At 41.0% G+C, this 144,179-nt stretch overlaps 2 long non-coding RNA genes across 2 annotated transcripts; one reads left to right on the plus strand and one right to left on the minus strand.

Moving 5' to 3' along the window:
* Positions 1-17,262: 17,262 nt before the first annotated feature.
* Positions 17,263-112,213, minus strand: LOC138920005 (uncharacterized). Its single transcript, XR_011430594.1, has 3 exons — positions 112,059-112,213; positions 35,091-35,214; positions 17,263-17,476 (listed from the first exon to the last, which is right to left on the minus strand). It is a non-coding gene; the product is annotated as an uncharacterized lncRNA (long non-coding RNA).
* LOC138920003 (uncharacterized) lies at positions 33,156-38,495 on the plus strand. The gene is made up of 3 exons (XR_011430591.1): positions 33,156-33,291; positions 37,441-37,565; positions 38,328-38,495. It is a non-coding gene; the product is annotated as an uncharacterized lncRNA (long non-coding RNA).
* Positions 112,214-144,179: the final 31,966 nt, after the last annotated feature.

The raw sequence follows: 144,179 nt of genomic DNA on the forward strand, positions 1-144,179 counted from the left end.
CTCAGTTTGACGGCTTCTGTTATGCTACCGGTGAGAAATGGTACGGCAATGATAGAAGGAATGGAGTAGAAGGGACAGGTTCAAGTAGTATTTGAAGATAAAATAATCCTGACTAGGGGATTGATTGACTTTATGGAATGAGATGGGATTGATTTGCTGGGAAAGAGAAAGATTGATGAGTAGCTCCTTGGTTTCTGGCTCACATAACCAGAGAAACAGAGATAGCATTCACTGAGAGTCGGATTATAGAAGGAAAAGCAGGTCTAGAATAGGCTGAGAGGGAGGCAGAGAAGTTGAAGGATCTTTCATTCAAAATGAAATTCAGGCAACTATTAGCATATGTAAATCCAAAGCTTGAAAGAGGATTCAGCGATAATTTTGAGGTGGTGGCGAACCATGAGAATGGATTCCATTAGAAAAAGAAAGCTAAGACCAGAATTTTGAGGAGCACCAGTGGTTAAGGGATGGGGAGCAGATGGTAAGCCCAATAAAAAGAAGTCTGAGAAAAGAATCAGGTGTCAAATGACAGAGAAACCATGAAATTGAAGAGTTACAAAGACAGAATGGTCAGTAATGTTAGGTGTCACAGAGGAATGAAGGGGACCATACAGAAGAGGGAACCTTTATTATGTCAGGTTCAGTAGCATTGGAGAGGCAAAACCAAGTCAGACTTAGCATGGAGAGGAGAGGTGAGAAGTGTTCACAAGATGAGGAAAAAGTAATTGAAGTTCTTTGGCAAGTAGCTTGGCTGGGAAGAAAAAGAGAACTACACGGTCAGAGTGGCCAGGTCAACAGAGGGATTTATCTGTCCAGGGAACAGTAAATATAGGCATGTTCTTTTGCTGAGAGTCAGGTAGATGCCTACTATTTCTCTATTTTGACAGCCAAATATGAGGTGAGATTACTTCCTGGGAAGGAGAAAAGTTAGGCTGAGTGAAGGATTTGAAGAGAGGAGCGAAATTTTGGCATTACCATAGGAAATTGAGAGACAATCTAACAATCCGAAGTAGTCTTGAAGGTTCTGCTGAGGTTGAGGGAAAATTAAAACTTTACCCTTTTTTCTCTTTTCTATTTCTCCTTCCTATATCAGCCTTTTCAATTCTAACTTCCCACTTACCTGTTTACCAATTAAATGAATGAAAAAATGATGGTATTGTCACCACCAAAATGACAAAAGAAGACATTGTACATCTCTATATCACTAGATGTATATATGGCAGCAACGCAGGATACGGATGATTCACCTACAATGTGTAAAACTGTGCCAATTACTTGACAACACTGTACCTGTGCTTTCCCATCTGAAAAACAGAAATAATATTACTTTATCTCATAAGACTATATGAATTCATAGAGATAATACATGGACAGCCCCAGAACACTGCTTGGTCTATAGTAGACTACCCATAAATTTAACTTCCTTCCAGAAAGAGGGAAAAATAATGATCAATGTGTTAAAATGGGGGGAAGGAAAGGAAATCATATTAGATGATAAAATAACAGGAAATAGGGCAAAGGAATGGGAAAGGGGCTTGCTAAGTAGATTCTCATTGCAAAGAAAAACACATGAGAAACCAAGACACAGATGGAGATGGATGTTTCTAAAGAAAGATGCTCATAGTACAAAAGAGTGGAGGGCAAGGGAATTACTCAAGTACCATTAATCACAATCCTTAATGTCAGTCCCTCTGGGGTTCAGGAGGAAAGAAACAGGCAGAAAAAGCATGTGTAGTCCTATATATCGTTCAAAAAAGCAGCTGCTACTCAAATCTGGAAAGTCAAGGCTCTTTAAAAAAAAATAGTGGAGCCAAACAAGATCCCAGAAATAGCATATTTGTAGAAAACCACTCACTGCTTCTGGGAAAATAGATTTAGGGTTGACTTGAGGATAACATTGCACAACACGGACTTGAAGAAGGAAAAAGAATTTGATTGGGTTTATCTGAAGGTCCCTGTCATTGATTCAGTCAGCAAATAATTACTGAACACCTAGTGTGTGCCAGACACTTTGCCCTCTGTAGGAAGACGGTTTCTCCTTTAAACATATTAAGGTTCCTCAAAATACATGTTGGCTTTATAGATCTGGAAAACCACACAATTTTTAGAGCAAAGAAATTCAGTCTAGTGAGAAGAAATATTGAACTGGAAATCCTGGGAAGGTATTGAAAATCATTTCATCTCTGCCAGTTGGTTGTATCACCTTAATTAAGTCTCTACGCCTCTAGACCTCTGGAACACAGTCTCCTCCCTGTGTCATAAATGCAGATGACTGTCTATGAACATCTGTGACATCGATTGCAGATATATAAACAGGCTTCTCTTTGGCCAATGTTATTAATAATCTATAAGGTATTTTCTAAATAACATTCATTTTGAGGAGAGTAAAATAACCTTTAAAGTAAAGAAGAAATTTGGACATTGATTAGACATCATACTTTCTTGGGAACTCTAATTATGATCACTCATCTCTTCCCCACATCATCTAACATGGCAGTAGAGACATAAGAAATGCCCGTTACTTATCTGATGAATAAAAGATCATGACTATCATTTAAAGAGAAAGGAGATTTCTATGAGACCAAAATTTGACCAACCTTACACACTATTCAGCATCATCTTCCCCAATAAGATATCGTATCAGGTTGCTCAGGATGAAAATCACATTCTCAATCTTGTTTGAGAATTTAGGTTGTGATCACGTTTTTAAAAGAATGTGGAACCAGGTGAGTGTAGTTTGCTTATGGCTCTGATTTATTATTCTAGATAGTGAATGAAAAGAAGATGCCGAGGAAGTCTGGATGGTTTTGGACACGTTAGGGGATGGAAAGTGCATTGACCCATGAAATTTGACTTACTGGAACATAACATACATTAGGCATTTAAACAGGAGAGGGATGGTGAGACCATGGAGGTGACCCACACAGACTGCTTGAGGATATTAGGAGCAGAAGGAATGAACGAGAATGGTAAAGAGGAGAGAAGGAAGAAAGATCAACGGAAAGACTTATCAGTATAAAACCAAAATAGAGGGAGAAACTAGAAATTCACTCTTCAATTCGTTGGACAGAATATTTTGGCTAAATAAAACCCTCTCTGGCATCTCTTAAGGGATTAGAGCTCTCTAACTAACATAGGTGTGTCTTTGTTGACAGTTCACAAAAAAAGAGATACGTGGAATGTTAGCGGAAGACGACAGCACTGGGTTGTAGACAACCAGTAAGACTTGAGCTAGAGATAAAATGTGGATCATTATAAGACATACCTTGTTAAAAGCCTGCTTCTTTCTTATATGTATTTCCTGCTAATCAAACCTATCAACTCTCCCAGTATCTTTGTTTATTAAAGGCCAACTCACCTTCTGATGCTCGGATTTGGCCAATGGCCAATGTGGAGGCCATCAGGCAGAGACTTGAAAGAAGAGAGTGAGGCCAAGGTGTTACTCCCTCCAGTTATCTCCCTGAGAGACTGCACTGGGCTGGCTGCATCCCTCAACCAAAGGTCACTGCTTCTCTCCAAGTGGAGCTCTCTCCACAGCTCTGTGCTTCAAAGGCCCCGGAGTTAGTGACAGCCTGGTTATTAGAAGCCCCAGGATACTGTACCACCTCTCGTCATTATGCTCAGCCTGTCCAGCTTTTTAACTAGTCTCTTTATTAAATCATTTGTTTGGTTACCTATCACAGCTTAACAAATCACCATAAAGGGTAGTAGCTTAAAATAGCAATTTTGTGTTAGCTTTCACAGTTCCTGTTGGCCAAGAACTTGGGAAGGGCTTGGCAAGGCAGTTCTTGCTTAGGGTCCCTCATGTGGTTGCAGTTATCTGTTGGCGGGGGCTTCAGTCACTCAGGCCTATGATGCAGTTCTGTGGTGGCTTACTCACATGGTGAGCAAGTTGGTGTTGGCTGTTAGTTGAGGGCTTCAATTTCTCACCATATAGGTCTCTCTATGGGGTCTTTTGAGGGTGGCATCTGGTTTTTCCCATAGCAAGTGTGTGTGTGTGTGTGCATGCACATGCAAGTGTGTGTGAGAGAGAGACAGAGAGAGACTGAAAGAGCCATGTTGGCTTTTATGGCCTCATCTCTGAATTCACAGAGTATCATTTATGCATTCTGTTGATCAAGGCAGTTAAAAAGATCCACTCAGTTTCAAGGGGAGGGAATATAGACCCCTTCTCTTGATGGAGGCATGCCGACTTCACATTGTAAGGGGAACATGTGGGATAGGATATGCATATACATATCAGTGTGGCCATCTTTGCTAAATATAATCTGCCACCTGCTCCTTGAATTATCTTGATTTGACTCTACCATCTCTTTTCTGCTGGTATTCTGACAGATATAGTCAAGATGATTCTAGGGTCACTCCAGATCTGGGATTATAGGAATCTTCTGAAGAATCAGATAATGACCTAAACCTCAGCAGGATGAAACGGTTACTCGATACAGGTAGGGAGATACTGAGTGGAGAGCAGGAAATAGGCAAATTCTCTGGGTTCAGCAGGTTTCTGAGGGCAATTCTACTTGTGGTCAAGAAATATTGTTCATGAGTGTATATTTTCAGGTCATAATGGCCGTTCAGGCATGTGACTGGTTTGAGGCAAGCCTGTGAGGTCAGCAAAAGGGTGAAGAAGAGCAGAGGTCAAGAGAATAAACTGTTGAATCAAACGGACCTAGATTTTAATTCTGGTTCCTTCTCTTGTTTGTTGTAAGCTCCTGGGAAAGTTGCTAAGCTTATCAAGCTTCAGTTTTCTCACCCTTTAAATAAAGATGTGGTCAAGACATCTACTAGCCTCAGGCACGGTCTAACCAGGAAAACAGAAGCCACTTCACATATTTATGACAGAAATAATTTAATACAGAGCTTTGGTCATCAGGTGATGGAGAAGCTGAGAGTCACCAGAAGATATTGAGGTAATTCATAAATTAGCAACTACTAGAAATCATTCCTACCCATAGGCTGGAGGGATAAAGGAAGAGATGCCTGTACAGAAGTTGGAAACCCTGTGGACCTATCTGTAGAAGCAAGAGAAAAACAGCCATTCTTAATGTTTGTTCACTTAGAATTCACTGTACCTTCTTTAGCCTTGCCCAAGCACTAATATCCAAGAAATCACAGGTTTGAAATGCGACTTACATATTTTTCTGATCCAATTAAAATAAGTTCATAACTTTTTAAAATAAAAGTATTTCTAATGCATATCAAGAGAACTGCACAATTTGTAGTATGAAAATGTTTGTCCTGATTTTGGGAAGCATTGAGGCATTTAACAAGCTTAGTATTTTGCTCTGTAGTGAGCATGGATCCATTAATAGGTAGCTATTATTATTATTATTATTATTATTGGCAACTGAGCAGCCTGAGAGTGGGGAATCAGGCCCTGGTTGTAGACCTGGAGTCGGAGCCAGGTATGCCAAACATTATTGGTTCTAGGCATTTGTTAAGACAGTGTATGAAGGACTTGAGAGGAAAACCCAGAATGGAAAATGGAGCAAATATTTAGGCTGGGCCTCAAAAACAAGAGAGAAGCCCACTTTCTAGAAATGGGTCATATGGTTACATTAATACTACATCTTCCAGGGCACTGAACCCCTGAGAACAAGATTGGTTCTGGCTCTTGAGTGGAACTTAACCTGAAGATGGGGTACAGGGGACTCTATGCAAAGAGAGAGAAGAAACCCAGCCAGAGAATCAAGCAGATGATTACATTCACCACATGGGTGGGAACTAACTATGAACAAAATTGACCCTGACTGTGTTGTAACCAAATAATATCAACTTTGAGAGGTTAATGAAACCAGATGGACCCAGAATTAGAATATGGGCCTCACACCACAGAGCGCGGTTCTCCAATCAGGCCACCTCGCTAAGCTTCAACTGCCTGTGTTAACAGTACGCATGTGAATGTTTTCAGCAAGACTTGTCCTTGGCGGATGTGTTAAGCAAGATGAACAGTCTGAGATCCAACCAATAATCATTACCATATCTATTTCTCTTTCTGCTGATTAGACGTCATACATCCAACAAAGTGGATTTTTAAAAAATAACTAGTAAGTTCTCTGTGTTACTTTCCATTAGAATGCCAGTGCCAACTGTTACATCTCAAAGAAGCACAGACATGCAGAAGGGGTCCCATTCCCTTAAATGCAGCACAAAGTAGCATCCAACTACTCAAAGACTACAGAGAAGATGTCTCATAACAGAATAAAACTGCTCAAAAGTATAAGAACCCGAACGCCATTCTGAGAGAGGAATGCATCAGCAGGTAAAGAGGACTTCAAGACTGTACTCACTAGACAGGAAAGAAAGGTCAGTATCACATGAAATGAAAGTCGCTTTTCCATGGAGGCTCCTGAACCTGATTTATCTTGCTTCAGTAAGACAGGAAATGCACTACAATGTTCAGGATGGGGGAAAATGACAATTTAATGATTATGGAACATCTTTCACTTTCCATGGTAATTGGACAATCTCAACATCAAAGGCAGAGCTGGTAGCCTTTTGGAAAATGGAATGTCATTTTGCTTTCCTTTTCACTTTTTACTACATCAATGAACTTTAGCATCCTCTCTGGCTTTATTTTTCCATTTTCATTTAGCATTGATACAAAACAGACCTGACTTTAAGTGTACTATGCAAAGTAATAATTTATGTTGGAAACTTTAAATGGATGGGACAGAACCGCTTTTGTATCTGTTACATTTTAATGACTTTAAATATATCCAGCTGAACAAAGTCAGATCTTTACTATTACAGGTGAGGGTTTCTTGACATGATACACATCGTGTTCTGCCAACCACTTCACAAAGGGGAACATACAAACTGCCATCTCTAAGACACGCCATTCTCCCATCACGCCCATTCTTCTACCTATACTACTATCAGCACTATTGCATTTTAGAGCTGCTTTTATATCAGCAGTTCTTTATAATTTTCCCTAAGCATCATTTGCCAATTTTAGGCGGGGTGGCGGGGGGGACCCTAATACTGAACTCAGGAGAGGAATTCATTTAAGACAACTATGAGTTTCCATTATCTTTGCTTTTCTACTGTTGAACAACAACAAAAATCTCATTTAAAGAAAAATTCTCAGACAATGGAATTTTAGGGTTGATAAGCGCTTCTGTAGATTAAAAGACTTGGCTTTAACTTGCTGCCAATGATCCTGATAGGAAGAATGCATACAGCACACTGATGTTAATTAAGTAAAGATAATTAGGTGAAATTTAGGGGAGGGGATACTGCTGGTTTTCTGTTTGTTTTACCAAAATTAACCCCAAATAAGCACAGGTTTTACAAATATTTGCATTGTACACAATGAAATTTTGCCTGAGAATAAAACCAAAGTGCAGCCAATATTGTGGAATTCATGAGGGAAGCATGGTAATTGCCTATTTTACAGATGTTCAAGTCCAGGGTTTGGGCCCTCAACTCCTGCCTCCCTTCCTCTCCATTTCCTTTTGTTAAGTCCCTGAAATCAGCAACTATCGAAAAATTAAGATGGAAGATGAATATTTCCTGAGATTCCAGGAAAAAGATGGCAGACTTCCACCCCCTTCCTTTGACTCTAGATATTATGAAACCAAGGTTGACTTTAAGTGAGAGAAAAGAACTGCTTATTTTGCTCCTTTTCCTTTTTAGAGTTAAGAGTTATTTGATGATGAAAACCATTTAAAGTAAAATGATTTGACATTTTCTTTGGGGAGTACGGTGCCTTTGATTTAGAAAGCTCTTTTGACCTGTTTCCTAGGGGCACCAAGAAAGAGGAAATGGGGAGCTGGCTGAGTAACTGGTGCTTTAGGATTTCAGAGAGAGGAGAGTAATGAACACTGTAAGATTTTCTTCTAAACTGTCCAAGATAGCTTGCCAGAGTAGAAGAGTAGACAGAGATTTAAATATGGCGTATCAATCAGCTTTTGCTGTAGCAATGCTACCTAACAACTTAAAAGTCTCAGCAGCTTACAACAAAGATTTAATTCATGCCCACAGATCTTCAGGTAACCTGTGATTCAGAAAGAGTTAGCTGGGCTTCTCTGGGCCAGGCTGGACTCTCAGGTTCAGGTTTGTCCCACAAGCCTTCCTTCCAGGATCCAGGCAGAAGGAGCAATGACCACCTGAGGCAAGATCTTTTCATGTGGAGACCAGAGCTCCAAGAGGGCTGATGGAAGCTTGTCAAGTCTCTTAAAGCCTCAGTTTGGAACTACCCACTATCACTTCTGCTCACATCCCATTGGCCAGGTCATGTGGCCAAACTCAGACTCAGTGGGGGAAGAATACTCTGCCTACTGGAAATCCATGAGTAGGGCTGGAGAGAAGGAAGAATTATGAACAAATAATACAGTCTAGCGTACCTGGGTTTGGGCTCCATTTCTCCTCACCATGGCATTTTATTCCTGATATTCAGAGACAGGTTCCAGAGGGTCATAGGAACCTGCAGGAGTTGTTCCTGGGATCTGGATATTCATGTATTTTTCTTGTTCTCCCAGGCATCCTTCACTCTTCTTCCTCAGAAGAGGTAAGGAACTTCAGCTTTGGACACAACTAGCATTAAGATTGAATGCCTGTGGTAGGCTGAAAACTCTACTCCCAACCCCCAGCCAAGATATTGGGTGCCAATCCTTGGAATCTGTAGATATTACCTTATTTGGGAAAAAGGTCTTTGCAGATGTGATTAAGTGAAGGATTTTGAGATGGGGATACTATCCTGGATTATCCAGGTGGGCCCTAATACAATCGCAAGTGTTCTTATAAGAGAGGCAGACACACACAGAGGAGGTAGCGATGTGAAGACAGAGGCAGAGATTGAAGTGATGTGGCCACAAGCCAAGAAATGCCAGCAACCACCAGAAGCTGGAAGAGGCAGGGAACAGATTCTCCCCTAGGGCCTGGAGGGAGCACGGCACTGCAGACACCTTGATTTTGCCCCAGGGAAGTTGATTTGGGACTTCTGGCCTCCAGAACCATAAGAGGATAAATTTCTGTTTTTTTTTTTTTTTTTTCTACATTATCTCCCCAAACCCCCCCGTACACAGTTGTATATCTTAGCTGCAGGTCCTTCTAGTTGTGGAATGTGGGACGCCGCCTCAACATGGCCTGATGAGCGGTGCCATGTCCGCACCCAGGATCCGAACCCTGGGCCGCCACAGCAGAACGCGCAAACTTAACCACTCGGCCACGGAGCCGGCCCCAATTTCTGTTGTTTTAAGCCACCAAGTTAGTGGTAATTTGTTACAGCAGCCACAGGAAATGACCACAATGTCTTCCTTCAACTTTTGCCTTCTTCAAAGAAATTTTGATGTTGAAAGATGAAGTATTCAGGTAGATTAATTTTCAAAGAAAGGGAGAAAATAAAAACAATGCCCTAAAGTGCTCTCTGTCTGTTTTATTCTGGGCAATTTTTTTACATCCCTACATTACATTAAAAACTGATTGGTCCCTTGGGCCAGAACCAGTAGGCTAGTGGTTAAGTTTGGAGCACTTAGCTTCAGTGTCCTGAGTTTGGTTCCCAGGCACAGATCTATACCACTCGTCTGTCAATGGCCATGCTCTGGCAGTGGCTCACATACGAAAAGAGGAAGATTGGCAGTAGATGTTAGCTCCAGGCGAATCTCCCTCAGCAAAAGTAAAATAAAATAAAATAAAAAGCCTGATTGGTCCCTTGTTAGAATTACCAGCAAGGAAACACAAAAGGTAAACTTAAAAAAAAAATTGACCACCCCACAATGAGAGGCCACTTAAACCTACCAGAATGGCTAAAATTTAAAACACTGATGATATCAAGTATTGACAAGTGTGTGGAACAACTGAAACCCTGATAGACTCTCTATGAACGACCACTCTGGAAAGCAATTTGGCAATTGCTCACGAAGTTAAACACAACCAAGCAATTCCACTCCCTAGGCATTTACTCAAGAGAAATCAACACACCCACAAAAGGACTTGTACATAAGTGTTCACAGAATCTTAATTCATAATATCCAAAAACTGGAAACAACACAAACATTCATGAACATGGGGTTGGATATACTCACATAATAGAATACTACACAGTGGTGCAAAGGAGCAAAATACTGATATGTGCAGCAAAACAGGTGAATAGGCCTCTATTCCTGAAGGATTCTCCAAGTCTCCCATGGTCTCGTCTTTCAAAGAAAATGTTAGGCAGGAGTGTAAGTGTGGATGTTTACATTATGTTGAGTGAAAGAAGCCAGATGTAAAAGTGTATATACTGTATGACTCCATTTGTGTGAAGTTCTAGGACAGGCAAAGTTAATCTGTGGTGATAGAAATCAGATGAGTGGTTGCCTAGGGCAGGGGTGGAGATGACTGCAAAGAGACAACAGGGAACTTTCTGGACTGACGAAAATCTTCTATTTCCTAATTGGTAGGACAGTTGCATACATTAGCCTAACTCATCAAACTCCACACTTACTATCTGGCATTTTATTGTATGTAAATTATGCTTCAATGTAAAGTGATTTTTTTTTAAAACTACCTTTCTGAAAACACTAACATTAATATGTGTCAAGTGAGTTTGAAAGCAGAGCTCTCAGACTCTATCAGTTGGATTTGATTCAAGGATTGTATCCTTCACCCTAATGAAAAGCTTAGTCTGACTGGCAGGGAGAGAATAAACAAACAAATGAGACAAGAGGCAGGCATGTCAGGGTTCCAGAGGATTCTGGGTCTAAGCTGGCTCAAGGATTGGCCCTGTAAAGACAGCTGGATGTGGCAGGTGAAGCAAGGAGGGTAGAGAAGAGTCACTGAGGGCAGGCAGGGACCTGAGGCTTCACTCCAGACCTCACCACCCAGCCTCAGCCAGCGAGGCTATCATTATGCCAGCTTCCCTAGTGTGGAATGCCTTTGAAGACAGCAGAGGGGAACCAAGCTTTCAAGTTCCAAAGAGAAAAACAGTTTTAATACTGAGCCAGTGCTTGCTCGCCAATGTGTAATTGTATTGCCTTCTTTTCCTGAAGGATTTGCAAGGTCTCCTGTGGTTTCCTCTTTCAAAGAAAATGTTAGTCTGAGGCATAGGTTTGGATGTTTACATTTGTTGTTACAGTGTAGTTTGACTACAGATATAATTAACCACCGTCGTCTTCATCCTGAAATACCTGAGAAATTGTTTTATAAGCGATTAGAGGTCTCTGTATTAGACAATTATCCTTTTAAAAAGCTCATTCTATTGCTAAAGTTTCAATTCATTTGATCAAATTTTGGGGTACTTTCGTCAAGTCTAGTTCTCCAAAGGGATCAACTATTCTTTTCATCTAATGCTCTTTTCTGGGAGTTTTAAATTTCTACTCTGTGCTTGCTTTAAGGAGAAAGGAAGTTGTGAAAGTTACTAGCCAATGGTATAACCTGCTCAAGAAATAGAAGGTACATTTCAAAAACTCTTACACATATTCAGGTAGAGGCAGCCTATTGTACATTAACTAGAACCCCGATAGACACCTGGAGTTGATGATCCAATAAATAAAGGGCAGTCATCAAAGTTTTCATAAATTTGACATGAAAATTAACACACTGTGATTCGTAGCTCCAGGATTTCTCCTCTCCACTCATGCTAAGTCACACATGAATTTGATGTTTTAGGAAGTGAGCCGTCCAATCCTTTACTTATCCCACTGTGGAACAATTATCATGACTTGTTGACATAGCAGTGGCAAGACAGCCTTCTTCTGAATTCTAGTCTTTCCAATAGCAACTCAGAGTTTTGTGCAGTCATATATACCCAAGAGAAGCCAGTAATTAAAGATGCCCTAGGAGAAATTTCCAGAAAGAAATATAAGAAAAAATAGAAAAGCAAAACGCTGTTTTGAAGAAACCATGCCAAAAGAAACATCAAAAAAGACAGTTAAAAACTTTATTCAGAAAGTCAGAAGAGAGAGCCTGGTCTGGAAGGCATTCAGGTTACAACCTGAAGATTAGAGACTTGACCATATCTTTTCATATATACCAGGTGAAAGGATATACTTCCCAGTAGCTCTTCTATCATCGATCCCCTGGAGAAACAAGAGCCCAGGCTTGAGGAAAACTGCAGCTAATATTTTACATGTGTTCATTTTATATCTGTCATCTTACTTGCATACAGATTGCCACCACTGAAACCCAAAAATGAATGGCAAAAAAAAAAAAAATCCAGAGATGCTTCTCCCACTCTATTTTAACATTTAAAACTGGCAAAGGCAATCTTTTATGAGAGAAGCTGATCCCAAACTTTAGTCTGTTTCAGACTTACTTGTTAAAACACAGATTGCTGGGTCCAGCCCCAGAATTTCTGATTCAGTAGGTTTGCCTGTCTAAGAAGTTCCCAAGTGATGCTGCAGGTGCAGGGACCACACTTTGAAAACCACTGTGGTAGACATTAATGACCGCTCCTTGCCGAACACTAATTTCTCCATCCCTACCTTTTCTTTCTTTACTTCTTTCTTTCTTTTTTTTTGGTGATGAAGATTGGCCCTGAGCTAACATCTGTGCCAATGTTCCTCTATTTTGTATGTGGGATGCCTCTACAGCATGGCTTGATGAGTGGTGTCTAGGTTCGTGCCCAGGATTCGAATGCGCAAGCCCTGGGCCACTGAAGCAGAGTGCACGAACTTAACCACTGTGCCACAGGGCCGGCCCCATTCCTACCTTTACCCTTACTCTTTTCTCATTAGAGATGGTAATAGGCTCTTCTTCGTAACAATAATCAGACAATAACAACCTTTATTTGAGTTTGAGACAGAGAATGGATTACTGAATATAAGGATGGAGCCTGCCATTGTTGGATCCCTTCAGTTCTACAGGAAACAACCTTGACCTCAGGAGACAGGTTGTAGATCTGTGATGAGGAAACCTGCCAACTTCCACCAATCTCTACACCCTCAAAGGATGTAAAGCATACCCCCCAAAATGAAAAAAAATTCCTGGAATGTCCCTCTGCAGTGGAATTTTGAACATCGCTGAGAAAACTGTGCAAGAAGATGGAGATTATCTGGAGAACTCGCAGATGAAAGTCTGAGTGGTTCTGTGCCAGAAAAAATAACCTATTACAATTATAAACAAGTTAAATTGAACTATCTGGGCTTAATTGAGCCCACTCTGAAAGTTTCTTTTCAACAAAGATGGTGCTTTCAGCAGGTGAGACTGAAATTGTCCAGTCATTTGAAACTAAGTTAAACCCCCACCTCTTCTGTCCTTCAAGCAAGAGGGTGCAAGTCTCTCTCTGAGTGCCACTAAGGCAGAAGGATGTTGCAAAGTGAGGAGGCCAATTCCAAGGGATTCAAAATGTCACCCAACTCATAGACAAGGAAACACCTACTTGTAGCAACCAATGTTCTTTTGCAACTATGAGGGCTGCAGAACCAGCAGAATATAGGTGATTGCAAAACCTGGTGGTGGCATTCTCCTAACACACATGCATGCACAACTCTTGAGTTATGTCTTAGAAGGCAAACTGGGGACAATTGGGAAAAGCATCTCCAAGAAAATCTCAGGAGACCTGAAATAGCTATGCAGATATTCTAACACCCAAAGATCCCCATTGTCCTTCCTCACATCTCCTTCCTCTTCAATGCTTCCAAGTCTCCATCATTTTAATCCAATAACATCTGTGCAAAGGAGGGGGAAGAGTCAGAGAGAGTAAAAGATGGGAAGGAGGAAGGCACTGCTCAACGACCACTGGGATCAGCATTGAGATCATATCTCCCTTGAGGCTTCCATTCATGCCACACTCCCTGAATTCTGAGCACATGTATAAATAGGCAGACAAACATTAGGGGCCATTAATAAGCTAATACAACGTTTTGGAGGAAATGGAGGGGGTTGAGAGAAAGCTACATGTCTTCAAAATCAGAGAAGCAAATAACACTACTGTTCTGCCGATGCTTGCTTTCCCCGCTGGCTGTCAGACGTTGAACCTCAGGCCTGAACTCGCCTGGACAAGGGTGGCTCTTGGTGGCTCATCCTGTGTCCAGAGGATTTGTCTATTAGTCACAAACTTGGCCTCCCTGTGTCTGAGAAAGAGCCATGATTCATCTTGACAACTGTCAGTATATTACCTCAAATAGGAACAGGGAGAGATGAGCAACCTGGTGCCGGAAAAGAAAACAAAAGAGCTGATGCTATTTCCCATAACACTTCAAGGTTTGGGCTAGAAGAGTTTATGTGGCAAGAACTCTGGGCCAGGAGCAGCCCAGCAGAAAATGGCCATGTCAGCACACTCTCAAAGTCCTGCCATTCAGATTTAAGAACAGACAACGTTAGCTCAGAAAACATGGAATGTATTCCCATAGATAAAATTGTTACGTGCCTTCACATTATTCTTTCTTCCCAAAATAGCACTTACTTCATGTTTCCAACAAATTAATTTTTGGTTTCATAATTTAGTCAATTCTTCATTCCCCACTCTAATATTATACTTAGAAAAAATGTATATCAGTGACCCACAAATTCCATATTTAGGCATGTCCCCAAGAGAAATGTGTATCTTCACTGGAAGATATGCATTAGAGCAGCATTATTCCTAATAGCCCCAAAGTAGAAATTGCCCAAAAGCACGTCAATAGTGAAATGGATAAATGAGTTCTGAGTGTTCATACAATGGGCTACTACACGGTAATGAGAATGATATGGATGAATCCCATAAACATGATGTTGAGCAAAAGAAGCCAGACCCCAAAGAGTAATCACGTGCCATTCATTTTATATAAAGACAAAATAAGCAAGGCCAAACTGTCAGAAGCCAGGAGAGAGGTCACACTTCATCAGGGAGGGAGCAGGAGGAAGAGTTCTGGGGAGCTGGAAAAGGGCTGTTTCTTGATCTGGGCGTTGGTTACATGTGTATTCTGTTTATAAAATGCGTCAAGCTGTCCACTTATGACACGTTCACCTTTGTGCCTGTGGATCATACTTCAATAAAAAACTAACACACACACAAAATCAACACCAAAATTACCTACTAGGTTGTCACTGTCAAGATTTGTAAGCTTTAGAATGTGAAGCTTCTAATGAGCCATGCAAATAAGAAATACTCTAAGAATTCACCACATACACCAGCCTGTCCCAATTGTCACATCAATATACAGCAAAATGTCGTGTAGCATAAAGCATTAGTCTCCTCACTATTGTCCTTAAAGCGTCTCACCCTAGAGAAGGTGCATCTGATCACACAAACTTCAGGATGTGACACACTACAGTTTACCATCCATGAAATGAGAGAGGGACTATGTGGTATAGGATGCTTTCTCCCAAGCTTTCCCAGGGAAGAGAAGATGCATTTCTCATCATCTCTCCTTCTTCCATCCTTAGATCCCCTTCCGAAGATAAAGCGTAATCGGAGGAGACATCCTATCAATAGAAAACTCATTTTGCCTAGACCCACAACAAATGGGTCAACTGGAACCCATAAACCATTGCTTAAGCCTCAGCCAAAGTTGGTCAGAAGTCTTTTCCTGAAAAGGAAAGCTTTCTTCTCTTAAAATGGCAACATCCTCTGGATAACAATAAAACTCCTTAACCGAACCTTGGCATCGGAATATGTTTCTGTAAAGATAACTTAATGGAGTTGCTAAAAGGGCTGTAACTCCTCTGATAAGAAGGTCCAGAACCAGCGAATTGCAAACATTATTCCAAGTTCATGTAAGTAAAAACTCCAAAAAATTGACACATCCCCTTTTAAGCATCAAAATTTTCACTTTAAACATATTAAATGGAAATACCTCTAAATTATTTCACCATCAAGGTTCAATTGCAAATACTACCTAGATATGGGCACTAAGGCATTAAAGACTTTTTAAGTTCAAAACATGTCTTTTAGAGCTGGGCAGGGAGGGGTGGTCGAGGAAACACCTTAAAGTTTTTTAGTCTAATGTTTTAGCTCTTGAGACAAAACAAATGAAAATCCTATATACAGTGGCCATGTCAGTGAGTACTATCTTCCAACGTTGCCCAGTTGCTGTCATAGGAAATAGCTGCTAAGGAACTTAAGAGATTATCTTGTTTTCTAGATGAAACAAGAACTAGTTGGTGGCTAAATGACATACCCAGGATCACTCAGGAAAGAGGGGCAGGGTGAGAATTATAGCCAAGTCTCCCAACCTCCAAATTAGTCTCAAATCCACCACAGGACACTGTCTGCCCATGAGAATCTGAACTATTTCCATGGACCAGTGGTCCATGGCAGCCGGTCCCCTCAGACTCCATTCGAGGGAAAATGGAGAATGATGCTGGCAGAAATGAACAGAGGGAGAACCACTACACTTCCAGCCAGCAAACCCATGCACTTCTCAGAAGCGCAGACCTCTTCATGTACTGAAAATGGATATTTTAGGAACTCAGCAAATAACTGGTTTTAAAAATCCAAATAGAGTTTAATATCTTTTTAGATTCCCGTTTCCCAGCCTTGGGATTCTGATCTTGTACGTGTATATGTGTATCTTCAGAAATAGAAAAGATATGCAGAGATCATTAAAATGGCATAACCAGAATATATAACCATGGAGCAGGACCCGTCTCCACCCGCTCCAGCCCTGGATAACTGTGGCTGTGAGCATGTTTCTCATGCTCTCTTGTCTCCTCCTGACACGTGTCCTGCAAGTGACCCAGCTTCCTTACTCATGGGAAAAGGCCCATTAGCAAATGGCACTTGGACGTGGTGGCCTGAAAGAAGATCCCACACTCAAAGATGTGTTGGAGACATTTCATGACAAAATCAAGTGGCTTACCCCTGGCTTTTCTCCCCCAGAGTTTATCAGGACTGATAATAAAGCAGATGCAGTGTGAGACACACGTTGTAGAGTAAGGGAAATAGAGACTCTCTTGTCCGTGTGTCCTGTTTTATTTACTTTAAATTATTTGTGGCCTTGAATTAGGGGAACAGGATTCTATGATTAATTTTCATAGAACAAAAATCCATATTAGAGCTTCTTGCTCCAAAATCACTCCTGCTTATAAATAACGTCACACAATTACAAACTCAACGTGTTCCTTTGATATTCCCATTTCTGCCAAGATAGACAAATCACTGCTACATAGAAACCTCCTTGTCTTAGGTTTGAACCAAATTAATTTGATAATTATATTACAGTAAAGCAGCATAGGCTAACAGCTACAATAGAAAAAGTATAATTAGCATTCATAACTTTTATTTTTAATTAACATCGTTCTCACAACGGTTATTGTTCAGAAGGAGTCTCCTGACCACTTCACAAATTATTTTAAAGTTTCCTAGAGCTTATTTATCAGCTAGTTATTTCTATGTAAAAGACCACACTAAAATATTATGGCTTAAAACAATAACCATTTATTTAGCTTATGATTCTGCAGGTCAGCAATTTAGGTTGGGTTCAGCTGGCTGTTTCTTCTTGTCTCGGCTGTGCTCCATCATCTGTCCCTATGGGTCACCTAGGTAGCTCTTGAGTCTGAGAGTTGACTGGCTGTTGGCTGAGGCAACAGAGGTGATTGGGCCATGGGTCTCTCTCATTCTCCAGTGGGCTAGCTGAGCAAGAGAAAACAGAATCATGCAAGAATTCTTGAGGCCGAGACGTAGAAATGGCATACCATCGATTCCTCTGCTTTCTACTGGTCAAAGCAAATCACGAGGCCAGCCCAAAGTCAAGGGCTGGGGAAATAGACCCTTTTTATACGGAGGAGCTGCGACGTCTCATTGCCCAGAACGTGGATGCAGGGGAGCTATTAACCGAGACCAACAATACAATCAATACTTCACATTTTAGTCTCAGACAATACACTTCTTCAACTAATTATATCCAGTTACTTAAATTGCTTTGGAAATAATATGTTGAGCCGAACACAGCTCACATATTTTCTAATTATTTTTCCCCTGTGTCAGTACATAACCATAATCATGTACAATTTTATATTGTAATAAAAATTACTTTTCCTAGAAGCTTTACAACAGCAGACCTTGAAATTATTGGGGGGTGGGAAAGATTTGCAAATTCAGGCATACCTTCAGAGCTTCTAGTAGAGAGCACTTAGTAGTCATTCCATAAAGGTTTATTGAAATTTTTTATGTGAAGTAAGAGGCAGACTCCTCTAGCTGAACTCATCTATCTCTTAGTATTGTATTTTCCAGTTTCCTAACATGTCTTCTAAATACATGTATTAATAGCTCGTAATTAGAAGCTAATCTGTTCTAGTCATCAATGTATTAAATGCATTATATTAAATGAGTGCGTTATGCATAGACAAATCTTATGCCTTTTCCTTTTTTTTGCTCTTTCAAAATCTCTTTGTTTGGACACTAACTTCCAGCTGCCCACTCTTCCATCATGCCTAAATACTTCCTATGCAGCCTATAACACGATGACTCCAGACCTCGGCTGCACATTAGAATCACCTGGGAGCTTTAAAAATATTGATGCCTGGGCCCCACCCCTGATTTTCTGGTTTGATTGGTCTGGGATGTGGCCTGAGAACTGGCATTCTTAAGGCTCCCCAGGTGATTGCAATGTACAGCCAAATTTGAGAACCATCAGTTTCACAGGTCCTCACACAGCACTTACTCAGGAAAGACTTTTATGACACCACCATCTCCACCCCGTGATATGTGCTCTAGCATCACACTTCTCCTTTCCTTCCTGCAAATTATCAGAGCTGACAGCTGAGACCTTGGATTTATTTATGTCCATATTTGACTGTTTGTTTCCCAGGGAATACTTCTGGTTTTGCTCTGCATGCAACACCTTCAAGTATAATGGTAGCTAGCATGTAGCAGGCATTCACAAATCACTGGTTGCACCATATATAATCACTTGTTGCTTTATAATCACTCTAATACACTATAAGCACCGGTTTGGGAATTTTAGCTTAAATTTAATGACCTAGGACAGGGATTCTCAAACTTTAGCTTGTATCAGAATCACCTAAAGAGCTTGTTAACACAGAGCTTGCTGGGCCTCACATTCACAGTTTCTGATTCAGTAGTTCTGGAGACGGACCTGAGAATATGCATTTCTAACAAGTTCCCCATTGAGGCTGACGCTATTGGTCACAGGACCATGGCCTATAAGCTTTTGCTAAGAGGCAGTAAAACACAGTGACAAAAAGTATGGCCTGTAGCATTAGACTGCCTTGTTTAGGCCCCAATTCTGCTACTGATTAACTACATGACAATGGGAAAGATGCTTAACCTCCTAAGTGCCTCAGTTTCTCCATCTGTACAAAGGAAATAATACCAGAACTCACCTCCTCAATTTGCTGTAAGTATTAAATAAATTAATATTTGTAAAATGCTTGGAAGAGGGCTTGACAGGTAGGAGGCGTTACATAACTTAAATGTATTCATGCATTGTGCTTTTAATGCAGGCATGTTGATAACACTCCTGCAGACTGACTTCAAAATTTGTTCTACATTTGAAAATTAAAAACAAACTACACACACACACACACACACACACTAAGAATCACTATAGTACCCAAATATCAAAGCATGATATATCAGATTAATAATCATCGTAATGAATACCATTAATTGAACATCTAGTCTGTGCTGATGCTTTACAAGTGTACCTTATTTTATCTTGCCAAATATGAAGTAGGTGTTATTGTTCTCAATAAAATATTAATAAACTGAGGCTCAGAAAGATAGTCACATTTAAGTAACAGAGCCAGAAAATTCTAGAATTAAAATATTAAGGATCTCTCTAGAAATGAGCAGCAATAGAGTTAGATGGTATATAATTCAGGACTCTTTGAATCACAAGTAACAGAAAAGCCTTAGTTAAATTAGCTTAAGCAAAGAAGAGAATTACAGACTCATGTGTCTAAAGTTTTCAAGATATCCTACTCCATCTACTGCTGGATCCAGGGGTTCAAATGATATATTTATTCTGGATTCCACACTCTTACTCATTCTCTCTTGCTCTCACTCTCTTCCTCCTCCTCTTCCTCTACTTCCCTCCCTCTTGGTATCTTGTCTCTTTGCCTTAGCTTCACTCTCAACTCAGCCTTTCACGAGGTAACCTCCAAGAGACCAAGGCTAAACCATGTTCATGGATAGCAATTCCAAAGAGTCTTCTTCTCCACAGTTCAAGCAAAAGTTCTGAGATTGACTCTCACTGAGCCAAGCTGAAACACAGGCCTGTTGCAAACTAATCAGTGTAGCTGAGGGTATAGAACATGCTAATGCATCTGGCCTGGGTCACACATCCACCCTTAGGGCTGGGGAAGTATCCCTCTCAGCTAGACCAGGACAGACAGTTAAGGAAGTATGACTCCCCAAAGGAAAATCAAAGAACTGTTAGCAAAAGAAGGAAAATGAATGCTTATTTCTGACTTAATTTTCTTCCCTACTACATGTACTGGGCTGGAAATCAGACCACCTGGTCTCTTTTTCTCTGTACTACCAAGTTATGTTGACTTTGTCAAGCCCATCAATCTCTCTTGACTTTATTTTCCTCATCTATTAAATGAAGGAGTAGGCTTGGAATTCTAGGCTGCTTCTTATCAGCAGACTTCAAAGATTTCTATCTGTACATGTCCTGTCAGCCCAACTTGAAGGTGACTACTCAAATTCAATCACATTTTTAAAGTTCTAATTGAAAGAAACATCCTAAAATAGATCTGGAATCATGCAGCCAAGGAAGCAGAAAGATATAGAAGTGAATTAGTAATAAGAATAATGGCAGCAATAGTGGCATCATGTTCATATTCAGTAGGTAAATGCTAAGCAAAAATGAGGGACATTATGCTAGCAGCATACACAGAGGCTGGAGGAGACCAGGGTAGAGATGGGTCAGCTGAGAGGAAGCTTCTGGGAGAAAGTGATGTTTGAGCTGAGTCTTAGAGAAAGGGCAGGGGTTGTCATGTGAATGGAGATAAAGGGGCATTTCTGGCAAAGGGACTGTCATGAGCCGTGAGGCATGGAGGTGTAGAGCTGGCCAGAATTAGATGCCTGTGGGGTTGATGGGTTGGAGAGAGCCTCTGCAGGAAAGGCAGGCTAAGGGAAGACTGCAGAAGGCCTAGCACACATCTTAGGAAGTTTGGGCTGTATTCTGTAACGGAGGAGAAGGCAGGAGGGAGGGAGGCGAGAAGGCAGGAGGGAAGGAGGCGAGAAAGCAGGTCAGGTCAACCACTGGGCATAGAGTGTCTAATATAATCCTCACCACAGTCCTGTTGAAATATTTATTATCCTCATTTTACAGATGAGAAAACTGAGGCTTGGATAGAGTTGAACAATTTGCCAATCACTGGTGCATTAGAGGTGTGCTGATGGAATTGGAGCTCTTACGTAGATCATTTGATGAGTTCATAAGCCAGTATTTCCTCCACTCTTCCCTTAACATCCTGATATTCCATCCCAGAGGAGTCCTGTAAGGACTGAATCTAGCTCTCCACAGGGAGGAATTCAGATGTGATTGGCTGAAACATCAGTGCTCTTCTTAGTGTCACCCGTAACACTCCCAATGTTTGTAGCAGTAAACTATGGCATTCTTCTCCAATCAGCCCAAAAAGATTTATTTTTAACTCACGACAATGTGATGTTTGTAAAACTTGGTTAGTTACTAAGAGAGGAACCCTTGGCAATTTCACAAAGTGTCTAACTGGTTACTTCTGCAAACAAGCCACTGAGTGAGGTTTCTGGAAAGAGGGCAGGCTGTCTCGGAGAACAAGTATAACTCCAAATATAGAAATATACTTAAATCAAGTAACTTTTGCAATTGGCCCAGTGGACATAGGCCACCGTGTAAGCTTGCCACAAAACAACATTAGGGAAAAAATTTTCCAACTCTTTGTCAAGCTCACAATTGCTCAGATTGCCTAAGAATTAGTAGATTTAAATTCAGACTTAAGAATTAAGGATGCAAATCCCATCATAGCCATGCACATAATACTGATTGACTATCAGTTTTGAAAATTAGCTGAACAAACTCATCTCTTCTTTTCCTTTGATTAAAAATTAAAATTAGGCAGGGCAGCCTGGTGGCATAGTAGTTAAGTTTGCACCCTCTGCTTTGCTGGCCCAGAGTTTGCAGGTTCAGATCCTGGGCATGGACCTATACAGTGCTCATCAAGCCATGCTGTGGTGGCGTCCCACATACAAAATAGAGGAAGGATGGCACAGATGTCAGCTCAGTGACAATATTCCTCATATACACATACAAAAAGTTAAAATTGGAGGGGGGGAATAATTCAATTTTCCTTGCACAATATCATCTTGTCACTTTCATTTGCACCACCAGGCTGTGGAAATACACAAGTCCAGGTCATACCCATTTCAAAAGACACAGTGACCAGATGCCTATCTGAGGCCATTCTTTAAAAAGAGAGCCTTCCACTCAAGTTGTTGATCCCATATTTCTCAAAAGTATTGCAATTATCACCACAGTAAAATTTGATGCCCTAGCTCCAAGGATGTCATTTAGAAATTGCTCTTCAATTTGAGACATTTTATGAAACCACTGCAAAGTTTGCATTATAGTGAAAGTATAAGAACCTATAAAGGATTATGTAATCACTATGTCTTGTATACAAAGTGTTGGTTTTGGATTGCTAACAAATGTTCAAACTCCCTTAGTAAAAAATAAAAGAAAAAGAAAAACAAATTGTGGGGCCAAGAAGATGAGTGGATTAAGTGTCAGCGTTTATGTTCAAGCAGCGTGGATTGGCTCCAGCCTGAGGTTAACTTAGAATTAAAATGGAACTGGCGGTCTTGCCTTGGCAGACAAGAGGTTATAACAAATCTATGACCACATACATACAGACACCACGGTCGCCAGCTAAACCACACACATGTGGCATACTCAGACAGCTTCAGTGAGGCAGCAACCAACAAAACTGAGATCCTTTTTCTTCCCTTTCTAGAGACAGAGAAAATCTTATCCCTTCACACAGCAGTTAATGGAACCTACATCATAGCAAATAGATTAGACTGTCTTCTCTCCAGAATTTAAATTAACATTATTAATAGCTAGGGAAAGTTTATACACAATAGAAAGCAACCCAGCTCCCATAAACCAACCATTTATCTGCCTACCGAAGCGATAGTTTGAAAATAAAATGGACTATCTTCCTGGATATTTACAATGAGGACTTCTCTGCTTTTCTTGAATCTAATGAGTAAGCATGTTTTACACCTTCTACATGTCCGTTTCAAGAAGTCAAACAAACTGGCCACCATTGAAGCAATCAAGATTCAAGACGCCACTAATTAAAGTTTCAAAGAGGCAAAACATATATAGACCTTGGTGGATTGCTGAGCATCTCCTGGAAGGCAAAAGGAGAAGGAGGAGCCCCACTGTGAATGAGATGCCAAGGTGAGGGGTAGAGCCAAGATCCATAATGGTGGGCTGCCAACATGTTCACATGTTGGGTTCGAGGTTATGGTGGGCTTTGAGAATTAGTCCTTGTATCCACCCACAAACATCTGTAACATGGAGAAGAAAGTGGGCTCCAAGTTCCTGATGAAGCTGAACAGGATATCACACCCTCCCAAGAAAAGGTTGAGGGAATTATGATAAGTCTGGAGGATGGTCTCACCTGTGTCATTCCGTCAACATTCCATAGGGTTTAAATGGCTTTCGCTGGATCGTGCTATGTATCAGTTATTTGTTGCTACATAACAAACCACCCTAAACTTAGTGCCCTACAACAACAACCTAAATTGTTACTTATATGGCTATGGGTCATCTAGGCAGTCTTGCTGATCTGGGCCAAGCTAAGCTGATTTTGGCTGGGTTCATTCACGAACTCTGGTGAGTCACCTGGCAGCTGACTGGCTAGAACAGCATCAGTCTATGTCTGATGGTTGAATGGTTGTAAGCTGGGGCAACGGAGGTGCTTAGGCCATGTGTCTCCCATCTTTTAGCAAGTTAGTCTTGACTAGGTCTCATGGTGTTAGAGGTGTTCCAAGACAGCAAAGAAGAGCATGCAAAGCCTCTTGAGGCCCAGGCTTCATTTTTACTGCATTTGATTGGCCAAAGCAAGTCTTAAGGCCAGGGGCAGAGAAATAGTTTCTATCGCTTGATGGGAGTTGCTGCAAAATCTCATTGCAAAGAATGGGTTACAGAAAAGGGAAGACTTGGGGCCATTTTTGCAATCGATCCACCATACCATCTAATCAGTGGCAATACTAGGAATGAACATTCCTATTTCAGATTTCAAGACTCTTTCTGCTACCCTACACTAAGTTACACAAACTCTAACCTATGATCTAATAGGGATCAAGAAACAATGAGCATGATGGCTTTTGAGATATACTCTCTGACTTATGACAAGCTTTCAGCATTTCATTGCTGTATGACTTTTGTACAAATTGCCTAACCAACTTGTGACCTCTGTTTCCTCATTTATAAAATGGAGTTAATAATAAAGTCCAGCCTACAAGGCTATTGTGAGAACTAAATAATACACATGAAGCTTTGAAAAAGAGACTGACACTTAAAGTGCTTAAAATACATCATCATCATCATCATCATCATCAATGTTGATTGAAAAATGAACTTCTGATCCATCCTTTTTTCCCTGTTCACATCCTTCTCTGTGTTACAAGATCCTGGAACACAGATCTTTCTCATCCAACATCCACCTGATGCTTTTCTCTTGCCCTGAATCCCTCCACATCAGCAGATGATAAGAGGCCTTCACCTACCGTGACAATTTTCTAGACAGAGATATTTGTGCGCTTAAATTCCCAAGTTAATCTTCAGTTCTGGGGGCTGCCTGCCAGGAGCTTCCTGCCACTTCCCGTAGCCTGAACTCTAACTGTCTGGGGTTTGCCTTGTTAAAATGTGGTACAGGCTGGGATTCCTCAGGCCTGGGAGCTATGCTGGGGCCAAGACATTTGTGGCCTACCCTGGATCAGGAATCTGTCCTGATTTGCTGCCACTAAGAAACTGTCTATGTCTGTATACAAATATTTAAGGGGGGGGTGGGGTGGGTCTTGCACAAGTACAAATTCATAAAAGTTCATGATTTGGGGAAAGACTATTACACACACTCTGCTATGAGGGCAATGATAATCAAGACATCGTTCCCTATGTAGATTTTTCCAGAAGAGCTTTATCTTCAAATCATAAACACAATCTCTAACAGAGTAGATACAGAAAAAGTTTTATTTGTCTTCTACTCCTCTCTAGGACAATACAACTATTGCTATGAAAAATGGTCTCATAAACACTGTTGTCCATATAAATGTATCTAGTGATATAGATTTACTTTTACCTTTTATCTCTTATTTTTCTCTTTAATTAATGTTCTTCTTCTCTTATTTTTTTAATTCATAGGGAGCTTAGAGACCATTTTAGATCCTTGCTACTCAAAGTGTGGTCTGCTGACCAGTGGTATCAGCTTCTACTAAGAGCTTGTCAGATCTACCCCAGAGCTACAGAACCAGAATTTAACAAGTCTCTGATTCTGATGCACATTAAAGGTTGAAAAGCACTGGGGTAAGCCATTACTTCTCATACATCAGAATGCTATATAACCACCGAGAGCAATTGTTAAAACACATCTACTCCTAGAGATTCTGATTCAGCAGACCTGGGGAGAGGCCTGGATTCTGCATTTCTAACAAGCTCCCAGATGCTGCAGATGCTGCTGGTCCAGGAACCACACTTTGAATAGTGAGGACCAATGCCATCACTTCACAGTTGGGGAAAATGAGTGGGAACGGGTGCTAACTAAATTGCCCAATATCTTAACAATTATGAAGAAATCAGACCAGACTCAGTCTCTGAGTGTCCTTCCCAGAGACTCTCTGATGTGTGATACTCCATTCCGATGGATTCTCAGTCTTTTCTTCTCCTTTTACACGACTTCCATATTCTCTTCATCACCATATGATCCATAGCATTCTTTTCAGTTTCTAACTGACAAGTCCATTTCCTTAACCCATTTCAAACCTAAATTTCACTTTATCCTCTGATTTTTTCCAATCCTGGCAGAGGGCTGAAACACGTTACTCAAATAACGTTTATGGAATTGAACCCTCTTCTCCTGGTTCTTTCTCTTTCACAAATTGCCCCGTTTGGGCCATTTTAGTCCTTCTTACTCCAGGCAGTCAGTCCCTTCCACAGAATCAGCTCTACTGTCTCTCTTTCTTGCATCCATCCTCCAATTTCTTCTGACCTTTTCCTCCTAATACATCTTTTTTTTTTTTTTTTTTTTTGCACCAGCCACAGTAGCAGCTGTTTTTCCTGTACTTTACTTCCAAGCTACTCAGTCCCTCAGTAAACATGAAGTGGTGAGTGGAAGGGAGTTAAAAAAAATAACTTGACTTTGAGGAAAGTAGTTAAGTCCGAGGAAAGTAAACAGAAGCAAGAGCTGAGGTATTGAATCACTTTCCATTTGGACCTCCCCTAATATTGGCCACTGGAGACGGAACTGCCTGGTTCAGAATCAAAGAGAGGAAAAGTCAAATTGAATTGAACCCCACGTTTAAGAATATGTTATATGTCCAATGATAATTACTTAGGAATAGTTTAGTTAGAAGATACAGAAGGTTTAAGTTGAAAAAATTAAAAGACAGGATTTCAAAATACTCTGATGTATATCGGATGGGGCTCCAAAACCAAGATTCTCTAACTGATTAAGCAAGTGCCCCCTTCCTGCCTCGATGCTCTGTGTCTCCACCCCTAAAAAACTGGAGCCCCCAAAGGAAAATAGCTTTATGAGTAGAATTGTCAGATGTAGCAAATAGAAACACAGGACAACCAGTGAAATTTGAAATTCAGATAAACAATGAATAAGATTTACTGTAAGGATTTCCCTATAAGTATTTATAAAGATGTACCATGTGTATTTGGCATGCTTATACTAGAAAATTATTTGTAATTTATTTGAAATTCAAAAGTAACTAGCTGTTCTATATTTTCTGGCTTCTAATTTCAGAAAATTAAAAGCCATGCAAGATTTTGCCAGGGATGAAAACAGGCAAGTCAGAGAACAGGAGAAGGAATTTGAAATAAATATATCTGGCAAAGGACTAATCTCCAGAACATATAAAGAATGCTTCCAAATCAATAAGAAAAAAGATGACCATAATTTTTTTTTTAATGGGAGAAAGATTGAAATGTGCATTTCTCAAAAGAGGATATCTAAGTGGCCAGGTCAAAAGGTGCTCAATTTCACTGTTCTTCAGGGAAATGAAAATTAAAACCCCAGTGAGATTCCACATACACCACGAGAAGGAATAGACTATATCAAATGTTGGCGAGAAATTAGAGTAATTAGAACCCTCATTCTTTGATGGTGAGAGTATAAATCTGTGCAACCACGTTAGAAAACCATCTGGCAGGACTATTAAAACTGAACACATGCATATCCTATGCCCCAGCCATTTTACTCCTAGGTAGATACCCAGCAGATACACATACATTTGTTCATCAAGGAATGTTCACAAATGTTCAGAAAGCACTAATCATAATTTAAAAAACTGGAAACGATACCTACCAAAAAAATTATGGTATATTTAAACAGTAAGATACTATTTAGCAATGAGAATGAACAATCTACAATAACATGCTACAATATGGATCATTCTCACGATAAAAAAAAATTTGACCACAAGAAGCCAGACACAGAAAAGCACATACTCTATGATTCACTTATATAATGTTTCAAAACCAGGAAAAATGAGTCTCTGGTACTAAAATCACCAAATAGTGGCTACCCTTAGGCAGATGGTGACTGGCCAGGGGTATGGGGACTTCAGGCTGGCCATGTTCTGTTTCTTGATTCAGTGCTGGTTTGTAATTGCTTTGTAAAAGTCACAGAGCTGCATATTTATGATCTGTATCCTTCATCAAATACATTATCCTTCAATATGATTTACATTAAAACCTCTGAAAGAAGTTACTAAGGAAAAGACTGTTACCCTCTGACCTCAATCCTGTTTACCAGGAGTCAACATCATTATCATCACAGCCATCATCACCATAATCATATGCCCCATTATGTGGGAACTGGCCACAAGCTAAGCTAGGTTCTAGATATTTTGCTTATACCACCTCATTTGACCTTTTTAATCCTCATAAGAACGCTATGAGGCAGCTGCTATTCTTCCATTTTACAGATGAAGAAACAGAGGCTGAAATAAGATTGGCAGCTTGTGCAGGGAAACAGTTTTTAAAGTGGCAGAGGCAAATTTTGAAACCAGGATCTGATTCTAAAGCAGGTGCCCCTTTCTCCGCAGGAAGCCATGGGAAATCTACAGGTAGAAACTGGAAATTCCAAAGAGGAAGAAGTTTATATTTCTTCTCTACACTGACTTTCTGAATGCAAAGATAGCATAAAACCCCAAATTTCAGTCCCCTTTCATGCTAAGAAATACCCATCTGAATCCTGGATTTAATTCGATTACCTAGAGTTAATTAATAATTCCTATAATCAATTCCAAGTTGATTACCTAGAGTTAATTAATAATTCCTATAATCAATTCCAAGTTGAGCAAATTCACATTTAGTATCTCAGTTATCTCCATAGCCAGGTATCTAAGGAAAACAAAAACAAAAAACAGACTTTAACACTCAAGCAACAAATCCTCCTACAGTCCTAGCAAACACACATCCTCTCCATAAGGTTGCCTTTATATGTCCATCATATAAGTTCTTCTTACCAACACTTTTCAATCTTCTTGGTAAGCAAGAATCAGCTAGAGAGCTTGTTTGATCAGATTTCCAGACCCCACTCCGAAATTCTCATTCTCTGGGTCTGAGGTGAGCCTGAGAATTTGCATTCTAACAAGCTTCCAGGTGGTACTGATGCTGTCGGTCCTGGGACCACACTTGGAGTAGTACTGCTTTATGCAGGACAGACAATGTGGAAGAGATGCCCACAATTGCCTTGTTCGGGGGATGATTCCTGTGTTTTGGTCACTAATATTTACAGCTACTACCTCAGGCTAGGTCTGTGTGATCGTTTGAGAGACCCGTTGGCCTCCCCACCCCTACCCCAAGCTCTGTCTTGATCCTCAGGGCCCTCTGTCTTTATCATCATTAGTGTCACGGTCATCATTCTGTGAGTCACAATGAGATTATTGGCCATGAGGGTTCCCGAGAGTCTGAGCTCTGCCTGTCCTTTGCTCTCCTGTGAACTGCAAGCCCTCTGGGATCCAAATTTCTCCGCAAGATGTGTGTGCTTGTTACAGTTCACTTTGCTTTGTGCCAGAGTAAGCAAGTAAAGAAAGAAAGAAATTCCAGATCTGTAGGATCTAAAGGATCTTAGGATCTGTAGGGTCTTTAGTGTAGGACCTAAAGCCATTTCTTAGAATTCCTCTGTGTTTTACTAATTCGCTTTGCTTTTTTCCTAATCCGGGTATTTTGAGAAGAGAACAAACTCACTACACTATGTTGCAGGTGAAGCCCCCTGTGGGTCCTGAAGCGATTGTCAACACCTCTCTTGTTTTCCACTCTTTAGAAAACCCAGAGCAGTTTTTCTCCACGGATGCTCAGCTCCAACACAGTACGGGTCTTTCCCCGAGTTTTGAGGTGTTCTTGGCAGGACGTGAGCTCTGTCGAGGGATGGGTATGATCAGCTTCCTTATGTCATGTGGTCAATCCTGTTGTAATCTAGAAAGCATTGGGCTACATGAAGCAAAACGCTGTGTTGGCTTTAGTATCCCACAGCCAGTTAACAATTCAAGGTAGCATATAGGGGCTGAGGGAAAGGAACCGCTAGACCCTTGATCTGGCTCCTAGCTGGCTGTGTCACTCTTATGAAGGCCACTTAACTTCCTTTCCCCTTCAATTGTAAAATAGGGACTGTTTTAAGTGATCCCAAAGGTCTTTCCTTCTAGAGGAGTCTGCGAACCCATGAACTTGCAGATAAGAACCAAACTCTCCTTTCCCACTGACTCTTGGCACAGGTGGTGGTTTTACTTTAGAGAAATAAACCCTCACGTTGCGTGGGTCAAAAAGAGATGCTGCAAAAATAATGTGTTGCTAGCATCCTTCAGTCGATTCTGCCACCTAGCGCCCCTGTGGACAGAGGAGGGAATCCTGTCCCTCCTTTTTGTGCCATCCTCTCACCTTCCGGCACTGCATCAGACTATGACCTGCTGTTATTTGCAGGGTTTCCACGGCCAATTTTTTCGGAAGTAGGTAGCCAGGTCCTTCTTCCTAGTCTGTCTTAGTCTAGAAGCACTGCTGAAACCCGTCCGCCATGGGTGACCCTGCTGGTATTTGAAATACCAGGGGCATAGCTTTCAGCATCACAGAAATATGCAGCTGCTACAGTATGACAACCAAAAGGAGGGTGGTGTGGTCCCCTGACCGGTCAATGAACGTGGCTAGCAGTGATGAGAACCCCAAATCTTAACCATTAGACCACCAGGGCTGGCTTGAGCAAATAATTGGACAGGGGGGATAAAATTGAAGATAGAAAAGGTAGGTACAATGCATCATCAGAGGAGAAAACGTTGCGTTTCTTTTTCTCCCTTTGAAATAAACAGAGCAAAAAGCAACAAAATCCAAAATCCAAAAATATCAACCAGAAATCACTTAGTCTGTTTTCAGATTCTATTGCTACAGTAGCAAAAGAAAGTAGCCAGCTTCTTCCCAGGGGCTCATGGCTAGGGAGCATCCATCAAGTCACAGAGACACACCCGCTATTCAAACTCAATTTGGCTAAAATGACTTTTTTATGAGAACTCATGAGAAAATGGTTGACTTCCAGCCCTTATGTTATCAGAGTTGTTTGACATTGAATTACATGGGCCTGGACTATAAATCTTAACTTCAGGCTCACATGCGAGGCATTTGATGTGTCTGGGAACCTGCTGTAGGAAAGAAATTAGCTGTAAAACAAAGTAAAATGCCTGTTCCCATGGGAAGACTCGGCAGGACTGCTAATAGATCATGTGTTCGTTTGGAAGACACTTATTCCTTTGGTCAAACAGCAACTAATATTTTCGTTTTCCACTGCCTTGAACAGGAAATATGGTGCTAAGGGCCGATAGACAGGGCAAGGCATCATATTAATTACACGGTCAGTAAACACTTGCTTGCCCATGTTTCCTAACGGTCTGAACGCTTCCTGGTTGGAGTTCAGTGATGCTGCTGGCCTCTGTTAACTGTTTCACTCTTGTATAAATGTCTGGGAAGATGGGGTTTTCAGGGAGCCCCAGAATGAGAGGAGGATGGGGGCACAGGGGGCCTGGGACGGCGGAGAGCAGCCCCTTCTTGCAACCTGTGCAGTGCCTGTCACAGCCTACTGCCCCGACAAGGACAGGCGTCTGGGAACCTGGAGGGAGCGACTTGATAAGGTGATTTGATGGCATGTGGAAATTCTCTTTCCACTTTGGGGGCGGATATTAAGCAGAGGTTCAGATTCATTCTAAAGAAGAGAAAAAGCAAAGCATTCTGGGAAAGATAGATAAGTGGGAATCACATTGAAATACCTGCCATCTAAATACCTCCACTTGCAAACCTCTTCTCTGGGGTAGCTGCAGAGGATAAACAAAAACCACCTGCCTAGAGCTGCTCTTTTAAGCAGTGTTTCTCCAAGTGTGGCCCTGGACCAGCGGCCTGGGCATCCCCTGGGAACCTGGTAGAGATGCAGACTCTCAGGCCTCACCACACACCTGCTCGATTAGAAGCCCTTGGGGTGGGGCCAGCAATCTGAGGTGTAACAAATTTTTCAGGTGATTCTGATGCCACTACAGTCTGAGAATCTTTGCCATAAAAGGATTCTCGCGTACCTGCTATATAGATGCCACCCAGGCCTGAGACCCAAGCTCCCTCTACTGTGACCTACAAGGCCCTCACGATCTAGCCCAACCTGCAGGTTCCAGCCACAAATGCCATATATGCTATATATAACTCTGCAAGGCCTGTTTATTCCCTCTTTGAGGACTTTGCCTGGAACCTTCTCATGACTGACTCCTTAGCTCATTCAGGTTCCTGTTTAAATGTCGCATTTTTGTAAAGTAGTCCTCCACCACAGACACCCCTTTCAGTATCTACCAACAGACACCCTCCAGTACTGTCCGTGTAGCAACTTTCCAAGATTAGAGTTGATGGCCCATTCTCCCCAACTAGAATGTACAACTCCATTAGAATAGGCACCAGATTCTTCTTTTTTTTTTTTTTTTTTTTTGGTGAGGAAGAGTGGCCCTGAGCTAACATGTGTTGCCAATCTGCCTCTTTTTGCTTGAGGAGAATTGCTGCTGAGCTAACATGCCAATCTTCCTCTATTTTGCTTTTGGGATGCCACCACAGCATGGCTTGGTGAATGGTGTGTAGGACCGTGCCCGGGATCTGAACTGGTGAACCCCAGGCCACCAAAGTGGAGCGCACAAACTTAACCACTACACCCCTAGGCCGGCCCTGGCACCAGATTCTTTATATATGTATAGGTCCAATATACATCCCCTACACTTCTAACAAGTCTAACATTCACACCCTCTCCTCCCACCCCTTCTCAAAACCTCGTCTCGCTTGTCAGTTAAACCTCAATAAAGCTGGGGAAAAAACCCCATTCTTATTCACACTAAGTTATAAATCAATACAAATGGAAAGGAAACAAAACATTTCCATTAGGAAAAATGAGAAACAATTCAAATTTCAGGCATCCTTCAATAAGTACTGTATAGTCTTTCAGATGCTGGGGAGGGTCAAGCGGGGTCCCCAAAATAGCATCCCTTGGACATCTGAAGAAGAGCTCGTCACGTTTTCCAGTAGAGGAGCTCTCGTTTAGATGTAGCTTCCTATGGAAAAAATTTTTCCTTTACAATAAGTGAAGACTGCCTTTTCTCTAAGAAATTCTATGTTGGGAGCTGATAGAAAAGTCATAACCAAAATTCAGTGCCTAAACTAACTTAGTCTATCTCTAACTGTGATATGTCTTTGTATTTTTCCTCTCTCTCCCTATTTTATCTTCATACATCTTTCTCAAAGCTCAACATAGAAGCAGAAACCTGAACAGGAAGATGTGTGCATCTAAACCAGCCTGATGTGACCTCGACGATCCAGACGGTCGTTCACAACGTATCAGGTTATTTTATTGGTCTTTCAACAAAAGATGCCTGCATGGCATTACTTTTGCCTCCATAATGGCTTAAATGCTTCCAAGAGGCATTAGAGTCACTCACTCCCTACAGAGATGGAAGAATAACACAGATGACAGTGCGTTTAGAAAGAGGCAGACAGTGCCCGCGGTTGCTCCATTACTCTGTCATCAGAGATATCAGCACTAGGTTAGGCGCTGAGCAGTAGCCCATGTAGGCTGATATGAGTTCATGGGGCTGGAATTCAAAACACTAACCAGCTGTGGGAACCCAGCGAGAAGGCTGTCACACTGAATGGTATCCAGATTAGAGCTGTGAGAATTTGGGAAAACACTTCTTGCTAAGTAAGTTTACTTCGTCTTCTTTCTTTCCTTCTTTTTTAAGTTTGCAGTGTTTGCTGGAAGCCTAAAACTATAGCCACCCATATAAAGAATGGAAAATGGCAAGTCTGAAAGTATTTTTGAGGCAATCAGGGAAACTGTCACACTGACTGGTTATTTGATGACCTTGTAATTATAATTTTTAGGTGTGATAATAGCATTAGGTTTATGTAGCAAAATATCCATAACTCTTTAGAGACGAGGACTGAGGAATGTAGGGCAGGGATGAAATGACGTATGAAATTTGCTTTAAAATATTTCAGGAGAAAAAAAGGACAGAAAGAGAAAGGAAAAGACTAACCAAATAGCAAACCCTCCATAATTGTTGAATCTTGTTTGGGTTATGGAAGATCAATAGATTATTCTCTCTCCTTGTAAAAGTATGTTTGAAAATAAACGTAATGAAACTTTATTATAAAAAAGGAAAAAGAAATAATGCCAGACCAAAGGCAAAGTTATTTTTTTAAGTAACATAAAAATGTCCTTTCAGCTAAGGATTTTCCCAAGGCCAGCCACTGTCAAATAAATAATCTACAAATTCAAAAAATGAGAAATTCATGCTCTCAGGGGCTCAGTTCTTACGAGCATCCTTCTGTGATTTATGCACTGGTAGGAGCAGGCAAAGAAGCTTAAGTAAATGCGTCAGAAACTGGAAACGCCACATTGCTCGTGCCAAGTATTTGCTACTTGATTGCTAATTACTGTTCATAGCAGTGGCCATAAGGGGAAGAGACCAAGATGGAGAGTTGGGGGTCCTAGGTTCGACTCCTGGATTTTTTTCTCATGAGTCCCCGCGTGACTTTCAGTTAACATCTCTATGCTTTAGTTTCCTCATCTATAAAATCACAGCGTTGCATGATATGAGTGCAAAGCTTTCTTTCAGGCCTGAAAGTGCAAATTCAAGATTACACTAGCAAATGTGCTTGAATGAGAAACAAAAAAAAGGTCAAGTTCTAGATATTAATTGGCAAATCAGGAGTCAGTAAATTTATTAGGCCCCTACTGAATTCTCTACACAGGAAACAAAAGTGCAGCAACGTTGGCTCTTAAGCAGATCGAATTGGTAAATGAGGCAATATGGAGAATAAACAGGTGCCAAAAGCGGTCTTAGCCACAGCGTAATTCTATTAAGAAAAAAAAAATCGCCAACTTGTGTATTTTGCGCATTTATTTTCCTAACAAAACAGAATGGATATAAAAGACATTTATTTATGCATCAAGAAAGTTCTAAAATAATTTTTATTTCCTTCACAATGATTGAAAACTGTATGAAAATAGGTACTTCTAGTGAAATTAAACTGTTTGAAATGAGAGGGTTGAGAGGGCCAAGCTGGATTTCCAAGACCACCCAAATCATATATTTGCTTATATATTATATTCTATATATTGCTATATTCTGCAAAGGTTAGCAAGTGTTGATATTGCAAATACCTGAGATTTCAGGAGGATGCCCTACCTGGAGGCAGCATTTGATGTACAAAGTTAGAGTCCATTTTATTCTGGAATCTTGCTTTCTACAACTTGCTATTTCCCAGATTTCTTCTACTTTTGTTTGCTTTATTTCAAATTTGAGGTTAGCGAACCACACATCATTGAACATGCAAGACGGCTATCACGTCCGCTGGGACAGTTGCTGGTAGATTTCATTATGCGAATAATTGAAAAAAAAACTAGTAGATTATGTGACCTTAAGACTTACATCATAAAAAAGCTTAGGCATCCAAAGTCTCATGTTTCTGTAACCCCGATTCCCTTAGATTTACCTCTGCATTTAGAAACTTGTCCTTCTTTTTTTGTTCAAATCATCCTATTCCTAAGAGCCAGTCATGAAATATTTGGGAACGGTGGTTGAGCAGGGGAAGAAATCCTATTATTCCTCTGAGAAACCTTGAAAAGAGGAAAGAGAATTTTATTCATTTCAGTGTGCTCTATCAACTTCACTGCCATTTAATACCAAACATAAAAACACGAAATGATGGCATCTATAGCTGATGTCTATCAAGAGTTTTGAAATGCTGTTGCCAGAAAAGGATCACTTTTTTTTTTTCTTAGAACAGTTTTTAAAGGATTTTTCTGAATCTTATCTTGCTACATTCTGGTCTTCTGAGACCAGTCTTTTCTCCAGTCAGAAAATATTTCTCCTGAAATATATTACAAAGAATACAATAAAAAATATATATTTTATAATGAACATTAGTGAAGGGGAAAAGACTCAACATACATACATCTATCTTATGGTAATCCTCTGAGAATGGGTACAATTCCATGAAGTTGGCCGTAATTATATATAATTACATCTAATTTCTATATTAGAGATGTTCCATAAAAGTTGTGAGCTGCAGAAAATTATTTGTGCCACCTGACAGGTGGTAAAAGCCTAGCGGTTTTACCATCAAGTCTAAAATGAGCAAATAAGGAAACAGTGCTGAGTTACCTAAATCAAAGGGTCTCAATCTTGAGGCTGCATTAGAATCACCTGGAGGGCTTGTTAAAACACAGATCCCACCTCCAGAATTTCTAATTCCAAGGTTCTGGATTGGAACCTTAGAAATTGTATTCCTAGCAAGTCCCTGGATGATGCTGATGCTGATGCTGATGCTGCTGGTCTGAGGACTGTACTTTGAGAACTACTGACCCAAGCCTATGTAGATGCCTGAATAACAGAAAGCTATCATTACTCCCTTCTGTTCTACGGGGCCTCAAGCCATCTAAACATTTTGGCCCATGGGTAGGTAAGAAGGAAGCTTCCACCTACCTATTTTGGAAACCAAAAACTGAAGGTAGATAATCCCTGGTATAAACAGAATCACCCTGGGTCTGAGCTCAGCTCTAGCAGAGCACAACAGACTCGAAGTTAGGTCAGATGTCGCTTAATTTCCAGTCTAAGGAAGCTCCTTTGGTCACCACGTAATCCTGGCCATGGAGGTGCACAAAGTATCAAGAATTTTGGGGGAGGTGGGAGTATTTTGGTGTTTTGGTTTGCCTCCCTCACCCCAATTGTCATTAGCAGCACAACAAAGCATCTAAAAAATCTGGTTTCAGAGTGTGATCTGAAGTTCCACCGATGTGACCCAAGGAAGCGAGGTTCACCACCTCGCTGTGGCCACTGACCTCTGTGGATGATCAGTTCTGTCTCCATCACCTCTGGGTCCTCAGACATCCTTGCTGGCCCAGTCCTCTGCTTTCATCACTGGACCCTTTAGTTGTCCCTCATACTAAGGTGATGATGACAACAAGCATAAAGAAGTCTTTCAATAGTGATTTCCTGTATCTTGCTTATCCCAGCTCAGAAAAATCTTGCCATTCAAATGAACTGGCGTCACAGATGCGGTGGAAGAAGGGAGGGATGGGGGAGGGGGAATAGGACTGGGGGAGGGGAATCCCTTTCAAAAGCTCTCCCTGTGAGAAGAGGAGACAGGAGCAGGAAGAGGAGGAGCCCAAGGCTGGCTATTTTTAAATTGAAATGCGGAACCCTTTGGTCCTCTCTTCTCGTTCTCGCAAGCCCCGGAACAACTTGCCAAAGGCATAAATCGCCAGGGCAATTCATTCTGTCTGCATTTCCTCTGTACTCAAATTAGCAGGCAAGTACAGCCAAAGCCATGTGGGCAGAAATATGGGCTTTTCCCTCAAAATCTGCAACCTCCTTTCACAAAGCTGTCTTCCCTCAGGATCAAAGTGCTGTCTCCCAAATGATGTCACTCAGGGAGGGATCCAGGAGGGAAGAGGAAAGAAAATTCACAACAGTTTGGGGTGAAAGTTGAGTCTCGGCACATAAGGTGCCAACACGGTTCCTGCCGCAGTTGAGGGAAAAACTCGTGTCCAGATCATTGCTGTAGGTCCCATGAGAAGTGGCCAGTCACAAGGATGCAGACTGCATTTTAGTAGCTCTCCTGGCTCTCACCCCTGGGGGTTGGAGAGGGAGTCACGATAATGGCTGTGCCAAGCTAATTGAAGGAAAGAGAAAATTAGCCCTGGTGTTGATACAGGACGGGACAAAGGCAACTCTCACTTTACCCTCTGGCCTACTTACTCTTGCATTAAAAGAGGTGTTATCTGTACCAGGAAGAGAACTGATGCCTGTGCTAACACTTGTTGTCTCTATTTTATTTTTAGGCTCTTCCATCAGAGAAAGGAGAACAGGGCCAGTTGGACTTCAGGCCTCAGACCACGCTTGGTTTTCTCAGGTTTCCCTGTACACAAAGGTCCCAAATAATTTTCCATCGAAATCTGGCCAGAAGGTACAGCCAAGATCTCAGAGTAGCCACTGAACCTGAGCATGTGAGCTTTGCATCTGTCCCCAGTGGGGTCTGCATCATCACCTCATTTGATTTTCCCATCCAGTCGGTCTTTTTTTCCTGCTGGGACAATGCTTAGGTAGAAAAAATAAAAAAGAAAATCAAGATAGTGTGGCCAAACTAAGAAAAAATGAATAGTTCCAAGAACCAAGACATCGTCTCTGGTGAAAATGTTAGCACAATGATAGGATATTAACAGTGGGAAGCCAGCACAGAGGACTTCCTGGGACATGGCTGCCTGTGTTTTCTTCATTTTTGTGGAGGAAATGCAGCTGTCACCTGCAACACCTGGGAAGTCTGGGAACATCCATGGCAATCAGTCCAATTGCCTTCATAAAGAGAGTTCCGATTGTGCTGGTCAAGGGGAAGTCCACCAGATGACCCTGAATTCTAGGGAGGGTGACACAGCCAAGACACCCAAGCGCACTGATTCCCAAACTCCCCAGACTATCTTGGACCCCCTTCAACACTGTTTGCCATAGATGAGCTAGTTAATATTTTCCTCACGACAATTTTTTTGCTTAAATCAAATCACTGAAAAAGAAACAATAAATCCTGTGGAATAACATGGAATTAGAAATGTGGAAACCAAAGTATAGGAGAAGCTCCAACCAAACACAACAGAAAGTCAGCGGCATTTACCATAAACAGAAAGTCTTCCTGCCCCAGACTCTAGGCCTGAGGCTGCTTCTCTTTCTTTGAAAGGGAGACTAGCGAGAGTTCGAGAGCTGATGGAGACGTGTTAGTAGCAAATGGAGATTGTCTACTGAATCAGAAGAAATGAAAGAGAATGAAAAGGAATCTCACCACGGGATCCAAAGGTGTTTAGCTCTGTGTCAGTACTCCAAATAAATCATTTCAAGAAATACCTAAGGCAGTGTTTTTCAAACTTTTTTTTCAGCCATGACTCACTGAAGAAATGGGCTGTATGTCGCAAACTATACACACACACACACATACACACACACAGGTGTATATAAAGACTTACCCTTATCAAACATGATGCACTCTGATACTTTCTGCTTTATTTAATTTTTTGAAATGCCAGTTGTGACCTGCAGGTGTGTTGTTAGTCACAGTTTTAAAACCATTGCTTTAAACTTTGGGAGACATCTGTGACACTCATGCCCCTAACCCATTCAATGTAGAAATCTCCACACCGTCCAGTTATCCAATCACTGCTTGTTCAGCACACTCGATCAACTCTACTAAAATATTCTTCTTCAGATTCCTTTCTTTCCCACTAAAATGTGTAATCTTTTCTCCTGAGCCAAATTGCTGGTGCTGTTAGCTCAGAGAGAACATCAGACATTTTATCACAAAAGATGCATCATAAATGCACAATGACTAAATTTAAGCCTGACACAACTGGATATTTGGGAATTTAGTGGGTTTTTTCCTACTGATTTGGCCCTCACAAGTAAAAAGGATACTGTAATCAGAGTATATCTGTCACTTATGTTGGTGATGGACATCGAAGAAGAAATAATGATTTTCCCTTCCTGTTAGAGTACCTCAAAGTACTCGTGAGTGAAAGCTTGTCTGTGACAGGAAGTAGCATGACTTTAAAGCAAGGCACACAGCAGACATGTTGGGTTGGAAGGGGCCATTTTTGCACAGCCACTACTCTGACAACGCAACCACGTGGGGAGAAATTACACCATGCCTCACCACACCATTGGCCTTGCCAATGGGACTGAAATTGAAGCAGATTTTCTTCTGGCATAAGATCCTATCAGTTGTAGTTTTATCACTTAGAGAACAATCTCAGGGAGTTTCTTCCAGGGACTCTGGTTTTCTGCTTTGTGGAACAACAAATGCCATGGGATCTTATTTTTAAATTCTTTTGGTCATACACCATTGTTCTTTATTTAAAACTCCAGGCATAAGATTATATTATATAAAGGGTAAGACAATGAAATTTATCACAATCCTGTGCTTTCCCCAAAATAACTTCCATAACAATAGCTTGTATCTTGAAATCTAACTATATGCCGTGGGCTGTACTAAGCACTTTCTTGACATTTAACTCATTTAATCCTAACATTTACCCTATGAGGTAGATATTGTTATTATTTCCAAGTAACAGAAGAGGAAACTAAGGCTCAAAGATATGAAGTGAAATTTCCCAAGGTCATGAAACTCAGTGTTAGAACCATGGCTAGACTTAAAACAAGTGCTCTTAATCCCCTTTCTGGTATTCTAATTCTCCCACAAGTAACTCAACAAAGACCATAATACTAGGATAGAGAAATGATAACACAGCTCTCACATGAGGATTCCACTAGGTGTTAAAATGATTAAATGAGCACAGAAGTGTAATGGTTAAGTGGATGAAACAGCTTTTACAAAAATCTCCATTCTCTGTATGTCACCCCAGGACCCCTCCATCAGCTTCTGCCCCTCACTCGCCTTCTGCCACTAACAGACATAAACATGGTAGCTTTCAAATGATTTAGGAAAGTGGTTCTCAAAGTATGTCCCCAACAAAAGCAGCATGAGCATCGCTTGAAAATATGTTCGAAATACAAATTCTTATATCCCACTTGTTTTAATGTAGGTTTGATTATTATTGGTGTATGGTAAAGCCAATATATCAGGAGATCATTGCCATTAAAAAGATATTTTGTTGTACACACAGATCCCAAGAGGAAGGGGCAGCCCACTCCACGTGAGGCATGAGGCTGGGTCAGGAGACGGAGGGAGAGAGGGGCAAGAGTCTTTATTGAGGATTCGAGGGAAGGAACAGGAGAGGCAGGGTACACAGGTTTAGGACTAGCTAGTTTGAATAATTTCAGCAGGCTCTGGGGCGTGAGAACTCTCCCTAGTTATCTAGTACCTGGTCCTGGGGTGATTAGGGCAGGTGGATATTGGTCTAGGATGTGAGAACCCAATAAACAAGGTGATTGGGCTGTGGGCTCTGGATTGAATGGTTCACCTTTGAAAAGTGTGCCAAAGGGCAAATTGTTTACATCTCTAGCAATTGATTAGCACTGGGAGGGGCCGTTCCTCCAGGATCAGCAAAATCCCAGATGTCAAAGCATCAGAATACAGACAATACAAGACATGGTTGCTATACCACTCTAGACCTACTGACTCAAAATCTCTGAGCATTAGGCCAAGAGTCTTTCTTTTCACAAGTCCTCCAGATGACTCTGGTGCACACTATAGTTTCAGATCCACAGTTTTAGAATTTGTTTTCCTATATTCCACATAGCACAAAGAGTAGTAAGTATGTAGAACAGACTCGAATTTTTCCTTTTCTCAAAACTGAGCAACTTTGAGTATGAATATTAAATGTATATCCATAGACTATTTGAAGAAATTATCTTTAAAGACGTTAAATACACAGGAAAACTTCAAATAACACCAGCTATTTCTTTCTTTATGTCCCCAAAACAGCTGTGTCTAAATTAGAATAAAGACAGTCAAAATTTTCAATAACAAATAGCACATGAAGACATTCTAGTGTGCCCTTTAAAACTTGATGTTTAATCTTCAGAATAATCTGGAAGACAGCTTTGGGCCAAGGACATTAGATAACCTTTGGAGTTTCACTGTAGAAAGCTCCATGTAATTTGTTTTTCTAGAATTTCCTACAAACTTCTGAAGCCCTCCTTCTATTGTTTGGTCAACAGAAACTGTGGGTAGTTTTATGTATATTGGGAAGGTTATAGAACCCAACTTATTACTCTCCAAACTTCTAAGTTCATGTTTTGAAAAAAACAGATTGATGTTGGAGAAGGAAAAAGAAGATTCATGACTCAGCCCCAGCTGTGCTTTAATTAATCATATGATCTTGGGCAAGTGAATAAATCTCTCCGGGCTTTTGTTTTCCTCATCTGTGGTGCCAGGGTGAGGGGTGAGAGGATATTTCAAAGCAAATGTGGTTCTCTCTATATAGAGAGGCAGAGAGAAACTTCTCATGAAAAGTCCCTTGAAGACAAAAACGCTTTTGGCCACAGTCAAATAGGAATAAACTTTTCTATCTACTCGAAGCTCCAAAATCTTAAGTGCAGTTATTACTTGAGACACCCTGGTCTACATGTCTATGCATAATAGGAGTTCTCAATCTTGGCTACTTCTCAGAATCATCTGGGGGAGTTTTAAAAATGCTAATGTCTGCAACTAACTCCCAGAGATTGTTCTTGAGTGTGTCTCAGGCACTGGAATTTTTAAAAACTCCCCAGGTGACTCTAATGTACAAGCAGTGTCGAGAAGCCCTGGCCCATAACAAGTCCCAGAGTATTCTTTCAATCAGGAAAGAGCACAAGGGGTGTTAGTTCTATAGGTTTCTGAATATGTGGTAGAGTGAGTGGGAAGGACACTGTGAGTTTAGCTTCACCCTGAAAAGAGAGGGACAGTGGACAGAAATTAATTTATTCATGAATGATTCTCTGAGACAAGGAATAGGACACAGAATGCGTAATAATAACATTCTCCTCTCTTCTGGTAGGAAACAAAAAGGTTATTTATCTTAAAGAGTTTTGGAGAAAGCATATCTACTTAGATATTAGTCATAGCAAGGGGGGTCATGCAAGTTCCCATCCATGTGGGAGTCTGCAGGCAGCAGATAGTCTAGAAGGTGTGTCAGAGCAGGAGGAACAACCAGGATTGTGAGTATTTGTGAGGCACCAACTGGAACACTTGGTTCTTCCTGAGATGCTGACCAGAGGAAGAGAGGGATGAGATTTATATCGGGCTGAATTCTTGGATTGTGCAGATAAGGGTAAGTATGGTATCCATGGCCCCAATTCTTTACTCCTCCTGTATCCACACCCTTTATCAGGTAACCTTGTAGTGTCCTCCCACTCCATCTCTGAGCCATGTGACTTCGTTTGGCAAATGGGATGCTAGCAGACAGGACGCTAGCAGAGGACTGAAAAGTCACTTATGCATTCCCACTGCCACTGTTGCATCTCTTTGCCTTGTGAACATGCCACCCTAGATCTGCTGACACAGCTAATCCCAAGATGTATGCAAGGCCAGCCGAGGCAGACAGACTGTAAGGTGATAACAAATGATTCTCACTTCCTGGTGTTCATAGCTTTATGTAATTCCCTCCCCTCCCACAGGTCCACTCACTCGAGTCTCCTCCAGTGAGGGGACCTGTGACTTACTTCTAACCAATAGAGTATGGCAAAGATGATAGGAAGTCATTCATATGATTATAATGGTCATTCAAGACTCCATCTCAGTAGAATCACTCTTGCCCCCCTGCTGGCCTTGAAGAAGGAAGCAGAAATGTGTGAAATGTGGAGAGGCCCATGTGGAAGAAAACAAACAAAAAACCATGAGAGATCTTTAGGAACCGAGGGCCTCACTCCTACAGCTCTATGGAACTGAATTCTGCCAACAAACTGAGTGAGTTTGAAGTATACCCTTCCCCAATCAAACCTTCAGATGAAAGCACAGCCTAGCCAGCATTGTGCTTGCAGTCTGCTGAGACACTGAAGCAGAGAACCCAGCTAAGCCATACTCAAAATCCTAACCCACAGAAACTGTGAGACAATAAATGTGTATTGTTTAAGCCACTAAGTTTGTGGCAGAAGAACCTCGCAGCTGACCCACAACTTTGTGAACTAAATAAATGCTTGCTGGGGCTGGCCCCATGGCCAAGTAGTTAAGTTCACCCATTGTGCTTCAGAGGTCCAGGATTTCACCTGTTTAGATCCTAGGTGCAGACATGGCACCACTCATCAAGCCAAGCTGAGGTGATGTCCCACATGGCAGAGCCAGAGGGGCCTACAATTAGAATAAACAACTATGTACTGGGGGGCTTTGGGGAGAAGAAGAAGAAGGAAAAAAAAAAAAGATTGGCAACAAATGTTAGCTCATGTGCCAATCTTTAAAAAAATAATAAAATAAAGTAAATAAATGCTTGTTGTTGTATACCACTGAGTTTTGGGTGGAACCAAGTCACTCCCAGTCACCTCAGCAAGATGAGCCAACTCCCCTATATGTGCACAAGCCCAGCCAAGATCAGCACAGTAACCGAGCTAAGCCAAATGGGACCACAGGCACATAAACAAGTCTAGCCAAAACCTGCCCCCTTCAATGCAGATCATCTGAACCCCACAAACTTATAAGCTGGCTAAATGTTTATTGCCATTTATGGGTGGGTTTTGTGATTATTACACAGCATTATTGTAGCAGTAGATAACTGATACAGTGACGGTGAAATTTAGTTATTATTTCCTTAGCTCCTACAGAGAGGTGAGGCTTCAGGAAATTGGAAATTAATTGTAATATAACATATTAAAAATCAAATCATGGGGGCAGGCCCAATGGTATGGTGGTTAAGTTCGAGCACTTCACTTTGGTGAACCAGTGTTCACGGGTTCGGATCCCAGGTCCAAACCTACACGTCGCTCATCAAGCCATGCTGTTGCAGCATCCCACATACAAGATAGAGGAGGATCGGCACAGATGTTAGCTCAGGGCCAGTCTTCCTCACCAAAAAAATAAATAAATAAAATATATTAGAACATCGATATTACTATCCACTATCTCAACGGCGAATTCCTGAAATCTTTAGTCAGCCATAGCTAAGACAAATATCTCTGTCCTATGACACTTTGCATACTGTTTTCTTTATCATCCTTTGAATTATTTATTCTATTTCTCCCACATCTATCTCACTAGAATGATCAATTCTTCATACCCAGTTTTTAATACTGATTGCAGAGAAATTGCTGTGTGCAATTTTCAAGGTTCATCTTTTATGTACACACACACACACACACATAGACACACACCCATTAACTGAATATCCTGGGTCCTTACTACTGTTCTTTGTATATGCAATGAAAGCTATAATTTAAAGCTTTCATTCTTCCAATATTTTCTATAAATTTCCAGCAACCAGCACCAAGTATCAGGGAATGTCATCTCAGACACTACAATGTTATGGACTCTATTCTGCGGCCTCTGTGAATCTCAGGTTCTTTCTCTAAAATGGGTGCACATGTTCTCTATTCCAGCAGTTGAAGAGATTTATACTCCCTGGTCTCAGTGAGTAAAGGAGAATTTCCACGTTGAGTCTGGCCTAGAAAAGAATTTTAGTGTACGTAGCAATAACAAACCTAGAAGGTTCCCTGTGCTGCAATATTCAAGCTTCACTCTCATGCAGCTGCCCTTGGAGTTAATCTAAACTGACTCAAGTCCTCTATTTAGGTTCAACTAGCCATCTTGTGGAGATTACTCTCACCAAAGAATAGTTTCTTTAGTATATCGTGAAACAAATATTGGGGCAGGGAGAATTCTCTACCCATTTTAATGTTGTTGTTTTTTGGGGTTTTTGGGTTTTTGCACACACATCAAAATGGCTAAAATAAAACCACAGTCAAAATTAAGTTTTGGCAAAGATGTGGAGCAGCTGGAGCTCTCATACACTGCTGGTTGATGTGTACATGGTTGCACCACTTTGGAAAATTGTTTGGCAGTGTTTGCTAAAGATGAACCTGTGCACACCCGAAAACCCAACAATTACACTCCAACAAGATGCATTCATATATTCACCACACACTTGTGCTGAAATGTTCATGGCAGCACTATTTATAAAAACCCAAACGAAGAACAACCAAAATCTCCACGATATTTGAGTCAATAAATAAATTGTAGTTACTTTATACAGTGAAATACTATAGAGCAATTAGAACGAACAAATTTCAAACTACACATATGACATGAGTGTTCCTCACAATGTTAAGTAAGCGAAAGCAGATGCAAAAGACTACATCCTGAAGCTAGCAAAAGTCAACGACAAGGAGAAAATACTAAGGGCAGCCAGGCAGAAGAAATTAACCTACAAAGGAACCCCCATCAGGCTATCAGCAGATTTCTCAGCAGAAACTTTACAGGGTAGAAGAGAGTGGAATGATATATTCAAAAATCTGAAGGACAAAAAACTACAGCAGAGAATTCTCTACCCAGCAAAAATATCCTTCAAATACAATGGAGAAATAAAAATGTTCCCAGATAAACAAAAATTAAGGGAGTTCATTGCCACAAAACCTCCTCTTCAGGAAATGCTCAGGAAAACCTTCATTCCTGAAAAATCAAAAAAAGGAAAGGGGCTACAAAACCAAGAGCAGAGGAGATAAGTAGAAGGACAACAACAGAGAGTAGCAGCTCTCCATCAGAACAGATTAAACCATGGGACGAGAAACAAAGGAAATTGAAGAAAACCGGAAAACAAGACATAAAATGGCAACAGTAGGCCCCCACATCTCAATAATCACTCTAAATGTAAATGGATTGAACTCCCCAATCAAAAGACACAGAGTGGCAGGATGGATCAAAGAACAAGACCCAACAATATGCTGCCTCCAGGAAACACACCTCAGCCCCAAAGACAAACACAGACTCAGAGTGAAAGGATGGAGGACAATAGTCCAAGCTAATAATGAACAAAAGAAAGCAGGTGTCGTTATACTAATATCAGACAAAGTAGACTTCAAAGCAAAACAGATAAAGAAAGACAAAGAGGGACAGTATATAATGATCAAAGGGACTCTCCACCAAGAAGACATAACACTTATAAATATATACGCGCCCAACACAGGAGCACCAAAATTTGTAAAGCAACTCTTAACAGAACTAAAAGAAGACATCAACAACAATACAATAATAGTAGGGGACCTCAACACACCATTAACACCAATGGACAGAACATCCAGACAGAAAATCAACAAGGAAATTATAGAATTAAATGAAAAATTAGACCAGATGGATTTAATAGATATATATAGAACACTTCATCCAAAAACAGCAGGATACACATTCTTCTCAAGTGCGCATGGAACATTCTCAAGGATAGACCATATTTTGGGAAATAAAGCAAGCATCAATAAATACAAGAGAGTTGAAATAATATCAAGCATCTTTTCTGATCATAATGCTATGAAACTAGAAATCAACTACAAGAATAAAGCAGAGAAAGGTGCAAAAATGTGGAAACTAAACAACACGCTCCTCAACAAACAATGGATTATTGAAGAAATTAAAGAATAAATCAAATATTATTTGGAGACAAATGAAAATGAGAACACGACATACCAAATCATTTGGGATGCAGCAAAAGCAGTCCTAAGAGGGAAATTCATTGCAATACAGGCTCACCTCACTAAACAAGAAAAAGTTCACATAAGCAACCTCAAACAACACCTAACAGAATTAGAAAAAGAAGAACAAACAAAGCCCAGAATCAGTAGAAGGAGGGAAATAATAATAAGAGCAGAAATAAACGATATTGAAACAAAAAAGACAGTAGAAAGGATCAACAAAACAAAGAGTTGGTTCTTTGAAAAAATTAACAAAATCAACAAACCCTTAGCCAGACTCACCAAGAAAAGAAGAGAGAAATCTTGAATAAATAAAATTAGGAATGAGAGAGGAGAAATCACAACAGATACCAATGAAATACAAGGGATCATAAGAGAATACTATGAAAAACTATATGCCAACAAATTGAGCAACCTAGAAGAAATGGACAAATTCCTAGACTCCTACAACCTCCCCAAACTGAATCAGGAAGAAATGGAGAATCTGAATAGGCCAATCACAAGTAAAGAAATAGAAACAGTAATCAAAAACCTCCCCCAAAATAAGAGTCCAGGACCAGACAGCTTCTCTGGAGAATTCTACCAAACATTCAAAGAAGATTTCATACCTATCCTTCTCAAACTATTCCAGAAAATTGAGGAAGATGGAGTACTCCCTAACACATTCTATGAAGCCAGCATCACTCTGATCCCCAAACCCGAAAAGGACAACACAAAGAAGGAGAACTACAGGCCGATATCACTGATGAACATAGATGCAAAAATCCTCAACAAAATTCTGGCAAACCAAATACAGCAATACATCAAAAAGATTATACACCATGATCAAGTGGGATTTATACCAGGGACACAGGGATGGTTCAACATCCGCAAGTCAATCAATGTGATACACTACATTAACAAAATGAGAAACAAAAACCACATGATCATCTCAATAGATGCAGAGAAAGCATTCGACAAGATCCAACACCCATTTGCGATAAAAACGCTCAATAAAATGGTTGTAGAAGGAAAGTGCCTCAACATAATAAAGGCCATATATGACAAACACACAGCCAACATCATACTCAATGGACAAAAACTGAAAGCCATCCCTCTGAGGACAGGAACAAGACAAGGGTGCCCACTTTCACCACTCCTATTCAACATAGTACTGGAAGTGTTGGCCAGAGCAATTCGGCTGGAAAAAGAAATAAAAGGAATCCAAATAGGTAATGAAGAAGTAAAACTCTCGCTGTTTGCAGACGACATGATCTTATACATAGAAAACCCCAAAGAATCCATAGAAAAACTATTAGAAACAATCAACAACTACAGCAAAGTAGCAGGGTATAAAATCAACATACATAAATCAGTAGCATTTCTATACACTAACAATGAACTATCAGAAAAAGAACTCAAGAACTCAATCCCATTCACAATCGCAACGAAAAGAATAAAATACCTTGGGATAAATTTAACCAAGGAAGTGAAAGATTTATACAATGAAAACTACAAGACTTTCTTGAAAGAAATTGACAACGACATAAAGAGATGGAAAGACATTCCATGCACATGGATCGGAAGAATAAACATAGTTAAAATGTCCATACTACCTAAAGCAATCTATAGATTCAACGCTATCCCAATCAGAATCCCAAGGACATTCTTTACAGAAATTGAACAAAGAATCCTAAAATTCATATGGGGCAACAAAAGACCCCGAATTGCTAAAGCAATCCTTAGTAGGAAAAACAAAGCCGGAGGCATCACAATCCCCGATTTCAAAACATACTACAAAGCTACAGTGATCAAAACAGCATGGTACTGGTACAAAAACAGGTGCACAGATCGATAGAACAGAATTGAAAGCCCAGAGATAAAACCACACATCTCTGGACAGCTAATCTTTGACAAAGGAGCGGAGGGCCTACATTGGAGAAAAGAAAGTCTCTTTAACAAACGGTGCTGGGAAAACTGGACAGCCACATGCAAAAGATTGAAAATTGACCATTCTTTTTCACCACACACCAAAATAAACTCAAAATGGATCAAAGACCTAAAGATTAGGCCTGAAACAATAAGTCTTCTAGAAGGGAATATAGGCAGTACACTCTTTGACATCAGTTTCAAAAGAATCTTTTCGGACACTGTAACTCCTCAGTTGAGGGAAACAATAGAAAGAATAAACAAATGGGACTTCATCAGACTAAAGAGCTTCTTCAAGGCAAGGGAAAACAGGATTGAAACAAAAAAACAGCCCACCAATTGGAAAAAATATTTACAAGCCACTTATCCAACAAAGGGTTAATCTCCATAATATACAAAGAACTCACACAGCTTAACAACAAAAAAACAAACAACCCGATCAAAAAATGGGCAGAGGACATGAAACAGACATTTCTCCAAAGAAGATATAAGTATGGCCAACAGACACATGAAAAGATGTTCATCATCACTAATCATCAGGGAAATGCAAATCAAAACTACACTAAGATATCACCTTACACCCATTAGATTGGCAAAAATATCCAAATCCAAGAGTGACAAATGTTGGAGAGGTTGTGGAGTAAAAGGAACCCTCATACACTGTTGGTGGGAATGCAAACTAGTGCAGCCACTATGGAAAACAGTATGGAGATTTCTCAAAAAGTTAAAAATAGAAATACCTTATGACCCAGCCATCCCACTACTGGGTATCTATCCTAAGAACCTGAAATCAGCAATCCCAAGAGTCCCTTGCACCCCTATGTTCATCGCAGCATTATTTACAATAGCCAAGACGTGGAACCAACCTAAATGCCCAGAAACTGATGATTGGATAAAGAAGATATGGTATATATACACAATGGAATACTACTCAGCCATAAAAAAGGGCAAAATGGTTCCATTCGCATCAACATGGATGGACCTCGAGGGTATTATGTTAAGCGAAATAAGCCAGACAGAGAAAGACAAACTCTATATGACTCCACTCATAGGTGGAAGTTAACATATAGACAAGGAGAACTGATCGGTGGTTACCAGGGAAAAGGAGGGGTGGGGGGCGGGCACAAAGGGGGAAGTGGTGTACCCACAACATGACTAACAATAATGTACAACTGAAATCTCACAAGGTTGTAATCTATCATAATCTTAATTAAAAAAAAGACTACATCCTATCTGATTCTATTTATATCAAATAAAAAACACAGGCAAAATTAGGCTATGGTGCTAGAAGTCAGGATAGTGCTTATCTTTGGGGCAAAGCGTGGTAGTAACTGGAGAGGAACATTAAGAAGATCAGGTCCTGATAAAGTTTCTTGATCTGAGTGTTGGTTGCATGAGAGTGTTTAGTTTTTGAAAATTCATCAAGCTGTGTACTTATGCTGTGTGTACTTTTCTGTATGTGAGTTACACTTTAATAAAAAGTTCATATTTTTAAAAATTGCTCTCTAATACCAGACGGCACCGAATTCAGTATAATCTACTATAATTTCCCTTGGGTAACTTCAAGTCCATCTAAGACTGATAAGTAAACTACTGCTAAAGACTCTACAAAGCAGTAGAGAAAACACAATTATAGTTCTTTCCTTTCCCCAAATCTACTTCTACACAAAATCAAGAGATTGCTGCCTTTAATGTTGGAGATTTTGACAGCTCCCCCACCATGCTGTCAACCAAACTTATGAAAATAGCAGCTTTGATACCACTTCAAGGGTTGTGGGGAAATTTTCCTTATAATATGATGACTCTTTATCTTGCAAAGAGCCCCTGGGCAGGACAGTTTCCATTCAGTGTAGCACAGCAATCTGTCACCACCTCACTTAGATCAGGAAGCGACATACCAGGCCACAGTGACACAGTAGGAAAAGAAAGCAAACCTGAACCGAATAAGGAACAGCTGATGTATCGATGAAGGCTTTCCATATTTGGCAGCCTTTGAACCTCCCAGCAACTCCACAAGTCTGGGAAATGATCATTTGTCCCATTTCACAACTGAAAGACAGGATCGTGGATTTGGCCAGTCGCATAGCTAAAGAGTAGCGTAACTTGGTTCAAAGCCCGCACAATGACCATCCATCCAATTCTCTTTCTCTTGTCAGACCTTCTCACATAAGCCAAAGTAGGAATAATATCTACTCTGTTGGGGTCACTCTTGAAAACCAGAAATTATTCTTTACAATATTTCTATGACTAAATTCATTTCACCTGTCCAACCCACACATTCCTATTTCCACTTTAGAACTGAAGAGTTGAGTCCAAGGAAGCACATCTTCTGCATTTACCTACACAAGGACTTGCCTTCGCTCGTGGCCGGCATGAATACAGAATCACTCATTGACACAGAGCCCCAAATATTTTGGAATACAAATCTCTAGCATGAGAACTGCACAAAAATCCATAGACAAATTAACATGTCAGATTCTAGGAAAATGTTCTACAGTGGATACATTCGATAGGAAGAAGAGAGACCACCAAGCACAGGGAAATCAAGGCCCATAGGAGGACATATTCAATAAAGTTATTGAAATGTTAAAAAAGCGGTCCCCCCTGAACAAGCAGCATCATCATTACCTGGGAATTTTTTTAAACTGCAAGTTATGGAGACCAGAAACAAAAATCAGAAATTCTGGAGGTGGGGCTCAGCCATCTACGTTTTAACAAGCCCTCCAGGTAATTCTGACGCAGTTAAAGTTTGAAAATAGCTGTTAAAATAAAGAAAGCATTAGGTAAAATATTAGAAGTGTTTAAAGGATAGCACAACGTGTCAACCCAAATTGAAAGAATGAAAGAAAGGTACCATCACCCTCAGAAGTAAAACACACCAAAGAAAACAAAATGTGGGCGATCACGTATAAGAAAGAAGAAATCAATTCCAAAATGTAAAAGGCAAGCTTTTGGTTTTCCCTGAAAACAGATTTTTGCTCACGTTTATATTATCCCTTGTGGTAAATATTTCACAAAGGGAAAATGGGGATGGAATTATTTGGCGAGGCGGTGCCTTGAGCAGTAGCTGCTACAGACGTTAGCAGCTACGCCCCGCTCCTCTGCATTTCATTTCCTTCCACTCTTTTTTCTTTTCCTGCCTTTTTTTTTTTTTCTGCAAAGTAGACATGCCTGGTTTTTATTTTTCTTTATTTTTTTATTGAGGTCACGTTGGTTTATAACACTATAAAATTTCAGGTGTACATCATTATATTTCGACTTCTGAGTAGACTGCATCGTGTTCACCATCAAAAGTCTAGTTGCCGTCGTCACCATATGCTGTCTTTTAATCGTCCTTCTCTTACTTACCCTCTCTTCTTCCTCCCCTTAGTGAAGACTTAGACCTTCCAATAGCACCCCAGGAATTGATGACTCCCCTCTGAAGGTCCTTAGGTTTAAGAAGTTGACGTTCCTAACGTGTCCTTCAGATCCCATGAGTATGAAACTAATACTCACTTATCTCAACTACAGCCACAGCAAGTGACGTGACTATAGCTGTTTAAATCATAGCTGTTAACTCAACGGAGCACTGCAAAACGTAGACTGCTTTTATGTGCAGATTCTCTTTTTACAAGCTGAAATGCCCTCAAAGGCAAGAATTCTGTCTTTGTATTTCTAACATGAGATCTAGTAAGCAGAGACTCTCAATAACTAAATCCTTATTCAATTAAGATAGGTGATTCTTCCCACTATTCTACAAAGGAAGCACAGCAGCTATGCCCCCATACTGCAGATGAAAACAGGGTCAGAGAGGATGCAAGTCTGAGCTCGTTCGCCAAAGGACTACTTAACTCAAGTATCTGTATTCAAGGTTGTGCTCATTACACAGGCACCTACGCACCACCAGTTATAGCAGTGAAAATCAAATCATTTACAGCAACATTGTGGGAAATACAAAGCAATTGGCTTCAAACACCCGGAATGGCTTCCCGAGGCCAGTGAGCAGATTGCTCTGCGATCCAGCTGGTGCGTCTATCTCTCTGACCTCTTGCACCAAGGAATTCCTCTGGTTTCTATTTCTAACTTTTTCAATTATGCAACTCTGTTCCTGGGATGGGAGATTTGTTAACATGCTTGAGAATTTGTTGCCCTTCTCTTGAGTTAAACCATCAATCTTTGGACAAGAGACATTTCTCATCAGCCATGTAATGTCCTGGGCAGAACCCTTGGATAGATATTGAACAGGCCAGTAGACTAGAACTTCATAAGGACAGCATCACCCATCATCTAGGAGGAAAAAGAAGTGAAGCAAATCTTGTTCAGAGAGTGATTGTCCTGGTTTTAAATTCTAAAGGCTTTATGAACATAAACCTCAGTTAACAACACAGAGAGAAGTAGGCAAACCAGTTGGCCCCTCAATAAGGTAAACGCATTTAGAAGATCTGGTGTGAGGCCCAGGAATTAGCAGATTGAACCGACAGTACAGCTGTTTCTAGTGCAAAGACTCCACCATCTACCCTTTGAGAAAAACTGAGGTGAATAATATTCCACCTCTAAGCCCAGACCTAAAAACCAAGCCAAAATCTCTGCTCTGCGTGGCAAACATAAAGAAGACCTTTCGACAGCTCAGATTCCTGAGTGTCACCTTCTTATATGACCATAGGAAAGTGGTTTTCTTTCTTCCTCTCAGTACTATGCCCATCATTTCATTGTTCTTATATCCTTCTTAGCCCTGTCTCCCAATCTGCTCTGCGTACCAAGGAGGAGAGCCCTCAGCCTCTGTCTTCCAGGCTCCTGCACCAGCTAGCTTCCAGCCAGGTTCACCCACTGGGAGGCCCTACAGGAGGTTAGAGGCAGGAATAAGGGAAAGGCCAGGGTATTTCCTCCATCCTTCTCTTCCATAGGCAGCGTCTCAGGCAGCAACTTTCCCTTCTCCATGGCTTTGGTTCCTGCCAGAGACGTCCAATGGGGTTCTAGATTTTGCTAGGGGGCCTCAACTCTCAGTCTCAGGAATGACACCTGCTCCCTTGTACTTCTAGCTCCAGAGTGATAATGGCTTCCTGCTTTTGCTAATCTCTGCATTTCTTTACCAGCCTCTATTTGGCATCTCAGAACTTCAATCAACTGTGTGTCTGATTCCCTGTTTTAATTTCCTCTGCTTTCAAATTAGATCAGTGTCTGTTCTCCTGACTGACCTCTGACTGCAGCCTAGGGTAGCTTTATGCCATCCAGCGTGGGCATCAGCCTTGAGCTGCCCCCACAGCATCCCATAAGGAGGCAATGGAGCTCTCACCTTGACGTTTGACACCCGCTGTTCACCAGTTGACTCTGGCCATCTGGTTGACTAGGCAGGGTCCTCTCCTTTTAACACCCTGTTCTCATCTCTTTCAAAGCTCTGAAATCAGAGACAAAACACAGTACTGAGCTTTGGCCTGTCTTCTTCCACTGACTCATCCTATTCCTCGTATCTCGAGAATGTGATCTCTGCTGGGAATCAGTAAATGAATTAAGAGTATGTAAGGACTGAAGCTGCTGCATTTTAATAGAGGCCTTCAACATTAAGCACAGAATGAGATTACAAGGGAAATTTCAGCAGACGCAAAGGGATAAGTATTTTAGTACCAAAAGATCCTTCCTGAGGCACCTCAAGTCATAATTTGGAAGGGGTTGCCCATTCTAAAAAGCAAAGAAGATGACCAGTCTCACCTGGGGCAGGGAGGGAAGGCATGCTGGGGACAGGAGGACAGAGAGAAACTATACAACCACTAAACAGGAACTGACCTTAATTGAGTGCTTACTGCATACAAGGCACTGTCCTAAATGCTTTACATATTATCTTATTTAATTCTGCCAGCATCATCATGTGAGATGTATTATTAATATTTTCTTATTTTTAACAAATAGGAGAATATAGAATAAGAAGTTTAAGTTATTTGCCCAAGATTATATACTTGTGAACAGAGGGGCCTGGATTCCGGATATGACTCTCTGACCTCCATGCGCCATCACCTCCTGAATGCCAGTCAAATGAAGGTGAAATAAAGGAAGAAGGAATAAAAGCTATCATGTTCGAAATAACAGAACATAAAGCAGCACCTCTCTTTTCTCTTTGTCTGGCGTTTTCCTGATTTTGCATTTATAGCACAACTGTACGTGTTTGTTCCAGGAAAACCCCATCACTCAGTGATGGGCACTCAGTGAGTGGCTTTAAGGGGGGAACAACATAATTAGCAGCATGGGAGGGATCTGTCGTGTTATCACAGCCTGGTGGTGAGTTTTTCAGGCCTGATGACTTTGCAAGCCTGGAGACATGCTTCCTCAGGAAGAGGGAGAGTGACAGAAACATTTCCTCTCCCTGGAGACAGGATTGAGCCAAAGTACAGTCATGAGGGAAGGACTACGCCATCACACAATTTAACTCAGAGCCCTAACAATGACACTCTAATAATCTAAAGTATAGCTGACAAGTTCTTCTATTCTCAGGATGCGGACAATAACGCACAGAGAGATTTTTGCAGCATTTAACCTGCATGAAAATACCAAGGAATAGAGCAAAAAAATTAGTAGTGATAGCAGAAATAAAGAAAACTATCTAGGAAACACGCTCTGATTCTAGCTTATGTTCTTCTTTCAAATAAAGATTCTGGAGTGTTTCTGGGGGGGACACATTTGTCCAAACCCTTCAGCAAATTGACAGCAAACCCAACTCAACTCGTGTAAGAAAAAATAAAAATTGTGTTCACTCGATACCCATGACTGGTTTCAGGAAGTATTACATCTAGGAACTCAAACGATGTCCACAGAACATCCAGGAATCACGGCTTTCTTGGGGGACTCCTCTCAAAATAGACTCCGCCACCATGACCCAAGATAGCAAGATGGCACTCAGAAGCTCTAGAACAGTTTCTCATCTTCTTAGTAATGCCAGCAGACAGACAAGATCTCCCAGACCTCTTTCCCTCTATACCTCCCTCCATACCTCCTGTATCTGCAGGAAAAGTGCTGGGATTTGCTACAACTGGGTGGATGTGGGTCATGTGTTCACACCTGAGGAGCCTGGGTCATGTGAACACCCTGGGATATGGAGGTGGAGTCAGCTCTGTCCAAACCACATGACCTGATTGTGGAGGAAGAAAAGTCTTGAAGGAACATGTGAATGCTGTTACCAGAACACAGAAGAGATACTGGACAGAGAAACAACAGCAATTGTCCACCATATGGGCCAATGTACAGACATAAAGTACTTTAAAAATAGATGGGACAAGAGGAGATGTAGTAGCATATAATTTTTTTAAACAAATGAAGGAAGGAGAAGAAATTTGATGGAAAAGAACCGGGAAGTTTCCATCATTCATTCCTTCCTTCCTTCACTCATTCATTCATGTGATAATCATTTATTTGAGTCTTCAGCAAGACCTGACCCCTTCCTCTGTGCATGGAAATGGTTTACTTTCTCAACTAATTCCAGGGAAGCCTTCCAACCCAAAGTCTACATGCAGTAAAATTTAGCATTTTCAGTTAAAATTGTGAATATCAAGTAGTAAAGAGGTGTGTTCTGGTGTGATATTAAGCGATTTCTGTCCTTCACATTTCTTCCCCCTACTTGCACTTAGGTTTAACAATAGTATTCAGCTGTATTCTTTTCTCAAGAACCAGCCACAAAATTAAGTTGAATTATTTTTCTTCCAAGAACTGAAACTTCTAAATCTGTGGAATTTTTAAAATAGTTTTTTGCAGGAGTTATTAAAATACCTAAATATTCTCATTGTTTTTCAAAGAATTACTCAGAAATGGAGATATATATTTCAAGCATGTTTTTCTTCACTGAATCAAAGAGAGTGGAGTTGACGGCATAAGAAATAAGACAAAGGGGAAAAATGCCTTCTCCATTCTTCATTTGTTCTGCATTTTTCTTTTGCACAGTACCATTTGTGTCTCCAGACCCTAAGCAGCTCAGGGCAGGAGTGCGTCTATTTGTCTTGGCACTGCCAGAGTTATTGTATGAGCCACTTTTGCTTGCTGAGTTCAAGGAACAATAAATAATAATAATGAGAAAGAGCAGTTTGATGACATGACTCAGTGGAAGCTGGGAGGTCATGTGGCAGTTGACCCCCAACTGTAAAACCCACGTTTCACATCAATTACAGAACTAGATGTAGATCAGACAAGAAGGGAGGCCCCACTTTCTTCTTTTTAATAATATGATGACGTTGTGATGCCTCAGAAGAGAAAAGCACAGTGTCCCAGTGTGTGTCTGCCTGTCCAGACAGCGGGGGTGGCAGTGCAACAGTGAGGGCAGCCTTGCCAACTTTGCTGTAAATTTCTGCTGTCAGAAAACTTTGAAGCCAGGATCAATCACAGGGAATTATGTTCAGCTGAAAACATTTTCCCTGTCATATTACCTTAACATCCTTCTGATGCACAAACAGCTCATTCTACCCATAATATGGGATTTGGAATAACTCTTTTCTGATAAAGAAAACTCAATACTGAACTAAATTTATTAATTCTCTCAGGGTACAATCTTATGCAATTCCCAGTGAGAACCTCACTCCTTTAAAACAAAACATCAAGAGTTACAAGGATTTTCTCGCCCTGCCTTCAATAGGTTTGCCTCACCCGTCATGCAATAGGTTTCTCTAATGAGGTTATTTAATGAGCAGCGAGGGCGTTCATTGCCAAACTGCTAGGGGTTTTGGCCTCTTCCAATATGTGATAGAGTGACCAGAATTTCTTTACTATGTGGATGGTGGTGGGAGTTTTAACTTGAAGGAGGTACAAATTCAAAGAGACTGCACCTTTGTTCTGGCTAAAGAGGGATAAATTAGTCACACTGTTGCTAATGAGCTTTAAAAAATGATCATTTTAAAAATTCATTTTGTCCCCAGATGGTAGGACTCCAAGTGTTTTAACTGGCATTTTTTCCTGATAGAAATTAGGCAAGAGAGAGGTTTCTCTCCCAAAGGTCCTCTCTCTACTCCCTATGTTGGTTCTTCAGTTCCACACTAGGAATGCTTCTGATGCCTTCACTCTTCCAGATTATTCTATGCTGGTTTGGGGTTGAAGAGTTATTTATGACTCTTTCCTGAAAGTGTAGGTATACTGCTTAGGTGAAGGGACAGTTTAATTTACTAATTTACTGAAGTGAAAAATTCTTAGAGAGAGTGTATTCAAGAGGAGGAGAGCTATTAGGTGAAATAGGAAAGTTGCTGCAAAGCCGATTGAAATTAAAAAGTCAGGAAGACATCCTTCTATGAATTAGGCAGAGGCCTAACCTCACAGATGTCCCCATACACCTGATGCCTTCAACACAACACATTAATTAATCAACTCTGAGCCAAGCTATGGGCTTCATAATGCCATGAGATAACCACCAAGAATCAAAACTGTGACAGAAACTGCTAAGGTTCAAGAAAACTATTTCCTCTACCTCCTGGACATACAGAAAAACTACATTTCCCAGCCTCTCTTGCAGTGAGAAGGGCCATGTGACCAAGTTCTAGCCAATGGTATGCAAGCAGAGGTTCTATATGCCATCTCCAGCCTGGCCATAAGAACCTCCCAAGCAATTCTCCAAATTCCTTCTCTCTTCTGCCATCCAAATGCAGAGAATCCAGGCAAGAACTAAGAGGCCTTGGGAGAAGGGAATCCACAACATAAGAGCCTAGGTCCTTGACTGACCCTCTGAAAGGTTCACTGGTCAAGAACATCTACATTATATTTTCTGTGAACAAAAAATAATCTTGTATTATGTTTAGCTGCTGAGATTGGGCTATTGGTGATATTTGTTATAATAAGCTCATGTTCCTTACTCTGACCATCCCCTCTCCCCCAAAAAGAAGATTTAGAAAATAGAAAAAGATCGTCTGTGCAAAGGTATTTGCAAGTTCCAGTAAGCTAAATCTGGCCTGTGGACATAACAAACAATATATTTCAAAGTGTTTTAAGTATTGCTTTCAAATTATAAGGAGCTAAACAAATGTCAGTGATTGCTACTATTATGCCTAGCACTCAATTAAGGTGAAAACTACTTCCAAAATTACAGAGATATGGTATAGCCCTATAGAACTGTCTTAATAATTCCTCTGAGGTCATCGGTCTTCTCAAAGCAACCCTGGTTTCAACGACCATCTAGAAATCAGAGTCTAGCATTAGGACTGCACAAAGTAGAATCAGTGGATCCAGAGCTGACAATAGGAACTTACCAGTTCTAGTTTATGCTCCTGAAAAATTCATACTCATCATTAAGAAACAAGATCGAGGATTTAGAGTATCACCATTTGACAATCACCATAGTAACAACTGTTCCAGTCAAGAATCATTGATCGATGCTAAAACTAGTGAGTAAAAGTTTGTTTAGAAATAGTATATCAGACAAAACCACCATTAGGCAAAGACCACGGTAATAACTTTTACAGGCAAAATCTACTAATGGGTGCTAAAATCAATGGTCAAAGTTTGAAGAGAAATAATATGTTTGCATAGTCTCCCACCATCTCCCTCAGGATATTGATCAGTCACAATCGGAAAAATAGTAACTTTACAGTGGTGAAACCCAGCAGACACACCTTAACCAAGCGATCATGGTTAACACAACCATCAATAAGACATATCAACATGACGTTCCTCCTGATAATATGCACTGAGCAGGACACAACAACTGTTCTGTGGCATTGTTGCCACAAATGAGTAACCCAATCTAATAGGGAGAATACAGCAGACAAACTCTAACTGAGAGAAAGTCTGCAAAATAAATAACCAGCACCTATGAGAAGTGTCAAGGTTGTGAAAGATAAGGAAAGACTGAGGGACAATCGTAGATTAGAGGCAACTAAGAAGACACAACAAACAGAAACAATGTGGGATACTGGACTGGATCCTGGAGCAGGAGAAAGGCATTAGAGCAAAGAAACTGGGGAAATTCCAGCAAGAACTATGTTAAGAGTGCTGTACTAATGTTAATTTCCTGATTTTGATAATTGCAGTATGTATTTGTAAGTTGCTAACATAAAAGGAAGCTGGATACAGGGTATACTTGAACTTTGTATAACTTTTGCAACTTTCCTGTAGGTCTAAAATTATTTCAAAAAAAAGGGAAAGGTATTTACGTAGTCTCAAAGTATCTCCCTATAAGATGCTTAACTGCAAAGGGAAAAATAGTAACTTTACAGTGGAGAAACCTGGCAGATACCACCTTAAGCAAGTGACCAAAGTTAATATCACCATTAACGGGACAAATGGAAATTAAATGCTTCCTGATATGATGCACTGAGGAGTATTTATCATTAATTCTGTGATATTCTTTCCAAAAAAACTTCATAACTTGAATTTAATCATGAGGAAACCTCAGAAAAATCCAAGCTGATGGATATTCTACAAAATGACTGGCTTGTACTTTCTAAAAATGTCAAGGTGTGAAAAGCAAGAAAAACTGAGTGACCTTTTCAGATTAAAAGAGACATGAGAGGCAAGTAAATTCATCAAGTGACCCTAGACTGGATCCTGGACCAGACTTCTCTCTGTTTTCCTATAAAGGAAATGAATGGGACAATTGGTGAAATTGCAATAAAGTTTGCAGATTAGACAATAGATCTCCATCATTCTCAATAGTCTGATTTTGATCATTATTCTGTGGTTTAGGTGAGAGAATACCCAGTGAGGTATTTAGGAGTGAAAGAGACATCGTGTCTGCAACCGACCCTCGAACAGTCCAGAGAACACTATCCACACACAATCTCACACACACACATACATCTAAGGAGATATATACACACATATATACATATACATACATTTGGGCAAGGGCTCATGGGAATTTTTTGTAATGTTTTTGCAAATTTTCTATAAATCTCAAATTATTTCAAAATAAAAGCTTTTATAATAAGAAAAAAAAACACTTTTGCAAGGCATATTGCCTCCCCTCAAGAACCTAATGGTTTACTTGAGAGATTTTAAAAAATAAGCATTGAAATATTAGGTATTCAGTGTAGCGGAGGCTAATTTTTATTGCTTATCAAGGATGTACTGATAGATACTGCTACAGTCAGAAATAACATTGAGCTTATCTCCCGGAAGATAATGTTGCCAGAGTCATTTAGATAAATTTATGAAGCATCTTGGCTTTTAGGTTTCTTTTTCTACAGTAAAATAAGTAATCAATGAAAGCTTTTTTGAGTGGGTATGAAATGTAGCAAGTATTTTATATCTAATAAATCTGTCAAAGATTAGATTAGAGTAAGGAAGAGTTTGAAGGTAGAAAAACTACATGCATGTTTCCACTAGCATGAAGTAGTGATGAGGACAATATATTCCTAGAAATAGGAGAGTCAAAGGAGTGAGCACATATGAGGTGGAGTAATGTGTGACCAATAGAGCTACTTACTTTCTATCATCCACATATAAATTAAGAGTGTTCAGTTAACTTTATGTTGTCAGAATTGGTAACTATTTTTCTAATAGTGGGAAAGACAAGCCTAGAACATATACCCATTTTCACCTGAGGCTCTCCTCCTTGAGCTGCTATAACATCCACATGTATTTTAACCATTAAAATAAACGCAGAGATTGGTCCTTGGGAAATAAATTACCTCCTGGAGACCTAAAGACTATAACAGAAGGAGAAGTAAACAAAGGAAAACCATACAACATGTTAACTGACATTGGTTGATAGCTGAGGGTCGGCTCGATAACCAGAACTAGAAAGAATCAGCAGCATTCAATAAGGTCAGCCTGACGGGGAAAACAATCAAGGTCAAGGAGTTGAGGGTCCTTGGCAAGGGCTATGGCAGTGGGAACTGGAAGGAAGGCAAGGCACGGGTGTAATCCACAAACTGTGCAAGTTGGCCTCATATGATTTCTACTCAAAACTATGGAAAAAGAATGAGCTTTATGAAGAAGGAAGTGTCTACAGAGGAACAGAGTTTAGGAACTTTCTTAGGGATGTTCTTGTTGAGGAGAAGGAAACAGCCTCAAAGTTCAGAGCAGATCCTAGAAAGGGTTATGCACAGAAGCAGGAAGAGTCCAGTATTTCAAAGAGAAGCCCACCAAACTTAACTCATCTCTAGAATAGGAAATCTATACCAACGGCTTTGAAGACTGTAAGGAGAAAATACTTAATAACAACATATATTTAGAGTTTATTTAAAATGTTGTGTATATTGCTATACAAAAATCAAGGTGTTGTCATCCGGTTCTACGCCTTATAAATTTGGTTCACTCTATATGCACCTTCTCCTCGCTTACCTTCTCCTTTATTTTATTTTATTTTTTACATTTTAGGAATATTTAAATTTTCAATGATATGAAGGTCAGAAAATATATATCTTTAATATAAAAAAATTATCTTTGAGGACACATAGTTTTGCCTGAAATTTTTGAATGCCTTTTTTTAATATTCAATTCCCAGTGAAATATTTTTGATAAGATCATATCTTTTAAATTCTTGCAGATCTCTTATTAATATGAGATGTGACAAACAGAATTATTAATCACAATTCTTCAAATTTCAAAATATTTAATCATCATTTTAATAAATAAAGTCAAGATTTTCATGGGTCAGGATATTGAAGGTTGGAGTACAAAGTGACTTACCAAAGACTAGATCTGTAACTAAAACCAGAAATCTTCTAACTATTGCTAATCCTTTCTCTGGGATAAATCTATACTGTAGGCATGTTTTGTTGGGCCCATACAGTGTTTCCTTCAAAAATTTAGAAAGTCTCAACACTTAAAAATTTAAGAGATTTCCTACTTCTTTAGAAGAAAGGGAGCTGCATAAAGGCTATACTCTCTTGATGGAGTATGAATTTTCCATTTTAGACAATCCCCACCATTCCTTAATGTCTAGCTCTGGTCTTTCACTCATTTATGTTACTCACCTGGCCCCTGCAGGCACTTAAGTTTGTAACCCCTGTCTAGACTTTGCTAAGGAGAGTGGGGGAAATTACCACGCCTAAGTGTTTTGGAAACAATAAAAATTGGTGGAAAAGTTTTAAACTATTGGGAAACAAAGCAAAATTACATCTTTTCTTTTTTCTCAAGAAAGACATAAAGGACAGTCTTCTTTCATCCCTCTAACCCCTGATGTTGAATGCATTGCCCCAGAGCAGAAATTATTTTAAAGCCTAGTGCTGAATAATTTCCTAGACTTTCTTACCACCACCACTTCCTTCCCCAACCAGGAGGGAAAAAAATGATGTCTCTCAGTAAATGAATGAATAACTAAACTGTGGTACCTCCAGACAATGGAATATTATTCAGTGCTAAAAAGAAATGAACTTTCAATTCTTGAATAGACATGGAGGAAATTTAAACATCTATTACAAAGTGAAACAAGAAATCTGAAAAGACTACGTGGGGGATGAGCATTAGCCACTCCAAATTGTGTCTCTTTGGCATGAGGACTATTTTGGACTGGTTACTTTTAAGAAACTGCAGACATGGGAGAAGCTCTGAAAAGTAGAATTTACTCTCTGTAACAGACATGTACTTGTAAAGGAAATCTCCATCTGTAAAGGTGTCTCCCTCTCTGTACCAGGAAGAAGGGGGATGACCTTATCTCTAGAAACTCTCATCAATGTGGAAGGCAAGGACTGAAATCTGCATAATAACCTTACTCTTGTTTACTGTGCTTTTCTGGTGATCTCCCATAACTGACTTCCCCCAACCCCAACGTCCTCTTTTGTCTTTGGCTGAAGATGGTATTTAAGATAACAATCTTGGCCATTTGGGCAAGTTGCTTCATTTTCCTGAGTTTCTTCCCTCTATACATGTTATAAAACTTTGTTTGAGGGGCTGGCCCTATGGCCAAGTGGCTAAGTTCGCATGCTCCCCTTCAGACCTGGGGTTCACCTGTTCAGATCCTGGGCGTAGACCTACAGACCACTCATAAAGCCTGCTGTGGCGGCATCCCACATAGAAGAACTAGAATGACTTGCAGCTAGGATGTACAACTATATGCTGGGGCTTTGGGGAGGAAAAAAAAGAACAAGATCGGCAACAGATGTTAGTTTAGGGCCAATATTCCTCATCAAAAATAGCATACCTTAAAAAAAATAAAAACAACTTTGTTTGACTTTGTCTTGTTGTTCTGTTTCATGTCAATTTAATTTGTAGCTCAGCCAGAAGGACCCGGAGGATTTGTCTTACTCCCCTACAGTTACATACTGTACAATTCCAATTTGACATTCTGGAAAAGACAAAATTGTGGAGACAGTAAAAAGATCAGCGGTTTCCAGGTTAGGGAGCCAGGAATGAATAAGTGAAGTACAGAGAATTTTTAGGGCAGTGGAACTATTCTGTATGATACTAGAATGGTGGATATACGTCATTATACATTTGTCCAGACTCATAAAATGAACAGTAAGAGTGAATCCTAATAGTCTTTGAGTGATAATGATGTGTCAATGTAGGTTCATCAATTGCAACAAATGCACCACTCTGGTGGGGAAATGTTGATCATGAGGGAGGCTATGCATATGTGGGGACAGGGGTAAATGGGAAATCTGTACTTTCCTCTCAATTTTGCTGTGAATCTAAAACTTCTCTAAAAAAATTGTCTATTAAAAAAATTAGAGACACACCCAAAAAAGAACAATATTCCCTCTAAAATATTTGTCCTTTAATCACCAAACACTCTTGATTTTTTTAAGTAATTCAGTCATCCTGGATCTTTTGTAACTGTAACATAAGCTTTAGCTGTTCTCCTGAATCTGATGATTACTTTTGTCATCCTGAAATGTTTCAACTGTGAAATTAATAGTTTTCTATAAGAGACATCAAAGGCCATTTTTAAGACATTCCTCTCTGGAAGTATACTCCAAATCACAACAGTAAGAAAGGAAGGTCTTGACAGGAAGCACTCAACAAAATCAGAAGAGACTCCAGAAATAAATTTAGCTTTAAACACTTAGGAAACCACAAGAAAAATTATCTCTTGGTTCCTCGTGCTATGAGTACTGAAAAACAACAAATCTAAATGATTTGTGACTTTCAAGTCTTTTGCTCTTGTTAGCCTGCAATAAACATTTCTATTCTACTTGGAATTGAGAGGTTAACATGAGAAAAACATTCTGAGGATCTTGCTACTCAAAGTGTGGTCCATGGACCAGCAGCATCAGCATCAGCATCATTAATGGAGCTTAACAGAAATGCAGATTCTCAGGGCCCACCCCCAAACCTCCTGAATCAGAATGTGCATTTTAACAACCCAGAAAGCCCAGTGACAGCAGCACTTCTTAAACTCTGATTTGCATAAGAATCACCTGAGGGTCTTGTTAAAATGCACTGGGCCCCATATATTCAAGGTTTAGATGAGAAGAGGAAGGAGTTGGAGAAGACGTGGCCAGTGAGGTAGGTGGAAAAGTAGGAGAGTGTGCTGTTGGGAAGCCAAGACAGAATTCTTCCAGATGGAGAGAATGGTCTGATTAATCCAGCATTCTATATTCCCGTGAATGCCAGCCCTGAAGGTTGGTACTAGTTGTTATCCTATGACTAGAGTTAAAAACTTCGAAAAATATCTTTCTTTTCAACTGGCTCAGATCTAGGATCTCTTGCTTAACTCTAGTCAAGGATCCACCTGAAAGACTATTCTCCACAGTACTTAGTTAAAAGTCCAAGACCACTGCAATATAACTATCAGCTCTCAACGGACCCAAGAGATGATACAGTTAAGCTTCCTCATTTTACCAGTGATAAAATAGAAGACTTCAAAAGGACAATGGCTTGGCCAAAGTCACACAGCCAGTAGTTGGCAGAGCTCAGGCAAGAAGAACTCGAGCTTTCTGACTCTTCTCTTCATGGACCTTATATTCTGCAAATCCTTTTCATCCGTAAAGAAACTCTTAGAAGTAAATGTCTGGAACCAGTGGCTTAAGATCAAAACATCTCCTCTGTTTGCAGGCTCCGTTGTTCGTGAGTTGGTGTGTGTCAGGAATTCCCATAGGCAGAGCCAGGCCAGGGTCGGGGTTTCCCTGTTGACTGTTCCAGGTGGAATGTGTTAGCTAACAAGTTAACACATGTCAGGCAGGTAAAGGCCCACATCCGATGGATCAAGGACCCGGAATCTTTCCTTAAGTAATTTGTTTCCTTTATACCAGGTCCAACTCTCAGACTAGAGCCCTGGGCCCCACCCATCAGGCCCTTGCTTTGCAGTGACCCTGCTGTTGGTGAGGTCACATCACTAAGCCATCAAGCCCAGCCCACTGTGTGTTCTGTAACATACATGGATGAGCAGAACGAATCTGACACGAAGTCAGAGTCCCCCACATGGCCTTTATTCCACAGGTGGTTATGGAAGGTGCTGGCAAGGGAGGCTATTCCTTCACTAAGATCCCCTTGGGACGGGAGAAGAGAGGGATAGGAGCTTGGCTGAGCACAGGATGGGCCATGGCGGATATCTGAGTCTTTTTTGGTAGGTTTCATCTCTAGTGGGGTGCCAGGTTTGCTAAGTCCTAAGGAATAAACTACCTGCAAATGAAAAACTCAATAGCTACCCATTCATTGCACCATAAGATAAAAATTCACCCATCTTTCTAGTAACCTGAAGATAAATAAAAGTTTGTAGACACAAAATGACCTTAGAAATAATATGGGTTGTATGTTTTCCAGGCTATATTGGTTTTCTTTAAACTAGCCCCAAACTTACAGGGTTAAAACTGCAACCATTTATTTAGCTCATTATTTTGTAGGTCAACTGACAGCTCTGGTCTGGGCCAGGTTGTCTGGCGTTTCTGAGCTCTTACTTGCTTGTTCCTGGGTTCAGCTAGCAGCTGGTTGATCTGGAATAGCCTCGTTCACATGCCTGGTGGTCAGCTGGGGTGACAGGGACGATTGAACCAAGTGTCTCTTACCCTCCAGCAGTCAAGTCCAGGCTTCTTCACTTGGTGGTCTCAACATTCCAGAGAGCAGCAAGAAAGAGCTAGCCCCGATGCTCAAGCATTTTCCAAGTCTCTGTTTGCATCATACTTGCCACCATCCCATTGGCCAGAGCCCTTCACACAGCTTACTAGAGTCAGAGGCAGTTCTGGAAGACTGTAAGCCCTACCCAGCAGTCTCCCCTACTTCCTGTCTCCTGGATACTTAAGTGGCATGGGTTTTCAGTACTGTTAGCAAAGCAGTTACAGCTTCTAATTGGGTGATGGTGGAGAGGGCATTCTGGGATGGGGACAGGGGTAAGTCAGTCACACTTTACTTATGGCTTTGATTGTTTTTTAAATGAACACGTCAGAAACACCCCACACACCCATCCTCCAAAGAGTAATAGGATTAATAATAGAACACATAACAAAACCAAAATCTTAAGCTTATGAAAAAAGTAATAAAAAGACCTAAATAATTTAAGTAAATTGAGAAACCCACAATGGAGAAAGTAAAGTCATGATGTTAATGTAACTGCAAGGTACAAGTTATTTTGCTTTATCAAATTCTGTGACTTCTCTATCTCTTGTTGACCTGTTTGTCAGGCAGGCTTATGATAGAGAACTTTTTAATACAGCTGAAAGATTTCTTAGTATTTTTCTACAATATGGCTTAACTGTCTTTCTTTAATTGGTCCCCCCCCCCCCGCCCCAGATGACCAATGGAAAATTTTTCTGGGAGTAGAAAATTATTCCAAGGAATAGAAAATTTATTTTCTTGAATTTACTTCTGGATCTAAAGTAAACTGCAACTTGTTGGAAAAATTTGTCTTTTTCCTCTCTACAATTAGTTCATTGTATTAGGTGTACCTCTGAAATGGAGGAAGGGAAACTGTACTCATTTCTACTATAAGATGCAATATATGTATCTCACCAGCTTTGTTTATCCATGCCATGAAGCTTGTCACATTTGTTGGAAATGCTACAGCTAATTTGCCTCCTTCTGATGTACAAGTGCAGCAGTTGCTGACAAATAACAAGCTGCAAGTATGTAGACAGTTTGTCAATTTCAGGGGACCCCTCATTCCTTCAGCAGCAGAATTTGAAATCATGGCAAACTGGAAACATGAGATCCCATTCACCCTGGCCTTGTCTATCATCGCATACCCAAGTCTAGGCTCCTAGAGTCCTGGAACTGAAACTCATAGCAAGGCGAAGAGGTGGAATGGATCCAAGCTGCCTACATTCTCAGCCCAGCTTACCAAGTGTTAAAAATTCCAGAGAAAGGATTCCCCCTCTCTTTCCATCTAATTCTAACCCAGTCAGTGGAGGACTCTCTTCTACAGTCTGCCTCCAAAGGCTCAGTGCAAACCTTCTCCCCTTCTCCACTCCAAACATAGTCATTGCTCTCCACTCATTCCCCAGAATGAAGATGAAGCAAAACCCTATGGAGTAAGTATGAAGGTTTACAGAACTAGGGCCAGGTGTTAACCCAGGGTGTATAGTTTTGCACAGAGTAGGAATCTGACACTCTTGAAAGATCCGAGTTCTTCTACAAATCTTTTTAATACTCATAATGGGACTCCAGATATCCAAACATAAAAAAATGTAATCATATTTGCAGCACATATTTGTGATTCCTGGAAACATGCTTATGTAAACATAATCCTAAGATTCCAAATTAAATATATGTATATCCACATACATACACACATGTATAATGACATATCACAATACTTGTAGTGGGCACTCTTGGTTCCCCATCCTAATTACATTTAACAGGCTGGTGTACCCATCCACCAGCTGCTGTGGGTATTTTAAAATTCTTCCCTCATTTGGATAATTGCCTTTGGCCAACCAGATCTACCTTACCTGGAGGGTTACTCTCCTTGCTCCTGGGGGCTATGGAGTGGCAGCCAATGATTGATTAACAATGTTTAAAAAAAAAAAAGACCAGTTTACTTGCCTCAAGGTAGGACCAACTGTAGCACAGTTCATCTCCAGATCTCCCCATGGAATGGATGAGACTGAAGCTCAGCTGCAGATGAGACAACCCACTTGCTCAGTGCCTTCCCTGTCCCATCCTACTTCCCTCACTCTCTTTCTCCTGAGAGCACTTCTCCAATAAGTCATGTGCACTGAATCCCTGTCTCAGGCTCCACTTCCAGGGAACGAAACATGAAACAACCCCTCATTACTGATCTTGAAAATTTTCAGCAACTAGGACCCTAAAGTGGATGCTGCCCTTGGTCAACTCCACCTCTAACTTTCAAAGTAACTCTCCACTGCATGCTACCACTTTGAAAGCATTCACTATTGACTACATGCTTGATGAGATTTCCCCTCCTCTCTCCACCTCAGCCTCTGTCACTCAGGTGTGTAGCAAACTTGGTTCCTTTTGCTTGAGCTGCCTGACACACTCCTATAGAAACTCAAAGCCCTTTGTCCTCTTTACAAAAAATGCATAGGTTAGATTGCCTATTCTGTGCCAGAAAAAAAAGTCTTTAAAAATGATACTTTGGAGATGATAATCTCTTTTGAACTTGAAACCCACAGACAACTGTCACAGGCTGGCTCTGGAAAACTTCCCTATAACGAGGGGATTTTGTGAAACCAATGAAGCTGCCCCAGCCTTTGATAAACTATCTCTGAAGGGCATAATATGTCAAATATTTTCTCATTATCTTCTTTATATGCTTTCAGAGCACATTCAATATTCTTTTCTTCTCCTCCCTCACACAATTTATTTTCTGCCTTTGTATAGAGGTGTACCCCTCTTAAACACACTGGGCATGGAAAGTTCTAATAAGGGCTAACTGTGTGCCTTTTATATGCATGATCTTTTATCATAAGAGCAATCACTTAAGCATTGTTATTGCCCTATAGATTTGGGGAAACTGAGGCTTGGAGCAGTTATATAACTTGTCCACTGTTAGATACAGGCCTGTTCCTAATATCTGTGGGGCCAGGGCAAGAATACAGATGAGGCCTGCCACCTTCCCTTTACCCCATCAAGGGTATCTTTCTCACAAGGGGCCGAGCATGCAACGTGTAGACAACTCAGGCCACCTGTGCAAGCTTCATCCACATCTACCACACTACCAACAGCAACTCTTCAGACATAAAAGTGAATGCACCAGCAGTGCCATTCACTCTTAGGAGAATACTCTGGGAGATGAGTCCCCTGTGGGCCCTGGAAAGGACTGAGGGCAATATGGCAGGGAATTCTGATCCAGGTTGCCTGGTGCATGGTCTAAAAGGGAGACTGTGAGTTCCAGGTGGGTACATCCCCCAGACCTGTGGATATCTTGCCCCATGGGGAGAAATGCAGTCAAGGAGAACCAGGGTATGGCTTGCTCCAGCACAGGGCCCGGTGTAGGAGCCCCATTGGCCCAACTCTGAGAATGGAAGTTGCTCCATAGCTGAGAAATGATTGAGGCAGCATTTGACTCCAGATCCCTAAGGGCCCTCACTCTTCAACTCCACCCTTCTGCTAAAGCTTAACTTTCTCTGGTTTATGACTTACTTCAGGTCAAAAACTAATCACAGAGCCATCCCACTGTTTTCATGCTTTAGATAGCATATCCATGTTTCTTGGAGGATTACATGAGCAAATAAAGTTGACCTTTTAAAAATTCTAAAGAGTAGATGATCAATATGCAATTCTTAGCAGAATTCTTTCCATACTTAGAATGCTTCTCTTAAAAGTTCAAGGCCTGGGCAAATAATTAACAGGAGTATACATGCCTGCCCACCTGGAAGCAAAGGAGAGAGAAGGCAGGAAGCACAAGTTCAGGGCCTTACCTGAAGATGAGTTAAGAGGGTAGGAATAGCCACTGAGAGCCAGCACCTTGCAGGGTGGTTGGAGCATACGAGGCGCTCAATGAATATTTCATAGAGAAAGAAAATGATGTGGCATGAACTTGTGGGTAGAATTTAAGTATTTGGCTCTTCCCTCTTGGACCAGAATCTATCTCTTCCTGATAAGATAGATTTGATGTACCTATCGATGCAATCAACGCCAACCTGGTTACTCTGTGTCCAACAGAACAAAAGTTTCACACCTCTGTGTTTTAACAGAGGCTTGAATTTGGCATAAAGCCCCAGCATTCACTGAAATCTCAGAGGCAAAGTTTCTACCTTAAAACTTTTTCAGCTGGTTAAGTACCAGCTGCCTTCCGTTGTTACATCGGGAAATATTGTCACCAGCCCTCTTAACCCTGTTTTCCTCAACAAGCCTTCAGCCAGCAACTTAGATACGGGTCCAGAGATCTGAAGACCCACTTCTCTCTCTAAAATGCCGAATTTGTAATATGGGTAAAAATCTGATTATGTGTTCTTAATTTCTGTGAAAAATCAAGTTCAATCGTGTGATGTGTGTTTGTATATGTTTGGAGACAAACAGAAAGACAGATAAATATAGTAGTGAATGGAAATTAAATAAGTATGATTGATTTACCCCCAAAACTAGATAGAAAAATAAAGTTATGTATGGGGGGTATTGGTACACAAATATATATATAACCAGTGAGAGCTATATAAATATATAAATATATAAGATGATAACACAAGTCTATTTATTTCCAAATATTCATATCAGAAAATACCACTGGAGTAAAAAGAAACAAACCAAACAAACAAAAAACCAACATTTCAAAAGTCTATGCTTTGTTCCCATACCTTGGATCCAGACTATTTAAAATATGTTCAGTAGCATTAGGAAGAAAATGGAAAATGCAAATAAAAGAATCTAGGAAAATGACCCCAAAAATGACTAAATTGAGTAATATCAAATTTCCAAAAAGTTAAAATGTAACTAACACACTGGAGCTTGATCTGTAAATTCTAAAATTGCAGTTCTTAACTCTTTTTGCCATGATAGACTCCTTTGTACATTGAATGAATGAAAAGAACTAGAAAAAATAAACAGAGGCATGTACACACCAATAATTACATTTAGAGATTTCATCAACTACCATGAAATTCAACTTCGGGCATTATGTCATTTTATATCATTCTTCCTAATTGATATTAAACAGCTCTAGGTTAGGGACTATGGGGACAACTCCATGGGAATGACCTTGAGGGACTCGTGTAGACTCAGGTATAAGTTCTTAAAAGATTCACCCTGGTTCATCCAACCCTTTGCCTTCTATCTTGTCCCCACTGTGAAGGACTACATAGCACGTATTGTCAATGCCCCATCTATATCCCATTTACGCTTGTCATTTCCGTGAATGGTGGTTCACGTCCAGTTTCCAGCTCCTGGGATTCCTTGCCTGAGGACTCTCTCTGGATGCTGGAGTCCACTCTCCTGATGTGCAGTGCAAGCTAGAAATGCCAGAGAGTTAATGTCCAATAGGCAAGGAGCACCCCTCAGTGACTGTCAGGCGTTAGTAAATAAACACTCCAGTACCTTCGCCTCTTGAGCAGGGTAACTCTGAGATACATGTTCTGTACTATCTCACGGTTCCCCAGGGGGATGAAGCTTTAATTTTCCACAGTTACTTGCTTGATGACACACCATTGACTGATTTTTTTTCTTCCTCTCTTGTCTTACTTCTCCATGTCTTTACTGGTGTTTCCTAAAATCTCCCCACTCCCAAATAAAGACTACTTTCACTTAAATTCTTGTCTCGGGATCAGCCTCTGATGGATGCCAACCAAAGACAGACTGCCTGATCCTGGGGCTTAAATGTGTCCAGCCAGAGATGCTTTAGCCTTTAATTCCTACAAGACTATGCAAGTGGAAGCTTTTGGCTAAATGTTATGTATGTAGAAAGGAACAAGGAGGAAGAAAGGAAGAAAGTATTAGAGAAAAAGGAGGAAGAAAGAGGAGGAGGAGATGGAAGTGGTTGAAGAGGAGAAAGAAGAGGAAGAAGAGGAGAACAAGGGAGAAAAAAGAGGAGGAGAAGAGTTGGAGGAAAAGGAGGAAGAAGAAGAAGAAGAAAGAAGGACAGCAGCAGCAATAACAACCACCATCTTTGCAGGACTGTTTGGGTTACATTTTCCAGGCTATAGCCCTCCAAAGCCAGAACTTGTAGCAGAAACACTGGGGTACCTGGTGTGCGTGTCAAGGCAAGCACAGTGTGACCTACATAAGGCACAACTTAACACTGGCTCCATGATTTGGAACAGTTCTAGGTGTGTGAGCATGGCTTGGCATTGCAGTGGAAATGCTAGACTAAAGGTCAGGAGACTTAGTGTCTGGTTTTGACTCGACCAATAACACTCTGGATATGTCTGTTCAAGTCAGTTAATCTTTCTAGATCTCACTTTCTTTTTTTAAGTATGTTAAGAAAAATAATGCATTCCTTGCTTATCTCAAAGGAAGAGGGTTAGTGAAATGAAAACACAGGGAAGTAACTTGAAAGGTGTAACACCTTATTCAGGGGGCAGCAAATTCAATAGCCTTGAGGCAAATGAGGCAGGCATGTTGGGAGGGACCATACAGGGACCTAGATGGGCCACTTCCCATCCATGTGGATATATCTGCTTATGACAATTAGACAATTGTCATTAGAACTTCCAGTCTTTCCAAGAAGCCCAAAATCCAAATATTTATACAAAATTTTCTGACTACTACTTGTCAACTAGTTCAAATTTTTGGAAAATATAAGGAAGACCCGCACTGTATAGGTCAAACGATGCATCACCACAGGCTTCATTCCGTCCTTGGCAATCAGGTGTGAACTCTGGCCTTTACAAATGAAGGCAGCAAGAGATTTAACCCACCTTAAGGCCAGTCTTAGTCAAAACCTGCTTATTAAAATATCCTTCAGACTAGATCATGTACTAACACAGAGTCACTTGGGATCCCCCTCATTTGGTTTGTTCAGGGACCAGAACATCAAAGCTCTGGGACAAGTTGGGCCCCCTCAAAGGCCCATCTGGTGGTACCCCTTGTACAAAGAGGCCCTTCAAGGAAGTCCAGATAATTTTCTGCTTAGCAGTACTGTCCAACCAAACAAAAGTTTGCAGGGACTATCAATATACCAGTCCCAGATGATCCATTTTGGGGTCATCTGTGTTTATTCCAAGAAAGTGTGAATGGCATCACCTACCCCGAACAGAGCAGACCATTGTGCCCCTGGGCAAAAGCAAACATCCTTTCCATGAATATTTAACTAAAAGCCATTGCTTATCAGTATTTGGCACAACTGGGCTGATCCCATCTTCCTGTGTTCTGGAACATGTCCTACGAAGATGATCAGAATGTTTTCTGTTCTGACTTTCTTTGCCTTCGTAGCCTGAAACTTTCTATTAAGCAATTCTTAATTCAGGTGATTCTCCTCATGTCTTCTTCCATGAAAACTAAATTCAAAATAGCCTTGCCTGTGACAACCTCACAGGTTTATCAGATTTATCTTAGGACAGGATCATTGGTGACAGAGGTGTGGTATTCAGTACTAAGCAAAGCCTAGATGTTAAAGGGAAAAGATCCTTGGGATTTTGGGAAAGATCCTTGGGAGTTGAAATAAAGGTCTGAGGGTGGCGAACACAGGGCATATTTTACAAAAGAATGACAAAAGGAAAGATAGCCGTCAATCGGACCTACAAACCATATACGTTATGCCTACATTTGAGGAACGTTCAAAGTTTTCCCTGCCCAAAACTCATTCATTTTCTCACCTAGCAAAAGATGCCTGGAAGATCTATCTTTAATCATTTGTCTGGATTGATTTATTAAATATACATATATTTCATACATATGAATATATTATATATTATATCAATAATACACAAACATAGGGAGTTAACATGGTTGGTGGTTGAGTGCTTGTGTCCCGGTTTGCATGACTGGTCCTAGACCTGCCTGTGGTTTGACAGTGCACCTCCTCGCTCTCAAAACATCCCAGCTTGGACAATAAACTCCACGATCACTCCAGGTATCAGTTATTCTAGGTCTTGATGTGACTCGACTCTTCTCCAGCTATGAGGCTTCTCTGGAACTCCCTCCCTCTGAGCTCTAATTCTTCATCTGTAAAATGAGAACCATGGTGACAGCTACCTCTCAAGACTGCTATGAAAAAAAGTGTGATAATAAATTGTAAACGTTTGGGGCCGGCCCAGTGGCACAGCAGTTAAGTTCCTACATTCTGCTTCTCTTTGGCCCAGGGTTCACCGGTTCGGATCCTGGGTGCAGACATGGCACCGCTTGGCAAAAAGCCATGCTGTGGTAGGCGTCCCACGTATAAAGTAGAGGAAGATGGGCATGGATGTTAGCTTAGGGCCAGTCTTCCTCAGCAAAAAAAAAAAAAAAAAAAAAAGAGGAGGATTGGCAGTAGTTAGCTCAGGGCTGATCTTCCTCAAAATAAATAAATTTTAAATGTTTAAATTGCTACATAGTAAGCACTCAATACATTTTAGCTATTATTATTTAAAATACATCACCTGGGAAGAAATTTGTCATATGGGATTGAACCACTATCACCACAAATCACTCCATCCATCTTAGGATATTTTAGGTAAAATACACTGACCCCCAGAAATAACTCCATCACAGCTCCCACACTAACATCCAATGATGGATATGACACATGCTATAGCATCCCTCAAAGGCTGGGCCTCCAGGATCTTAGGAGGCGGGCAAACTTGCCTCAGGTCCCGTGGTCCCGTGGAATAGAAGACAGGAAGACACTGCCCTCCCAGATGTGCTGATTTTTGAAAGAATCAAAGCTAGGGGTCTGCTAGGTTTCTCTGCTTCTCTTCCACCTCAACTCTTGCAGCTGTGAAGAATCAGGTGTGCCTGACCCAGGGTCAGCCATGGACTGTGCATCTGCCTCATGACTGTGGAGTTCTGGTCCTGCCCCCACCCGCATTTCATCTTCTGGAGGATTTTCCCAGCTCTGTGTTTTCGAAGTGATGCCCGCCCATTTCTCCTCCAGCGGCAGAGGACAAGCCCCAAATGTAATTTCAGTTACAGCAATAACAAATTCATGAGGGCCCAGGCCCAGCCATCTGTCTGAGGAGTGTGTCAGGCCTTTTATTGGTCATGATGAATACCATTTCACCAACCATCTAAACAAATGAAAGTGAGCCCATGGGTTTTCTGCAAAAGACAGAAGATCGAATGAGGAGTAGAACTGTCTGAATCTCTAGCACACTGGAAGAGGTAAAATTTATCTCTTGGTATTTGCATAATTCAGTGAGATTCCCCATTCAAAAGCTGACAAGGGCAACTGAAACAGTGTTGATTAGAAACTAGATAGCAGATTTTTAAATTTTAAATTACCAGTCAGTCTCTAAAAGATAACAACCTCCACATATTGTGGGGACTTTCGTATTAGCTGATGACTATGTATTTTATGTATATGAATGTGTAAATAGGGTAGCTAACATTTATTTAAGACTTCTCATGTGCCCGGAATTATGCCAACGACTTAGTTGCATTTAATTTTCGTAATCACTTTATGAATTGTTCCCATTTTATAGGTGAATATTTGAGCCTCATAGTGAGGAATTAATTTGTCCAAGATCATACAGCTACAAAGCTCCAGTTATGAGCTACAAACCTGATCCCTCTGCCTCCAGAATCTATGGTCTAACCACTACCCTACCACAGCCCCTTGGGCATATACAAACACGTGCACAGTGACTTTCTATCTCCTGTCCTGTTGAGAACTTGCCTATGGCAAATCATCCTGCCTCCCAAAGAGGTAATGGGAATCCTATCTGGGCACGGGGAGAGAAGCTGACAGAGTGTGGGGTTAAGGGAAAGTTGGAACAAACCAGAGTGAAACAAACAGATAACCCACCAAAGGGTCTACCCACTGAACCAGCCCAAGAATTAAACTGTGGGCCAGAAATAGGGCAGAAATGAAGAAACTAACCCCACAGTCAATTTTAAATCTTTACAATGATAACTGCTAACATTTATTGAGTGCTTAACACGTGCCAGAAATTATTCTAAGCATTTTTGCGTGAAATTATTCATTTAATTCTCAACATTGTCTCTTATGCCCATTTTACAGATAAGGAAACTGAGGCACAGGGATGTTAAGTAACTAGCCCAAGACCACAGAAATGATGGGTAACAGGATTGGTATTTGAATTCAGGAAGTGATAAATCTTCTGTATAGTTATACTCCATGATCTCATTTTGGGGGAGGGTTATAAATTTGGGCTTGAAAGTTTGCACACAATCCAAAAGAAATACCATCTCAGAACCCAGTTTATGAGCATTCTTGATAAATAAGCACTATTTTTCTCTTAAGGATACAAGGAACTGTCTACAACACTGGGTAAGAACAAGGTTTATCACCCACAGTGGCCAAATCATTATTTCCTAGATGATGAAAGCCATATTGACTGCTATCAATATTCATGACAATGAATCATATTCCCAGTCTTCTTCTTTCCAGTTGACATCTGGAGCTCAAGTGAAGTCGCGATGGGTGGTATCTCATCGTTATGTATCGATATAGCTCTTCTGAAAAACTGGGAACATTACCCGAGGCATAATAACCCTCATAAATAATCTATCAGCTTGAGGACATTAAATGTAAAGAAAGGGTGACCTCTGACCTTCCATTCCCTTTAATGGTGCTTCATTAGTCTCACAAATGGAGGCAAATTCATAAGGGGGGGAATCAATTCTGCCGCTTGGAAATAATTAAGACACATACATCAAACAACAGCTTTTTTTATTCTTTCTAATTAAGTGATCCATCCCGGAGGAGTGCTAAATTGGTCAGTGCAAATATAAATTACACTAAGCATGAGTGTTTTAAGATCAATGTAGAGATCTTGATGGTTCCCCTGTGCTCTTCCTGCACTTTCCGGACGTTCAAACTTTCCGGACTATGGCATCAAGAAACCAAAAACCTGGATTCAAGTGGCAAGAAGACACTCAGAATCCTACACAGGTGGCCAAACTGTCTGCTTGTGCTGTTGAAGAAGCAATCACAGTGACAAGCCTGACATCATGGGAAAACTTCTTAGCATTCCATCTGCGGCTCCACCCTCCCCTTGGACTTCAAAATATCAGTAGACATAATACCTAGCTTGGGGATTAGTGGCTCAAATTTTGAAAGACATGTCTTACACCTTTTGCTAAGCTGCCTTACCTTCCTGAGATATCATCCTTGATGTGAAGGTTTTATCACAAAGCCTATAAATAAGTTTTTGCCATTGTCTCAAGCCTCAGCCATCAGTAGAATGGAACTGCTGGCTGCTAGGAAGCCAAGCCTGGCTCGTCCAAAACCTTTGTCTAATTTCTAGATCAACGTAGGAATTACACGCAATTTTGACTGATTAAACTTACCATGTTTCTTCCAGGAAACTGAAGCAGAACTGAAAAGCAAACTAGATGTATGTGACATATTTTTTACGCACCTTTGCTTATGAGATATAAAAACAAATATCATTTTAGTACTTTAGTACTTTAATGTGACTCCGGGAGAGCCTTACAATCAACAAATGCCCTATACCTTCAAAACTCATCAGGGAAATATACGAGAGCATCCTGCATCCATGGACAGAAAGCAGAGAAAAGAACGCTGGATTCAAAGGCAACATATTCTCTTCAGACCCTGGCTCTGTAACTGTTTAATTGTATGCCTATATGTCCACAATGGGAGGGACTTCCACCACTCATTTGCACCTCACTGCCTAGGACAGTGCCTGCCATATAATAGATACTCGATAAGCACGTGAATATAAATCTGTGCCTGAATGAATGAGTCAATAAACGTCCTGTTCTGTGGAAATCACATCTCTGAACAAGCTTTGAAGACTGATGTCCTGGGTTGAGTTCTCCAGAGCAGACCTGAGGAGAGGTTATGTGCATAAGTGATTTGTCAAGAAGGTTCTCCAAAGAGAAACTGCTAAGCACGTGGCAGAAGCAGGCAGGGAAGAGGACACATCAAGCAAGAATGTGATCTCGGGTGACATCCCAGCTTCAGCCTGATCCCTGGGGAGCTCTGAAGCACAGATCCTACCGCACAGTTTGTCCCTCCTCAGGGAAACGAATTGCGATTTCAACCTTCCTCACCCATCAGTTATGAGGTACGGGCTGCACTGAGGGATGCAAAAAATAAAGCACACAGAAGCTGAAGGTGAGCACATAGAGCCACTAGGAGTGATCCCAGGGGTCTGCTCAGGGCCCTGGCGACGTCCTCTACAACTGGTTTGCAGGATTTTGTGCCTCTAGGGACCAACACTGAGGGATAAGACGTCTGATGCTTTGACTTTGCAAACGATGTTCTCTCCCACTTTTAGCATTTGATTTTCAAAACACCACTGTGTGACAGATGTGACATGCAGTATTGTTGTCCATTTATGACAAAAAAGGGGTCTTGGGCCCAGAGGAGAAAAATGACTTGTTTCTAGTGAAACTAAATTAGCAAAAATAAGATTACCCATTATAGTTCAGTCTCTAGGGGAGAGCTGAATTGTTTGCTCAAGGTTATAGGCACTGGGAGAGGGTGGAGACTGTGATGCTTGCTGAAGGCCTTGGAGAATGAGTGTGATATCAGCTTGTGGCAGACAGAGGAGAAAATATTCTAGTTGAGAGAAGGCCAGAGGAAGGAAATGCGCAGGACAACCGTTAGGGATGCAAAGAGAGGGGCCTCAAGGGAATGGAGTGAACAGGAGAGATGAGCCGATACTATGGAGGCCTCGAAAATACCAGTCAGAATAATTGAGATTTAATAAACTACTATCAGAGAAAGATCAAGCAGGACATGCAAATAACTTGCGGAGAATAGAGTCCAAGGATGATGGAAATCTTTAGTGGTCTGGAGGTGGCAAAGGGAATTGTCAGTTTCTGTCTGTGAGTTGATGAAGATCTGTCCTAAGGTGGTAGCAGTGAGGAAGAGAATGTGGATATAAGAGAGAGAGGAGGGGCCGGCCCGGTGGCACAGCAGTTAAGTGCGCACGTTCCACTTCTCGGCGGCCCGGCGTTTGCCAGTTTGGATCCCGGGTGCGGACATGGCACCACTTGGCATGCCATGCTGTGGTAGGTGTCCCACATATAAAGTAGAGGAAGATGAGCACGGATGTTAGCTCAGGGCCAGGCTTCCTCAGCAAAAAAGAGAAGGACTGGCAGTAGTTAGCTCAGGACCAACCTTCCTCAAAAAAAGAAAGAGAGGAAGAGAACACCAGTAGTGACCCAGTAGATGGATGCTGTGAAGCATCAGGGAAATAGAGGGACGATCCGACACTTTGGACTAGGGGGATAGAATTTGTGGATTCATAAGTTGAATAGTGTCAGATTCGCTTTCAACAAACTCATGACATTTTCACCTCCTTTTCTGGCCTGATTTACCTCAGACTCAGAATGACTTGTCTAAAACCTAAAGTGACCGGTGGCAGAACGCCTCAGGACCAAGGCCAGAATGAGAAGCAAGGTTTTCTGACACGTGGCCCTGCAGGTGCCCCCTTCCCTCTCACCACAGACCCCGACATGAACTCATCCCTCGCGGTAGACAAAGAACAGCTGGCAGCAGCTATCGCGACATTCAGCAAATCTCTAAGGCTTATGTCAATTCCCTGGAGAGTACTTGGCAGCTTACAAAGCTCCAGTGAGCAGATGAAATGGGAAAATGTGGGTGAACCTGCTTTACAGATTGTAATGAGAAATGTACTTGTTATTGTTTGTGTTTTGGTAGAAATACCTCACCCGTACAACTTATAAAACACTTTAAAATTACTCACTTTATCTTTAATATATTTGTTTTTGTATCCTCCTTTTGAAGGCTAATATTTTATCTTATGCATCTCCTCATACCATTAAACTGTATGAAAGCACTGCATGAACATCCATTGTGTGGGCACACACAATAATTTAGCCACCTCCTTCTGTAGGACATTTAGGCTAATTCCAGTATATTCTTAGGAAAAATAACCCTGTAAAGAATGTTTCTAGGCATAATTGTTTAACAAGACATGCTTATGAATACATTCTCATCTAATTTTCACAACAATTTACAGGGGGATATTATTTTGATTTTGATTTACTAAAAGTGTCAACTGAGGCTTAGAGAAATTAAACAGCTTGGCCAAGGTCACACGTGGTTGCTCACGCTATCCGTGGAGAAGTCTCTGGTTCTACCCTATTGCAGCTGTGTCACTTCAGTCCAGCCTGCTCCTCAGTTTTGGCAAAATCAGTCTGTCAGTCCCCAGGCCTCAGAGTGCATTTTTCATATAATCTAAGATATCATAGAGGTAAGACACATTATTGTATGACGTTGCACAAAGAAAAAGAAAATGCTGCCAATTAAACTATGACACAACACTCTCTTTTCACTTAGAATCTATATTTTATACTTATTAAAAGATCTATTTTATACCTATTTACTGATAGAAGTGACAACAATATGAACAGTAACCACATCGAAGTTCAGACATGCAAGGACATTGCAATTACTCCTTACAGCCATACGATTGACAACAATTTTGAAATGCATCAAACTGTAAGACCCATCCTAGTTCCCATGACATTAACATGCAAAATTATGTGTGTCTTAGAATCGATGAAATTTGGTTTCAACAAACTGAGACTGGCTCTTTAACATAATCTGAAGGCCTGAGAGATTATTGAAAGGGAAAAACTGTCACAAAATGTGTTACTTATTGGGTTGCCTGTGAATCACCTGCGAACGTTTCCCACAGCACCAGCAGTTCATAGCCATATTTACTCAGCTCTATCACTCAATAAATGAAAAGTAGTCATTGTTCTTATGAGGAAGACAAATCCTTCAGAGAGAAGCTGTTGATACAAGCCTAGACTGTTTCATATTTATAGACAAAGGAGCTTATGATCATCTGTTCACACTATTTCACCTAGTTACATACATAGAAAACAACTGTCATTGAATTTTCTGGTTGAAATGTCCCTGTTGACAGTCTCTAAGCCTACTCTGGCTGAAGAAAGTTTGAGTCACCAAAAACAGGGTGAGCTCTTCCTTCATATTTTGATGTACCAGAATAATACATAACTAGCTTAGTGTTATTCCTTTTAAAGAAATACTCACGTCTTTTTGTCTTCAAATTCAGGTTCATCCTACCTAATCTTTTGTTAGAATACGATAATTGTTCACTTTAAACAAAACTTTCAATCTCTATCCCGTTTGAAATTGAAACCATTGAATTCTAGGATAATTGGCATCCAGCCTCAATTTTCTTTCCTTTATGAGACACTCAGCGTCCTGTCCCAGGCTTATATCCACTACTTTGATCCTTTTCATAGACAAAATTGAGAAGGTTCAATGGCTCTAAGTGTCTCATTTCAAGTCAAGTCTTTATACTAATAAGGCGAAGGACAGATCACACTGCATTCCCAAGTTCAAAAGCACTTCTGTCATTTTGGGATTAAATTAAAAATAGGTCAGACTTAACTGTACTTTAGCAGAGTAAATCTACTACCTACAACTTCAGAAGATAGTTTTTCTTAAAATGAAAAAACAGTAAATTATCATTTCCAAGTACCTTTTTACATAGAGGTCAGGTCTGTGGTGTGGAGTGAGGACTCAAATGAGGTTACTGGATGTGTGGCCCTTTAAGAAGAGTGTTGAGGACATCCAACTTCACAAAACAAGGTGGAAAACATGCATCTTAGCAAGAGAGCATCTCTTTTCCTTACAGGCTTTGAGTATTCCAAAACATATGTTAGTTAAATTTACTGATGATGTGTGTGTCACTGGATCCCAAAAGGGAAAAGATTGAATGCACAAATGGAAGAGAGTTTAAGGAAGAGACTACATACAGTGGGTGGGCAGGGTTTAGGTGACCACCAAGAAATGGCAAGAGAGGGAGCATGTTTGGGACTCCTAAACCAGAAAGGGCAAGAGTTGGAGGCAGTTACTAGAAGGCTGAAGAATTTCTACAGGAACCTTCCATGTCTGGATCAATGGATCCAAGGTTAGAGGGAAGGGAGGGAGCCGGGGGGAAAATACTCATCATCATTCTCTAGTCCTCCCATCTTCTCCTCATGCCTCCCATTGAACAACCAAAGTGGAAGTCAGAGGAGATCCAGAGGAGTCAGGGTAAGGTAAATAATATGGCACTGGATCTAAAAGCGCAGGTGGAAGATACCAAATATGCTGTGGAATGTCAGGTTGTGCCTTAGGCAAACGCGAGGTAAACAGTTTGTCTCTAATCAGCTCCAAAACATTTTAATGGTCATCTTTTCCTAATCCATCTCTTCCTCGGCTGGTCCACTACCACCACCAAAAGTTCATCACCATCCCATGCTGCCTTCCTTGAGTCACAGTCCATGTTTCAGATGGGCTCAGTCTTTATATTCCACTCTCATCTTTCTACATCCTAATCCTTTAAGGAAAACTATTCCTTGCTAGGTGGAGAGTTGGTCAATCTAATAAATAATTGCATGCAATTATCTAATACCATTAATCATTTATAATCATAGATCCTGGAGCTAGCAGAGTTCTCAGAAATTATTTCTCGTGCTCTCAGAATATTTGATATAATAACATGAATATTTTCTATAGGAGGCAACAAAGACCTAACAATTTAAGGTTACAAACAAAGGTTATATACAATCCCAATCAGGACAAAAGACATAAGTTTTAATAAAGACCTTCAGAAATCAGTGTATCACAAAGTGTGGGATTCACTTGAATTAGGGAGCATTTGCACAGCCTCGAGAACATTGAATCACATAGTGAGAAAGTGATTCTTTTTACACTCATCTCAGCAGTTGATTATATCAGGGAGAAAAACTTGGGTTGGAGTTAGGAGATCTTAATCCCTCTTTCAACACTGCTACCCTCCCTTTTTAACAAAGAGATCCAAGCATCAGGCGCAGACTTCAAGTTCAAGCAATGATTGGTAGGCTTAATTTGATAATGTTTTATTTCCCTTGAATTTATATTTTGTCTTACCTTCTATTTCATGAGGAAGGTATGGCCTTGACAACAGCCTTCAATTTATGTTAATGACATTAAAATTTCCTTTGTTAGCACATTTTTAAGTTTAAAAAGGAATCAATTTAAAGAAAAACATATATAAAGAGCAGTGTGTGGCTTTTTCAAATTTATATAAAAATCATCACAGTGTTACGTGAAGCAATGTAGTTTGGGAAACAACTTTATTCCGAAGAATTTTTATCTATAATCCTGTAATTTGCACACATGTGAATTATAGATAATTTATGTAGGTGTGTATGTGTATTTATAATGGCAGGCAGAATTCTCACATGACCGCCAATATTCCTGGTACGCATGCTCTGTATAATTTCTTCCCTTTGAATGCAGGCAAAACCTGAGAATATGACAAGTTATTGCTGTCATGATTATATTATATTATTTAACAAAAGGGATTTTGCAGATATAATTAAGGTTCCTATAAGTTGACTCTGAGTTAATCAAAAGGGAGACTTTCTCAAGTAGGCCTGAGACCATAGGTGAGCCCATAGGAGAGAGAAGAGACAGCCACAGATACTTTTCTGCTGGCCTAGAAGATGCAAACAGCCATGTTGTGAAAGGAGAGGGCCATGCGGCACTGACCTCAGAGCTGAGAGCAGTCTACAGCCAAGACCTAGCAAGAAAACATAGACCTGAGTCCTATAGCCACAAGGAAATAGACTCTACTGACAGTCAGTGAGCTTGGAAGAGTAACCTGAGTTTCATGTAAGACCCCAGTCCCAGGCGACACCTTCATTTCAGCCTGAAAAGACCTGAGCTGAGGGCCCAGCTAACTCACATTCAGATTTCTGACCCACAGAAACTGTGAGAAAATAAATCTGTGTTGTTTTAAACTGCTAAGTTTATTGTAATTTATTACACAGTAATAGGAGAAATACGCATACATACACATATAAACACATATATGCGTTTAGATACATATATATGTGCACACACACATACATATGCATATATACTCAAATCTTTACAGTGTAAAAGCAATTGAGAGGATTAATTGGAGACGAGACTTACAGGAGCCTTTAGAGTATACAGAAATTACAATATTTCCTACACTATATAGGTAGTATTACGTAACTGTATAACTACCTATTGAAACTATTCATCTTTCACATCCCAAGAAGAAATGACTAAACTTCCAAAGAACTACCAGAATTCTTCCAAACCAGTGTTTGCCATGCTTCACTGCACCCACAAAACCCTGGAATATCTTATGAAATCCCAGACTGATCTAGTACGTGTGGTTTGGGACCTGAGATTCTGTGTTTCTATCAAGCTCCCAGGTGATGGCAATACTTTTACTATGAGTAGTAATTTTCCAGATTCTTCCTCTCTTTCCTAATAGGGCTTTATCTAAGCCACAGCAAATGGTTTCCTATCTGGCTTTAGATAATTATCAAGGTGATACTATCTCCTTCCCATTATTCAACATAGCCAAGCCCTTCTATTCATGGTCCATTCAAAAAGTGAAAGGGCATTGAGACTTGTCCATCTCAGAATTTAGATAACTAAGACTGTGTTTAGCAGTCACTTCTCTGACATAGGGCAGGTCACCATGAGACCGGAAGTTTTGTTGAAATGTACACCCAACATTTGCAGCCCAGTCTAACCTCTATTCAAACATCTGAGACTGTGAAATTAGGCTGGAAATCTCCACATTTATTACAAGATTCCTGGTATTTCCTGTTTCCAGTCAGGCTGGCAATATCGCAACACAGCCTCTCTAGTGGTTTTTGGTACTTCCGCTTGCTATCTCAGCTAGAATCAAAAAGAGTAAAGTAGCACAGAGAAGGCAAACATTGTGGGAAATTTCATTTATGTAACCTCCAAAGAGCTTTCATTTGGTTTTTAGTGCAGGTGGAAGACAGCTAATTTCTTCAATTATAAAATCATTCACCTTTTTTATCTCCCCTCCCTTCTCACCTTGTGATATATTTCATCTCATAATATTGAGTTGAACCCTAAATCTTGAGACTAGAAGAGAAGCCCTGGGCTGGTCTGTCTGGTCTGTTTAGGAAAACAATCCCTATTGTGTGCAAAAGTGTTCAGGGATTTGTCTGAAGTTTGGGATAAACTGATAGTATCTCCAAGAGACTGGATTGCCTTATTGATTAGTCAGAAAGCCTTCTTGCTCATGCTGATGGAGGAGAAGCAGAAAAGAACAGGAGGAGGAGAGATCTGGCCAAAGTTGGGAAAGAGGCAAAATGTGGTTAATGAGGCAGTTGAAGATACAGACTACATAGATAGCAGACTTCTCAGGCAGCCAGACAAACCCTAGAATGTAGGATCTGCTTCAAGTAGCAGAGATTTGTCCAGAGCACAAGAGGGAAAACAGTAAAATTTATCTTAAGAGAAGTACAAAGCCACACCCTGTTCTGAAAATTACTAAATATTTCATTGCCAAGGCCTAAATTACCCACATTACTTGTCAGAAGTCAGTGAAGTATTTAGCATCACACTTACAGAGATGGGTCTTATCGAATATGTGGATTTTGTGGCAAAGAAGAGAGAAGAAATGAAAAGGATTGGGGGATGCAGTGGCAGATTCAGAGTAGAGCTCCCTTGCCACTCACCAACCTCGGATGGCAGCAGCCTGAGCATTGGATACCAGGGTCTTCTACCCAATGTGCCTCTCTCAAGCACGTCTTCTAGATCTGAGATGCAAGTTTTGGTAAAGCCTAAAGCCAAAATAAGTCTATTTCTTGATGCTGCTTTTTGAAAAGTCTCTTCTTTTGTTCTGAAGAAACCTTGACACTAGGTACCAAATCCACTATTGATGCCCGGTCTCCAGGCATGGCTTAGGGTAGCAGACCCCAAAGGGTCCTAAAGCTGAGGGATGTGTCACAAGAAAGGTGTGGGATGAATTCTCCCCTTAAGAACCTACACTGCCCTTTGTAACAATCTCACTGTAGTGCACGAGTAGAAATAAATGCATGCAGACAACACACATGCGCACTATACAAAAGACTTACAAAGTTGTTTATATACTTCAAATATATATATATACACACATACATATATATTTATATATGCATTTGTGAATGTATGTTCACTTCTGTGAACCACTTCAGACAGACGTGGCTGAAGGCCAAGGTGGTTCTCAGAGGAAATGGTCGTAGTACTACGAAGGATCAGGCAACAAGACAGGAGACCCAGAGTACGGAGAAGATGGGTAGGTGGCTCTACAGGGCACTTGGGGTGATAGAACTCCCACTCCAAATGGAGGATCTGACACTTGAGTCCAAACTCCTGGCTGTAAATTTCCCATGTGACAATCATACCTATTTGCAAAACTTATTGATAATGTCCACCTCAGAGTTCCCTGAGGAGGATCCCCTCTATCCATCCATTGGCCAACATGCCTGGGATGCAATGTCCCCTGTCCTGCTCCCTGGAAGGGACTTTCCCTCTGCCAGCATCCCATCGGCCAGCACTAACCAGACTCCCCATACCTCCATGCCTGCCCCTGCTTCCACAACACGAGTGAAGAAGGGAGAAGAAAGAAAACCACTGAGAGAAGCCACAAGTCTCTGCCTCTAATTACTTTTGCTTCTACATCTCTGATTAACCTCAGTATCAAACCAACAAGCTGCTGCAGTGAAAAGTTACCATATGTTACTTAGTAATTTGAAATCCTATTGAAACTCCATACAAGATGGCTGCACAGGATCAAGGGAAGTGAAGAAAGGAAGGAAGGAAGGAAGGAAGGAAGGAAGGAAGAAAGAAAAAAGGAAAAAAGTACCACCGCCAAATAGTTGTGCCTGACTCTAGGTCAGACCATGATAAACAGACCTCATGACTGCAGGGCTTCTCTGTGCCTTTCATTCATGAGCCTTTCATTCATTCACTTGCCTCTTGACCCTCGGATCTATTCCCCATTCTTCCCCTGCTCTGTTTTGGACACAGGGCTGGCCTGTGCAGGGTAAGGATCACAGATCCACTTGCTCATTTTGTTTCTAATTAGGTTGGGACCATGGGAAGCACTGGCCTTGGGGGTTGGGGCAGGAGCAAGGAGGAAGCCAGAATATTTCTCCTCCTCTCTCTGCTTTGAGAGGTTTCTCGGACAGAGGTTACATCTTCTCCGTGACTGTAGCTCCTGCCAAGTGAGCTTTCCTCCTAGGATGCAGATCCCTACAAGCAACACTTGAGCTCTGCTAACACTCCCTCCTTGCTCTGTCCTCCAACCCTGGATGCAGTAGTGGTTTCCTGCATTGTTCATCTTTAGATTGCCTCACCTTCCCTTATTTTCACCTCTTCCAATAACTCTCGAGTACAGTTCCTGTATTAAATTCTATTAAACCACCTGGTGTAGGTTTGGTTTTCTTGAAAAACTGTAATGGATGCAACACACTTACTTGTTTTATGACTCTCCAAGAGGAGGAATGAACACGCCCAAGCCTTATTTTGCCATATTCATTTCATTTTGGGGACCATGTATTGACATCCTGCTGAAGAGTTGGTAAATCCTACAAGATATATTTGCCTATTTTCCCAAATTTCTACCTCCTAAACCCAGAATATTTTGCATGAAATGAAGGACACCTTCTGGGACATTGCACAGCCTCTGAAGGCCAAAGATGACACAGCTAAGGCCATAATTAAACCTCCAAGAAGAAGGGGTGAGAATAGGCATTCCAGGGCTGAAGGCCAATTTCTAGACCCCAATGGCTCCCGCAAACAATCCTGTTCATCTACATGAGCCAATGACTTCATTCGTCGAAAGTCAATTTGGAAAAGAGTTTTGTCAACTGACCCCTAGAGTCAGGCCCTCCAGAGCTGGCTCAGCTCTCAATACTACTTAGAACATACACAGTATTTTCTTTCTTCAAAGAACTATGCAGACATTAACCACTTATTCTGTTTTTGGCCCAACGCAGGGTTACACTATCAAGATTTGACAAACTCTCTGTACTCTCTGTAGTTCTGTAGGAATGCAGGTTTGTCTATTTCAATCAAAACTGAAGCCAAGCTGGGACCTTCGGCTGAAGGAAGCCTTGACTATTTAATATTTAATACAAACATCCTGTTCTCATAAACTGATCCTCTTTAACAGAAAAAAAAAATTGTCATTAGAACACAGCTGAGCAAAAAGGGAAAAGGTTATAAACTTTGAAAAGAACAAAATAGTTAATGTTTGGGGCTTCTAAAGTGTTTTCAACAGACAGTTGTGCAGCTGTGGCAACTTGGGAGGGGGGCATTCGCTTCTATTCCTTTCATCTGCCTATGGGTGCCTGTTATTAAAGGTTTACATTTTGTTTATGCTCTCCATGATGTGCAGATATTTTCTTTCCCTTTTGAGGCTCTTCCTTCTTGTTTCCCCTTTGAGACTCTTTTGCCTTTCAGGCATTGAGCTGATGAAGAGCAAGAGAGAAATTAGTCCTAGAAAATAAAGCTGTCTGCTTAAAACAAGATCAAGCACCACGTAGGAAGCTGCGATGTGAACCTCCCCACCCTGCCCTTTCTCTAGCATGATGGCTGACCCAATAGGACCACCCCTCTCCCTCTAAGCCTTCCTCTCTGCCTCTTTTACGAGTCATGCTGCAGAACTGGCCATCTGGGATGGAAATCAAGGCAACTGGCTACCAATGCCAGAATTTCACTGTGGCAAAAATAGCTCCACTTTTCATGAGACTTCTGAGCATTAGACAACTGGAGTATAGCCAAGACCCACCAAACACTATTTGCCATCTGATCTTTATTTAAAAGCCAACCACATGGTATTTGCACTTCTCCTAGACTAACAAGTTCAATCACAAACTGGCCTTGGTTTTCCCATCCTACTTGTCCATGGGACTTAGATAAGTAATTTTGGCATCAAATATGTTCATAAATATCCTACTGGGGAATGGAGCTATATGGTCATTTCTAAAATGTAAAGGGTCAACCCTAATAAAATTATGCCACAAAGATAGAAAAAATGAAGACAACTTGGGTTTCAAGTAGTCTTAGCAATTAACAAGTCACTATTTCATGATGGGCACTTGGTGATCGAAGTTTCCACTGGATGCTCAAGCACTGTTAATGGCTGACGGTTAAGCAAAGAAAGACAGAGGTTTATAAGAATCCCAGAAAGATCCTCTCCCACAGATTCGCATGCCCAGGATTCCATTTAACGATGTATTGAAATCATATTCTCACTTAAAGGCTTGATTCTAGAGACTCCAATTTTCAGCGACTTCTTCTTATTTCTTACAACCCTTGTATTATGTGTCCTCTATCTATCTATCTTTCTATATATATTTCATGCCACACTGACTTATAGTATTATATCACTACATTATTTATGGTTTTATTTGTGAATCTATGTTTTGTCTTTTTGTCTTAGCTTGGGAAAAGCAGCAGCACTTGAGAAAAGGATGTGGATTTAAGTGGCTTGTTTGGGAATTGGCCCTGGAACCAGGAGTGAGGGAACAGAGAGCATGAGATGGGAAAGAGGAAAAGCTAATACAAGGGTACATTATCAAGGTAGCTGCTATAAGTAACAAGGCTCAGTTCCACCACGCACACTAAGAAGCAGGCAAGTACCTCCTGGGATTGTCCAATTGCAAGCTAGAAGGCTGGAGCATTTACCCACCAGAGTTCATCCCCCACTGCTTGAACGTCACCCTCGGGGTATTGATTCCCCAACTCTTCTGAGTGGCACTTACAAGCCAAACCAGCTCAAGCTCCCATGGCTTGGCAGAAGGCCCTGGGGCAGAAGAGAGAAAGCCACACAGCACACCCTTGAAGTGAGATGCTGACAGCTGGAGTTGAGTCTTTAGTTCATGGAATTGTCTCCCACCATGTGGGCTGAAATCAGAGGCAGATCATGGGTCTATGACGCATGCCAGTGCCAGAGGCATTTGCTCTATGTCTATCATGCCAACTTGGACTGCAGGTTCTTCATGCCATGTACCTAGCACAGCACCAGATATTTGGATGGAGCTGCAATAAATATTTCTGACAGAAACAAGTTCAGAATGAATCAATCATGTACCCCGCAATGTCTTTTCTCTTTTCCTATCTTTCTCATTCCTAATTTCACTTACCATCCTTCTGATTTTTTTAACAAAAAAGATAGTTGAGCTGTGGTGGAAAGAGCACAGAAACTTAAAATACAAAGGCCTGGGTTTGAGTCTTAGGTCTGTCTTAAACTAACTGGTGACATTGGATGGGTCAGAAACTTCTCCAAGCTTTGATTCCAAATCTACAAGATGCCAAAATGAGCATCCATCTGTGTGAAAAACACTTGGAAACCATGGGAATGTATGCACATGTAAGGGACATTCTTCCTCTTCATCCCCATGGACAGCTGCTTCCTGAATATCTACTCTTTCAGTCAAAAAGTTCTGAGCTTTTCTAACTGCCAGGGCGACACAGAACATAAGAAAGTGCTACAGTCTGATCAGGGGCCCTGGCTTGCTGATGCACTCGGAGCCATTTCACATCTTCTGGTCAATATACATCTTCCTGGAAGAGGAGATCTCACCAATCCCCTTTGGTAAGAAAACAGTGTCATGCGAAGAACTCCAAATCAGCCACTTTTCTCAAAGCCCTTGCTTACTTCCCTAACGAAGCCTTCTTTTTATGTCTATTCTATCAGTTACCTGCTGTCACGAGTAATGCTTATATAGAAAACCACCTCAAAATTTAGTGGCTAAAAACAATAATCACTATGAAAAAATGACTGATGGATGAATAGAAGGATGGGTAGATGGATGGATAGGTGATAAAACAAATATAGTAGAATTCTAGGTGGTGGGTATATGGCTGTTCACTGAAAAAATCTTTCAATTCTTCCATATGTCTGAAAATTTTAATTAAAAAAAAGTTGAAAGAAAAACCACACATTTATTGAGTTCACAAATATATAGGTTCTTCTTACTCTGGACGGGCTAGGCTGATTTAGACTGGGCTTCCTCATGCATCTACCCTATGACACGGTAGATCCACTGGGGACTATGTGGTCTATGATGGTCTTCCCTCAGATGGCTCTCCTCCATGTTTCATCCTCCAGCAGGCTAGCAGGGGGTTGTTCACATGATGCTCACAGGAATCCAGAGAACTAGTGGAAGTGTACAAGGCTTCCTAAGTCCTTAGCTTGGAAATGTCACATTATCACTTTCACTGCAGACTACTGGCCAAAACGAACTCATAAAGCCAGCCCAGACTCAAGAGGTGAGAAAACAGATAGGAATGGTAAAGAATTGGGCCATTCTTGCAACCTACCACATTCACCTTGCTGGTTGCTAATCATTGTTACCACAAAGCAACTGGGCCTCTACTGTCAGACTGGCGTGCTCACTTGATTTTGGTCACTCACCAGCATAGGACTTTCAGAGTCTAGATGTCCTCAGACCCCGGAAGAGAGGGAAGATCTGTATTTTGGTCAGGTGAGGTTACAGGCCAGGGAAAGTTAGTAATTACTCACCTGAAGCAGTAATCAGGAAGCAAAGGTACTACTCTTCATATCTAGGTTTGGGGTCCTGCTACCCCCAGCCATCTCTGTCATTCAGTCCCACAGCTTGCCCTAAACCTATGGGTCTTCCTGTGCAACCTCTTTCCTGGTGATTCTTGAAGAACATGCCACTTCTTTGCTCCCCTTCACTTACTGCTTGAGTCCATCCATTGTGAACTCAGATGAGGTCACTGACCCAGCTTTTCCAGAGCGAGAGACTTGCCTTTGCTCAGCAGAGATTTTGGGGTTCATCAAGCCAGCCTTCTGCTGTCTCCTGGTCCTCTTCATATTCAGAGGAAGTAAACTTACATGAGCAGTGCTGGCTTGGGTCAGAGAATCAACTATCTCTGTCTCCTGGCTGAGTCCTACGAACATGCCTGGGATGAAAACTCCAACACCATTGGTATCATGGTAACAGACCACTGGCTCAGACAGCTAACAGAGGCGACGGCAAACACAACACTCTAAAAGCTGGGAAATCAGTAAGCATTGCCCTCTTCGAAGCCGAGCCCTGTAGAGGGTCTTTCAACAACCTTATGTTACCAGTCTCAGTAAAGAGAAGCAGACAGTGAGAATTACTTCTTGATAAGGACCGTTGAGTTATTAGTAAGCAAGCAGTAGAATCAGGCCTTTCTTGTTAGCCACTTGCCAAACTCAAAGACTGTGAAATTTATTGGTTTTTAATTAGCCTTTTCATTACATCATTAGTACCTTCCCCACTACTGCAAAGCAGAAAGAGCCGAAAGGCATAATTCTATGGTGTTTACTGATCACGTTACTTGATTAAAGATGGCAACTAGAACTGCCCGGCATTCTCAAGAGCTGAGGAAAGGATGAGTTAGAATGAGGAGTTAGGAGGGGTGAGGGATTGGACCTCAGGGAAAAGCCAACACTTTAGCTCACCCTGAATGAAATCACACACTCCTTGCCCCCTTCTATTTGGAATAAAAGATATCAGCATGGCCTGTAATGGGACCTCCTTAGTTTATTAAAAACAAATAAATAAATAAGAGAAAGAGAAAACAGGGAACTGAAATATTTGCAACGATGACTCATTTTATATCAAATCATAGGTCAGATGATGCCAGAGATGTAAGCCACATCCACCCTAAGTACAAATCAGACACCTCTGTCTCCCGGACCTCCACGTAGACTCAAAGAGCAGACACTCTTCTTGAGCCCAACAAGAGTGACTACCTTCCCCACACCTCCATTTCTCCATCTGTAAACGGAGGCAGTAAAATTAGGTCCTTCCTGGGGCTGGCCCAGTGGCTCAGAGGTTAAGTTCGCATGTTCCACTTCAGCAGCCTGGGGTTTGCCGGTTCGGAACCCGGGTGCTGACATGGCACCGCTTGGCAAGCCATGCTGTGGTAGGCATCCCACATATAAAGCAGATGAAGATGGGCACGGATGTTAGCTCAGGGCCAGTCTTCCTCAGCAAAAAGAGGAGGATTGGCAGTAGATGTTAGCTCAGGGCTAATCCTCCTCCTCCTCAAAAAAAAGAAAACTACATCCTTCCTCAGGTGTCTTCCACCATTAACATTCCCGGACCCCGAAGCCAACATCTAATCCTTGCCATCTCCATGCCAGTCACTCTTACGTGCTGAATGCTGAGTCCTGAAAATAATCTTGGAAGCTGGACATCGTTGTAAACTCTGTTTTACTAAGGAGCCAACTGAGACTGAGACTTCCAATGGTTCCAAGTCTTGCTGGATTCCCTGCTACTCGCAGCTGGAGCAAGAAAGAGCAGCAGGGGCATCCACGGGCAGCTCATCAGAGAGGCAGAGTCTCAGGCCCCTCCCATACCTACTGGGTCTGAATCTGCATTTTAACAAAAGCCCCAGGGGATTCGTACCCGTGTTACAGTTTAAGAAGTGGTGCCTTAGGTCACAAAGCCATGAAAAGTTAAAGCCAGAAGGCAAATCAAACCCTCTGATATTACATCCTGTACTTTTTCCACCATACCACACCCACGATTCCTCCTTCCAGAAGAAACTGGCCCCTGGTTAGCTCTTATCAGCTACGGTCAGGACGCCAAGCAAATCTCCAAATCTCCGGATGCCCTCCATAATCTCTCTCTGAGGTGCTCTTTAACCCATTACCCACCGATACAGTCATTCCCTGGATGGCTGGCCTCTGCCCCCACCCCCATGTAATTAATCTTGAATCCAAAATTGCAACATTGCCAATAGCTTTGGAAATGATAGATGAACCAACTTTTCAAGCAACCTTAGGGAAAAGACTCAAGGATAAAACCTAAAAGAAAAGCAAAGAGCATTTTTTTTGGTCTATGAAGAGATTAAAAAAAAACTTATGTTGATGATGGGGTGGCAAAGGGCCACCACAGGCACCAGGAAGGACTTTCTTTAAAGAGAATTGGCCTTGGCTTCTCTCTTGATGCTTTGGCTTAGAAGACATCAGAGGGGACCTCCACTTAGCTGTGAACAGTGATGATCTGGAGACCCGCAGGCAAACCCAGTGCCCATTAGCTGAGTTGTAAACACGGTGCTCTCCTGATCTGTTTTCCGAGATGAACTGTATATAAAGCATGTGTGTGGCGGGAGATGATAGCTCGCTTGAGGCTTTCAGCAATCGATGTTTACAGACTATAATGGAAACCACAAGTTTCTTCTTTAACTCAAATCGGTATACATTCCTTCAACCCACAGGCAAATTGGCGCAGGGAGGGGGGCTGGGAGGGGTTCACAGTGAATCATCATTTCACATTTTTTAACAGCTTAATGAGCATCTAGAAATCTCGTATTAGCCAGCAAAAATACAAAGTCTTTTTTTCCCCCACCAAATTCAGCAATGACCCTATTTGGACGTGGAGTCCTTGAGCATCTACTTGAAGTGATCCCTTTCATGTAAGGTGAGTGACTAATGTCTCCACCACAGAGTCACAAACAAAAACATATGAAAGGCTCCACAACTAACTTCAAGTCAATAACCTTCCCTCCTTTTGCCCCAAGTATGGGAGGGGAAAAAAGTTATTTCTCCTAGGTTCCATTAATCCTCTGGAAAGCCCAGCCCAGGGCACTTGGAAGCAAAGACAGAATTCTCAGATCTGCAAAGCAGTTCTCTCAGCCAAGACTCATGGTGCTAACAGACAGATGGTAAATAGAGCTGGGGTTCTAAAGCCACAGCTGTGTGCCTCTGGATCTCTCAGATCTACGTGTGTGATCATTAACATTTTTCAGATTATCTAAAATAGCAGTCTCTCTGTGATCTTGGCAACTTCGGTATCCCTGATCCTCTTTTATATTTTACTTTTAGGGGCCACATGCATAATCTGGGTAAGTAATGGGGAAAACTACAGAATTTCCCAGAGCTACTTGATAACTTGAATGTATGTATGTTTGTGCATAGGTATTTTAATTCTATATTAAATGTCTTTAGTATTTCAATATCTCTCTGATAATTGAGAGGGAGAGACTGAGTTTTTTCTGAAGTTTTGTCCTGAGTCTCAAATAAGTTATCTTTTGCCTTTTCACTCTTCTTTCTCCAAGCCTCTTTAATACTATAGGTCATATGCTGGCTCCCAAGCCATCTACAAGATCCAAAGGATCCCATTTGTCCTTTAGACCAAAGTTTGCGTCTTTTCGATCATCTGTGCCAATTCTGCCAATCCTCCTAAAGGAAGGAGATTTCAAGAGTCACCTAGTTTCATGAGAGAAATTCTGTGAGATTCTCTTCTTGAATTTACAAAAAATAAAATACAAGTGTACCATTTCTGAAATGATGCCAGAGTACATGACCTTGCAATCTCATGGACATTTTTTCACGTCCCTATGGATTAACTTTAAAACTACCTGCTGTTTCAGAGCAAACATTCATTTCAAGATTGAATTGTAACTCCTGTAGAGTTTGTGGCAATTGAGCAAAATATTTCTGTTATATAGTTCAGTGTGCATTAAATTGAGGTCCAGCTCAAAAGAATCTGGACTTCTTATGACAGATGCTGATAAAATAAAGGATTAAAGAAGTAAATACATTTTTAAGTCCTTTCTAAATTATGTCTCCTTTTATTAGGTAAATTCCTCTAAATAAAGCTAATTCACCTTTGAAAAAGGTCATCTCTGTATATTTATCATTCAAACTTGTCAGAATACATTACTATGTAGTATGGCCTTCTGAGGACACCCTCAGGGCCATCTCATGACTTTTAGCTCAGTTTTCAGTCTTCTTTTCTTCCTCTTGAGCAAAAGGAAAAGAAGAAGCAAGTCATGAACCCTGTGCATTGTGGGCTCCCAAAAGGAGGTTGCAAATATACACAAGTTAATGTATGGACAAAGCAATCTCCATACATGTCTTTTCACTCATTCATTCATTTGTTCTTTCAGTAGAGATTTGTTGAGAATCTAGTATGTATGCTAAGCAAGGTGCTGGGGGACTGTGGCGTACAAAATTGACAGAGTCCATGCATTCATGTAGCTTCCATTTTAACAAAGTTTTAAAGTGTGGACAAAGATGATTAGCTAACTAATGAAAAAGACAATAAACAAATTAATTAGTAAGAAAAATATCAAATGACGTTAAGTGCTTTGTAGAAAACTAAAGATATGTGAACTTTATTTGGATTCTGATTGGAAAACTAATTGTAAAACACATTTTTTAATCAATAGAGGAAAACTAAACACAGCAATGAATTCGATGATGTTAAAGAATTAATGTTAATTTTGTTGAGTGATAGTGGTTTTGTGTCGATGTTCAAAAAGAAAGATAAGTCCTTATCTATTAGAGCCACACACGGAAGTGCTTACAAGTGAATTTGCTAGGTTTTGCTTAAAAACTTTCTTAAAAAAAAGGAGTGAGGATAGAGGAAACAAGAATGGCAGAAAGACACTGGTTGTTAGAGATGGGTGAGGGGCACAAAGGATTTACTGTACTGTTTTCTCTACATTGATATGTTTGAAAACATCCTTAAAGTTAATAATAATGATGATGATGATGATGATGATGATGATGCTAAATTGAATGGATGTGCAGAGTTCACATTTCCTGAGAACTTGTGATATGAAAGCTGCTCTACATACATCATGGTTGTGGCCACTCCATAGGAACAGGTCGAACTCCCACCCAAAATTTGGCTCAGGTGTCTAGAATGATGATGCTAGACACACACCAAGAGGGTATAAAAAGATGTATTACTTCATCGTGAGACTTTTCAGTGACAGCAGGGCAGGCCCCCCAACCCTGGTCTGAAACGCATGGTGTTTTTATTGCGTTGGAGGTGGGGCAGGGTAAGGGTTCCTGTGTGCAGACAGGGGCTTGTGTGGCTTCAATTTCCTACCAGCTCCAAAAGGAGGAGCACCAGGCTTTCTTCTCAGTGTTCTCAGATGTGGGGCACAAGGGAAAGACAGAGGAGTGAGGCTTAAACGTTGTCAGCAATCAAACATCAAAAATTGAGGTCGGACAAATCCTCTCATTCAATCCATACTATGACCCTCTAAGGCAGGGTGGTAGTGCACAGAGGAGGACATCAAGGTTTAGCAGAGTTAAGGGACTTGCCAAGATCATCAAGATAACAACATCAGAACTAGAGCCTACAGTCTTAAGCACGCACTGTGCTTCACTACATCATTTCACACGGGGCACGAGGTACATCCACATGCACGGATCGTATTTGAACCACACTCCTACCCAGAAAAGTCAGCAGAGCTTATTATGCTGATATCCAATGAAGAAACTTAAGGCCCATGCCAGGTGGACAATAGAATCAATAAAGATGGCAGATGTAAGAAGCACACAGCCTTCTCTGTTGACAAATTGCTTTTCCTCTGAATGAGTTAGGATGGTTTTGGTTGCAAGTAGCAAAATGGCTTAAACAATAAGGAAGCACATTGTAACCCAGAACAGGAAGCGCAGATGTAGGACAGGATCCAGGGTGAGTGGATTCAACCGTTCAGCAAGGCCCTCAAGGGTCCACGTTCTCTTCATGTTTCCACTGTGCCCCCTCAGTGCTGGTTTCCTTCCCAGGCTGGAATGGGCACAGATGTCACATACACACATGGTGACATCAACAGGGAAAAGAAAAATTCCATGAGAGGAAAAAAGTTTTCCCAGAAGCCCTTCTTCAGATTTTCCTTCGTGTTTTTTGGCCAATGGGCTAAGTCACATGCCCACTCCTGAACAACTCACCGAAGACCTTAAGGCAATGCTAAACTGCAGCAGACATTTGACCTCAGGCTGAGAAGAGAGTAGAACACATTGGAGGTCCACACACACCCAAGAGGGCAGGCTCTACAGTGCCCCAGTAGATTGTGCTACACAAGACTGAGAGCCCAGTGATTCTAGACCTTCAGTTTTATCATGACAAGCCAGAAATCAAGATTCTTTCACATCCAGATTTGTAAATGCTGGAAACAAATTTAATTTTTAAAAACATGTTGCAGGCCAACACTCTATAGCTCAAACAAAACGGGTGTGTTGATTTAAAGTGGTCTTTGGCTTACCAGTGTGCAACCTCTAAGCAAAAGAATCACAGGGATTCTGATCTAGAAGGGCTGATGTGACAGCTGAGGATTTGTATTTCTAACAAGCTCTCAGGTGATACCGATGCTGATGCTGATGTTGCCAGTCCGTGGACTACACTTGGAATAGCACCGCTATGTACTCCTACTCCATGTTGCTTTTCTCCACCCTATGCAGTGACTATATAAAGTCCAATATTTCATAGTCCTGGCTGGAGCAGCCTCCATCTCCCACCTTTCTTTCACTGAGCATCCTACCTGCCTATTGACACCTCTCCTTCCCTCTTCTAGCCCTCAGCATATTTTAGGAAACAAAATAGATTCTCAAGTTGGCCACTGATGCCCTTTTCCTACCCCTCTCTCCAATGAAATGAAATAAAATGAAATGAAACACACCATGATATAGAAAGGCAGGAAGAACTTCAAACAATCTGGCTCATTATTTCCCTCCACAAACTAGGGAAAGGCACAAATAAATAAACACAATATTGCTGAGGGGAAGCCAACGCAGGCTGGGCCTGGTTTTCGCCAAGCAGTGACCTCCTCCAGTGAATTAAATGCCCAGAGCCTCACAGCCTCATCTGGTCCTGATTTTCAATAGGCAGTAAACTGATACGTTTTTTTTTTTCACTTTCATTATAGCTTGTTTTCATCTAGTTTATATTTCCAAATGTACTGGTTTTCAAGCCTGAACTGTCATATTAAAAAAAAAATACAACTTCAAAAAATGTAGGCTAGCCGACCCAATGGCACCAGGGAGGGGGCCCAGCCCTTGGCTTGTGGGATCTCCTTGGAGATTTTCTTTTCCCTGAGTTAATCTCATTGGGACTCATCAAGTTGGTGGGCGGGTAGAAAATGGGCATGAAGGGGCCCGAACTGCCTCCCTACCCCTGTGTGGAGTGACGTGCTGAGCAGAGAGAAAAGAGAATGGAGGACCCTCTTGAGGTTCAGACACTGCACACTCCGACCCGTTTGAGCTCTGGGACAGAGGAGTTTTGAGGGAGTGAAAGGCAAGGGTAGCCAGTCTTACAGCAGAAATTTGTAGACTTGCCAGATGATGGAGAAAAGGGCTAACTCTCCCAACCAGTGAGAATAGTGGGGGCCCATGTTTTGTGCACAAAAAGGAGCAGCCAAAACCCTTCCCTCTGACTAAGTCTCAGAAGGATTAGTCAGCAGATGGAACGAACACAATTGGGAATGAGCTACGGACATTCCCAGCACCCACCCTGAGGTGCATGGACAACACACCCTTCTGAACGATGAAAACCATCCAGGGGGACCCTCACAGATGCCTGCCAAGCCTCCAGCTGCACCATCATCAGAGGATCTGAGCTCATTTTCTTGGGCAGGTGCCTCCCTCCTCTGAGCTCTCTGCAGCTGGTCAAGGCAGTGTTTCCTCCCCACTGCAGGGGGTATGACTTTGGCCATGGGGGGAGTACGGTAAACAGACTTGCAAGCTCTCCGGAGTAGAACTCAAGATCTCATGGTTAGTACTTCAAGAGGCTCAGGCCACCCTCAAGTCTGGACGAAGATGTGGTGGTGAATTGGGATTCACCACAAGGCAGAGTCCATTTTCTGTAGCTCCTACGCACAGTTCAAAGACGGGCTTTTTTCATTACAGAAATGATTCAGAATATAAATCCAAACATGCTTTTCCTCCAAGTTTAACTTTTTACGTAGCAGTATAAAAAAATAAATATTTGAAGTGTTGGCCGTCACGGTCTTTCTCTGAAGTCTCTTTCCTCCTGGCTGATTCCAAGCTTCATTCTTTCTTCTCCCCATCTCTTCTGCCAAGGTTCTTGTCATCCCTGGGTGGCAGCCCTCTCCCTTCAGAGGAGGCTTTAAATCTTTGCTCTCTGGTCTCTCGAAGCTTCTGTTTCTATCTGGTGTCAAGTTCAGGAAGTCAAAACATTTTCCCCAATTCCCATCTTTTAGTAAATGCCTTTTGGTAGTCTGACCATTCTCTCTTGTTCTATTTTATCCATTTTCACACACACACACACACACCTCCCCTCACCTTTATTTCTTTCTCTCTCTCTATCCCTTCTTCTCTCCTTCCCTTTCTCTCTTCGCCTTTAGAAACCCAGGGCAGTCAGTATATACCACGCAGGCAGTCAGTATATACCATCTATATATTATGTTGAAGAAATTTGTCTCACTATAAACTGAGAAAAAAAATTTTAAAAGAATACCAGACCTCAAGTTTATGAGTTCTTCATAATCAGTTGTAAAACTCATTACGTTTTCAGGCTTTGCTGGATATTGTGTTTTAGAGAAATTATCTCACCCATTCCTCAAATAATTCTGTGAGTGAGGAACCGCATCATGCCCATTTGGGAATTCAGAGAGGTTAAGCAATTAGGCTGAGGGTACACAGAGAGTAGATGATGCAACCAGGGTTTCAATGCCGGCGGCCAGACTCCAGGGCCCCTGCTTTAAACACGTTATGTTAACTCCTCCTCCCTCTAAGAGGTTCAGGAAAGGATCTGATAGACTTTCCTCCGGAGCTGAGGATAAGATACCTAAGCCTACAGTTTGGCTCAGGTACTTGGGATCTGAGAAACGTCCAGAGTTCTGCCGAACAGGGGTACCCTATGCTATTAGGAATCAAGACACCCCATCTCGTCACAGAGCTGTCATTCTCAGTCTTGGCTGCATTCAGAATCCTGATGCCCAGGCCACACCCCAGAGTCTGTTGCATTAGAATACCCAGGTTGGGAGGTGGAGTGGAAGCCAGGCATCAATATTTTTTAAATCTTCCCTGGTGATTCCAATATACTGCCAAGACTGAGAAACACTAAAATAGTCCAATATCAGGCAGCATCAAGCAAATTAGGAGGGCTCCTCTTTTATGAGAGACAGGGCTAGCCCACCATCTCTGAAGTCATGGTATTAAGTGATCAAATTCATGCTTTTCCTCTCTATCAAGTCAGCTAGGGAGAAACCTGCCTAACAACATCCAAAAGGCAGCTGGCTGTAAAGAAAAGTGTTTTGAACTTGGAACCGATGACCTGGGTTTAGGTTCTATCATTCTGTTGTGTTCTAACTATGTGACTCTTTTTTTAATCGTGGTAAAATATATATAACAAAATCTACTATCTTAACCATTTTAGGTGTACAGTTCAGTGGCATTAATTACATTGACATTGTGATGTGACCATCAGCACCATCCATCTCCAGAACTCTATTCATCATGCAAAACTAAAACTCTACACCCTGTAAATAACAACTCCCTGTTTTTCCCTCCCTCCAGCCCCTTGAAACCCACCATTCTACTTTCTGTCTCAAGTAGTGTCAATCTTTTAGAATTTATCCTTCCGGTGGGTGTGTAGCGTGGTACCTCATTGCGTGTTTAATTTGCATTTCCCTCATGACTAATAATGTTGAACATCTTTTCACAGACTTCGTGTTAGCTTGGGCTGCCGTAACAAAACCATAGCCTGAGTGGCTTAAACAACAACAGAATTTATTTTCTCACAGTTCTGTGAGCTAGAACTCTGAGATTATGGTTCCAGCATGGTTGGGCACTCTTCCTGGCTTACAGCCAGCCATTTTTTTGCTGTGTACTCACAGCAGGGGTTGAGGGGTTGGGGATGGGATGGGACAAGAGACACAGAGAGAGAGAGAGAGAGAGAGACAAAGTTCTCTAATGTCTCTTCTTACAAGGGCACTAATCTTATCAGACTAGGGCCCTGCAGTTACACCCTCTCTAATGATATTACCTCCCAAAAGCCCCATTTCCAAATGCCATCACATTGGGCATTAGACATCACATTGGGCAAAATTCAACATGAATTTTGAAGGGGCACAAATATTCAGTCTATAACATTGGCCATTTGTATAAGTTCTATTTTGAAATACCTATTCAAGTCTTTTGCCTATTTTTGTATTGGGTCATCTGTCTTCTTATTGTTGAATTGTAAGAACTATTTATATATTTTACATAAAAGTCCTTCATGAATCCCCCCAGTACACAGTTGTATATTTTAGTTGTGGGTCCTTCTAGTTGTGGCATGTGGGATGCCACCTCAGCATGGCTTGATGAGCAGTGCCACATCCAGGTCCAGGATCTGAACCCATGAATCCCTGGGCCACCAAAGCAGAGCTCATGAACTTAACCACTCGGCCACGGGGCTGGCCCCTTTTTTTCCTTTTAAAATTAGTTCTTTTGAGTCATATCTAAGAAGGGTTTGCCTATCCCAAGGTAGTGAAGATTTTGCCCCACGTCTTCTAAAGTTTTATATTTTTAGTTTCTATTTTTAATTTTCTATTTTCAGCTTTTATGTTTAGATCTAGAACTCAATTTGAGTTAATTTTTACATACAGGTTTCCTCCACTATCCAAAAGTTCACTTTATACCACTTTGCTTTTACAAAAGACCTACATTAGTGCCTGTTTTCGCTAATCAAAAGAAATCCAAAGAGGATTTTTGTTTTTATGAAAAAAGGCAAAAATAGCGTTCAGCATTTGTTTTGCAGCGAGCCATTATTAAGGCTAAGCAGTCAAGCATACTGTCATATTTCAAGCCTTCCACATCAGCCACAGCAGGTGAGGAACCTCAAACTTCGACATGGAGGCAGGCAGACATAGAAGAAAGTATAGACATTAGCGACCCGCCTGTCCTGATAGAGTTGGATGACGATGAGATGTTAATAGATGACCCTCTTCCTCTCTGTCATACACCCCCGTCTCCTGTACCTCCCACCACCCCGACCTCCGACGACTCAGCCCAACACATCACTACCACCACTGCCACTTGCCAGTCTTCCAGTGCACTCACCGTCCTCCCAATTCTGGTAAGTGAAATTACTGTACATACAATTACTTCTACTTTATACAGGCTGTGTATTTATCATATCGTTGCTGCTTTCACTAGATGTTAGTGTTATTTTAGGTTTTATGTGTTATTTGGTTTGATTTGGTAGGTGATTTTTTTCTGTCTGGGAACATTCAAAATTTTCCCCATTCAAATTAATGGTAATTGCTGCTTCACTTTACGCCATTTTGGCTTATGTAAGTTTCATAGGAACGCTCTACTTTCAGATAGTGGAGGATATGATGTCATGAGATAAGGGCCACATTTGACACAGGGTGAGCACTCAATAAATGATAAATTCTATAATTATTCCTTTTATTAGCAATTAAGGATATTAAATGCCACAGTTACCCATTTACGGCAAAAGACTAGGGAGATTTACACTAAGAAAAAAAACACAGAATGGGGCACTTATCAAAACTACAAGCTTTTTGTTTGTAAGAAGCCTGCCTTAACTGGCAGAGTTGTTGGCTGTAGCTGACGCTCCCAGGTTCCCACCGAAATCCACTTGGCCTATCCCCAAGGGAGCCTGCAAAGAGCTCCACTATAAATGGACCTGGTTCTCCTCGTCTCTCTCTGCCCAAGGCCATTCTCTGGCTCTGGCTCTACCAACATAAGGCAGACTGGAAAGTCTCAGTTGGATGGTAACAACTTAGGAGCAACCCCCAACACAAGAGGGACCAGAGTTCGTGAATACATCTCCAAGCTGCCTCATCCTCCACGGGACAATTTTCAGTTGTGTTTTACACAGTGATCCAGAGGGTCCCCAGCAGGACTGAGCCCTGTGGAGGTATACTGTCCCTTCACAACCTTCATTGGCTTTCTTCCCTTCCCTCTCTCACTTTCCCCACTCCTTCCGTGTGCTCCCTAGGATTCACTCTCAAATAATCTACTTACACCAAAAGTCTCATTAGAGGGTCTGCCTTTGAGGGAACCTAAACTAAAACCGGGGCTGGCCTCAGAAATGCAGTGTTTTGGGCACACATGAGTGCTTCCAGGGAAAGGTTCCCCTCTCTGGAGAAAGGAATAAGAGAAGCAATTTATTCTAAATCAAGAGCCCAGTTAGAAATAAAGAAGAGAGGGGCCGGCCAGGTGGTGCAGCGGTTAAGTTCACACGTTCTGCTTCTCGGTGGCCCAGGGTTTGCCAGTTCGGATCCTGGGTGCAGACATGGCACCGCTTGGCAAAAGCCATGCTGTGGTAGGCGTCCCACATATAAAGTAGAGGAAGATGGGCATGGATGTTAGCTCAGGGCCAGTCTTCCTCAGCAAAAAAGAGGAGGATTGGCAGCAGATGTTAGCTCAGGGCTAATCTTCCTCAAAAAAAAAAAAAAAGGAAAGAAAGAAAGAAGAGAGAGAGTCACTCAAGGTAGGTTTTGTTCCCAAACCCTCCACGGTATCACACTCCTAGGGTTCAAAAGTCTTTATTCTGGAAACTTCCTAGCCGAGTATTTCAAGGCCCTTGGCAAAAACACCTTGCTTAAGGTAGCAGTTTCATGAAATAGTGGAGTAATGTCTGGGTCGTGCCTGCCTTTTCTATGAGAAACAAGCCACGAGCTATAAGCCAGAGCAAGAGGACATCATCCCAAACACAACAGTTTTGCAACACAGACAGTTTTCTTTGAAAGGGCTCTACGAACAGATTTCTCTCACTTGGGAACTTCAATAGAAGATAATTATTCTTTTCTGCCTCATAATATATATTAAAAATGTTCAAATGTGGCTTTCCAGGGATATCTGCCAAATATTTTCAGGCACCAGATCCAGCTTTACTTAATTTTATATAGCCTGCTCAGTCTATTATAAAATACCCTTTCATGCAGTATGAATTTGCTAAAGAGGCTAAAATATATTCCTTTATATTAAAAACCTAATTTAAAAAGCCTTCAAAGTTGGAGACTTTTGCCCTTGGACCTATTGCATGAGGAGGTAGCCTTTGAAAGAAATTGAAGCCCTCCTGAAATGTACACTTCTCTAGGATTTCACTACCACCACGAAACAAAATAAAACAAGACCATCATCTTCCAGGAAAGGCAATGTACATGACAATAAGGCTGTTTTCACGTAAACAGTATACTTTATTACCACCAGGGCATACCAATCTCAATCACTATGTTTCACGGCCCTTTCTGTTTTTATGAGCTCATGCCAACAACTAGTAATGAGCACAAAAGCCTGTGCGAAACACTGCATTTGTTGGAGTGTTTGTGTTGGCCTCCTTAAAATCGGCTGATTTCCAAATCACATTCTCCACCCCACCTTAGTTATATTTATACTGTTGTGCAGAACAAACTTGGATCCGTATTTAAATATGAAATGCTTTGTGGCCATTCGTGCAAATCTCTTTATCGGGGTCTCGCACATTAACGCCCTTCACAATTGACCCACTGGCTGATTGTTTAACATAACGTTTCCACGGGGCTGCTTTCACGCACTCGCAGCCCTGTTTTTACTTTTCTTAGCTTTCCTGGACAATCAAAAGGAAGTGGAACAGAGCCGGCTTGCTGAAAGCTGGAGCTGCCCCAGTGTCTCCTCCTACCTTCTGTCTGGGGTTTTGTTTTTCTGCTTCTTTTCTTTTCCGTCATTTTTGGTGGTAGAGAAGACAGAGCCAGACCATGCAGCTAAAATCTCTCCATCCTCTGTCTGCTGCTTCTCCCTCCTGGCTCAGAGTCAAGGTGAAGACTCTTTGTGACCAGGCTCCTGAAGCCAAACTGGGCTACCTCCGTTTCGGCAGAATTGTGTTCTCTGTTGATTCACAAAACCAGTGCAAAGGGGTCATGGGGGACGAGGGGGGCTAGTGTTGGGGGGAATATAATACCCCTCTTTCTTAAAGTAACGGTAACATCCAACTTAGGAAATCTGAATTTCCTCATTCCTCTTTAACATGGGGGTTGCTTTAATTTCGAGGGTTCCACACTACTTTCTTTCCCTCTCTTGCCATGGTTTCCTTTAGCGAGAAGGGTTGCAACCTGCCCAAACTGAATCAGAACGACTGAAGGTGCCCAAGGCACTTTCTTTGAAAGAACGTTCCCACGAGATGCTCTGGCTAGTGACTTAGGCTCTAAGCTCAGTTTTCTCTTCTGTAAGCTAGAGATTGATTTCTATTTATTGAGTGCTTACTGTAACTACTAGACACACCAGGTACACACATAACAGACAGTAACAGCGTCTGTCTCACAGGATGCTTGTGAAGACTTAACAGATTGTCACAAGTGAAGCACGGAGCACAGGGTCAGACAAGTAGTGACCGTTCAGAAACGTCAATCATTATCGTCATCACAAATCATGAATCATGGTGAGATTTAAGAGGTCTAGGGACTAACAATGAATGTCTCTACCATGGTTAATATAATGCTCTAGAGCTGAAAGTAAGTTAATTAAGGGACAACAGCTACAAACTTCCATGAAAATGCCTTATCCAGAGTGAACATTTCATCTTTACAAAGAGCGACTATACAATTTTTTTTTTTTTTTTTTGAGGAAGATTAGCCCTGAGTGTACATCTGCTGCCAATCCTCCTCTTTTTTGCTGAGGAAGACTGGCCCTGAGCTAACATCTGTGCCCATCTTCTTCTGCTTTATATGTGGGACGCCTGTCACAGCACGGCATAGGTCTGCACCCGGGATCCGGACTGGTGAACCCAAGGCCACCACAGCGGAACGTGCAAACTTAACCACTGCACCACCGGGCTGGCCCCAGGGGTGACCATATAATTTTTGGTCCAATCTGGGACAATTCTGAGAATGAGAAAAGGTGTTAAAAATAAACAAAATGAACTAATGTTTTGAATTTAAAAAAATTAGCCAACATATTGATTTTAATTTATCAGTAGAACTATAAAGTAGTTCTATTCAAAACTATTTTTGAAAAATAATATTCTAAAGTATTAACATAAAATGTAGCCATATATATCTTTTAAATTTTAAACAATATTTATTGTCTGAACATTAAAAAAGAACACAAGGGGGCCAGCCCTGTGGTGGAGGGGTTAAGTCCAGACTGCTCTGCTTTGGCAGCATGTGTCCATGGGTTCGGATCCCAGGCGCAGAGCTACACCTCTGTCAAGCCATGCTGTGGTGGTGACCCATGTACAAAACATAGGAAGATTGGCACAGATGTTAGCCCAGGGCTAAGCTTCCTCAAGCAAAGAAAAAGAAAAAGAGCAAGATTGGCAACAGATGTTAGCGCAGAGCAAATCTTCCTCACCAACAACACACACACACACACACACACACACGCAAAACGATTTTCCTTTGTATTTATTTATATACGTTAATCAGTCTCTTATACCATAATGTTTTTCAACATTATCTCATAATTTTTCTTATTTTCATAAAAATGCCTGAGCTCTTTTTCAGAATTGCATGATTAAAGTATGCGAAACTTTTTATTCTTTTAAAGAGAAAATTTCTTTACATTTACTGTGTTACTTGCCAAGCTCACAGCAAATTCTACTAAATGAAGGCTATCTCAGTCTTCTCAGTCTGCTATACCAAAATATGACAGACTGGATGGCTTAAACTGTAGAAATTTATTTTTCACAGTTCTGGAGGCTGGGAAGTCCAAATCAAGGTGCTGGCCAATTCAGTTTCTGCTGGAGGTTCCCCTCCTGGCTTATAGGTGGGCTCCTACTTGCTGTGTCCTCACATAGCAGGAGGAGGGAGAGGATGGAGGACGGAATAGGGAGGATGAGGGAAGCGGGGAGAGAGAGAAAGCAAGAGAGAGCTCCTGTGTGTCTCTTTTTATAAGGATACTAACCCTGTTGGATTAGGGCCCCACCCTTATGATCTCATTTAACCTTAAATACCTGCTTATAGACCGTATCTCCAAATGCAGTCACACTGGGGGACAGATATTCAACAGATAAACTGGGGCGGCAGGTGGGGGGGTTACACAGTGCGGTCGATAGCAAAGGCCATTATCAAGGCTACCTTTTTATTGAAATATTTCAGCCCAAATATTTTCACAGGTACAGACTTTTGTCTCTCTTCAGAGAACTCAGGCAAATATTTTTACAAGCAAAATTTTTCAAAAAAACTTCATTTTTATTGATAATATTTTTGAATATTTTGCCAAACTTCGATGATACAGAATCCTGGACCTTCTCAATTTCATTTTCTTCCAGTATGTAGAATACAACTCTATCTGGTTAAAAATAGGAGCTCTATCAATAGATAAAACTTCGCACAAGAGTTTTTCGATACCATAATTCTATTTTCAAATGGAAATCTCACACACCATTCGAGCCCTCATTGTTTAACATGTTTAATTTGTAAAAATGAACTCAAATATCTTCCTATCTGTAAACTTTTTTGTCAATAGTCTCAGGTCTCTAAGAGCTTCAACTGCTGAAATTTTCCTGACACTCCATTCACTGAACAATTTTATTCAATGATTTCCAAGTGGTTTTGAAGAAGATGCAACCAAATCGAGAAAACTCATTCACAAAAAATAGTTCACCTTCACCAGCATGAACTTCCAGAATCTTAAATTCCATGAGCCAGGTGACAAAAAGACCAGTCAAATCATTAATAGAGCCACTTTCAGTGATCTTCTATTCAAAGCGTGCCTTGGAAGCATTGTGCAGGCTGCCCCAGGGCCATGGCACAACTGGCTGCTACACTGAGTGTCTGGCAGGAACAGAGCCTTCGTTCCTCTCCCACCACCACCTCCAGAGGAAGTTAGCTGACTGCAGCCACTCCCGCCTGGATGCATTGTGCATGCTGTTCTAGAAAGGGAGATGTTGATTTTGATGTATCTGGAAAGAGTTAGGAAAGAAAAATTGGTCATCTCTACTCCTTTTCAGATTTGACCACTTGTTGAAATGAGAACCCTATCTACTCCGCACCCACCTCACACACTGCGAGGCAAGGGCATGGGAGGAGTGGAAGGACAACGTGGAGGGCTTCCAGGCCTCTCGCAGATCATTTTAATCCAGATACGGATAACAGTTCTTCACTTAAAGGAAAATGGCAAGGACAAAAGCTAACCCATGTGGATGACAGAACAACAGATGTCAACCAAGAATGCCCAAGCAAACCAGTGCATCCCGCACAGCCACTCACCCGACCTTTGTGCCTCTTCACAATGATAAATCCTTGGAGCCTCCCCGTGGAGATAAGTAATGTATCCATCTTTCAGGTCCTCCGAATGGGATCTGCTTAGCAAAAAGAATCCACCGTGTCCTAATGAAACTTCATTGCTCTAGCCTCAGAAGGGGCTTTGCTGACCATTCACTGCCCTCTTCCTGAGCTCGTTGTCCCCCAGATTCTAAGAGGAGAGGAGAGGAGGAGGCACAAACAGGCTGAAAGCCATCAGAGCCTTCCGTCTGGAAAAACGAGGAAGAGAGGGGTATTGAATGCACTTTTAACCCTCATGAAGCCTGACGGCGTAGGGTAACCACGAGGGCAGTCACATCATTTCAATCCTTGTCTATATTCCACTTGCAGTTTGGGAGTCTACAGTGGACAAAACCGCCAAAACCTGCTCTCACGATTGTAGTTTAAAAATCTAGGAGGTACTTTCCCTGCACACAGTCCCAAAAGCTTGGAACAGCTAGTTTTAGGACAAATTAATGACATCCAACTTTACATTCCACACAGCAAATCCTGGTGTTACTTACTTCAAGAGCTAGTTTCGACTGAAGAGAGAAACCGTTTCAAGAAAAAGAGGTGAAGCAAGCAAGAAGTTTTGTGGTAGTTTACATCCACAATTCTGCCCCTAAAATCTCTCTTCCCGCAGCTTTCAGAGCTAGATCACACTCTGCATTTAATTAGGATATTCCTTATTTTTAAAGCTGTCACCAGGAAACTAGGAGATTTCACCAAGTCACTCATTTACCTATTCATTCACTCAAATATCCCTTCAATGCACATTTGTCAAACACTTTTGGAGACAAATGGCAGCTTAGGCTTTGTAAAGCTGCAATATTTTCCAGAAGAGAACCCTGCTGCAGTTGTGGGATGTTCCTTAGATATAGTCGAGGGGATATTCACACTATCTAACAATGGTAGAGCATGGGCACCAGCCAATCAGAATGATACCCTCCTATAGACTGACTATTCGTGTCCCCCCAACTAATCTCCAATGTGATGATGTTTGGACATGAGGCCTCTGGCAGGTGATTAGGTCATGAGAATGGAGCTATCATGAATGGGATTAGTGCCCTAATAAGAAGAGGCCCCAGAGAGCTTCCTCATCCCTTTCACCATGTTATAACACAGCAAGAATACAGCTGTCTAGGAACGAGGAAGCGGGTCCTCACCAGACGCAGGCTCCTTGATCTTGGACTTCCCATCCTCCAGAATTGTGAGAAATAAATATTCACTGTTCAAGCTACCCAGTCTATGGTATTTTTGGTATAGCAGCCAGAATGGACTAAGACACACCCCCACCACTCAACCAATAAGAAAGGAGGAAGCTGAGAATATGCTGTGGCCACCCCAATACTTACCAGCTGAAAACAGCCCTGTAGCAGCCTAAGTTTCTGACAATGGTGAGGAGAGATCTTCCTAATGATCATATGTTTCTAAATGCTGTGGTAAAAGCAAGAGTAGGTCAAGCTGTAACGTTAAAAGTTCTCCTGTACTACTTTCTGAAGAACTGAAAGGAAAACCTGAAATGTGTGTATCTACATTTCATTCCACTGTGTCAATTCAAGCTGAAAACTGGAGAAGGTACTGGGTGCCTACTACAGATAGACATGGTACCCGTGCCTTACTTTTATAAACTCTAATTCTCACAACAGCCTTGTAAGTATTACTAAATCCACTTTGTAGATGAGAAAGTGGTCTCTGAGAGGGTCTGTGTTTTGCTGAGGTCACACATTAGCTCATGGTGATGAGTTTCAAAACCAGGTCTGTCAAACACAGGTCATCTCCCCTTCTTTTTAATTTTTGGGGGAGAACTAACTTCTCCCACATTGTGTTTACTCTTAGGAAGAGTATGAAATTGATCAGCTCTCTCCTACCCAAGGGATAGATATATGATCCAAGTAAGGTTTGGTGAATTGCAAAAATGGTCACACTTCTTCTCCACCACTGCCCCCATATCCATATACTGCTTTGCAAGATGAATTTTGCAGCTCCTCTCATGAGGAAGTGAAGTCTATTTCCCTACCTCTTGAATCCAGGCTGGCCTTGTAACTTGCTTTGGCCAAAAGAATGTGGCAGAAGTGACATGAAAGTTCTGAGCATGGGACTCAAGAGACCTTGCATAGTTCCACTCTTACATCCCTGCTCAACTGACATATGAACAAATTCTTGCTGGCTTGCTGGAGGAGGAGAGACCATGTGTTGTAGAAACAAGCCATCCCATTTGGGCTGTCCTAGATAGACCAGCCCCCAATCAATATGGCAGCTAATGGAAGATGCATGAATGACCCTGGCTAAGATCAGCTGGGCCTGGACCAGAACTGCAGAAAAGTTCACCTGAGCTCAGCCCAAACTCTCAACCTGCAAAATCATGAGCTACACAGTGTATTTTAAGCCACAAAGTTTTGGAGTAGTTTGTTACACAAGAAAAGCTAACCAATGCTCAATGACGGAAAAGACCTATGATAATCCCAGAGAGGCCCATGACAAGATTTTTAACTACTTCTTGCTGCCTAGATCACTAGGTCATCCCTGATTCTTCCCCTCTTCACTTGATTCTGAGCCTGACTCCCTAACATCATCTTTGATACTCTGAGCCACCTGCATCTTATGACAAGTTCCTTTTGCTTAAGTTTGTCAGAATTTCTGTCAATCCAAAACAACTTAACTTATCTTAAAGACTTTGGTCCCAGCTCTTTATTTTACTGCTGGGAAACTGAGACCAACAAGGAACGTTAGTTATCTGCTCAGAATCATCCATCAGCTATCAGGCAGATGCCAGGACCAAAATCTAGACAACCTGATGTAGATAATAGGACCATTATCATCATATAAAGCCATCACCCTAGTCATGACATAAACCAATCCGGTATCAGGAAAGCCAGGCTAGCTTCTGTAAAAAGCAATCTCTCAATCTCAGTGGCTTACCACAATAACGTTTTCATTTTCTTGCCTCTCCCTGGCCAGTAATGGATTTTTCTGGTGAAGTAGTCTTCCATGTGCTTATTCAGGGACCCAGCTCCTTCTATATAGTAGCGCTACCTTCCTCTAGGTCTTAGGGATCATCCCTATTCAGTCAGCTCCTGGGAAAAAGGAAAAGAGATGGTTGATGAGAGGGTTTTATGAGCCAGGCCTGGAAGTAGCACCTATCATTTTACTCACATTCCATTGGATAAAGCTCAGGCACATGACCACATCAAGCTGTAAGGGAAATACAGTCCAGCTGTGTCCCAAGGATGAAGTGAGAGCACGATACAGGCAAATCTTTGCCACAGACTCTTAGCTGATTTTATATAGAAATCACATCATTGAGATGAAGTCCTTTCTGCTCCTTAGTAAATCACTCCATTCCAAAAAGTGACCAATAGAAGAACACATCCACTTTTTATGTGTTGTTGAATAAAAGATAATAAAAGATGTTGCTCATGCAATAGCGTATCCAGAATCTGAAATTCTTACATTTGCTGCAGCTTGCTAAAGAAAAAGCTCTGCTTAGAGACAGGAAACCTGGTTCAGAATACACTATCGTCCCGCCACAATATTCTGTACTATTTCCTTCCACAAAATAAGCCTTGGGTTAGGGGGCAGGGATTCCACAAGGAGTCATCTGCTTTCTTTTGTCAGATGAACACCAAGTTTAGCAGCTTACCAACCACTAGATTACTCTCAAGATTTTGGCACCACATTAGATCACTCAGCTACATTGAGGAAAAAATCATTTCTCTGCTTCCCACCCCACCCCCCCCCCCCCCCCCCCGCCCCTACTGGACTTTTTTCCCCCTTCTAATTTCATAAGAAAGTCCTCAGGAAAAAGAGACTTATAAAAGTATCAAATTAATAGATGCGTTGAGCCTACATTTTTCTTTTCCCATGATGCATTCTAAATACCAAAAAAAGACTAGACAAGAAAGCGAGACCCATCCATCCACATTCCAAGACACGCTCCAGTTATCCAACCATTGCAGAGCATTGCCAGGATGCAGAGACCATAATTTGGACTAGAATCCAGCAATTTCCAACATATTCCAGTTACTTACTTGATACTGAAGACTCTGACCGGCCATTAAGTAGCTAATGGACTTTGTCAGGGAACCTGCTCGGGGGTCACCGTGGCATCTTATTTGCTGTAAGTTGCTGTACTTTGAACCACAAAGCACTCCTCTGAACAGCTGAGATTACAAAACAAAGCCTGGAATGCATATACTCTCATTCCCTGTTTTCACATTGCTCTGCTTCCAAAACGTTTGGCTACTTTTTCTTCCTCTCCCCACCCCCAGCTCTTTCTTAAGGATGGAGAAGAAATCTAATTCTCATAAAATGATTGGTTTTCAAAGTATGTGAAGCATTTAGAGATTTATTAGAAACAGTTTTGGTTCCTCATTAATCTAAAGCAAATTATTATTGATTTACAACAGACGGCTCATCTGATATCCTTCAGGCAGTCATAAAAAAAAATAGTCTGAGTATTAAAAATGGTTGATGTCTTCTGGCAATAGCAGCGAAACTCAGTCAATGACAGCCCCTTCCAACTGGATGAAAAAGGGCCCATTCTCACTGTGTGTTCTGCTCACTTTTGTGTAAGCGTTCCAAATAACCTGTGCTCGTATGCCTTTATTTTCATATTGGATTCATTTATCAGAGAGCTCTAGATACCCCATTCACACTAGAGTGATTTTCCAAGTGGGAAAGAACACCTACTAACACTACTGTGTCCTTAATATGGACATGGTCTTGTTATAGTGAGTCTTTTACTATAATTTGTGAGGGGTTTCGCTCCTTTTAAGCAACCCCAGTGATAACAGGTTAAAGCCTGCCTTGCACTTATTGTCTAGGAGCATCAAGTCTTTAGTCCAATTGCCAAGTTCAGGTCTTGGCTCTGGCACTTGAGCAGTTTACCTATCCTTAATAAACCTCAATTTTCTCCTCTGCAAAATAGGGATGTCAAGAGTGTCTACATCAAGGATGAGATGTAGAGGAAGCTTCTAATTTTATCATAGCACCAGGTACATAGAAATTTCTCAGTTAATAGCACTATTGGCATAGGACCAAGACTATTAATAGGCAAATATTAACAGCTTTGCCCAGTCCCTGCCTGCTAAGTAGCACTACGCTTTGCCAGCTTAGTTGCTTCCTCTCCCCTGGTCCTCCCAGAAGGGTCCAGCCTCGCCAGACTAGAGCAAAGGGGAAAAAAGCACACAGACAAGACAGGTTCAGGAGTTTTAAATAAGAGGCCTTGAGGAGAAAGACACAGGTATGGTATGTGAGGAAATTTCTTGAAAGGTAAAAGGAGATTTGAAGTTACATTCTTATGTTTGTCACGGTATTCAAGAAACGCAAGTGGAGAACTTGATTCTTTCTAAATTCATTTTTGGATGTTGGACTCTGTGTGTTTATTTTCCTGATTAAACTGGACCAGTTGGATTATGGGATTATGCATAATTACTACTACTTCTACCATTACTATTCTTACTAGGGTTATTATACATTCTGGTTTAAACTAACTACCTTGCCCTTAATCATTAAGAGCACATGCTTTCACTTTCAAAACCATCTCAGCTTATACAATAAAATTTATGGTCACCCTCCTAATATTGCTGCTACCACTACCATTGTATTTTAGATCTACAATTGAAAGATCAGCGCAAATTTTAAAAATTTACATCATTCTACCTACACTTGGAAAAAAATTTTTCACAGATTTTATTAGCAAACAAATTAATTCCTCAGATAATTAAAACACCTCAAGACTCACTTGTCTCATAAACGCCAACTTCTGGGTGAAAGTGAGATTTCAGATACCATCCAAACCTAACTTATCCAGTGAACTCATTCATACACCCAAATGAAATCGCCAAGTATTCTTTTCACTTAAATGTCTTTTTCTCTTTAGACCCTAAGAAGGCAAAGGGGAGGTCCCAAAGTTAGGCTACATCAGGTTTCTTATGTAAACAATTTGCCCATAAGCACATGGAAATCCATTTTAATACAACAAAGCATTTTACATGTTCAGATCTTCCAACACAACAAGCATCTTAGCAGGGGGGGCAGACATCTTCCCGAAGCTTAATTACTGTCAACTTCATATTACTCACTTTGGTGCCTTGTTCTTTAAGTATTCATCAAGAGTTATAACAGGCATAAACTAGTCAGCAAGTCCACTAGGGAAAAAAGCAAAAACAATGTCCTAAGTCACAAATAGCATGTTTATGAACTTATGGCCTTTGTGTTAGTTTTTTGTTCCTACAAAGACAAGGTTTGAAAGAATTCAAGTGGAAGTATTTATATTTTGTATTGATCACCTTAGGTTACCAGTTCAAGGTTGTTTATTGTCAGGCCCTAGAATTTAATCATCTTCCTAAAAAGTACATGAAGCACATGAAGACATTATAGGATTTGATTTTAAAGGTAAAAAAAAGAAAGAGAATCCGCTATGAAGCTCTGAAGGAAATTACAATGAAATATTCATTGTTCTTTACTTGGAAATTGTTACAAAAACTTTTTTCGAAAATATTCCTTACAAAGGAAATGGTGTAGGATGTAATATGGATGTGTTTTCAAGCCAAATGGACACATTTCTATCTTGAGGGAGGAGGAAAGTGGGGATAAATATAAAAGCAAAAAAAAAACGTAAGCTTTTGCTAAATGAGTTACCCCAAGTTTCAGCTCCCTGGCATAAAATTTGCACAGCTCTTTCTACTTTTCAAGATCCCTTCCATCTTCCTTGGATATCTGAACTAAATTTCTTTCTTTCTCCATCTCTGTCTGGCTAGTTTTCCAAAATGTTCCCTTGGCTTCGGTCCTCTAGCACCACTCAATAAAATGTGTTCGGTACCTTGGGAGTATCTGTGGTCATGTAATTCCATAATCATATTCCTAGCTGATATGTCACAATTCATTTAAGTTGGACTTAGTGCTCAGCATGAGCTCACAAAGATGGCCATGACAGTGGTCAACGATGACTTCATCGTCTAAGGATGAACTCACCAGCTTTTCAATGTCTGCAGAGGGGAGGCCCCTTTCAATGACAAACAGAACCTCAAGGTCAAAAGAAATCCTAAGAAATCAAGTATCTCTAAAATTTGAAAATAACTTACTTCATGGATCAGTATGGAGCAAGAGACTGAAAATGCTTCTTTGGCTGATACTGTAGTGGAAAAACGAGAATTGGAGCATCACTTTCCTAGTTAGGATGAAATCCCCGGGGCAATGCACCAAAGTGAAAGCAATGTATGGAAAACCGTGTGAGGGTGACTGACAAAAAGTTCCAAGTTTTGATCTGTACATGCTCTATTAAATATGATTGAATCTATTAAATACACAAATCTATCTGTGTATATGTTTCTAATTCTATGGCTACTTTTATCTACTTAAACTATGCCCAACTCCTCTTCTTTTATGTCACATCTAGGAAAGTTTTGTTAATTGATTTTGTTCTCAGATGCTATCATTTTACTGTCTACTATGCACAATCTCTTTTTATTTTTAGACTTGTCATGACAACATTTGGAGGATGATTCTATTTTGCTAAGCTTCATTTTTCATCGCAAAGGTTTTCTCTCTGTAATTTGTCCTCCAAAAACTTCCAAGATCATTCTTGAGCCACGGTCATAAACTCACATCATTTACCTGACGACCTCTGATATTATTGCATTTCCTTCAGTTTGTTAAGGAGGGCAACTGGATCATCCACGTGAAATCTGGGAAAACACTGCAGAATCAAACTGTTAAGGAATTTATTCTGTAAAAGTATCTCATAGCCTTTAGACTACCTGTCAAACGGGAAAAAAAAACCTGCACATTTGGTTCAGTTCTCTTTTCTGCTTCCTGAAAACCTATCTAGCAAGAAAAATATTGAAGAAGGAAGAGGAAAAAGATTGGTAATAGAAAGACAGCATCCAAGAGAAAAAGCACAAAGGTGATGTGGGAACATAGCTGCCTCAGATGGGAATTAGCATAAAATTTTCGGTACATAGAAAACTCATCTTTGGGCTGGGCAGAGGAAAACAAAGTTTCAATAAGAAAAAATTATTGTCAAAAGAAAAAAAATGTGGTACCTCAAGGAGTAGGGCACTAGGAAATTTGCTTGAGGGTGGAACCACAACTGGCAGATGGACAAAGTTAGGTGGAGCCCGCAAATAAAGTGAAGCCTTTATGAGCAGGCTTGCTGATATGTGGATCTCATTGTTGTGTAATACCCAAGGAATTTCTCCCATGACCCACGCCCTTCTTAACAATCAACCTGGTACCAGGTTAAGATGCAGGTCTTTTCAGGTCCTTTGGACTTACAAGCATGTCCATGGTAGAAATAGCTGTGTTGGAAGCTTAACCAGTAACCCCTGGCTCCTGATACCTTCCCTCTGGTAGAAATTAAAACACAATAAATATTCTTTCAGTAAGCATTTTGACAGAGAAACTAGGCCCTGGACCGTGAAACTTTGCTGAGGTTCCCAAAAGGTCAGATGTAAAACCAACACTCTGTCCTCAGTGAACTTTTTCTAAGTGATGCCTCTTGTGGAGGTAGAAGGAGAATTCTGAGACCAAATTGGGAGACTCCAAATAGCTGAAGTGACTGAAAGTAAACATATGTTCCTAACTCATCACCTTTTATGAAATCAGGAGCTCTTGTATTTATCATTTAATACTTTCTGTAATAACCTGTGCAGCTGCTCTGTGATTTAAAATATGTCATTCATGCAGAATCCAAGGGCAACCTTTACAAAAATCCCAATCATTTGCAGAACCAGAGAAATGATTCCATTCAATTAATCTCTGTAATAAAAACAAATTTAGAAGCAAAAACAAGTAAATCTGAATATCGCTGGGATCTACCAAGGCTGGTCTCAGGTTGAGCTAAAATATAACCACATGTGCTGTGTTAAGATTGTCTGAATTTTTTTTTAAGTTCAAGGAGAATACTGTGAGGTTAGAGCAGAGCTTCGTTCTTCTCCTTGCATCCCAAGGCTCCAGGAGGGTGAGGTTTCATGGATTATGAAAGCCGAAATCAAAGACCTTGACTTTCCCAAGAAAATTCCAAAATGCACATAGTGATGGATGTTTGTTCAGCAAAGAATAAGCAACAGAATTTCAGACAGGCCCTTAGGACTTCAGAGGAAATAGGCAGGCCTGGTCCATGGCAGAGCAGCGAGGTACCACGGAGCTTATCTGCGTTTTCTTCCCATCCTTTCTTTCAGCTTCCATTCCTAGAAAGGAACTGGCACTCACTGACTCCGTTCAAAGATCTTAGGCAAGAATGGCTCATTGCCCTTGAGCTACACAGAAATGTGTCTGTGGGTATCTTAGGTTAGTTCCCAGGAAGCAGAACTTCAGATGGTGGTTCTTGTGTGAGTGATATATGGAGCAAGGGCTTGCAGGCAAAACTTGTGAGGAAGCAAAGGGAAGCAAGATGGGGCAGGGGAACAAGTGAGTCAAAGATGTGCTTTCAGAAGTCCAGCCTCAGCCTGATCCTTCAGGGAACTCAAGAGAATGAATGGCGCCACGTAGTTGGCCCAGCTTGTTGGACGGGGAGCCACTACTTGCAGTAGCCCACCAGCCCAGTGAAGGGGATATGGTTCGGCCATCTATAGCATCTGCTACAGTAGGTATGTATAGCCATTGTGTAAACATGGAACATCTTCCAAGACAATTAATTTTGCTCAATATTTGAGGATCAATGGTTTGATCCTTTTTCTTTTCCTGTTGGCAAAAAATATAAAACTTTTCCTCTGTGTTAGGGCAAAGTGATTTTTAAGATAAAACGATGTTTCCAGGAGCCGGCCCCATGGACACGTGGTTAAGTTTGCGCTCTCCGCTACAGCGGCCCAGGGTTTCGCTGGTTCAGATCCTGGGCGTGGACATGGTGCCGCTCTTCCGGCCACATTGAGGTGGCGTCCCACGTGTCACAACCAGAGGGACCCACAACTAAACTATACAGCTATGTACTGGGGGGATCTGGGGAGGGAAAAAAGAAACAACCGATGTCTCCAGCATCAAACTAATCATGTTGTATCTTTCATCAAAATTTTCCAAAGTCTCTTCTCCTGGAAATATTTGGTGTCTGCCCAGCAACTCTTTGGGGAGATGTCCATGGGACTAGGGTGATTCCCACTCCCCAGTTCCAGGGATGACCATATGACTTGTCAAATCAAAGTTGACATCCTCTTGTCTCCAGTGACCGGTTCAGACAAAGGAAAATGACCCAAGTAGAGCCATTGAGAATTCTCCCTGCCACTTTTAATGGAAATATTATGAAAACATTACCCTCGTTTTGCAAGGATTGCTAGATGTAAGCCTAGACTTTTGGGTGCCATATTTGCCTAAGAATAAAGCTGACCCACAAGAACTGGAGTTGAGAAACAACTGATATAGCTGCACGTGAAGTCACACACAACCCTGGGCTTCCCAGTTGCCTGTAAATTACCTTGCAGTTCCTTTTAGCTGAGGTAATACTGATCACTAGAGTTACTCATCAGCTGCAGGATAAAATCTAAGCTCTTTTGTAGGAAAAACATGGCCCTCTACAAAATCCACAAAAATCTTTCACCTATCAATCCCCCACCCATCTCAATTCACGTACTAAAAATACTGAACAGCTCACCATTCTCCAGCCCCACATTGGTTTCACTTTATGCCACCAGAACATTGAAAATTCTGTCCCCTTGCCTGGAATGCCTGTCCCCTGGTTTATCTGCCCTTTAGACTTCTGTTGGATTACTCACTCCTCCACTCAATCTTTTCTGATGGTCTCAGCCTCCTCCAAGCCATTTTTTCTCCATGTTCTGCCCTTGATGTGTTTTGTGTCATTGACTAGCTGTCCTGACTATCTCCTTGTCAGACTCTAAGGATCTTCCAAGAAGGACATGCTTTTTCCTTTTGTATCCTCAATCTGAAGCAAAATACCAGTACTAAGCAGGAGGTCAATAAGTGTTTGAGAAAGAAAGGAAGAAAAAGACAGAAAGGGAAGGAAAGAACAAAGATTCCAGAAAATTCCAAAATATTATTGGGCTCCAAGAAAAGCCTCTTCACTTGTGGAACTTCATGTGCTTACACTGAGCAATAAGAGAGACATTTTGAGGTAGAGTTTCTCTTCATTCCTCACCCATCACATTCTTTAAAGACTTGTCTTATCTACTTATGAATTAGACTATACCTTTCTAACAAAATTCTTTTATATTACTTTGATTTCTGCCACATAAAAATGCCTCTAAGGCAGGCACTTAAAACTCAATATCTCTCTTCCAAAAGCTCAGAATATATTGCATTCCACTGAAGTTAACAAAATCGCCTGTCGTAAAGGACCCAGTCATGAACTGCTTAGCTTGGCACTCAAGTTCCTTTGCAGTCTGGTCTGTCAGTTAAAATATCCACTCTTTAGTTTTTTAATCTATGAAATGAGAATAACATAAATTCCCAGATAACGTTAAGAAGAATTAAATGAGATGGTAACATATAAGTAAGGACTTGAAAAATGTTAACATTATCCTCCTCTTTACTACTAGCCCCCTACCCATTGTACTCAAAAAGTTGTGCATCTATTCCTGCCTCATTCCCCCTGTTCCTCCCACCTGGAATGTCTGTCCCAGTTTTTCCTCTCCTTGTCATCCCTCCATCTCTCTAAACCAACCTTAAGACTCACCTCCTTGGGCCAGCCCCGTGGCTCAGCGTTTAAGTGCGCATGTTGTGCTTTGATGGCCCGGGGTTCGCTGGTTCAGATCCTGGGTGCGGACATGGCACCACTTGGCAAGCCATGCTGTGGCAGGCATCCCACACATAAAGTAGAGGAAGATGGGCACAGTTGTTAGCTCAGGGCTAGTCTTCCTCAGCAAAAAGAGGAGGATTGGCAGCAGATGTCAGCTCAGGGCTAATCGTCCTCAAAAAAAAAAAAAAAAAAAAGAATGAGATGAAAATCTTTAAAAAAAAAAAAAAGGCTCACCTCCTTAAAGTAACTTCATGACAATCAACATGGTTTGAAATCTCCTTTTTAATTCTTGGAGACCTGAAAAATAGAAGGGCTTTTAGCTTTGAGTGCTCTATCAACTGCAAATAAGTAGAATCTTCTTATTGGTAAATTGGAGGTTAAATGATTGTTTCATATCTAAAGGTGGTTACGATGTTTTCTTGGGTTCTATTTGCTAGTGTTCTATAAGATTTTCTCCCTTGACGTCTAATTCAGTATGATAGATCCTCTTGTATTCAAAAGCCAAGCCACCAAAGAATTTGAGAAACTAAATTGTCCCCCCATTGACTCTAGTGAATTATAATGGCTTCCCAAAGGCTTATAAAGGCCTTGGGAAAGGTCAGAGAACTTAGTTTGCTCAAATCACCCCAGTGTATTCTAAGTCTTTAACCTGGGAAATAGAAATGTGGTAATATGATGAGTCTTGGTTAACCAAATAGTTAACAATTGACTACAATGCCCCCATTCCTCAGCCATCCTTAAGTGGGATTTTCCTGTGAATCCGCATGGAGTTTTCCCCTGGTTTAGTGAGAAAGTCATGATGTTCAAGTCATTGTGTGACAAATCCCTTCTGTTCACACCGAGAACCGTTAATTATCTGCCAGGTTTCTGTAATTCTTCTCCACACTCCTGGGAAAGGGGAATTTCAAAGTGACAAGTGACTGTGAGGTGTGTCCCACACTAACCCTGGGAGAAAGGGGCCCCTCTTCACTCATGTCGCTTCCTCTCGCCCTTGGGGTAACAGGAGTGTCAGGGAGCTGTGGAGGAGATATCCCAGGCCTGGAAAGTTCAAGTCAAGGCCCACTGGAAGGAATTTACTGAAACCTTCCAACCCCTTCTTGCTGCTGCTGATTTTTTTTTTTTTTTTTTACCCTGAAAATCACTGTATAGCAAATAGGACATCCATATGGGAATCCTTTGTGTAATCCAGTGTCTAAATGAGTTGCTTTAGGGGAAGTACAGAATATGGCTTATAAAAGTAAACTCGTTAGCCCTTCCAACTCTGATCTTTGCTACCTCTCCCACTGATTCTAAGACAATATTCATTCAGCTGGCTTGTCTTCTGAATTCCAAATAGCTGCTTTGCCCCCAAATACTACCAAATGGAAATTGGTAGGAAATATTTAAGAATTATGCCATTCCTGGACTCATATTCTAAGTAGCAGATGATGAGAAGGGTCTTGCCGATCACTTGCCTTGTCTATTTATTGAGCACTCATTACATATCAGTTATTTTGGAAGAATTCTATATACATTTCTTCCTTTAATCCTTCTCCCAAAAGATTATTTCTCATGAAAGGCTAAATGATCTTTGAAAAACACAATTCTCCTTCTAATACCTTTCACAGGCTCCAGTTTCTATCTATACATTAAAAATATTAATAAGAAGAATAATATAGCTAACAGTGAGTACTAACCTACTACGTACACCAGACACTATGCTACAAGATTGATGTATATTAACTAATTTCATCCTATTGAAACTCTATGAGTTGAATACTGCAATTATTGAATTCCCATTTTACTGTTGAGGAAGGTTCAGAGAAGCTTAGCAAGTTACCTAAGGATACACAGCCCAAATAACAGCAAGTCACTTACTTGAATCCATAAAAATCCGGAGAGTCCAGAGTCCTCATTCTTAACCACTAGGCTTTGTGGTGAGCCTCTGAGGATAAAAGCCTACATGAGTGACTAAGAAGTTTATCATCCTTTTGGGATGATAAACACTTTTGAGACACTTTTGAGAATGAAAGGGGATGCTACAAGTGATTCTACCAGGTCGCACGTGTAAACTGGAAATCCCCCAAGCAAACCAAGACTTATGGTTACCCTATCTAGAAGGCCCTACTGGTCTGGCTGCTGCCTGACTTACCAGCCCCATCACATATAGTACCCCATTCATTCTCTGGACCCACATTCTACTGCCCTTGTTTCTGCCCTTCATCATGCCCTGCTGTCTCTGGATACGTTATTCCTTCTGCACAAAATACTCTCCCCCATCTACTCCGCTGTCTGTCCCCTTCTGTTTAGTATATTCATCCTTCAGCCCTCAGCTCACAGAAGTCCGTCTGTAGTAAGTTAGGAAACCTTTCATATGCTCCATGGGATGGCATCACTGTGATTTTGGTTAATATCAGTCTCCCCCACTTCCCCCTATTCTCCATATGGGCAGAGACTGGGTCTGTTCCCTGTTTCCCCTAGTTAGCCTATAACTGGCATAGGTTATATGCTTAGCATATATTTATCAAAGAAAAGGAGGGAGGGACAGAGGAAGAAACATAAATGACAAGATGCTGGCTTTTGTCCAGATTGCACAGATATAAATTTGTTCATTAATTCATTCAACAGATTTATATTAAGTGCCTCCTCTGTTCCAGGTATCATTCTAGGTGTTGAGAATATAGCTGGGATAAGATGGGTCAAGCGTCCATTCTGGATAATAATCAATAAACCCATAAACAATTAAGCAAGACAGTTTCAGATGGATCTGAAAGCAAACCAAAATCAATAAAACAGGGTGTTGGGTAGAAAGTGACTTAGAGGTGGATTTAAATTTGGTAGCCAAGGGTTCATCACAAAATGACATTTGTGATGAGTCCTAAATGATAAGAAGCTCTGCAGAAGAATGCTCCAGGCGGAGGGAGACCTGGTATTGGCTGTGTAGGATAGAAAGAGCAGTGTGGCTGGAGGAGAGAATGACCAGGAAAGAATGTCTGAGAGGGGGGCCTCAGAAGATGCAGAGGAGACTTCTTATCAGACTCCTAAGCAATGGCAAGGAATTCAGACTTTATTTCATGTGCCAGGGGAAGCACTGAGTCTTAAAGAATAGAATAAATTAATTTGATTAACTTTATTTTTTGAAACCCACTCTGGTGGCTGAATTAAGAATAGACTGGAAAAGGGCAGAAGATGGGAAAGAATTGCAATAATGCTGGCAAGACACGGGCAGTAAATGAAGAGATGTTATAGAACCTGCGGTCTAGTGGTGCTTCTCAAACTTTACCATGCACATGAATCACTGGGGAGCTGGCTAAAGAGCAGATTTTAATTCTACAGGTCTGGGGTGGGGCCTGAGATTCTAAATTTCTAACAAACTTTCAGGTGATGTTAATGTTACTGATCCAAAGACCATGGCTGAGAAGCAAGATTCTATAGAACACGTTGATAGATTGCATTTGGAAGGTGTGACAAGAGAAGAATCAAGGGTTATTTTTGGCGTTTTTTTCTCTGAGAAATTACAAAGATAGTAGTGGCATTTGTTGAGATGGAGAGGTTTTATCACCATCCCTGCTTTCTAAGTTAACTTACTGCTGTCTAGTGGGGTTGGAAAACTTTTTAGGAGGATTAAACAGCAACCCACTTGGGCAAAGTAGCCAACCTTGGGATTATGATAGCGTAGAGGCATGTCTCTCACCTCCTAGAAAGCTGACACATGAGCTAGGATGAATCCAAGCTTGTAGCAGTAAAATCACCATTTTCTGACGAGTATGCATGCATTGCCAAGAACTTGGTTAAAAAGGGTGGTTTATGAATCATTTTTTTCCCAGAGACATCAGGTGCCCTTAAAAGATGGTAAAAAATTGGGTCATAGCACAGCTGAAGCAAATGGGACAAAGGAAATGATTCTTAGACTTTTGCACATACTCTCCAACAGTCATTCACTTGTTCCTAATAAGCCCACAATCTTTATATTCCTGGCAGAGCTTGTTTAACTCCATAGTCAACAGTTCTCCATCTTTAGACTTTATCATGCTTTCCAGAAAATGAAGCCTGGCCATTGAATTGCTGAGCAACTCCTAAGTGTGCTCACAAACGAAGCCTTTTTATATTTATGAATCTGAAAGCTGTCCTAGAATTCTCTGCCCTTACTCAAAGATGTACAAAGCCAATTGAAAATTATCTGGCTCCAGATGTGCATCAGAAACTGAATACGACTTTATAGGTCGTGGGACTTCACTGGTTGCTCCGAGAAATGGAAAAACATGGCAGGTCCAAGACTCCCTAGACTATTCAGGGTCTTCTTATGTCCCTTCTCCTTTGCATCTCCTGTCTCTCAGGGGCTGGTCAAGTGGATTTTGTTGCACAGCTCACAACTGGAGTTGTATTTTGCCTGAGTTTAAGGCCTCCTCAAAGCAGTGTTTTCAATAGGCCCAGAGTTTTTCTGATTTGGAGGGGCACTTTGAGATGGAAAATATGATTTTCTGGCTTGAAGAAAAATTTTAAAAGACTCGTAAAAATTCCCAGAAGGCTCTTCAGACATCAAGTAGCTTTTACCAAAGAACATTGTGCAAATAAATCAGAAACATATGGATTAGGTTCCCCCTAAATTAAACACGGGTTTCACACGTGAAGTGGTGGGAGCAGGGTTTGGTGTGGAGAAGAATATGACAAAAAAAGATTTTGAGTCTTTGTTAAGCCAAAACCATTTGAAAAATCCATTTCTAGAACAAATAAAAATGATTACTTATATTTCAGTTCATTTGATTTGAAATGTTAAGTTGTTCTAGTGCAAAGAGCTGTCCCTTGACCCTGGTCTTCAATAGTGACCTGATAGATCACACAGCAAATATTGTTTTCCTGGGCCCCTTTTATACAATTTCATTGGATTCTGTTCACCAGCTTTGATGGAATCCGATGGTCTATAAGTATTATTTCTCCTGAGGAGTAAAGCATTGTCCATGATCATGATCTAATGTCATTTTCTAAACATGGTACCTTTTTCAGTGGACTCTGAGAAGATTAAGGAAAATGCATCATTATTTGGCAACTGGGAAATCTGCCCTTAAGACTTGTGGTCTCAGCATGGAGCAGAATGATGAGCAAAAAAGAAATGATGGTCTCTGCTTACTTCCTGGTTCATTTCAATAGTGATTACAGTAAAAACAAATCCAAAAGAAGTGACCTTGATAACTTTCCCTGTGCTTAACCAAGGTCAAGTCCAACTTACATTCTTTTCTAAAAATGCTACTTTGTCACACTGCCAAGGACAAAGGAAAGTTGAGTCCAACTATATATCTTTTAAAATCTTGGGAATGTTTTAACAAGGAGAGAAAATTTGCTCGTAATTACCATATGAGATGTCCGAATTCAACGCCTGCTACGCTCCTGGAATTTGAAAACAGGGAGCTGTCCTTTCATCCTAAGTTTTGTTCTTATTTATTCCATGCATCTGCTTAGCAAATCCTTCTTCTAATAGACAATGTTAAGGCTAATCTAAGTCAAAGTCTGACAAATTGCTATTTCTACCGTCTTAAAGTAAGGCAAGGAATTCATTTCTACAATTGGAATACAAAATCATCAAACTCCTTACGATGCTGGCTTCGCCCAACCATTCTGCCCACCTCTCCACCTTTTCCTTACAACTCTCCCAAGTCCTCCACAGGCCTGCTGGCCTTCATTCGATTTTTAAAACACATTGAGCTTCTGGCTTTCTTAGGGCCTTGACAATGACCATTCCCTCTGCCTAGACGTTGGGCCCTCACATCCTCTCACCGCTTGTTCTTTCTCATCCTTCTGGTCTCTGCTCAAGTGCCCACTCCTTGCCCCACTCATTCCACAATCTGTTTGTTTTCTCTCTTAGAAAATTATCACTTTCACGTTATCTTGTTGCTACATTTATCTCCTCGCTTGTTTCTTTCTCCCCTACAAGCCATAGGCTTCACGAAAGTAAGGACCAATCTATCTGGCTTGTTCACTGTTCTATCCTCAGCTTCTAAGACTTGCACAGAGTAGACACCCAATAAACGTTTGTTAAATGGATGAATGAATGATTGAATGAGTGAAGCATGTAACAATTGCTATTAGCGCCCTATCCAGATCTCTTCACCAGCTCTCTTCATCCCCGCCTGCTATGGTCCATGGTGCTAAGGGCTCATGCCTGCACCATTCTCTGGAGGATTACCCTTGCACACCAGGAGGACCTCATCTGTGGGGAGTTTGCAATCTTCCTGAGGCACCCCCTAGACAATGGCTGACTGGTGCATAAAGGACAAAAGCCTAGCTCTTGGGTAAAACAAACTCATGGTGGAGCCGTTCACATTCCAGAGCTCCTCACAGATCAGACAAGCTAGACTCTAGCGGAAATCTTTTCTTTACTATGCTTCTTCCCACTTCCTGTTCTGCTTTTCTCATTCCCTTTCTCCTTCAATAAATAACTTTGCCACAAATCTCTGTCTCAGTTTCTGCTTCTAGGGATCCCAATCCAAGACAAGTTATAAATAAAAGTTCGTGAAGTCAGCATCCAAACCACTGATAGTGGTAGGTAGTGTCCAGTTAATGTTCAATCTGTGTTTATAACCAATTGCCACCACGTGCTCTGAATGCCACTGAGGAGAGCGAAAGTGTGGTTTTTACAAGAGTGGTCCAGGAGTCCTGCAGTTATTGACAAGGACCCATGTATTCATTTGCACATCAGCCTTTGTCTGTAGACTATATTAATGACGTGCCTCATACATCAAGAATAGCAAATGCATATGGAGATTATGAAACCAAAATTCACTTCTTATAAATGTTCAAATTAACGTAAGTCTTGGTCTTTTTTTATTTTATCAATTCCAATACTCTTGCATATGTAAGACATTTTTAATGTTAAAGAGGGTTTCTCGTACTCTAAAAAGGTGGTTTATTAATCTAACAAATAAATTCCCAAAGTGAAACAAAGGGAAAATACTGTGTCTAAGAATCAACCTACAGAGCCAGGGTCAAATTCCAAGAAGAAGTTGCCTTCTCTGCCTCAGAATCTCTTTCCCTGTCCACTTTCTTGAATATTTTCACCTATTTTCCTTATTAGCTAAAATTGCATAAGTTGGAAATTCTATTGAGCTAATGAGCACCTTGTTAAAAAATGCTAATATCTCGGGGAAGGTTAGAGGCTCTGCAACCATCCACACTTTAGTAAGAAACTGCCAAGCAATTTATTCAATATTTATTGAAAATTTTGTATGAGGCACGAAGCTTATCTAGCCAGGGATATAAAGTTCCATAAAGGACAGGTCTTCTCCCTAAAGAAAAAAAAGGAAACCTTTCTTCTTATCATCTTGCAGTGAGGGAAAAACTTTAGTGTTGAAGAAATTTAATGAGACTGAAAACAAGCTAGTTGGAGGCATGAAACAGAGGGATAGGAAAGTTAGAACCCTATAACAGCATGAGCAGGTAAAAAAGAGAGATTCAAAGAAGTGAAGATGACAAAAGAAAACTGGTGTCATCAGAAATGTTACCTGAGTCAACATACAGGAAAGGGCAAAAACCTCTCTCCTCCCTCTCCCCACCATTACACGTAGCTCTTTGACTTTCAATTCAGGTTAATACTGTTGCTGAGCTCCCTTATGTGTTAAACAAATGCTACAGACCTGCAACAGGACTCCAATTACTCACTTTAGCTACCTTTTTTCTTTTCTTTCTTTTATTTTTTTTGAATAAGAGTAATCCTGAGCCAACTATTGCCAACCCTCCTCTTTTCTGCTGAGGAAGACTGGCCCTGAGCTAGCATCCATGCCCATCTTCCGCTGCTTTATATGTGGGATGCCTACCACAGCATGGTTTGCCAAGCGGTGCCAAGTCCACATCCGGGACCCAAACCGTCGAATCGGAACGTGCGCACTTAACTGCTGTGCCACCGGGCTGGCCCCCAATCACTCTAGCTACCTTTGCAGAAGGCAATGGTGTTTTTCAGATCTACTTATTAACATGTATTTTAACACGCAATTCAATCTATAGAGCATTAGATTTTTGTCCAGTGGCTTGCGGTGATACTATTCACTAAAGATGAGCTATGATTTGGGAAATAGGCCAGTATTTCCCCCTGTGAAGTCACCTTTGTATTGGCTAATAAACACTCCCCTGTTCAACACAGGAAGCCTTTGTTACCACGCATAGCTCATTGGTTTTAGATCCTATCGGGAGGTTTGAGGGGAGCCTTAGAGATGCATCCTGAAAGGCACACATCAATTATCTATTATGCACCAAGTGCAGTGCAATACACTGAGGACATGAAGACATATTCGTTAAACACTACACTTCCAGGAAATCAAACTTTGGGAGCCCAAATAAGTAAAGATTAATTCTGCCTGGTGGAGTTATTAGGAAGACTCATTAAGTCTCAGGAAGGAGCTGATTCTGTCTGTCTGGTCCTTAAAAGAAAAGTAGTTGGAAAAGAAGGCAAAGATATCCAGGGTAGCCACAAGAGCCCATACAAAGATACTGAACTAGGAATGTGTGTGGCTTAATGGTGAGTAATGAAGAGAAGAATAAAAAGTAATGCCTGCTCACCCCTGCGTGTGTTTAGGGCCACTGGTCATTTGAGTATGCTCTTTTGTGAAGTGCCTATTCAAGTCTTCTGCCTATTTCACTATTGGGTCATTTGCCTTTTCCTTATTGAGGTGTAGGAGCTCTTTATATACTCAAGATACATGTCCTTTATCCAGACACATATATACTGCCAATATCCTCTAGTCTATGGATTTCTTTTCCTCTCTCAATGGTATCTTTTGAATTTGGGGGTATTGTTTAGTAAAACTTTTCATGAACACACTGTTCATTATTCTCAAAAGTTGTAAGCAACTCAAATGCCCATCATAGTAGAATGGGTAAATAAATATCCCTCCAGTGGAATATTATACAGTGATAAACATGAATCAACTGCAACCACATGTATAATATGGATGAAACAAACATAATGTTAACTGACATGGTAAAATACATACTCTATGATTCCATCTATGTAAAGTTCCAAAAAGACAAAACTAATCTATGGGGTTAGAAGTCAGGACAATGGTTACCCCTGGTGGGAGAGTGACTGGGAAGGATCTTGAGGAGTTTTGGGGGTGCTGGTTATATTCTGATTCATGATCTAGTTGCCAATTTCACGGGCATGCAAATTCTATAAGAATTCATCAAGCAACACACATTTTTCTACACTTCTGTTATACTTCCATAAAAATATCTACATTTAAAAATGTAAGAAGAGACCACCTGAGGGAGAACAGTGGCAAAAAATATTAGGCTGGAAGAAACAAAAGATCTAGAATTTGAAGATCCCTGCTAAGAAGTTTGGGGAGTTTTAATAAGTTTTTAAGGTCTGGGCTTTGGAAAGACTAACTTGCCGTATGGAGGACTGAGGCAAGTGTGGATGCAATGGGAGGCAAGGAGACCCATTGAGCTCTCTAACAGTCCTAGTGAGATGAGGAGGCCTGATGGGAAGAAAAGGCAGTGGCAATGGATAGAGATGACCTCGGGTTTTCCCACTGAATGTTTCTTTAAAATCCACTCACCAGTGTTGTAAGACCAGAAGCACCTGCCCAAAGTGTGGGGGGCAAAGGCCCATGAGTCTTTGACAGATGTTGAGTTTTCAAACAATAAGAGACCTTAATAAACAAACCTCTCTCCTGGATTTATTAAGTCCAAGCATTTTTGTCTGGCTCTTGTCTTTGATTGTGAGACATGAGTGCTGATACAAATCCACATATGGATTAGTGGAAAGTTATGGAACTGACACAATATTGTTTGGACAAATTTCTCCTTTCCTCCTTTCCCCCACCCTCTCCTGCACACTATTCAAGTCCTCGTGCTGGGTGGTTTCAGCTTGTCTCCTAACTCCCTCCTCTGTCTGCATGCTTGTTAGGAGAAAGAGTGATTTCTTTTCTTGGAAATGAGGAGCTCCGGAAGGCAGCACAGTACAAGACAGAGCACAGCGAGGGCCTCCAGGCTCAGACAGTGCTGTGGAATCTTCCATAGGCACAGGGTCAGGACCGCATTGGTATGATCTCTGAGAGGCAACAGGGTAGGGTATGAACACTTTGCCGTCATTAGTGTCCCCTCCATTATGTTCACCAGCAAATGTTGACTAGGCATGTCTGGCTGAGCCACCCACTCAATTGCATGCTTCATGGGAAAGGGCAAAAAGGAAGCGTGAAATCTGTTCCCACAGCTTGAAGTGAAATCATGATCAAAAGACCTAGTGGGCACCCCACTCCATCCTGTCTCAGGCCCTGTGAGAAGAGACTCTGCACACCCAAGATTCCCTAAGGAAAAAAGAGGCAGTACGGAGAAACTTAATCACAGCTTCTCCAAGAGCAGACCATAAACTGAGAGGAAATGAAGGTTTTCTGGTTAAACAATGGAATTTGGTTTCCTTGTCTTTCCTTTATGCATGTTCTCTTCTCAAGAACTCAGATCGCTCTTTGGAGCTGATATCCTCACACTCTTTTCTAGATTTTAGATGACATGGTCTCTGTTTGTACATTTCTTGAATTCTCTTCTATGTTTTGTGTTTTGCCACCTTGTGAAAAGGATGCAGGTGTGGTCCAAAACCAACTCCAAATTTCACTTCCCTGAGTTTGCTGTACGGCCCTTTCCTCAAAAGCTGTATCAGAATAAAAATCACTCTGCCAGGAAAAAAAAACCCAGCAACCTCAGCCCAACGTGGGGCTTTTCCACCTGTCTTTTCTGCAAGAGCACAATTTATGCAAAGCATTGCTCAGCCTCAAGGGACTCCCACACCTGCTGGACAAAAATACTATTGCTTTTCACATGAGGAAATATGGCCTCCCCTACTGACCTGGGATGATTCCCGAGTGTAACTCAGGTGACATGCAGCCACTTCCAAGTAAGAGTTCCAATATAATAGTGGTTTAGAATCCTTAAGAAGGAGCTTCTCTCAGGCCAGGTTAAGCCTGCAAAGTCCCCAGGACTGAGCAGCTGCCAATTCACTCATGAAATGATATAACTCCCTTATGTCCTAGCCAAAGAATCCTAAGGGCCACCATTCATTTACAGGTACCCACTTAATCACTTCTGAGAAGCAAGCTTTGAGTGGCCTTATATCTTACCTACCACCAGTGAGGTCAACCAGGCCTCTCTCCCCATGAGATATACTAAAACAGAACTGTGTTTCACTGAGATGAATTCTTCATTCCAGAAAATGTGGAGAACAATGTTTTCAGCCAGATCATGAGGTAGTCATCTAACCTTGGAATATTATTGGTATTACCAGTCTTGGGACGAAAATGGCACCAGAAGTTTTCCCGTCTTTTCCTCTCTCCTGTTGCGCGGTTATTTTGAGGCCTTGCTTACATTACCCTCTGAGCTGGTAGAAGTCATAGCTAGAAGTGTTTCTCAGACACTTCCACCGAAGTCGTCCTTTTAGCATAAGAGAATATTGTACTACACCAGAGACCTGGGGGGTAAACACATAGGCAACCATCACTGCAACTTTTTCTTTCAAATCTTGTGTTTATCCTTAAAGCTCACATACTACTTATATACTACTCTAAATTATCTGTGCCCCATTCCAATGAAAAAACTAGTACTACAAATTACGTAACACCACTTTCAGTTAATGCTCTAGGAACCTGCACCAGGTCCTGTTCTGCACCAGGTTCTTACATGGCTTTGAGAAGCAAATGACAAATTTCATAAGATCCTTTGAAAGAGGGACATAATAACTCATTCTAGTAAATGTTAGTTTTTTGAATTGAATTTACAGAGACATGCTTATAAGATGTCACATATAGATTGGAGTAAAAGAGTCAGAAAGACAGACAGAGACAGAAACAGAGATAATGAATGAAAGAAAAATGGGAGATTATCCCCTGCATACTTCTTTGGGAGAAAGAAGAAGATAATTGTTGGAAGATTCTGTATTTCATTCCTCTATTGAAACATCAGGATGGAACAGGACTTTGACTTGAAGTGGGTGACTGGTTCTGCAGAACCTGTAAGCCCAAACCTAAATCTGCAGGTAATTTTCTCTCTCTCTCTCCTTCTGGGAAATCACAGTGATCCTGTCCTGGAAAACCTGCTCTATGCTCCAGCCCAGCCAGCACTTCATAAGCAGGCAACTTCATACTCGCCATCTTAATTCATCCTCAAAGGTCTTTGAACAATCTTCTCCCTTAAGCATGGAACGGTCATGACACAAAAGTAGATTTCCACATAGTCAAAAGAAGTCAGTATGGAAGCTAGGATGGAAGTCTTTGGATCTTGGAAGACTCTAGGTCTAGTTGGTATTAACCACTGTCATAGTAATATGGTTCATCAAAATTTATGTGTAGGTTCCTGTGGGTCATCAAAACCCAGGTGTAGACCTCAGTAACACATAGCCCATTATTGCCAGTCCGTATATGCCATTACCTGAGGTCCTGTTGTTATCTCAATTTTTATTCAGCCCCTCCAGCCTCTTCTTCCAAACAAAGACTTGGACAGAATCAAAATTACACCTACTTGTGATGTTTGCCCTGCCAGAAAGTCCAACTGTAATGTCTCAAGATCTCTGTAATTGCTCATGGTTCAGTTCCTCCTTCCTTCCTATCTCAAGTCGGGGTCCAGAAGCAGAGCCCAAGATGGAGAGTTCACATGGAAACAATTTATTGAGAAAGGAGAAAGAAGTGAGGGAAGCAGGACAGGGAAAGGGAAGCAGAGTTAGGGTGTGATCTCAGCTGGAGTCTAGCCTCAGTCTGATCCCACAGGGAGCTCTGGAGAATGGATTGCACCACGGAGTTGACCCCCTCCCTTTTGGAGGCAAAGGGTCCTTTTGTGCCCCTGCAACAGTCAGTCATTGGCTGTGGGCCACACCCAGGGGCAGAAGAGTTGCTTAACTTCCCAGGCAATTCCATGCTAGGCAACTCCCATTTGGCCAAGGGCAATTCTCCAGAGAAAGAGGCAGCTGTAAGCCATTAACAGCCAATGCTCATAGCACGTGGTATATGGGAACACCAGCCTGGCAAAGGGGATCTGGGTGGGTCAGCAATAGCATCTCTATACTTACCACCCTAATTTGTCTCAAAAGATATTCCTTTGGACAATATTTGGACGCCTAAGGCTTGCTTTAAAACAATTCCGGTGGAGCAGAATATAATAATATACTAATCCATAGTATTTACTAAAAGCTCACTGGGTGCCGGGCACTTTTCTAAACGTATCATGTTTACACAATAATCCTGTGAAGTGGGCACTATTATTAGCCACATATTACATGAGAAAATAGAAGGAAAGAGTAATTAAACCAAGCTAGTAAGTGGCAGAACCAGAGTTAGCACCTCATCCTCATAATCCTGCATTAAACTGCCTCTTGCTTGTTGCCAAAGGGTAGCAGAAAAAGAGAAAAAAATAAACTCAGAGCTAAAGTGGTAAGTTTCATTTATATAAGACACCATGCCCAACTAGGTGAGAGGAACGCCTTTTGAATGGTGGATGTAAGAGCTTGAGGACAGTTAATACTCTTTTGTGTATGTATGAATTTCAAAAACATGTGACAGTTTTATCTACTGGGTTGATGTTCACCATTTGAACTTTCGTCATTTAAATCCCATGAAAGTGCAGTTGCATAAGACATGACTCTACGCCAAATGAAATAATAGCCAACATTTGCTAAGTACTTTCTGTGTGCCAGGCACTGTTTGAAGCAGTTTACACGGATTAGCTCATGTAATTCTGAGAACCATGCCATGAGGCAGCCCCATTTTCAGACAAGGAAACTGAGGCACAGAGAGAAAAACTAATATTCCCAAAGGCACAAAGCTAGAAAGCATCAGGGCCAGATTTCAGAGTGAGTAATCTGGCTGTGGATCTTATGTTTCCAACTTCACTGTGTTGCTGCCAGAAGAATCAGGGATGTTCAGAGCTAGGAGTCATGTTAGAGAGTCCAACTTTCTCAATTTAGAGATAAGAAAACCAAGGCCCAGATAAAGCTCGTGACTTACACAAAGTCACACAGACCCAGAACTCTTCATTTTCCTAAGTGTTTTCCATATTTTTTACAAGTTTTGCCTAAAAAATATATATATATAAACCAGAAACAGCATTATTTACTTGATAGTAATTTAAGGGCGTTTTTCAAATGTTTGAAGTCTCTCTTTTTTTTTTTAAGGAAGGTTAGCCCTGAGCTAACATCCACTGCCAATCCTCTTTTTACTGAGCAAGACTGACCCTGAGCTAACATCTGTGCCCATCTTCCACTACTTTATATGTGGGACGCCTACCACAGCATGGCTTGATAAGCAGTGGGTAGGTCCCTGCCTGGGATCCCAGCTGGCAAACCTCCAGCTCCCAAAGCAGAGCTCGTGAACTTAATCACTACACCACTGGGCTGGACCTGAAGCTTCCTTTTTTTTCCTCTTCTCCCATGAAGACTTGCTGTTTAGGAAGGCAAGAAAGAAATATCAGTGCCTGTTTAGCCTAGGAAGAAACTACTCCGTATATCTACAGACTGTTATGAAATATGGTCACTCACATACACCATGTAATGTGACTTCAAAGTTCCTGTTTTATCTTCTGGCTGGAACCTGCAAACTCCAATCTAGGAGAACATCTCTTTAGAGAAAGTGAAAGAAGACAAAAACTGATATTAATTAAATATCTACTCAACCTATTGCTAATAGCTCTTTATGTTATGTAAATTATCCATCAAAATAATCTTTAGAATCAGATATGTATCAGTTAGTATTTGCTGCATAACAAACCAACCCAAATTTAGTAGCTTAAAACACAATCATTTATTACTGCTGTTAAGTATCTGGGTCAGCTCCATGGTTCTGTGATCTAAACCAGGCTTAACTGATTTCAGCTGAGTTCATTTATATTCCTGTGAGCAGCTGCTGTACTGGCTTGGGGCTAGCTGGTCTAAGATGCCCTAGCTAGGATGGCTCATTTCTGTTCCACATCTTACAAAAGGATAGTCTGGGGGTAAGCAGAAGCAGACAAGGTTTCTGAGGCCTAGGCTCAGAAATGGGCACACCATGCCTTCTACTCCATTCTACTGGCCAAAGCAAGTCACAAGGCTGGCCCAGATTCGAGGGTGGTAGAGGAAATAGATTTGATCTCTTGATGGGATGAGCTGCAAGATCACATTGTCAACGGCGTATATATAAAAATCACACAAGGGGCCGGCCTGGTGGTGTAGTGGTTAAGTTTGCATTCTCCACTTCCATGGCCCGGGGTTCGCAGGTTCGGATCCCTGCTGCAGACTTATGCAGCGCTCGTCAAGCCATGCTATGTGGACGTCCCACATATAAAATAGAGGAAGATTGGCATGGATGTTAGCTCAGGGCCAATCTTCCTCACAAAAAAAAGAGGATACAAAGCTGGAGACATTTTTTACAATCAATCTTCCACAAATATCCTAGAATATTCCAGATCATTTAAGTTGTATGTTTTTTCCTAAAAGTATATCTCCCTCATGTATCTAGCCTACTTGTGAATATATTTGAGTTCCCTTTGTTTCACTTACAGGAATATTCAGGAAAAGTGCCACTGGATTTTAAGATGTCATATAGATTTCCATTAACCCAGGAAACACAGAGGCCATCTAAACCCAGCAAAAGTCTTCAGACTCTCATACTAAAGAACAGTAGGATAGAGCTAAATCTATCTCCCCTTTCCCTACACGCTCTGTCTCTTACTGGTTGAAAGAAGAAACAACTAGACAGGAAGCTTTCTGCTCCTGCCAGCTCGGTTTGGTAAGAGACCAACCCAACAACTGAGGATCCTTCCCAAGGAAAGCCCTGTGGCCTCAACCAAAATGCAAGCACATCTTTCCCTGGCATTTTGTTTTGCAAATAGAAAAGAAAGACACATCGGAGGAAAAGAAGAAAAACCGTCTAACTCAGGGATCACAGTTTTTATTCCATATGTCAACTCCAATCAGTTAGTGGAAACTGCCAGGAGTGCTATGTTGAAAGGACTATTAGGCCTCAGGCAGTTCTAATAAAATCAGTGACTTACAAACGGCTGATGAGATAGATCTTGATGAAGTGGTGGCTTTATCCTAATTCACACAAAGAGGAAATGTGGTCGAGCAGGAACTGATTCCCACCGTTAGGTTAAACTCACGGAGTAAACTGACCCTCATCTCCTGGGCCTCTCTCCCAATACTTCTTTCTCTCAACTGCTAGCTGGGCTGTTGTTTTGGGGGGTTTTTTAAAGATTTTTTTTAATTTTTCTCCCTAAAGCCCCCCAGTACATAGTTGTATATTCTTCGTTGTGGGTCCTTCTAGTTGTGGCATGTGGGACACTGCCTCAGCGTGGTTTGATGAGCAGTGCCATGTCCACACCTAGGATTCGAACCAAGGAAACACTGGGCTGCCTGCAGCGGAGCGCGTGAACTTAACCACTCGGCCATGGGGCCAGCCCCTAGCTAGGCTGTTTTTGAGAAAGGCAAGGATAACAGGGTTTTGATCAGCTATTGAGCTTTATCTTGGCTAATCCAAAGATAAATACATGTGCTCACAACAAATCCAAAGGCAGGATTGACATCTCTGCCATAGTCTCAAAAGCGACGTAATATATCCATCTCAGGGATTGTGGTGAGAATTAAGTGGGCTAATATGTCAAGTACCTAAGTGAATGAGTGGCACATAGTCAAGGTCCCTAAATGTAGCTATTATTAACAATAGCAAAAATTTATTCCATTTCTGTTATGTGCTGGGAACTGTATTCCATGCTCTGTGTAAACAAGAGAGAAAAGAACCGAAATATAAAGACCTGTTCTTTACCTTTGGGAAATACAGAGTCTATTTGGGAGATATGAATACACATGAAATAAATAAAAACTGTGGAGAGAAGTATATCAAATGCTCACACAGACTCTGAGAATACTGGGAGCCTAGGATCATTGCCTCTACTCCTTGCCAGAACAATAAATTAGTTTCTTAAGCACGTTGACAGTTCCATTTTCTTAAGACACTTATTGGAGGTGATTTAACCATTCAAACTTGTATCATCTGATTTTTCAACATTTGCATTTGTACTTTGAGTGCCACTAAACCATTTTATATGACAGATATAAAGGATAGTTCATTGTTAGCTAAAGAGAATGAGGCCACTACCTATCACGCTGGTGCCCCATCTTTTGCTTTCCATATCATCATCCACCCATCATCTGGGATATCGCAGGCCCTCAATGAGGTAGAATGAAAGTGACAACAGGCCAAGGCCTGACATTTTTCCAACTTTTCCCCTAGATGCCAATGCTTCTGAATAAGCATCCTTTCTTTCCATTACTGAGATGTCATTACGCAGGCAAAGCATGTTCTCAGTTGCCTGCAGTAGGCTAAAGGCAAGAATGCATTGTTCAAAGATAACTCATGTCTTATTAAATGTCAGAACTGAACTCACGTGATTCAGTCACTGCCTCACCCAGTTGCAGGCTGGAAAATTCATCTGGGCTAGCACCTCTGTGAACAGTGGAGAGGGAAGGTGATCACCCAGCCCTTCCCAGAAAACAATGACCAAACCATGGAGATGAAGGCCTTTGTCAGGTCATAAAGCAGCAGTGATTGCAATTAATTGCTGATAAAATATAAAAGAGTCTCCTGTTGCTGGAGGTCAGGTGCTAGAACAAAGTACAACTCTTTCTGAGAAGCTCGGGAAAGGCATGCCTCTGAACCGTGCTTGTGAGAAAATAGATTGGTCGATCCATGTTGTGGGCAATAATAATATGAAGAAACAATAGTATAGAGCGATAGACAATTGAGAGAAAACCAAAAAGGTGGACTACCCTCCCCAGGTTGATATGCAACTTCCCTGGTTAGCATAGCTCCTCCAACAGATGGCTGCTTTTGGCTGATTTCCCCAACTAGATTGTTGATGGTGAGAGAGCAAACCCCACAGTTGTTTATTTGTCATAAGAGTTGAAAAACAAGACAAGAGGAGAAAATCTGCCTGAAGTTAACATGAGTAAACATTCAAAAATCTTTGAGATATAGGTTTTTGGAATAAAGCCTAGGTGTTCTTCATTCTAAAATGATATTTACATCTTGTTAATCCAAATATTCGAAGAGAAAGGAGGTGGTAGTAAATGCGTTTTTAGAAAAGGTTTTCCAAGTGTCTTTGAAGTCTAAAAGATATATTCCCCAACAGCTCACCCCCAGGCTCAGGAAGTGTGTGTTTGTGTACTGAGAGTTGGCAGTCATAAAGGGACATGAGTTTTCTTCAGTACATTGATCTTGTCAGTGGTTAAGGACGTGCTAAAAAATATGCAGGGAATCAATATAGACTAAGAAAATAACAATTTAAAATAAAGTTTAAAACTCAGATCATACTAGATATAACTTAATAGTCCTAAATGACTTAGACACTGGTTTCCAAAAGTTGGTCATGAGCTGAATAAATCAAAATAATAATCAGGGCATCTTATTAAAATACTGCTTCCCAGGCCTCAGTCTGTATTAACCAAATGAGAGCTCTTGGAGAGAGGGCTAGACATCCAAAGTTTTATAAGTTTCCCCAAGTGATTCTGACACAAAACTTCTCATGTGGGTGATAACTTTAGGTCTTGCAGAAGCTGAGTTAAAAATTATGTCTTCTGTAGGAAAAAGAGCTAGACAGTGAGTGAGGGCAATTGGGCCAAGGTCACGGTCAAGGGGGATACTAGACCTCTGCCTTTGAGAAGCTCTAGACCCTACACCCTTGGTTGTACACCCTCCCCAATGTAGGAGGTAAAACAGCAGCATCGCATCTCCTGGGAGCTTGTTAGAAATGCAGAATCTCAGGTCCACCCCTCGCCTGCTGAATCAGAATCTGCGTTTTAACAAGATCTCCATGTAATTCCTGTGAACCTTAAAGTTTGAGAACTCTCTAGACCAAGTTGTTCAGCCTTCTCTGGGTTTCATTTGGAAATTGATGGACTTGACCCAGATGCTTCTATATCCTTCTCCAGCCCCTCTGTTGCATGATAACCATCAGAGTGAAGATGCAAAGGGGGACTATAATAGAAAGTTCTAGATAGGATGCCAGAAAAAAGAGAATTTGAGACTAAATAGATAGATAGACACACACTTTTATAGAAAACATTTGTCTAAGAAAAATCCAAATCCCATGATATACACACCCTTCTCTCAGACCATGAGAACCTGGTCACGCAGGAGCGGTCCCTTGCTAGGGATGGGACACTGAGGACGTGAGAAAGGTTGTGGACAACCCAAAGTTCCAGGGCAAGTCCAGAGGAGAGGAAGGACTAGAATCCAGGTGTCTCCACTCCCTATCCTGGACCACCCTGTCTTGTTGTCTCAGCTGCATCAGGAAAACTCAAGAAAACAAGAGCAGGACGTAATAACAAAGACAGCAGGTGTTTATAAGGGGTGCTATATGGACATGGTTCCTCAACTCCATCCTGGAGCCACTTCAGTCCTTGGATTATTATTTCAACATTATTAAAATTCAGATGATTGAAATTTTACGTTAGGGCCCCTGTATTCTGACAATCATCCTTCTCTTCCCCCATGTCCAGCCCTGTACACTTTCCCTTTGGGGAACCAGTGTCAAATGAATATACTCTTCTAGTTCCCAAGAGTCAGATTGCATGAATCCTGATTGGCACCCTTGCTTTCCAGATTCCAGACCTTAGTTTTCTGTCATTTACCCTTTCATGAGCTTTGTAGGTAAGTTATGCGTATTCTTTTTTATAAGACTCTCATGTCAGGAACTCAGATATTTACACAGACCTGACATTAATAACTTTCAAACATTATGTAAATATACAACATAAAAGGTGAAATTCTGTTTTTTCACAGGCCCCTAGAAACAACCACTGCCAACAGCATGGCATATGTCCTTCATAGTTTTTCATTTTTTCATGCATACATTTTTAAAAACAGGATCATATTACACATATTATTTTGCAACTTGCTTTCTTCACTTTATATCTCGTGTCAGCTTTTCAAGTCAACGTATAATTGTCTTCCTTCTTCATTGTAACATCTGCCTAGTATTTCAACACTTTCCCAACCATGGACCTGTCGGTGGACACTCAGATTATTTCTTAGTTCTCTCTAGTACAAATTATGCTGCACATCTGAATACGTAACCCCAGGAGTTACACATGAAATAGCAAGGTCTTCAGTTCATTTTGTTTGCTGCTTGCTGGATTTTCTCCTATCGCATCTTTGGTCTTCAATTGTGATAATGGTGGTAGTAGAAGAGTGGATTTATTGAAGGGTTCAAAGATTATGGAATTATGATTCCCACTGTCTGAGAACTCTGCGTGTGCTCTGAGGTGAGCCCACCTTTGCTATGGGGGCCCCTTGTCCACATCACATGCCATTGACCCCACACTGCCTCACCACTCAAACCATGAGGAGCCAGATGCTTCATTCTACACAGTTCTGGGGGCTGGCACTGGGACAGTCAGCAATACCGACACAGTCACTGCTCTGAAAGGGTCTATAGTCTAGGGAGGATATTAGAGAAGAAAACAGAGGAACAAGAATTTCAGATGGAGATATATGGCATGAAGAAAATGTTACCAGATAATGAGATAGAGAATAACTGGATAGGGTAAGGGAAGGTAATTTTTCAAAACGTTCTTATTTGGTAACCCAATCATATGGTTAAAAATTCTAAAAGTATTGAAAATAAGTATAAAAGCTCATGAAAATTGACTTCCCACCCTTGGGCCCTAATCACTCAGTTACCCTCCCTTCTGACAACCAATGGTTCTTGTGGAATCTTTAGAGATAATTTTTATATATGTAAGAAAATGTGTGAAGACATATACAAATATATGTATATATGTACACGTATTTTCCCCCATTTTTACACAAGTGGTAGTATCCATCTTTTTATCTGCTATTCTATCTTGCTTCTTACACTTAATATATTTTAGAGATTATTTCATTTTGGCATATATATTCTTTTTTTCTAATTGCATAGTATTTCACTGTGTGGATGTACTATTATTATATAGCCAGTCCTTCATTGATAGCTATTTAGTTCATTTCCAATGTTTTGCCCAATAATACTGTAATGACTATCCTGGACTTACATCATTTTACATTTACGCAAGTGTGTCTATAGGATAAGTTCCTAGTCATCGATTCACTAGGTCAGAGGGGACTTATAACTTTGATAGATACTTCCAAGTTGTAGCACAGGGGTCAACAAATTTTTTTCCATAGAAGGAGCAAAAGTAAATATATTCAGTTCTACGGTCTATACAATCTCTATTGCAACTACTCAAATCTGCCACTTTAGCACAAAAACAACCATAGACATATAGAAAGGAATCAGCATGGCTTTTTCCAACAAGACGTTGGTTAAAGACATAAAATTTGAATTTTATTTGATTTTCACATGCCACAAAATATTATTCTTTTGATTTTTTTCCAACTGTTTAACAATGTAAAAACTGTTCTTAGCAGTTCAAAAACAGGCATCAGGCTGGATTTGACTCAGACCGTAGTGTGCCGACCTTTGGCACTTACATTCCCACCATCTATACGTGGAAGTCCACGTGTGCCCACATCATTGGCAGCACCAGGCAGTACCAAAATTTTGAATGTGGCCAATTTGCCAGATGAAGTTGCATCTCAGTTTAGCTTCACTTCTTTGCATCTCTCTTTTTATATGTAAAGTAAATCATCTTTTCTTATGAATTTCTGTTTGTGTAGACTGCCTGTTCTAGTCTTTGTTCATTATTTGTTTGATGTTAGTCTTTTTCTTGTAGGTTTGTGTGCCTTCTTTATAGAGTAGAGAAATTAACACTTTGACAAATTGCAATATTTTGCCCAGTTTGTTGTGTATCTTTTGGCTTTGATGTTAGTGATTTTTACCAGATATGAATACTTTATTTTTAATCAATCATTCATTTTATGTCTTATGGGTTTTCTGTCATCGTTAGAAAGACTTTTTCCCCTCTATAATTATAATTTTTGCATTTCCTTGTATTTTTATGGGTTTTTTAAATAACATTTAAATATTTTACTCATTTGGAACTTACCATACCATAAGGGATGAGGTGCTATTCAGTTGTGCTAACCTAATTCATTGAATACTCTTTCTTCACTAATTTTAGATGCAAACTTCATCTTACATTAAATTCCCACATACATTTGGGTTTATTTCTGGACTTTCTATTCTGTTCCAATGGTGTCTGCTTATTCATACACAAGTACCATGCTGTCCTAATTAATGAGGTTTTAGAAGATTTAATAATGGGTGGTCACCCCTCATTACCTCTTTCAGAAAGTTATTAATTATTATTCGTCATTTATCTTTCTACATAAACTTTAGAATCATTCTGCCTACTTTTAAAAAGTAATCTTTTTGTTATTATTGGAATCACATAAAATTTATAGATTAATTAAAGGAGAATTGACATCCTTATCATGTTTTCTTCCTATCTATGAATGTCTTTCCATTTTTTAATTCACCTTTTATGTCTTTCAGGTCATTCGTATCTACTCCCATAATTGTTCAACCATGTCAAAATATTTTTTCTTAAAAAACCTATGAACTTACCTGTAGTAAAAGTACCAGTTTGATTATAAGGGGGGAGTTAAAATTATCCAGGGAGGAAAGCTAGTCTCAGACACCCAGACATGAACCCTCATCAGAGAGAGATGCTATAAAGAATCTAACTCACACTAATGCTTGTAATGCAGAGAGATTTTTCCCCATCATTTACTGAAAAAGAATTGGCACTGATAACATTTGACATAAAAGAATTTCCTAGTGGTAAGAAGATGGATGGATGGATAGCTGGATGGATGGACAGACAAATGCCAGATTATTGAGGGAGTTTGAATCTCTCTGTATGTCTTCCGTCTATTCACCATATGGAATACAGCTTTAATTCAACTCAACAAATATTGATGGAAAGTCAAGACCATCAAAATGGTCTTTTAAGATTTCTTCCAATTCCAGGATTCCACAAAGGCATATGGAAAAACAAAATGTTGTTTGGTTTTCCTTTCTTATTTCTCTTCTTCTCTTTATTAACTGAACAAAACCCAAAGCAAATTTTAAAAATTAAAATTTAGTAAGGAAGAAAGAATGTTGTTCTTAAATGCTTTCTCTACTGTGGTTTGCCTTTAATTGATCTCTCTCCCACTGGATCATAACCCAGCTGGCATAAAATCTTGCTGCAGATAGACAGAAGAAATAAATTACTAAGTTAAACCTCTGATTGAATTTATATTGTCTAGCTAGCCTGTGGAAATGCTATGTGTCATGGAGGACAGGCGAAAGGAGGTGTTGGGGGTAGGGGGGTTTGCATATGTTGGGTGGATATTTTATTTGCTGAATTTTAATGAGGCCATCTTGGTTTCCCTCTGAAAACAGAAATGTGAGCTCAGTTCACTGACACATATTCTCCCTGAAAACCC

The sequence above is a fragment of the Equus caballus genome, chromosome 22 (assembly GCF_041296265.1).
Source record: "Equus caballus isolate H_3958 breed thoroughbred chromosome 22, TB-T2T, whole genome shotgun sequence".
Classification (NCBI taxonomy): Eukaryota; Metazoa; Chordata; class Mammalia; order Perissodactyla; family Equidae; genus Equus; species Equus caballus.